We start from the raw sequence: 142861 nt of genomic DNA, 5'->3' as shown, positions 1-142861 counted from the left end.
CCAACCTGAGGAAGGGGCTGTTTACAGGGTCAGGTCGCAGCGTCTTAGACCCGATGCCTTTCACTCAAGAGGGGTTTAACACAATGAGGCAACACATTGGAGATGTCTTCAGTTCGGGGCTAGCCAGTTGTCAAGGTGAGGATAGTCATTCGTATCTCATCTATTTGTGGTCCACATTTGTGCTGATATTTAGTACGGAGACCTTCTTTAGATTGTTTTAAGTGAGGGAGGTACTGCAATGATTCCTGCATTAACCAACGGGATTACATACAATAAAAAGCGACCACATTCGCTTACAGTTAGTTTACAGACATAATCAGAAAAATAGGGATTACTATATCAGGATTACAAAGTTACTGAAACCTAAAAAGATCATAGTGTAAAGGATCAGATGTTCTCTCTTCTCTGTGAGCTGTTCTGTTCTGTAGGATAATACTTTCAGAGTGAATCTATACGTCTACTGCCTGAATCTGCTTTATGGTTTTCACTTTCTTTGCTTCATCTGTTCTGTTTTTAATTCAGCAGGTGAACCTGTATGTTCATAAAATAGTGTGTGTGAGCTTAACTGTGTGTGTTAAACTAAAACAGAGCATTTTCTTATACAAGTAACACCTCATATTCATATTTATTGTCTCTTTGAGGTATTCCAAGAGTAATGAAAAGTAATCAGGGTACATTACTCTTAGTTGTATTCATTGTGATACTCAATGATGTCACTGATCACTTTGTATTTACAGGTAACAGATTATTTGTAAGTAACTCTTCTAAACCTGTATATTACATATTTCCAGGTAACTGCTGAGACATTCCAAAGTTTAATGTCCTAAAATTATTTTCTTAAACATTATACCTCTAAATAAATGATCATTCATTCATCGTTTTAATGAGGAGCGGTGGTGTGTCAGCAGGTGTACAGAGGCAGTGCGCTGGAGAACAGCGCGGCCCAGTGGAGGATCAGAGGCCTGCAGCTGCAGATCAGCAGGCAGCACCCTCCTGTTTATATCAAACTGATCTCTCATCCATCCAGCTTCCCCTCTACTACTCACATGCATATCAACGACCTGCACAATCTGTCGGCTCTTTAAGTCACACTGAAAAAGCTGATGAAGTTGTTTTAAGTCAACAGATAGATCGATAGAATTTAACGTATCGGGGGGCAAGAGCTGCAACGAGCCGTTAAGGCAGGGGTGGGGAACCTTTTTCCTCTCAAGGGCCATTTCAATTTTTTCAACATCCTCCGAGGGCCGTACAAATGATTGGCCTCTGCTTAAAATTACAACAATCACAGCCATTCATTTGGCATTTCTTTCATGCTGTGCAAAGAAAAAGCAACATCTTAATCCATATATTTTGCCATGACTCGCGCATGCACGTGCACGGTGTGGCATGACCACCAAAACAGAAAGATATGGACACAAGATGTGCGCAAATGTATTTAGTTTCCTATCCATGTGGACATGATTTAAGTGGGGGGGGGGGGGGGCCTAACCTCCTCTAGGGGGTCCGGGGGGCATGCTCCCCCGGGAAGATTATTTTTTTTAAATGTTGAAGTTGAAAGCATCAATCTGGTGCACTTTGAGAGCAACATTAGGAGATCTATGGATACATCTCTCAACACCCATATGAAACAGAACTGTAAGCAGATTTACTTTTTCTTTATGGAGATTTTACAAATCACTCTCCTTTCAAACTGTATTCTTGTTTATTAATAACAACTTTTTTTTACTGTCATATAGTATTTTATACCCGTTTACTTTATTCTCTTATTTTTTTATAATAACTATAATGATCATATAAAGATGTGCCTTTACCTCACTGGTTGGAGAAAAAGCTTCTTATATTCGTTAGCATAGCTAGCTAACCAGATGCTAATAACAACAAAGTTATTGACTGCATGATCAGTATGACAGATGGACAGATCGCCACTGGGCTTTCAACTAAAGACACAGCCACGCAAAAACTGCGGCATGTGTACGGCTCCTTATGGGTACTGCTTGGAAGTTCTGGAGCGGCGTTCTGGTGCTCTCCGTCAGAACTGCCCCTGTCAGACGAGACATGTACCACGTGATGACACGTTAGGCTCGTCTTGTGTTCAAGGACCCTGACCTTGGCCAGGAAAAACAGGAACTCGCTTGTTTAATTTGTTTGCCGTCTAGATTTCTTTAATTTTTTTCTTTTTTGCGTGTGTTTATAAATTACCTCGAGGGCCATACCAAATGGTCTCGCGGGCCGTATACGGCCCGGGGGCCGGAGGTTCCCCACCCCTGCGTTAAGGACAGAGAGTGAATACACATACTTTACAGAGATGCTGTCTGCGAAACCAATGTCAATTTGGAAAATTGCACAGTATAAATCTATTCTAGTAGACCTCAACAATGGAATTATGATCAGTGGAAATGGCCATGACATGGGACCTGTAAACAGCAAGCCAAGCACACAGCTGATGCTCAGCCCCGCTCCTGCCGCTCGCTTGCGGCAGACCACACTTGAAAGTTTGCCGGGGAGACGCCTGGACAACAACAGCGATAGCTAAATGGGTGGCTACAGTTTAACATTGTGGAGGACGAGGGGCTGCGTTAGATAATTCGGATCGCATTCAACGTGGCGACTGCACATCACAGCGCATTATTCTTGACGCACAGTGGGAACTTCAGTCTCATGCTTTGACTGTTCTGAAGACAGAGGAGCGGCATTTCGCCGACAACTGTAAACAGGCTTGTCTGTTTGAGCAACTGGCTCAGTGCAGAGAAGTACACAGGGTTGAGAGAGAGTGCAAGAGAGAGAGAGGTTCCAGGTTGTTGTGTTGAGAATATTCAGGAGAATATTTGTCATTGTTCAAATGATAAACAAACATTTGCATAAAGCATATTTGTCCACTCATAAGTTGATAAGAGTATTCAAAAGGTGAAAAATATTCCTCTGTAAATTTAGAACAGATACAAAACGTGTGATTAATCGCGATTAACTATGGACATCATCCGATTAATCGCGATTAAATATTTTGATAGACTGACAGCCCTATTTATTATATAACACTGTGCATCATAAAAAGGTTGTATGACTAACCATACGTTTGTATTTGACCCACTCACGAACTGTTGTGCTCCATGGTGCAATAACTTAGTTAGCTTTAGACATGTTTACTGAAGAACATTATACATGCCATATCATGGTCTAAGATCAATGCTCTGACCCTGTTTCTCGCAGCTTCAGCCTCCTGAATGTAGGGGAGAGTGGGGTAAGATGAGCCAGTGGGTAAGTTGATCCTCCCCCTTTATCTAGGGAACTGTGCACATTTGATGTCATGTGACCATACATTCAGGAAGCATCCTGTGTATGTGGCTGTGATGCAGAGAAGCAAAGGGTAAAGTGCTAAATGTGGGGTTTTTCACAATAAACCACGTTTTGCTCGTCAAAGTTAATTTTCAACATGTCAGGTATAATTACTGTTATGTCAAAGCAAATGTATCGAGGTCTGGAAATATGTATCATACATGTTGGTTATTTAGCAAGGTGTAAAACCATGAGAATCATTTAGCTAAAGATTAGCATGAATGACTAGCTAGTTTGTTTCCCAAAAAGTGTCTGAGGGGCGAAGTGAGCCAGTGGTTCAGCGTAACCCCCCATGAGGCACTGAAGTTAAGTTCAGTCTCTGTAGTATAACATGCTATTTCAGCGTAGTTTTACACTATTGATTGGTTTTTGATGATCTAAACATTGTAGAAAAGCCATCGTGCCAAGACAGTCCAGCAGAAAGACTGAGGAGATGGAGAGAGCCACTGATGGAGAGGCTGGAGAATCCGTCAGAGCAGTGGCAAAAGACAGAAATATGGACAGGTCGACCCTGGGTAGAGACATAAAGAGGAAGGAGGAAAGGAAGTGAAAACAGTAGGTACAGAGGAACCGCAGAGGAAAGAGGGTCTTCACACCGGAGAGAGAAGGGGCTTCAGACCAGATCCAAAAACTGCTGACCAGTTCCATGGCCTCGATCCAAATACATTTGTGAACTGGCTTTGAATTACAGACAGAAACAACATTCCTACCACACAACTCAAGTTTAAACTTCAAAAGTCAATTGGTCAGATGGATCAATTTACCCCTAAGATTGGATGTTAAGCCACCAGACCACAATACCACTTTTTCAAATCATATTTTCATGGCCCTTTGTGAGAGATGCATTATTTTCATGTTGATTGACAGAAGACATCCTGAAGGAAAGGTTGTTGTTGTTGTAATTTCACTTCTATCTTATTTTTCCTTGCCTAGAGGACAACATAAGTAAATATTGGCTCATTTTACCCCACTCTCTGATGTATAATATGATCAATGACATACTGCGTGACCTTATCCCAGTTTATGTCCCGTCGCACACATATAAGACTAGAAAAAAGCATCTTATAAAGAATTTAAAAAGTAAGCTTAAATTAACCAGCTTTAGTGTGGTTTGCACAGGTATTGAATGAGATTAATAAACCAATACAAATGTCTTTAAAGGTCCCATGTCATGGCCATTTCTACTGATCATAATTCCATTGTTGAGGTCTACTAGAATAGATTTATATTGTGCAATTTTCCAAACTCACATTGGTTTCTCATACAGCATCTCTGTAACGTATGTGTATTCACTCTCTGTCCTTTCCTAACGGCTTTTGTTGGAGCCCCAAGACCAGCCAGGCCTCTCTACCTACCCTGGAACAACTGTTTCCCACTTCCGCCATAACCAACCTCCACCCAGCTCCCCTTTTCTAATAAACAAATGTTACTTTCACAGCTGATTCCGAGTCTGTCTCTGGGTCCCCTCCAGTACACGTGACACCGACAGTGACTTGTACTAGCTGCTGGTCGAATAAAAAAAGAAAAGAAAAGACTTCTGATCAATCGGAACGATAAAGCACGTTTTCCTACTCTAAAATAATAACATTCTGGCAACATAAACAAATCTAACTTGCAGCTGAAAACGTTTTAAGAATAGTAGGGCATAATGTTCTAACAATGTTATCAAAAACATTTAAAAAAGGTTATTACCAAGAATTTTAAGAAGGTTTTTAGAGAACGTTATCCTACCTTTCAGAAGAACATCCTGGGAACCAAAAGAAAACTTCCTGCTGAAAACATTCCTAGAACAGTGAATGGTAACATTCTCAGAATGTTTTTAGAACCAAACATTTCTAGCTGGGTTACCAACCAGGGGACTCCCTGTTAGTTGAACATTTACACTAAAGGTCCCCCACCCCTCCTGGAACCGCATGACGTCATGCGGTTCCAGGAAGAAACAAATGGAAAAAGAGAAATGTCCAACGAGGCGTTCTGGGGCAGCAGACAACAGAAAATAAATATCAATAAGATGTGTTTTACTTACTGTTAGGGAAATAATTGTCCTAGACTCCTCGATACAGTATGACGTACAGGACTAACGTCTGTTTATCTCCTTTAAGGACATAGGCTGTTTCAGCCATAATGTTATTGTTCCCATTCTGTGACCGGGCAACACTAGGTCACAGATGGTCTGTTATTGTGGCTGCACTGGGACACTTCCTTCTTTGTTGTTTGTGGACTCCAAGGTATGACATCTTCGAGGCCATAAGTGACGGACGCAAGTGACTCAGTGTGCCCAACTGTCTAAGCTATCTTATCAAAACATGTTGATTACTCTCTGTGAAACCAGTTAAATGGGCTAACGAGAGAGAGGCGCTCCAGAATTGACGTGGCAACTCTCCCGTGTAGTCAGACCGTGACTGCTGTGACTTGTGATGTGAATCCTCCGGCCAAAACTCCAAATAAACCATCAGTGTTTGACATCGAAGCTCCTGCTCTACCGTGTCTCCTTCCTGAGTCGGTGACTCCCACTGCATTGCTACACAGAAGTTTCCCTTACAAATTGGCGTTGTCGGCAGGATACCAACAAATCTTCAGAGCTGGTAGTGTGATTTTCAAATCTACATTTGGACATTGCCTTACCAGAATCTGTGATTGACGGTATCCTAAAAAATTACCTGTGAAACTGAGCGGCTGTGTTTCGTTTTTGGTTAATGAACATTTGGGGATAATAAACCCAGGGGATCAGTGTCTGGGGACTCAGTCCTGGCTGATTTCCTCTGTGTGTGCTGCTCGGGACGGAAGTGCCATACAAGCATGCACAGCTCATGTTTAGAGAGACCTTAAAGAAAGGCATCAGTGAAGTGGAGCTTCTGTGTGAAAGCAATGTAAAAGATTTGTATTGGACAAATCGCCGAATTCTGGGGGTTTCAGCGGCCAAACACAGCAGTTGAAAATAAGCAGCTGGAGATATTACTGCTATCGCCTCTGTGAGCATGGCTCCAGCAGCAGCCGCGGGTGTGTGTGTGTAAAACCTCCCCGTGTTTGTGGGGCTGGAGCTGTGCAGCTGAGAGGGAGAAAGTCACAGCCTTTTGTCTATAGCTTTAACTCACACCACCGCCGTCTCTATTAAAAACGAGATGGTCTAAAAAGCACTCGTTGTTTGCAACCGCTTTCTCATGGTAAGACGGGCCAGTGCGAGGTGCGTGCATCACCCGATGCGCCACAGTTCCCTACACATTGAGGAGCAGGTGGCGGTCAGGGGTGCATACATAAAATGATAGGCTAATTGATCACGGGTGGGCAGTGGCAAGCAAGCATAGAGAAAACTTTGTTTCATCGTTGTGATGAACTCGATAGCAAGTGTATAGGCTGGTCGTGTCGGACTACAGTCAACTGGGCTGTCGTTTGGAGAGAAAGGGAAGAGGGAGAAGTCTGTGGGCTCCGATCGGGGGGGCACAGCGCCACTAGAAAAGAGTAGTGGTGTCGCAAGAGGATAAGCTAGTTATCGCTCTTGGACGGCTTTCAGGCACCGATCTATGACTTGTATACAAGGGTGGGTGCGTGAGTCAAGGCGCCCCATCTACAATTCTCCACCCCCTCTGAAACCTCTTAATTCGGACTAAATTGAGCTGGATGAGCTTTGCTGTCACGCTGGTGTTTATTATGAGTTCATGTTTTGTTTGTCTGATTGTTTGTATGGGGAGTCTATATTGGTTTGTTCCGCCATCTTGTGTATGTTTTGTAACAACTAATAATGAATCAGTCCATAGCCAGGGTAAATAAAAAAAAAAGATACAAAGCAACATTCTGGTCGTATAAATGTGCTGCAAAATGAAAATAAATAGCAAAAGAGTGTTTTTTTATGTCCTGCATCTGAGTGTGCAGAGGAAAATGTAAACAAGAAGCACACTGTTCAGGGTGTGCGCTAGGTGTAAGAAGAAAAGAAGATTATTGCTTTAAGAATCCATTCTTAAATGGTATTTCTGGTATGTTAAGATATGTTTGTGACCTTGTATAAACCCTATGCCTCGTCCTGCGCCCCGAGACCCTCAGAGGCATCACTGCTGGTCATAAAGACCTGCCTGAGGAGATCAGGGTTGCAAAATCTGTTTTTGTAGGTCAATGTTGTATTATTTGTTTCATTTATTCTTAATCTATGTATTGTATGGTAATAATGAATAAAAACGTAATGTATTGAACACATTCCGAAACAAAGCAGATAAGACAGAACTAGACTCAGACATAATACTAATTGTTATTGAAACCTTTTGTGCTGTTGCTGCAAAATGGAAACTTTGTTGATTATCTGTTCAGACTGGCCACTGGAATCAGATAATTGATATAAGTTGAAGTTCAATTACAGTTTTAAAAATAGTTTAACATTCTTTATTAAACTGCTTCAAATTATTTCTCGTATCAACCAATTGGTCTCCATAGACATTACTAAAATTAAAATAGTTGTTAAACTACTGACAAGTTTTCTGAAACCGAGCTTATGAACAACAGAGTAAAGGTCGCTGGTTAAGCCAGGATCAATATATTTGTTGAAGTTTTTATTGTGTGCATAATAAATGTGTTAAATTAATTGAGCAATTCTTTAAAAAGTATAATGTTGCAATCTCTTTAAAATAAGTAATTACAGTTAAAAAATAGATGTTGTTTTCCATGGGCCTCTCTTTCACAGGCCCACACTTTGAATCATGACACTTCCAAGTCCAACAGAGATCAGTATCACTTTGTGTTGCAAGCCAAATCCAGGGGTTCTTGTTAGGATTTGTCTGTGTTGGTATTTTTCTTGTCCTTTTCTATCTTTGGGTTTCCTGTTTTATTTTGTAAAGTGTTCACCCCCGTTTCCTGCCTGTTTGCTTTCTGTCGGTTTCCCTCTCTGATTACCCAATTGTGTTCACCTGGTACCTATGTGTTTTCTCCTCCCTCCTCACCTGTCTCGTGTTTATGTGATTAGTCCTGGGTGTATTTAAGTTCTGGGTTTTCTGTCTCTCTTTGTCGGGTTGTCTTGTGTGATAACTAAGTTCGTCGGTGAGTGTTCTGTTTGTCTTTGTCGTTATCCGTATCATAGCCTTGCAATAAAGGAGTTTTCAGTTATATCTGCATTTGGGTCCTACTTCCAACACAAACTGTAACAGTTCTACTCGAGCCCAATTTTAAATACAATAAAGAAGTATTGAACCCAGCTCGAGCTAAATGTCGAATGTATTTAATTAATGTGCAAGTGTTTTGATTGATTTAAAATGTTCCAGTCTAGCTTCCTTCGAGTTTAGTCTGAGCAACTTATTGGTTCTCATAACATATTCACTGCTGTCCCAAATGTTTTAAACCTTGGGCAGACAAGCACACGCACACGTGACTATGCAAACAGATGTAGGTCCCCACAAGTATAGTAATGCTAGTCCACACACACACACACGCACGCGCACGCACGCACGCACACACACTCACTCACTCACTCACTCACTCACTCACTCACTCACTCACTCACTCACTCACTCACTCACTCACTCACTCACTCACTCACTCTTTGGATAAGTATTCACCTTATCCAAATTGTAAATTGCCTTCTTTAAAGTTATTAGTAATTCAAGATTAATTATTAAATTAAATGTGGTACATAACATAGACCTCTCTGAAGAACCAGCACCTTACCGTGGTAGAGAGGTTTGTGTGCCCTGATGAACCTGGGGGCTGTGTTGTCTGGAACCTTGTGTTCCTGGTAGGGTCTCCCATGGCAAATTGGTCTCAGGCAAGGGGCCAGACTAAGATTGGTTCAAAAGATCTCATGAAAGGAAAAACAAGAAGTGAGGATACCCGGCCCGGAGGAAGCCCGGGGTCCCCTTCTGGAGCCAGGCCCAGAAGGAGGACTCGTCGGCGAGCGTCTGGTGGCCGGGCTTGCCACGGAGCCCGGCCGGGCCCAGCCCGAAAAGGCAACGTGGGCAACACCTCCGCTTCTCTGTCCCGCGGGCCCACCACCTATGGGAAACATCGATGGGGTCGGGTGCGCTGCCAGACGGGTGGCAGTGAAAGCGGAGGGTCTCGACGGACCAGACCCGGGCGGCAGAAGCTGGCTTTGGGGACGTGGAACGTCACCTCTCTGGGGGGGAAGGAGCCGGAGCTTGTGCGGGAGGTGGAGCGGTACCAGTTGGATCTGGTTGGGCTCACCTCTACGCACAGCGTCGGCTCTGGAACCTTACTTCTGGATAGGGGTTGGACTCTATTCTTCTCCGGAGTTGCTCAAGGTGTGAGGCGCCGGGCGGGTGTGGGGATACTCACAAGTCCCCGGTTAGGTGCTTCGTTGTTGGAGTTTACCCCAGTGGACGAGAGGGTCGCCTCCCTACGCCTGCGGGTTATGGGGGGGAAAACTCTGACTGTTGTGTGTGCTTATGCACCCAACAGCAGTTCAGAGTATTCGGCCTTCTTGGAGACCCTGGAAAGAGTCCTGTATGGGGCTCCTGAAGGGGACTCCTTAGTCTTGCTGGGAGACTTCAACGCACATGTGGGCAATGATGGAGACACTTGGAGGGGCGTGATTGGGAGGAACGGCCCCCCTGATCTGAACCGGAGTGGTGGTTTGTTACTGGACTTCTGTGCTAGTCATGGATTGGCCATAACAAACACCATGTTCGAACATAAGGATGCTCATAAGTGTACGTGGTACCAGAGCACCCTAGGCAGAAGGTCCATGATCGATTTCGTTATCGTATCATCGGACCTGAGGCCGTATGTTTTGGACACTCGGGTAAAGAGAGGGGCGGAGTTGTCAACTGATCACCATCTGGTGGTGAGTTGGGTCGAGTGGCGGGGGAAGCCTCTGGATAGACCTGGTAAGCCCAAACGTGTAGTTCGGGTGAACTGGGAACGTCTGGAGGAGGCCCAAGTTCAGGAGGCCTTCAACTCACACCTCCGGCGGAGCTTTTCGGGCATTCCTGTGGAGGTTGGGGACATTGAACCAGAGTGGTCGGTGTTCAAAGCCTCTATTGCCGAAGCCGCGGTGGGGAGCTGTGGTCTCAAGGTCTTAGGTGCCTCAAGGGGCGGTAACCCTCGAACCTCCTGGTGGACACCGGTGGTCAGGGAAGCCGTCCGACTGAAGAAGGAGGCCTTCAGGGATTTGTTATCCCGGGGGACTCCCGAAGCAGTTGCAAGGTACCGACAGGCCCGAAGGGCAGCAGCCTCATCCGTGGCCGAGGCAAAGCAGCGGGTGTGGGAGAAGTTCGGAGAAGACATGGAGAAGGACTTTCGGGCGGCACCAAAGTTGTTCTGGAAAACTGTCCGACACCTCAGGAGGGAGAAGCAGGGAACCATCCAAGCTGTGTACAGTAAGGATGGGACGTTGTTGACCTCAACTGATGGAGTGTTGGGACGTTGGAAGGAACACTTTGAGGAACTCCTGAACCCGACAACTCCGCCCTCTATGTTAGAGGCAGAGCTGGAGTATGACGGGGGATCAACGCCAATCTCCCGGGGGGAGGTCACTGAGGTCGTCAAACAACTCCACAGTGGCAAAGCCCCGGGGGTGGATGAGATCCGCCCGGAAATGCTGAAGGCTCTGGGTGTTGAGGGACTGTCATGGTTGACACGTCTCATCAACGTTGCGTGGAAGTCGGAAACGGTACCGAAGGAGTGGCAGACCGGGGTGGTGGTCCCCCTTTTCAAAAAGGGGGATCAGAGGGTGTGTGCCAATTACAGAGGCATCACACTACTCAGCCTCCCCGGGAAAGTTTACTCCAAGGTACTCGAAAGGAGGGTCAGGCCGATTGTCGAACCTCAGATTGAGGAGGAACAATGCGGATTCCGTCCTGGTCGTGGAACGACGGATCAGCTTTTTACTCTCGCAAGGATCCTGGAGGGGGCCTGGGAGTACGCTTATCCGGTCTACATGTGTTTTGTAGACTTGGAGAAGGCGTATGACCGGGTTCCCAGGGAGTTACTGTGGGAGGTGCTGCGGGAGTATGGGGTGAGGGGGTCTCTACTCAGGGCCATCCAATCTCTGTACTCCCAAAGCGAGAGCTGTATCCGGGTCCTCGGCAGTAAGTCGGACCCATTTCCGGTGAGGGTTGGCCTCCGCCAGGGCTGCGCTTTGTCACCAATCCTGTTTGTAATATACATGGATCGGATTTCGAGGCGTAGTCGTGGGGGGGGGGGTCTGCAGTTCGGTGGACTAAGGATTGCACCACTGCTTTTTGCAGATGATGTGGTTCTGATGGCTTCATCGGTCTGCGACCTTCAGCACTCACTGGATCGGTTCGCAACCGAGTGTGAAGCGGCTGGGATGAGGATCAGCACCTCCAAATCTGAGGCCATGGTTCTCAGCAGGAAACCGATGGACTGTCCACTCCAAGTAGGGAATGAGTCCTTACCCCAAGTGAAGGAGTTCAAGTATCTCGGGGTCTTGTTCTCGAGTGAGGGATCAATGGAGCGTGAGATGGGCCGGAGAATCGGAGCAGCGGGAGCGGTATTGCAGTCGCTTTACCGCACCGTTGTGACGAAAAGGGAGCTGAGCCGGAAGGCAAAGCTCTCTGTCTACCGGGCCATTTTCGTTCCTACCCTCACCTATGGTCATGAAGGATGGGTCATGACCGAAAGAACGAGATCGCGGATACAAGCGGCCGAGATGGGTTTCCTCCGCCGGGTGGCTGGTGTCTCCCTTAGAGATAAGGTGAGAAGTTCGGTCATCAGGGAGGGACTCGGAGTTGAGCCGCTCCTCCTTCGCGTCGAAAGAAGCCAGTTGAGGTGGTTCGGGCACCTAGTTAGGATGCCACCTGGGCGCCTCCCTAGGGAGGTGTTCCAGGCACGTCCAGCTGGGAAGAGTCCAAGGGGTAGACCTAGGACCAGGTGGAGGGATTATATCTCTTCGCTGGCCTGGGAGCGCCTTGGGATCCCCCAGTCAGAGCTGGTTGATGTCGCCAGGGAAAAGAAAGTTTGGGGCTCTCTGCTGGAACTGCTACCCCCGCGACCCGACCACGGATAAGCGGGAGAAGATGGATGGATGGATGGACATAACATAGAATAAATAAAATAACTTTGACTTGATAATTTTGTTCACAACATTAGACCTTGTCCTCTAATCTCTACTAGAATAAGATATGTGTGCATGTTTGGGTGTTTTAACACTCCTGTAATGTACCTTGTTATCCTTTTCATTACAGAGCTGGGAAAATGGTGTATTGTAGGGCTGTGAGATTATGGCAAAAATCATAATCACGATTATTTGGGTCAATAATTGATATCACGATTATTTTGACGATTATTCATTGACCATTTATTGAATTTTAAAACAAATAATATTTTACCAATAAACAAGATCAACAAATATGTTGGAGCGCACATCCAAAACCATACTAAACATATATTATTAATATGATAAATAAAAATAGATTAGACCAAAATAAATTAAATCAAATATGATGCAGTGCACTGTCACAACCTACTGAAAACTCCTTAACATATTGCCAACATTTTGGTAAAACATATTCAACATATTCCACTCAGTTAAACGTTGAAGGCTGGCCAACCGTCATGGTCCAGAAGTAACAGGAAATAAATGTTGAACTAAGACCAAATAAAAATGTTTAGGCCACCATGGCAAATGCTGGTAAGGCTGCTCATGTCATCTCTTAAAGATTTTTTGCAAGAAACACCAGCCTGTTTACAGAGATGAGCGCAGGCAGGTGACAATATTGCCACCTGGACTGAAGACCCTCAGCCACGCCCCGACACATGGGGTGACGCCGGCCAATCACAAAGCTTTGATGCGTTCAAGTGCATTATTCTGGCACAGGAAGATTATGTTACAGGACATTAACGATAAAACAGAATATTGTTGTTCTATTTTTAGACACATCTCGCGATCGACTGGTTGCGCACCCCTGGGCTAGACCATAGGTCTGTTGTGGTAGCAAAGTAGTCAGCTGAAGCCACATCTCTCTCAACTTCCCCACGGCATTTGTCATATAGTGCAGGCAGCGCAGACCTGCTGAAATAATACCGAGACGGCATCGCGTAATGCTTGTCCAACGTGTTGACAAGTTCCTTGAAGCCCTGGTTGCTAACAGTGCTAACTGGGCACATATCTTTAGCGATGTGAAATGTAATGACAAAGTACTTGCAAATAGTGGAAATAGTTTTACCCTTCTTTTTAACGAGTTGCTGCTCTTGTTCTGACATCTTCGCTCGCGCTGAACACTCACAACACATGTCACTCCCACGTGGCCGAGTGGGCTTTTAGGGAGGGGCGAAAGCGCACCCAGCAAAATAATCGTATTTTGTCAATTATGCTGTTTTCATAATCGTCGCAAGCCATAATCGTAATCGCGATTAAATTACGATTAATTGCACAGCCCTAGTGTATTGCTTAGATTCTGATCCGTGCAAGTCCAATTTTGACTGACTTTAGTTCTAATGTTAATGTTAATTTGATTTCAACCCATAAGTAATTATTTAGATTAACTCAACATTTCACATCATGATGGATTAGTATTCCACATTTTTTTGTTCACTCATTTGTTGTGCAATTAGGCCAATGGTAAAGAGAGACATTGATGACCTTGTGTCCCTTTTGTTAGTACGTGGTTCCATTTTGTCTATGGCCTTGGACGACTTCACTAAGAGTCACCCAGTTCTGCCCTGCTGCCGTCCGGCTGAGTGCAGTCACAGACATGCTATGGCTGCTCTACATGAAATGACATTAATGGTCTGGTCCAAGAATGGACACCATTTCCTGCTCCCAGAGAGAATGACGATCCTCAAATTGAACATTACAGCTGTTGATACTGTCTCACGTGGGTCTGCTCCCCCCACCGAGCCATGAACTGAAAGCTTGACCTCTGCTTTGAACACTTGGAAGCCTCCCTGTCACACCAGCACCAACCCTTGGGTCAGTCAGATGGGACTAACGGCTTCACTTAGGGCTTTTGGTTCAGATACATGACTCTCGTTACCGCAGAGTGGGTAGTTTGTTTTTTAAGGCTATTCATACTGCTATGCAGAGGATGCCTGTATGTTGGCAAGCTGTTAAAAGCCCCTACTATTTTAAAATAGGCCTAATGTCAGGGGCCTCTTAGTTCTACATGTATTCACATTATATAGACAATGTGTCCACCTGGTAAAACTAGAGGCTGCACGAAACTCAGGCTACAATACAACCATTCTGTTCTGCTCTAACAATTCAATTGATAGATTCTACATCAAAACAATTATCTTTTATTGTTTCCAATGATAACGTCACTTTAAGTGGAGGAATGCAAACCTGTTTTCAATTGTAAGGTTTTGAATTTGTTTGACGTTTCTCAGTAGTGACACCCAATTCCATTCATGCTATGCCATCAGTAGTGACTCAGATGTTAAGGGGGATGAAGCTTTTCCTCCCAAATCAGATATGCTTTGTTTTTCAACAAAGGTATACATTTCCTGCATAATATATGTTTCTCACAATTGTTTTTTTGTAAGCTGCACACAGGTGATACTGAGTCTTCTCGAGTAATAGATTACAAACTACACCATGCTTAAATAGACTCCTAAGTCTAATTATTTAATATGTGACATATGTAAGAAAAGGGAGGGAAGAGTCAATTATATTGAGTAATTGATTTTATATTGGAACATTTATTTCTCAAACCTGTTTTATGGAAGAGAAAGAAAATATTTCTGATAAACTAATATTTTATCAAACGGTAAATGGTGAATTAATATAACATTTAGAATCATTGAGAAGGGGTTATATCCACAGGCACTAGCTCACCTTTAAATTACAATAACATGTCTCTGCTTTGGACTGATGAGTATATGATTCTTGCATGTTAAATGACTAACACAAACCTTACATTTATGCATGTGCATGTGTCAGGAAGGCTCCCAAATAATTCTGAGGGGTCTATCCTATTTTTGTAATTAATTGATAATGTGCTAATCCATTACTTTGAGTTGTCTGCACTCAGGAAAACATCTCTATCAAGTGTTAACCCAATAACTAGGACAGCTCTGAAGGCCAAGGGTCAGAGGTAGGGTCACACTCTCCGGCTGCAGAGAGCACCCCCAGCCACGGGCAAGGAGGCACGAGGTTGTTTGAGATGAGAGGATTCTAATCTTCAACTTTCTGAGGAGATGGGATGCTTCTTCATCTTTCTGCTCGGTGGGCTCAGGCAGACAACCCTGCGGGACGAGCGAGAACTTCAGAGGCTTCTATAATACAAGGTTCCTTGTTTCTTGGAGGAGCAGATGTCTTCCTAACCTCTCCCATCACGGGGGAGACCTGGATGCGCCACTTGGAATACGCAGTTGCACTGCTCTCAAGCAGATAGCAGAAGGAATGCAGGCAGATGAACCTCCATTTCACTGGGGGATCAACTAGTGCTCACTGAATGAGCCACACAAAAGCAGAGCAATTAGGGGGTTGAAATATGGCGCTCTGATGAACAAGAGTTTGAGCCAATCAGCACCTCAGTGCTAATCTACAGTATCAGGCTGCCTTTACAAACCAGACACTCGTTGTCATAAAGAGAGGAGGAGAACGAGTCAGAAAGACTGAAGGACATGTTCTTCCAGCTCTCGTACAAAGATGAACTTTGAATTGATTTTATATCTTGGATGTTTACAGATGTACAATTAATGACTGTTTTTATATTTCCAATGAACAGACATGTGTTGAATAGTGGTGATTAATATATTTTTGCCGGATCAGATTACACTTTCGCACTAAACAAAATTAATTCACTCATCACCTCAAGCTCAACCTTGACAAGACTGAACTGCTTTTCCTTCTGGGAAAAGATTGTCCCACTCATGACCTAACAATCAACATCGGCACCTCTGTTGTTTCCCCGACTCAGACTGCAAGGAATCTGGGTGTGACCCTAGATAACAACCTGTCCTTCACTGCAAACATCGCTGCTACAACCCGCTGCTGCAGATACACGCTTTACAACATCAGGAGGATGCATCCCCAGCTGACCCAGAAAGCCATGCAGGTTCTGGTCCAAACTCTCGTCATCTCACGCCTAGACTACTGCAACTCCCTCCTGGCTGGTCTCCCTGCATGTGCCATCCGACCTCTGCAGCTCATCCAGAATGCAGTGGCTCGTCTGGTCTTCAACCTTCCTACATGTTCCCACACCACGCCGCTCCTCCGCTCCCTTCACTGGCTTCCAGTAACTGCTAGAATCCACTTCAAGACAATGGTACTTGCGTACCATGCTGTGAATGGATCTGGCCTACATCCAGGACATGGTTAAACCGTACACCCCAGCACGTGCACTCCGCTCTGCATCAACCAAACGGCTCGCTGCACCCTCGCTGCGAAGGGGACCCAAGTTCCCATCAGCAAAAACACGTGGGTTTGCTATCCTGGCTCCAAAATGGTGGAATGAGCTCCCCATTGACATCAGGACAGCAGATAGCTTACACACCTTCCGGCGCAGACTGAAAACTCATCTCTTTCGACTCCACTTTGAGCGATAGAACTATTAACAAAGCACTTATATACTAATAAAGGACTGGCTTACCTAAAGCCAGTTGAGTAGCACTTGAAATGTTGTTGCTCTATGAAACCTGATGTACTTATATGATTCTGTTTTCTTCAAGTTTGTATTTTGTTGGTCGAACGCACTTATTGTAAGTCGCTTTGGATAAAAGCGTCAGCTAAATGCAATGTAATGTAATGTAATTAATTAATATTTTCAGATTATAAAGTATTGAATAATAAGATATTTCTACTATTATCACAGATAATGTTAATATCCTTAATCGTCCAGAAAGACCTACAATGATGTTTCAAGTACTGGATTAATTTCAGATTTGGCCCAAAACAAATATTTATAATATTTCATATAACAATTATGTAGCATATTTGATCCTCAAATTAGAGAAGTATAATTTAAAGAAATTGATATTCTATATTCAACATTAGATAAACACAGAAGAATACTTTCCAAGTACCATAAGTAGATGCTCAGGTAAGTATGGCTAATAGGAATAATTGATAGACTTAATTTGGTACAGATCAGTGGTAGCATTTACAAATGTAATAATTCAAGTTTTAAGAATGTTTAATCCTTCCTTTCCAGGTTTTTACAAAAGTCTTTGAATATTTGCCTAACTTTTCCTTTTCAGATTTTGAACAATGTACTTGACTAACATGAATGTATTGATTTGACTAAGTGCCTTACTCTTGACTAAAGCGTATTTAAGTAAATGTAAAAGTAATCCTAAAATTGAGGACACTGCACTTTTGCAGATTACAGATTGATCAAATCACCATTGTGAATGTTATACCCTAACTGTGAATTGTATACCTTAGCTGGATCTCTTAGGATCCTAAGTTTTAAAATGCTTTTGACTAGTGATTGCCTTGAAGTAAATCTTTAAAGCGGCAAGCTGGTTTTGATTTTATAGTTTGATAAGTGAAATTAACTAATGGTAAATGACAAAAGATATTAGTTTAAAACAAATATTTAGCTATTTATGCATTTGTGTTTTATGTGTGTTCATTATTGTGCTTTTGACGAAAGATGATCAAACACTGATGAGAGATGATTTTTCCTATTATGATTGGCTGTATCAATCATTGTGATTGAATGTTTCAATCTTATTCTACTTTGTGATGTAATTAATGTAAGGTGAGACCACACTCAAATCTAGAGACGCCTATTGAGTTAAGTAATGACCAAATTATTATTAGACTAATGTTTTAGGTTATCATAAATGATAAAAAGAGAAGACTGTTAGGGAGATAATTGTCCTAGACTCCTAGATATGACGTACAGGACCAACCCTGACGTCTGTTTATCTCCTTTAAGGACATAGGCTGCTTCAGCCATAATGTTATTGTTCCCATTCTGTGACCGGGCAACACCAGGGCCCTTTCTCATTTCTCGAACTCCCCTCCTCGACTCCTATCCTCGATACTTAGTCCCGCCCACAGGAGATGCGAGCGGAGGAGCAGAGGAGGAGAACCGAGGAGAGAGGAGGGGAAGCAGCAGGCGGTTAGAGAAATGAGAACTCCTCTCCTCTGAGCGGTCATTTTAAAGAGACGTCCATTAATGATGACAGAAGGCACAGCAGCCCTCTGTCTGATGGACAGATGTGTTCATGATGACTTATATATTTACTTTGATTCATTCACAGTGCGGTATAATGAGACAATAACAGGCTCCAGATGCGGACACGCACACACACATATATATGTATATATTTATATAAATATATACAATTTCAGAATCAAACAGAGCACTCATAATAACGTAACACTATCAGAGACTGGATATATCCCCCCCCCCCCCCCCCCCCTCTCCCCTCTGGTCGCTACAATGAGGGAAATAAATTACGGGCCAAAAGTTGTACTTACAAGTATTAAAAGTAAGCAGAGGACACCAAACCAACTGACACCTGTCTGTCTGCTGCATCGACGCACACACTGTACCACACACACACCTACACCACACACACGCACATACAGCTCCTAAAACAGGCTACAGCCGTTGTGTATTTTATTGTGAAGCACTAAATGGTTTTAGAAAAATATCGACTCTTTGTTTGTAGATATCTACTAAACTACAGCAAATACAGAGAGTAGCCCTGTTATACTGAGTGATATATATTATACACACTGCTCTGCTTTCTGCACGGACCTCACAGCTGTTCTCACTGTAAACATCGCGTCGCGATGAAAGCAGTTAATAAAATAATATCCAGGGGATGCATGCAGAGCTGTCATTGGCTGAGATAAGTCCGGCCGTGCGTCACGACTTTTTGAAACATCTCTGTTGCGGGAAATGCATCCATGAAGGAGCCGTGGAGGACCGTGGAGGACCCATCAGTGTATCCTCGGTTATAGCTCCTCCAGAGGGCCTCCTTGACGCTCGGTCCTCGGTCCTCGAAGTGCATTTAGAGAAATGAGATGTCCTTCAACATGGCGCGCTAAAATTCATTTCCGGGTCACTACCGGAGGACCGAGGAGTCGGATTTGATGAAATGAGAAAGGGCCCAGGTCACAGATGGTCTGTTGTTGTGGGTGCACTGGGACACTTCCTTCTTTGTTGTTTGTGGACTCCAAGGTATGAAATCTTCGAGGCCATAAGTGACGGACGCAAGTGACTCAGTGTGCCCAACTGTTTAAGCTATCTTATCAAAATATGTTGATTACTCTCTGTGAAACCAGTTAAATGGGCTAACAAGAGAGAGGCGCTCCAGAATTGACGTGGCAACCCACCCGTGCAGTCTCACCGTGACTGCTGTGACTTGTGATGTGAATCCTCCGGCCGAAACTCCAAATAAACCATCAGTGTTTGACATCGAAGCTCCTGCTCTACCGTGGCTCCTTCCTGAGTCGGTGACTCCCACTGCATTTCTACACAGAAGTTTCCCTTACACTTACTGTAAGTGTATTATGTAAGACAACAGAACAATGTGACGTTAGAAAAGAAGAAACCAAGATATCTAGCATAAAAAATGTGTCCTCTAATCAGAGATTGTGTTTATAGGAAGACCTGCCTTTTATGAAGCATATTCCTGCAGCAGCCTATACACCAACAATGAAACACATGAGCACATACTACAGTTTAAAAAAGCAGAAATAAAATATGAGCTGACAGAAAATGCTCCGTTTTAGTTTAATACACACAGTTAAGCTCACACACACTATTCTATGAACGTATAGGTTCACCTACTGAATTAAAAACAGAACAAATGAACCAAAGAAAGTGAAAACCATGAAGCAGATTCAGGCAGTAGACGTATAGATTCACTCTTAAAGTATTATCCTACAGAACAGTACAGCTTACAGAGAAGAGAGAACATCTGATCCTTTACAACTAACACTATATGCTCTTTTTAGGTTTTAGTAACATTGTAATCCTGCTAGTAATCCCCAATGGTTAGAAATGTAATAGTAGTCTGATAAAAACAATTTTTGTAATGTAACTGTAAGGGAATACCCAAGCCTGTGCATTATACATGAACTCTATTTCATTTTACATTAGTAATATATATATATATATATATATATATAAACATTGTAAATATTTCCTGTTTGTTCTGGTCCCCTATATTCCAAAGCTTCACATAGCTTATTGGGGTGTCCCATTTCCCATATCTCCATTACTGTATGTCGCGGTCGAATAGTCAAAAAATCAGCTCCTATCGTCTATCCCGATCGTCTATTCCTTGACCTCTGTGTGAAACGTCACAAGGTTAAGGAATAGTGGATAGGAGAATTCAAAAGGATTTAGGAGAAGAGACTGCGGTGCTTTGAGAATCCGAATGCACTTTCACTATCCGACGTAGCCTATTTATGATGCGCCAGCGGACGTCATGAATGTGCGTCTGCTGCTGTGGGGAAACTACAGTTTTCTATACAGCGGACTACAACATGGATGTATAATAAGAACGACGGACTACTGTAAACTCATCTAGAGACTCTGCACCGTGCTCTGATGCTGTTGCTTTATGCTTTATGAATGTGGACAACAGAGAAACATATTCTTCAGGACCAAAGTTGGAATTTAAATAAAAAAGGAAATTGAAACTTATGCTCGTCACCCTCTCCCTCCGGTCCACATTAATACAAATGATCCCAATACGCATTATTGTATGAAAATATCTTAAAATAAATACAAATGTATTTATTATAAACGTTAGTCCTTAACATCTATCACTGTGTATATCACCATTCAAACATATTTTAAAAGTTTAACAAACCCCACACAGCTCAGTGAAGACTGTGAGATGTTGACTTTATTACATTACATTGCATTTAGCTGACGCTTTTATCCAAAGCGACTTACAATAAGTGCGTTCGACCAACAAAATACAAACTTGGAGAAAACAGAATCATAAAGTACATCAGGCTTCATAGAGCAAAAACATTTCAAGTGCTACTCAACTGGCTTTAGATAAGCCAGCCCTTTATTAGTATATAAGTGCTTTGTCAATAGTTCTATCGCTCGAAGTGGAGTCGAAAGAGATGAGTTTTCAGTCTGCGCCGGAAGGTGTGTGAGCTATCTGCTGTCCTGATGACAATGGGAGCTCATTCCACCATTTTGGAGCCAGGATAGCAAACCCACGTGTTTCTGCTGATGGGAACTTGGGTCCCCCTCGCAGCGATGGTGCAGCGAGTCGTTTGGCTGATGCAGAGCGGAGTGCACGCGCTGGGGTGTACGGTTTAACCATGTCCTGGATGTAGGAAGGGCCAGATCCATTCGCAGCATGGTACGCAAGTACCAGTGTCTTGAAGTGGATTCTAGCAGTTACCGGAAGCCAGTGGAGGGAAAGGACAGAATTCCTTTATTTGATAATTTCAGTAAAAACTAACATTCATATTTCTCTTTTTGATTATTATACTGATGAACGTTCAACACAAACCACTTTTGGCAAGTTACCACATACATTTTAAAATGCTTAATAAGCACCGTAACTTTCATGATATAATTTCTCGGTCATAATCGGTTGTTTCCGTGAACGGCCGACTGTTGTGTGACGGCAAATGCTGCGGCCGCAAGGCATTGTGGGGCAGCATTGTGGGGCAGCATTGTGGGGTCTTCCTTTCCTTTCATAAAGGAAGTTCCAATGGTTCCTAAGCTAAAGGAGGTTATATTTCGTCCCTGACCGCCAGAGGCGGTGCTTTAGCACTGGATCTATCCATCGCACCCATGCACAGTTCGAGTACTTAATAACAACAAAGTCACCTGTGACCCACGTCAACCCAGTCTCATGGCATTTCGTGTTCACCAACACGATTTTTAATCTATTGATTCGTGTTCACCAACATGATTTCCCCCTTTTTTCGTGTTGCACAGCGCGATTTTAAAAGCAATGTATTTCTACTGGTAATGTGTTTCGTGCCTGCAGCACGTCTTTTTCTCCGGTCGGGTCGTGGAAGACCGGAAGCTGTGTAGTTCATAAAAACATGTTCTTACTCAATATCAAGCCACAGTTATTGCTTTTATTTTAAATCGTATAATTTCTGACTTTTGTTGCTGTCTGTGAGGAAAATAAATGGGGTGCAGAGCCTCAGGATACTGAAATCTGTATTTTTAAATATCTTTTCCTTCTAATTTGTTATTCTTTTCAAAATAACACACTGTTATTTACTCACCAATAACACACAATTATCCTTGCTTTTATTTATTCGTTTGATTCCATAATCTCGGGCTTTTTTGGCGTCCGTCAGGAACTGAATTTCAAAATAAAAATAACCGGAAACAGACGTAGGCCTATAAGGGACATTTCGAGCATCATTGCGATTGTCAACATTTCTGAGTTTAGGATGACCGAAGACACTACACTACCCATAATCCCCAGCTATCGTTTAGAACTACAGTCCCCGTGATTAATCTTCAAACTCTGGGATTGGATGTTGGAGTGCCAGTGCGCCAAGGTTACGCCGAGTGTCAAACAGCTGTTTGAAATGGAACGAAACCACGCCAGACTATCCAAAACTGGAATCAAACGCCCCCCCAGAACTACACATGCTGGCTATTGTGTTTCGCAAAATGTTCTATGGGACGTCTCTACTGAACGTTTTCCTTTTTCCCACAATTAGCAGTTGCCAGTATTAAACACATTGGTTTTATCAAATGTAAAACATATAGTTAATAAATGGGTGAACATCGCTTGTGTCCATAATGCGCAGCATTAATATATACCCACAGACAGCTCATTGTTACTTTGTAATTCTACTCCACTACAATTCAGAGGTTAACCTGGTATTTTTACTCCACTACACTTATTTGAGTTACTTTGCAGATTCTGATTAATGATGTGAAATATAAACAACCCTTAAATCAGACTTTAGTTACACGTGAGTAAAATTCAGGTAAGGTGATTGTCAAGTGCCAACAATCAGGAGAGATATTTGATAGTTGGTGCTTGAGAAGACTAAACATGTATCTGCAATTGACATGAATGGAAACGAGTAATAAAGTATATTCATTACTCGTTATTCTCTACTAATAGTTAATTAAAGACTGTATATTATGGCTATTTTGCACATCCCTTTCAAGATTTCAAGATTTTCAAAGGTTTATATCATATACACAACTACATTGTAGTTATGCAATGAATGAAAAACTTGGGTCACAGGTTCCTCAACAGTGCATTACAAGACATCTATCAATATGTGTGTACCTCCACCATTAAACTGTCATATTCTGCACATTTCTTATTCTATCTACATACATAAGAGTATAATTAATGTGTATAATATCAGTTAAAATAAGTGCTTCAACATAGTTAACATTGCAGGAAAGCAATATATTAGACGTTAAGTACTTTGTCAGGCTTAATATTTATCTGTAGATAGATACCCCCAAAGTTTTTTTCTATTTAAAAGAAGACCGAAATCTGTTATTTAATGTTTAAATAAAGGTTAATTCGTTTTTCTGTTTTGCACCTCCTCCTATTAATATCTTTGTACATCCTGCACTAAACTGTTTTATTGTAGAGATCACTTATAGTATCTTCTTGTTTTTTTATATTCTATATTTCTATCACAGACCTTCTACTTTCCCCCTATGAAAGTATGTACTCTTAATATTTTTGTAATCAAATATAACACATAAAAACAATAATTCAATAACGTGCACCACTAGGAGGTGCACACAAGGTACACACAGACATATTATTAGTGTAGGACACTTATGTATGTAGGCTACAACACCTGAAGATGTGTAGTTTTATTCATGCTTTCACATAATTTTACAGCATATTGCTATACTATTTCAGACTCAGTATTTACATTCAAAGAAAATTAGTAATATCTTTAAAAACTACAAGTCCTTTTATATCAGCTGTGCACCGTTATGGTGTAAATATAACCTATCTATGAATTAGATGAAATGTAAAAGTCAGCCGAATTAGTGTTGATACTGCAAGGAGACGTATTGTGTGAAGAGAAATTGAAGATGTTGTTTAATTGTTGATATATTTATGATCCACGTCAAGTATTCAGTTTCGGCAGCATTTCTTCAGTTTTTCCAAAGGTCTTCCCATCAGGGCTCTATAAATAAGGAACTACAGCACATCTGTAATATGTAATGCAGCCGAACCGTGTATTACAATGCCGTTATGTGATGACTTTCAAAGAGAAAAGCAAGAGCACTCGGAATTAAGTATTATTTTATTCTTTTAAAATGTTTTCCGGATTTCATATAATATAAACACCAAACCCAGCATGCATTGCGGCTAAAACATCCAATCAGCGAGCTTAAACCATAGCTGAGGATCTTGGGTAATCGCTCGAAATGCCTACGTCTGTTTCCGGTTATTTTTATTTTGAAATTCAGTTCCTGACGGACGCCAAAAAAGCCGGAGATTATGGAATTAAACCAATAAATAAAAGCAAGGATAATTGTGTGTTATTGGTGAGTAAATAACAGTGTGTTATTTTGAAAAGAATAACAAATTAGAAGGAAAAAACGATTTAAAAATACAGATTTCAGTATCCTGAGGCTCTGAGCCCCATTTATTTTCCTCACAGACAGAAATTATATGATTTAAAATAAAAGCAATAACTGTGGCTTGATATTGAGTAAGAACATGTTTTTATGAACCACACAGCTTCCGGTCTTCCACGACCCGACCGGAGAAAAAGACGTGCAGCAGGCACGAAACACATTACCAGTAGAAATACATTGCTTTTAAAATCGTGCTGTGCAACACGAAAAAAAGGGGCAAATCGTGTTGGTGAACACGAATCAATAGATTAAAAATCTCGTGTTGGTGAACACAAAATGCCATGAGACTGGGTTGCCCAAGTGGCACCGGCTACATAGGCCGGCGTCATTAGCGGATCGGTTCCTTTTCATCTTCTCGCTTCGCGAGAGTACCGTGGTTGCATTTTTATAACCTACAAGCGTTCGTTGGAACGTTAGATCTCAGGATTTCCCCGCATACAGCCGGCTGCGTGCAGTTTTGCGACTATTCCAGTCGGGGCTATGGGCTACCCGTCCCCCAGGAGCTGTGGCCAGCTACGCGGAAAACTTCGACGGACAGGTTGATTGATGGCAGTGTTTCCGCTCCCTCTCCCAGCTAAGCTGTCCTTATTTCTGTCTTGTTTACTATTTGGCTTTAACTTTTTTGGTGACGGCAGCATTTCCGCTCCCTCTCCCAGGAGTTGCCCTTGCTGTGCTATTTTGTACTGTTTCTGACCGCTGCGTTGTGCCGAGCTATTATTAGCATTTTTGAGTTTCCAGTTTAGCTGTGTTTCCTCGGTTAACTAGTTAGCAGTAGCGGGGCTCAGCCTAACTGTGTCCTGTCGCGCAGCCACTTGGCTGATGCTTGATTAAGCCAGGATTATCCGTGCTGTTTTTTCTTTAGAGGCCAGTTTCTGGTCTTAGCCTGTGTTTACGTTTAACTTCGTTATTATCCCAACCAGTGAAGGCAGTGTTTTCGCCCCCGCTCCTGGTGAGCATGTTGCCTGATTGTTAGCAGCAACCGCCCGGCTAAGCTGTCCTGTTGAGCTTCTTTATTTTATTTTAATTTCAGCTAGGTGTAAGCAGTGCTCTCGCTCCCGCTCCCTTTGCTGGTAACGTGGGTGTAGGACATTTACATCCCTCGTCGTGTTCGGCGAGTAGGAGCATTTATCTACTCTTCCCGTTCAGCAGGTAGCTGGTGAAGGCTCTGTCCTCGCACCCGCTCCCGGCTGCCCTGCATCTGGCCACCTACATAATGGCTCATTCATGTAGCGCCTGTATAGCTCCTCTTGAGCCCGAGGATGGTCCTCGCTGTCCCTCTTGCCTTGGCCTCGAGCATTTGAGGGAGGGTCTCACGCAGAACGCCTGCATGAACTGTAGCTGTATGCCTCGGGGGCTCAGAGTAGCTAGAGTTGCAGAGGTGGAGCGTTTGGCAGCAGCCAACGGACAACTCTCCTCCTCACATCTTCCTCCAGAGGAGTTTAGCCGTTCCCGGCGACGCGAGGGAACGATGGCTATGGGGTCACCCCCCAATAGGAGGTCTAGAAAGAGGCTGTCCTCTAAGGCTGTCCTCCTTCGGTTGCCGCACCTCCACATGACGATGTCATGTCACGAGCGGCTTCGGCTAACCTCTTCAACGAAGAGATGGAGGACGAGGCCCCGCTCACTCCCGAGGAGGCTTCCCACTCCTCTGCTCAGGGTTCTCTGCAGGGCGTGGAGGACGGCTCCATGGCGACCATTATTCGTGCGGCCCTGGCACACTTACAGCTTCCGGTTCCGCAGGCCGACCCGGCTCAGGCTAGCGCCTTCTTCAGGCGTAATCCTGCCACTGTCCCCCTCACTGTTCCTCCTTCAGAGGAGTACCTGAGGGAGCTCCATGCATGCTGGAGAGACACCAAGGCCCTCTCCCACTCTGGCTCTGATGCCCGGACCTTGGCTGCCATGCAGGATTCGGCGAGGGTGGGGCTCTAAGGCCTGATGACAGGTGCCCTCGGCCTCAGTGCAGGGTCACAGACTAACTGCTCTGTAAGGCCTACGATGCAGCGGCACGCATGGGTCGTATCGGGAACTCCCTCTCCCATTTAATGCTGGCCGTCTCCACCTCTCTGCGACAGGCTCTGGCTGAGACTCCTGTGCTGGGCCTCAATGATGCATCACTGCAGGCCTTTGCTTTAATGACTAGGGAACTGGGGCGAGTTATGTCCTTACTGGTGCAGACTCGCCACCAGGTTTGTCTGGCGCAGTCTCCTCTAACGGAGACATGTAGGAGAGTCCTCCGTAGCATGCCAGTCGAGCCAGGGGAGCTGTTTGGGGCAGCTGCTCTGGAGGCACTGGAGCATGCTGCCCAAGCTAGGCAGACCGAGCAGCTCTCGGGTCTTCATAGGCCTGTGCCCACTCCCAGCAGGCCCAGGGGCCCCTCTAGCAGACGCACTCAGCCACCAGCTTACAGTGGTGGTTTGCGGAGGTCCCAGCGGCCCACTCAACCGCCTCCCAGTGACTTTCGGGCCCCCGATCGCCGGCCTTCTAGGCAGCTTCGTACCTCAGCGCCTTACCGGCGAGGCCCTGAAGCCCCGGGGCCAGTTGTCGGCTGATTTTCCCAGCAGCAGCTCAGCTATACAAATTGCAGTTCCGACGCCGGCCCCTAGCCTTCGGCCGGGTCAGAATGACCGTTGTCAGCGATCCGGCGAAGGCCTTAGCTCTCCCCCAAGAGTTATCCGTCCTCTTGGCCAAGGGCGCAATCGAGCCAGTAGACCCTCTGCTTCAGCTCAGGGGGTTCTACTTGGCGTACTTTCTTGTGACCTAGAAAGTCGGCAGATTCCGTCCAGTCTTGGACCTCAGAGGACTCAACAGATTCCTGAAGGTGCTGCCCTTTCATATGCTAACCACAGCAGACACCCTTCGTGTTGTCACACAGGGGGAGTGGTTCGCAACCGTGGACTTGAGGGACGCCTACTTCCACGTGCCAATTGCATCCCATCACTGGAAGTTCCTAAGGTTCGCCTTTCGGGCCAACACTATCAGTTCCGGGTGCTTCCCGGGTGCTTCCCGGGTGCTTCAGTCTCTCACTCTCTCCAAGGGTGTTCACCAGGGTCGTGGCGGCAGCTCTCGCACCCCTGCAAGCGCAGGGCGTGAAGGTCCTGCCGTATCTAGGCGACTGGCTGATCTGCGCGCCATCCCGGCCTCAAGTGGCCCAGGATACGGCGCGCCTCTTGTCTCACGTAGCCCGGTTGGGCCTGAGAGTGAAAACAGAGAAGAGTTGTCTGGACCCTGCCCAACAGGTCACTTACCTGGGGATGGTCCTAGATTCGGTCGCCATGAGGGCCTACCTGACACCTCGTCGTGTGGACGACATTTCCCACCTTCTTCCCATCTTCAGGTTGGGCAAGATGGTGCCTGATATCCAGTTCCTCCGGCTCCTGGGCACACTGACGGCTGCCTCAGCCGTTGTGCCGGTGCATCCGGTGCCGGTGCATCCACTCTCTGTCACGCTGGGAGGACAGGGCCTATCTTCTGACGGGTGCGCCCATGGGCGCCATCCCATCCCACCGGGAGACTGTCACCGTGGATGCATGTCTCTCAGGGTGGGGTGCAGTGTGGCGGGGCAGAACTGCTCAGGGTCAGTGGTCCGCCCAGGAGGGTGTGCACCATATCAACATGCTAGAGCTTCGGGCCGTGCTGCTTGCACTCAAGCACTTTTTACCCCAACTGAAACAAAATTAAAACCTAGATTTGCACAATGCAACCATTATTTAAAAAAAAAGAACTATTTCACATAAACCTCTGGTTTTTACTGGGGCTGGGGCAGTTCAACTTGATTGGAGGGGGGGGTGCGCCATAGTTTATGGGCGCTGTACGCAATATAGGCGTAGTTCTGTTAGCATAAGATATAGGTTTTTCTAATCCTTGTGACATGGTGTGTGTGTGTGTGTGTGTGTGTGTGTGTGTGTGTACTGTATGTGTGTGTAATGTATGTGTGTGTGTGTGTGTGTGTGTGTGTGTGTGTGTGTGTGTGTGTGTGTGTGTGTGTAGGACACGTTTTTATATTCTTTTTTTCATTATTTCTTTTTTTGGTATGTCTTTCTACTATTAAATAGAGAAACCCGCTCGAGTGCGCTAGCATTTGAAATTAAGCAGCCGAAAAAAATCTGCCCCTTCCTTTCGACTTCCTCACAGAGCCCCTCCTGCAACACACGAACGCGCACATGACCAATGAGGGCACGACATAAGTTTGTGCACGAGATGGAAGGCTGACAGGCAGGTAGGCCATCCAATTATTTTAGCCGGCCGGGCTTTTTACAGTACTACGGCTTCCACAGATGACATTTTTGTATGTATTTATTGTCAAAACATTTCATATATTCATTGCTATCGGGATGTTAAGAGCATTCCATGGAATATAATAAAAAGTGTTTCTGAATGACCTACCCCACCTTTAATGAGCTGGACATCTGTTGTTAACATTCAGATTCATTATTTATTCTCTTGTCTATTCCATGGAGTCATATGCATCATGTACACGGGCTGCATGGGTGCTATTGTCTTATGCTTTGTGCACTATTAAAACGTTATTATTCTTATTCTTGTATTAAACAGGTTTATTTCACTCCATCATAGCATAGTCTATGAAATGATGTCCCTGCAGTGTTGTGCATTCTGTTGGTTTGAATGTCAGATGTTTCAGACAGCTTCACCATGCCTCCTCCTCATCCTCCATGTTTCTAGTCTTTTCATAAAGTTGGGAGCTATTGGTGATTTGAGGAGTGGCTCTTGAGACGATCCTCAGCGTGTTCCAGATGAAGGGTTATTGAGCGGCCCTCTGCCTAGAGCCACGGAGAGCTTGACCCCCCCATCCTGTCGATGATTAACCTCCGGGGATTGTCGACCAAATCGCCAGGTGCAATCGATGGCTTCACAACTGTCACACTGACCACTTCCTCTAATGAAGACCAGCTAATTAGTTGCTTCTCACTGCAAGGGCATCAACTCTTCAATAATTTATTTAGCCTTTTTTATTCTTAGAGGTATAATGTCCTGTTGTCTGTGCATGTCTATCTGCCACTCTGCTATTGTCTCAGTCTCTTTATTACAGCAAACCGGACCACTAGATTCAATCTGAATTCAGCCAAGGGTTACAACTTCAGATCAATGCTCAAGTGTCTTCTATAAATGATAATTTACCTGCTAATGTCATACTTCACTCCCCTGCTTGAATGTAACCTGCACTGACAAACAAGCACAATAAATCCATATAGTTTCCACTCATACGAAACGCAAAATGAAGTGTTTAATTTAGTTTCCTTATGACAAAAGAATCCTGTCTACTGTAACTCTAATCATTCCACAATGCCCTGTTGGACTGCCGTAGGCTTCATCATTATTAACTCATCGTTGTTTTATAAACCACAAAGAACCACGTTTTTCATTTACATTGGACCTGATGATGATCAGGTCACAGCATATACTGTCATTTGTATTTATTGTGTATTTATTGTTTCATATCCTCCTGGGACCCAGCCCATTGAAAATGTCCACTGTAGTGGACATTTTGTTAACATGTATCTCCTTTTACTCTTTTGAGCTACTCTATCAATCCCTGATGTGCTGTACAGAGGACATCCTGGTCTTTCCAGTGATATGTCATTGGTTAAAATTGCATGCTGGGAAGTTCCTCTTTCTTTTCATCCAAAATGGCTGGCAAACTAAATGTTATAGAAGCAGGAGAAGTCAAATATTGTTGAATAATTGTCATTTTTACCATGAAAATCATATATGTTCTTGTTTATTAACATGTGAGGAACTATATCATTAGTTCTGAAAGCAATTAAATACTTCAAGTTTTCAAATAACAGCTCTTTTATAAATGTCCATCCTAGTGGACGTCAGGACCGTCTTCATGGACTTAATGACTCAACATTGTTGCAGGAGACGGAACTGAAGCAGACATTGTCTGTACCAGATAGTTCAGGGAGATTCAGATGTTGAGCTCTCAGGTGATGAGAGAGGTGAGGCTTTCACACCTGGGATAGAAGAGGGTCAAGAAGAAGGGGGGGAGATGCAGGAGGCTCCATGAGCGCACAGATACAGACAGAGAGACAGATAGGGACGAGCTGGAAAGACATGGCCCCCTGTGGGCCAAGAGTAGCACGTATGTCTTATTGTTGTTTTATTTTAAGTGGAGCCATGACACGTGAGAGTTGCCTCAGGAATGCAAGCTTTGTTTCTATGAGCAGGTCAAATGGAGACCACATCCATGAAACTAGTCCAGATGACCCTACAGCCCGTGCTGACTGGAGTCAATGAGGTACTTTCCCACTACATCGACTACAAAGTCTTTGAAGATCTGGAAAGATTCACCAAAAACCAAACTAGTTTTTTATTGACCAAATAAACAGCAATGTTCAGATCAATTACTTATTCCTGTTTTAAATAAAGGTGAATGTATGTTTGTATTAATATCACTCTATAACCATGATACGTTACATAGTCTATCTGTTCATTTTGGCTGTCTTTTCAAACTAATATGCTCCTGACGTCCCAACCCAGTCTCATAGAAAAACGTGTAATAACTACGTTGGTCCACAACGTAGGACGTAGTATTTCTACGAAAACGCCTCTGAAATTGTAAAATGCCTACGTTTTTTTTCACCATTCATTCCAATGTCACGTGATCTTCACATTTCTCCCTGCAGAAAAAAAAACCATGGCCGACATTCGTTTTATTCTCGGTGTAAAATGCCTATTTTAAGGTTAGTTTGGCCATTAAAATGCGTTTTGATGTAATTTGATGCGAGAAATATGAGTTGTTATTTCAGATTATGTGTGCAGTGGATGTACATGATCTTTAGTTTGCTAGTTATTACGAAGATTACTTCAAGAAATTGTGTCTATACAACGTTTTCATTGTTACCAAGGTGGTTGCTAGGGACGCTGCTATCGATATTATTTCTGTTATGTTGGGTAAAATGGTGTTATCTTTATTGCTACCCCCTTCCCCGTCAATGTATAGTGTTGGTCCACAGTGCAAACGTATTAGTTTAACAAAATCCGCATCTAAAATTGTGGCATAGTGTGGTGCCGAGAGATGGGAGTCGGAGGCGGGGTATCAAAGGTACAAGCTAGACTTTTATTTAGCATCTCAAAACACATGTAAACAGCTTCATGCCCGGGAAGCTGCCGGGAAGCGAAGACCGGCGGAGACAGGAATGTCACTAAAATGTCCGTGCAGAACAATACCCTAACCCATAGATCCGTGGGTGAATAATGTCAATCACCACAATAGATACGTTATTTTCCCCTGTGCAATTCTCCATTTACTCAACAATAACACATAATTATCCTTGTGTTTATTTATTTGTTTGATTAATAAACACAAGTTGGAGTCCGTCAGGACCGAGGGTCGGAGTAGCTCATTTGCTTTACAGAATATTACACCCGGAAGTAAGTATTCTCTCGGCTTCGCTTGACAAACCCCGTGATAGTCCTCAAGCTCTGTGATTGGAGAGTGTGCAGAGCCTCGAACAGCACTTGAAATGGGATGGAACCACGGCAGAATGTCCAAAACTGGATTTGAACGGGTCCACCGCCTCCCCCCCCCCCCGTCCGTCCGTCCGTCCCCAGAACTACACATGCTGGCTATTGTGTGTTTCGCAACATGTTCTCTATCTATGGCACATCTCTACTGGGAGTTGTAGTTTTAAAGACGTTTTCGTATTTCCCATAATAAGAAGTTGCCAGTATTAAACTGTGTACATCCCTGGAGGTTTAGGGGATAGGAAACACTCACATTTAAAACATATAATTAATAAATGGGTGAGAATTGCTTGTGCCCATAATGGGTAGCATTACCCACATGCCAGCTAAGGTCAGAAGAGCTTTATTTAACAGCTGGTCTTACAGTATGTCTGTGACCCCTGTTGTTCATTGATGAGCCTGAAACATGCACTTGTCAAGGTTCAGAGGCACATTGTGCAAATATGGCAGTAGCCATCGATCATCTTAAGATAAGATATACTTTATTGATCCCAAGTTGGAAACATTTGCGTTACATCAGCATGTGTATAGTTGTAAATATGCAGTGGTGTTTATTTGTAAATCATTTTGTATAATCACACAAATTCTGTGTTTTATATTTAATAATTCTGTGTTCTTTATTTATTGATTGTTCAATACCTGACAAGGTCGGAGATGAAAAACTTTGGTCACAGGTTCCTCAACAGTGCATCACAAGACATCTATCAATATGTGTGTATACCTCCACCATTAAATTGTCCTATTCTGCACATTTCTTATACTATCTACATACATCTTATAAGAGTATAATACATATGTATAATATCAGTTAAAATAAGTGCTTCAACATAGTTAACATTGCTGGAGGTATGCACAAATATTGATAGATGTCTTGTAATGCACTGTTGAGGAACCTGCGACCCAAGTTTTTCATTCATTGCATAACTACACCATAGTTGTGTAGGCCTATATGATATGTCAATAAACCTTAGAAAATCTTGAAATCTTGAAAGGGATGTGCAAAATAGTCATTATATACAGTCTTTACTTAACTATTAGTAGAGAATAACGAGTAATGAACATACTTTATAGGGATTCTATTAATATCTAATAATAAAAATAATGAAATTCAATAACATGCTTTAACCACTAGGTGTCCCTTTATATCAGCTGTGCACCTTTATGGTGTAAATACAGCCTATCTACCAATTGGATCAAATATAAAAGTCCGCCGAATTAGTGTTGATACTGCAAGGAGACGCATTGTGTGAAAAGAAATGTAAGATGTTGTTTAATTGTTGATATATTTATGATCCACGTCACGTTTCCAGTGTTGGCGGCAGTTCCTCATGTTTGTCTCGAAGTCTTCTCATCAGGGCTCTATAAATACCGAACTACGGCAGATATGTAATATTTAATGCAGCCGAACCGTGTATTACAATGCCGTTATGTGATGACTTTCAAAGAGAAAAGCAAGTACACTCGGAATAAAGTGTTTTCGGTCTGTTTCCGGTATTTGTTAATGACGATGTGCTGTGAGATGTGAGACTGGAATTGCACAGGGGAAAATAACGTTTCTGCACCATTTTAGATGCGGATTTTGTTACTAATACGTTTGCGCTGTGGAACAACACTATACTTTGACGGGGAAGGGGGTAGCAATAAAGATAACACCATTAAACAGTTACACAACATAACAGAAATAATATCGATAGCAGCGTCCTTAGCAACCACCTTTGTAACAATGAAAACGTTGTATAGACACCATTTCCTGAAGTAATCTTCGTAATAACTAGCAAACTAAAGATCATGTACATCCACTGCACACATAATCTGAAATAACAACTCATATTTCTCGCATCAAATGACATCAAAACGTATTTTAATGGCCAAAGTAACTTTAAATAGGCATTTACCGAGAATAAAACGAAGTTCGGCCATTTTTTTTTTTTTTCTGCAGGGAGAAATGTGAAGATCACGTGACATAGACGCCAGCCATTGGAATGAATGGTGAAAAAAAACGTAGGGATCTTACAATTTCAGAGGCGTTTTCGTAGAAATACTACGTCCTACGTTGTGGACCAACGTAGTTATTACACGTTTTTTTGTGAGACTGGGTTGGACGTCCTCTACAGTGGACATACTGTAACATTTTAAAGTAAAATAAAATAAAAAAAGTCTGAATTGCAAGATGTTTTTTTAACCCTAAATAGGTAGGAAATCACAAAAAAAGGAAATTGGAAGACACTCTTTTTCCTCGGGTCCCAGGAGGATATGTATGAATTATGCGTCAGGATTGATTTTGTAATGTTATTGTACTTGTACTTATTGTAATGTTATTTGAACGTGCATTACAATAAAAGGCGTTCAGTTCTTTTCTTAATAAACAAAATGTGATATTAGACTTTTTTTTAAATAAATCTATATGGACATATATATATATATAAATGAATATATACATATATAATTTGGATGGGCTCACGCTCCTAAATGCTGCAGTAATACTCTTACACTGTGTGACAGTGATTGTTATCTGTCACTGCCCTCCAGTGGCGCTACACCTATCCTCAGGGTCTTATATAAAACCATAAACCTATTATGACATGTTACATGATCATCTGTTGACCCGAGTCTTTATCAGTATGTACAGCAAAAAAAAAAATGAAATAAAAGACTTGTTCCCTTTACTTCACCAACCAGTGCGTCAACATTTCCAAATAGCTGTCAACCAGTTTCAACCAACATATATTATAAATTAATTTGAAACTTTTAAATGTTTCACTTTGTGTATAGAATAATGTTTTTTTTATCTAATAAAACGTTTTGATTTGTGTTTATCTAGCTCTCTGTGGCTTGATCTACATCACAGGACCATCTTTGTTGTAATTGAATAAACGTGGCTGCCTCATCACTCCATTTATATATAAGTGTGAACATGCCATGTGATTGTTCTTCGTGCTACATAAAGTAGCCTCGAAATGCATTGTGAGTAATGCATATAACTACTGACATGGCATGAGTCCCTGTTAAGACTTTAGAAATTGTACAGGTATCTTTTTCTCACAAATATGTATTTTTGAAGTAAACTATGAGTCATGGATGACACATGTATTCATTCTTTATTGAAGATCAAACTGCAGCAGCCTGTGGAATACCATTTTGATGATGTTGAGTGTCTTTTTTATACATGCAGTAAATATACTGCAATAAACTACAGGCTTTTAAAAGAAATGTATACGATAACAGAAAATAGAATAGGGCTTCATGTCTGACAGCAGAAACAGAGGCAAGTTCATCATGTGCTCCATAAGATTAAAAGACTCTGCTTCAGTCGAAGGTTTACATCCCGTTTATATTTTTTGAGACACCCTCATTATTGTGAGCTAATTTGCATTTTTTAAATATAATTTTGCCTTATGGAAGTGGGGTGTGGGGAGGGCGCCGTCTGCTGGTGGAGAGATGGCAGTGACTCAGCTGGAGATCAGACAGCTGATCAGTCACACAATACAAGCATGGGTTCGGAGGGTGACTTTAAAATGTACTCTGTTATAATTATTAGTTAACTGTAAAAATATATATAACCATATCAAAATATAAAAGTAATGTTACCTGATACATTTCTGGTAACTTTGGATTACTTAAATATCAAATGCAATACAAATAAATACAGGAGAAAATAAATCAAGATGTTTTTTACTTAAGTGTATTATGTAAGACAACAGAAAAATGTAACCTTACAAAAGAAGAAACCAAGATATTTAGGGTCAAAATTGCTTTTTGGGTTTTCCCTTTCCTGTAGTGTGTTCTATGGGGTTTTGTAAATGGTCTGCAAAGACTAAAATCCCTGTGTTCCCTCCAGAGGGAGTTCCTCTCCCACACACTGCCTGAAACGCCTCCATTGGACCCCCTTGCTTACTTCCGAAACATAGTGACATCAGGGGGCGGGACATCTCTAATACCAGACACATCAGAGGGTTATGTTGGAAGCTGGGGTGAAATGATTTAAAAAACCTTTGTAGTTAATTAAATGTTACTCAGATTGTACAGTCCTACTCGCCCTAATATTAAGTCCCCTAGTAAATCCTCCGTAATTGATCTCATTTTAACTATAAATATTTATACTCATATTTTGCAAATGATGTGAGTGACCACTGTGTTGTAGCCACATAGGGCCAAAAGGGCGGGTGGAGGGGGTCTGGAGGACGGGTTGCCCAGGGGCACAGCGGAGGACCCGGAAGGGGTCTCGGGCGGTCGGCCCGGGGCAAGGCAGAGTTCGAGAAGGTGTTCTCGGGGGACGGCCCGGGGGCAAGGCAGAGTTCATGGTGGGGGTCTCGGGCGGACGGCCCGGGGGAAAGGCAGAGTTCATGGTGGGGGTCTCGGGCGGACGGTCCGGGGGCAAGGCAGAGTTAAAAAAGGGGCGAAGGCCACAGCGGGCGAACTCAGGGGGGCGGGCATGAGGGCGAAGGCAGCGGCTGGAAGAGTCGGGGGCCGGGCTCGAGGGCGAAGGCCGGGGCTGGGGAACGCAGGAGGCCAGGCTCGAGGGCGAAAACCGCTGGGGAACTCAGGAGGCCGGGCACAAGGTCGGGTAAGGCGGCGACGGGACATCTCCGGAGGGCGGGTAGGAAGGCGGCGACGGTATAGCTCCGGAGGACGGGCACGAAGGCAGTGACGGGATAGCTCCGGAGGACGACGTACGCCGCAATGGGACCCCTCCAGTGTCAGCTGGATTGCCGGAGCACTGGGATCGAGAGCAGGAGCTGGTGGGACCCCTGGCGGGACAGGCGTAGACGGGACCCTGGACGGAACATGGGCTGGTGTCAGTGGGACCCCTGACGGAGCAAGGGCTGGTGTCGACGGGACCCCAAACAGGACAGGACAAGGTGTTGGCGGGAGCCCCGCTGGAACAGGTATCGGCGGGACCACCAACAGGAGAGGACAGAGAGTTGGCAGGACCCCCAGCGGAACAGGTGTCTGCGGGATAATCACCCATGTTGCCGGGACAGGTGTTCCCGACGAAACAAGGGCTGGTGTTGGCAGGAAATCCGGCGGAGCAGGTGTCGGCGGAACCCCCAACAGGACAGGATATGGTGTTAGCAGAAAACCCGGTGGAACCCCCAATGAAACAGGACATGGAGTTGGCAGGACCCTCAGCAGAACCCCCAACGACACTGAACATGGAGTTGGCAGGACCCTCAGCGGAACTCCCAACGACACAGGACATGGAGTTGGCAGGACCCTCAGCGGAACCCCCAACGACACAGGACAAGGAGTTGGCAGGACCCCCGGCAGAAGAGTAGTCGGCGGGACCCCCAACAGGACAGGACATAGAGTTGGCAGGACCCCCGGCAGAACAGTAGTCGGCGGGACCCCCAACGGGACAGGACATGGGGTTGGCAGGACCCCCGGCAGAACAGTAGACGGCGGGACCCTCAACGGCACAGGACATAGAGTAGGGACTTGAGTAGGGACTGGAGAGGGAACTCGAGATGGGACTCGAGAGGGGGCTCGAGAGGGGACTTGAGATGAGATGTCTAATTTCGTCAGTTTAGCTGTTACTTCTCCTTGTTACATATCCTTGTTCTATCTTGTCCTTTCTCTTTTGAGCGCCGCTTTGGTTTGCTGGACATTATAAATGCAAGCTATTACATTTTTTATAATCCTGCCGAACTTGCTGCTGCAAGCTACAGTACAGTACAGGTTGATTAAACCGTTCGCTCGTCACGCAAGGTATCACATGACATGAAAGGAAGCAAGGTCATTGGACAGACAAATTACAAATTAAATTAGGTTGATTGGTTACTTTGAAGACTGCGTGAACCAGTCAATGCCATTGGGGCCCCAAAAAAAAAGTAAAACAATATATAGGAAATATTTGTTTTTGCATGGCCCCTGGCTGGCTCTGGGCCACTGCCGTGATGTACTGTGCAGGTCCCTCCATTAAATTACAGGCTGTTTTTAATATTATTCAGACTCAGCTCTCTGAACTAAAGCTTCTTTTAAATGTGGATAAAACCAAGGTAATGCTCTTTTCTAAAGCGAAAAAGACACCAGAGCCTGTTTTAGATATTGTAACTGTGCAAGGAACAAAACTTGAAGTGGTTGCCTGTTACAAATACCTTGGTATCTGGCTTGATGATTGTCTCACTTTTAAACTTCATCTCAATAACCTGCTTAAAAAGCTGAGGGTTAGGCTAGGGTTCTTCTACAGGAACACGTCCTGCTTCTCGCTTGAGGCCAGGAAAAGGCTCTGTGACCTTTGACCTGTGCTGGACTCTGGTGATCTGTTGTATATGAATGCACCTGCCAATTATCTGAACAAGTTAGATGCCACCTATCACAGTGCACTGAGATTTGTAACTAATTGTAAAGCACTTAGCTACTCATCACTGTACCTGTATGTGTTGTGCACCGTCAAAAGTGCTAAGTCAGTCATGTTTCATGTTGTTACTCTTGTATTGTCTTTCACTTCCTGTTTTGTTTTGTCACGTCTCATTCTAGGTTCCTTGACTCCCTTCCCTCGGGTGTTCTCTCGTGGCCATCAGCACCAGCCCCGCCCCTGATTGTTTTTACCTGTGCCCAGTTATCTCCTGTTTATATTCCCGTTTCCCTTTGTGTGTTGTCAATTCGTCTTGTCCTGTCCTCATGATTCAAAGCCTATTTTTTGCTCCTGAAACTTAAGTTTCTCACGTTGTGAGTGATTTTCTTTTGTTACCTTTGTGCAAATAAAGTATATCAATTATACTTTACCTCTGGCTCCCGGGTGGTGAGTCCTTATCCTTGTGTATCCGAGTTCGTAACAGTATGCCAGGGCAGGTTTGCCTTCACTTACTGTTCGGAGAATCACTCATTGGTACATGTTCATATATAAAGCCATGCTGGGTGAACTCCCATCATACATCTGTTCTCTGATCACAGAGTTGCAGGTAGCTATTGCCTGAGATCACATGCTGTGGTCTTGCTACATGTGCCAAGTGCAAGGACTGACTTAGGTACGAAAGCTTTTATGTGCGCAGCTCCTCTTGCTTGGAACAGTCTTCAAAAATAATTGAAAATGAGCAATTTGTTTCCACTGCCTGTTTTTAAAGCTCGGACAGGTGAAATGCTCTTTGATACTGTTGGTACTTGTACATGTCGATGGTATGTGAATGTAGCCCTGTAAATATGATGTATGATCTCCGTTATTGTTTTATGTTGTTTCATGTGTAACCTACTTGCTGCAGGTCTCCCTTGGAAAAGAGATCAATGATCTCAATGGGACCTACCTGGTTAAATAAAGGTTTGAAATGAAAATGAACCTGAGCAATACCAGTTAATGGCAACTACCTGCATCACTGCACCACTATATACCATATACAAGTCATTAAGAAGCCAACAAGAAAAGGCCCGAGTCCAGACATCAAAATCAGCAACTTTTACTCGGGTTAAGAGGCTAAACAGGAAGCATGGTACAACAAGATGTCACAGACAGAAGACTCAGCGCTGCAGAGAGGTGTAGCATGTATCTGTGAAGGTCTGCGAGGCGAGGGAACGTCTCCAGCACCTTACTGAATACACGACAGGATTTCAAAAACCTTTACCATTATTCGGAAGCGCTTAGATTTTGACTGAAGACTAAAGCTGGACTCAAGTCCTTTGTCACAGTGGAACTAACATTAACAAATGTGACAAAGAAATAACCTAACAAGCAACATCAACACAGTTGTATGGCCGAAGCCCATTTGTAAATTCAATCAGTTGATACTGTAAACAAATATATACAGGACAGAGTTAATGAACAAACAATAAAGCATTGGTGGATACACAAATAAAGCATTGTAAAAAGAGTATTTTTCTTAATGTTTTCATAGTGTTGTTGTGCGGAAGTGTGCTTTGTTTCATGGCAGTGATCAAGGCTCATTGCCACATGGGTCCACATTTTGTAATCCATACAGATTTCAATGTTTCGCCCAATTAGACTAAGCCACCTCACCCTGAGCTACGGTGGCCAAAAGGTTCAAACGCATTCCAACGGCCCAAAACATTTCCATCAGGAGAAATGCGCTTTACAAAAGTTTCAAATATAAAAACACAAATGTGCCAAAACACATGCAAATATAGAAACATCTTTAACTATTTGACAACACATGCAAATCTTTTCGATAACATTCACAAAACATATGCAACGTTACTGTAAGTGAAAGCACTGCACAAACAAAATGTTGCAAATAAAAAACTAAAATGTAAGTTTTATCAGCTTATCTTTAACAATGTGATCGCATGACTCCTTCTGATATTATTGCACATCTGCTGTAAGCTAGCTAGCTAAGGTAGCTAATCGAGTCATTACAAATATACTGACAATCACTTACAGGTATGGCAAAGACTAACTGCTACAGTGACAGTTGGCCAACTTTAGAATCCTGAACGTCACCTAGCGCTCCGGCCCCACTGCGGTCCAACTGCGCCCCCTGGTGGCCGTTGGGTTTTGGCCTTCTTGCAGCTTTTTTATATTTGCAGCGTTTCGTTCATGCAGCACTTTTAGTAAACCCAGCTCATGTTTCCTCAAGGTGGTGAATGTTTTTCTAAATGCTGCACATGTGTTGTCAAGTTGTTGATGATGGTTCTTTATTTGCATGTAAAATTAAATACATTTGTGTTTTGTTATTTCATAATTTTTTTATTTTCAAACTGCAGCGTGTTTCCCCTCCTGTTTGGGCCATAGTAACACGTTTGGCTCTGTCGGCCCCGTACTGAGCAGAAGGTCAAATCAAGTGTTTTGACATCATGTTAAACATCGTGAATAGAACCCCTGTGTACCTGACAGGACATTTGGTTATGAAGTAGCACATCATTAGTGCTTTGTCACTGAAATACATTTTTTCATTCATCTACAGCATAGTTAACAAATATGTGTATGACCGGCTTTAACACAGTGGCTGTGTATCTGATTGTCACAGGGACGATGATGTAATCCAATTCAAAATATAAACTTTGAAAATGAATATAAAATATAAAATTTGAAAATGAATGCACCAACATTAAAATGGCAGACTCAGAGGTGAAGAAAGACAGACACACTGCTCTAGAGGTACTGGCTGCAACACACTGTAAAGCATCGCTCTACAACTTTGTAAATTGTCGGTGGATTAGTCACACTTCTGAAACCTGCAAACTTTTACATAGAAAGACTTCTCGCTTTCTCATTTCTCGATCTCATTAAAATACTCAGAGAAGCCTGAGTACGGAGCGAAGTCCCCAGGATCTGAAGAGGAGGACAGATATTACAGTTACACTCGGGAAACAATGCAGACAGTATTACTTTAGCCCTAACACATTTAAAATACCCATCCCCTGTGGAATAATACTTCTGTTACTCACCTTCACATGGTCCTCTTTTAAAGGAGATGTCATCAATAGCAATATCACTTCGTAGTGATGGGCCTCGGATGGCTTCAAATATGATCTGAAAGAGACACAAACGATGTGACTATATATGATGTACATATGTCTAATATGGATCAATTATATCCATTTTCCAAATTGTATTGTTTTATATATATATATATATATATATATAATGTAAATAATTGTATTTAGATTACAGAAATATATATTAATCTCAAATTCTAATATTGACTTTTTGAGTTCAGTTAAAGGTCCCATGTCATAATTCCATTGTTGAGGTCTACTAAAATAAATGTATATTGTGCAATTTTCCAAACTCACATTGGTTTCTCAAACAGCATCTCTGTAAAGTATGTGTACTCAGTCACCAGTATTCACTCTATGTCACTCTTATCTTTCTTTCTTACAGTGCAGACGCTTTTCTGCTTGCTCTTGCCTCTGCTTACTTTTTATGCTGATTTTCCTATTCTTATTCTCTGAAAACTTCGAGCAGCGGCTCCTGGACATTAATTTATCACTGGGACAGTTCATCTTCGTAAATAGACGGAGGATCTCAGCCATATTTCAACATTTTTACGACGACCTCAGTCTTACAGTAGCGTGGCCTAGCAACAGCTAAAGCCTGGTAGCAAAGTTGGTAGCAAAATGCCTCCGTTCTCTACAGATGACTTCCACAAACTTCTACAGAAGATGGATGTGTTGGAAATGAAAATGCAACGGTTGGAAGTTAACGTGGAAGTGAATGGACTATGTCGTGGGAATGACACCACTTTACCAGTGTTGCAAAATAATGAAAAAGGGTATGCTAACTCACAGCTAGTTAGCAGCTACAAGGATTCCAAGGAACAGGAGGGCGGTGTACCGGGTAATAAATCTACAAGTGGTAGTCCTCCCTAGAACTCTCTGGGTGCAAAGCCTAAGAGTAAATCATTTTCATGGGATTTGGGAGGACGGATAACAGGCAGAGCCCAGCGCTCAGAAATCTGTGATGCGACCGGCTGGCCTGCATTGTTATCACCCAGGAAGAGCGCCTCTTCAACCCCTATTCATACTAGGAAACAGCTGTGGACAGCTGCTAAAGGGAGAACTACAAACAATCCTCCTAAACCACCGAGTGTGCCAATCCAGAACAGATACTCCGCTGACCGAGAGCCGGAGATCTCTTTCTGATGACCTGGATAACCCGTCCTCTTCACACAGCAGGGTAAGGACCAATAGCTACTCCAAAAGTAAAAGGCTAGAGGGAAAGCTAACGACTGGGCCTGAAACTCTGATTGTGGGTGACTCTGCTGTAAGAGATGTAAAAGGTCTGTGTAATAAGAACAACACCAAAGTACTCTGTTTTCCCAAGGATGTGGTCTCTGACTTGGCTGAGAAGATCCTGCATATTGGAGCTGAACATCCGACTGTGAAGAATGTGGTTCTGCACATTGGAACAAATGATGTTGTGAAACAAGAGTCAGAAGTGCTGAAAGAAGACTTTAAATGTCTGTTGGAAACTGCCAGTTCTCTAAATGCAGAGGTGTTCATCAGTGGCCCTCTACCGCCAGTCAGAAGAGGAGTGGAGAGATTCAGCAGATTGTTTGCACTGAACACCTGGCTTTCAACTGCCTGTACTGACCATTCTGTCCATTTTATTGACAATTTTAACTTTTTCTGGGACCGCAGACATCTTTTCAAGGCAAATGGAGTTTGTCTGAACAAGTCAGGAGTGAAATTGTTTATCTCTAACATATTCAACTGCCTGCGTCATCAATCTGTTCCCTCTGCCAAGGACAAGCGGCAAGAGGAATCAAAACAGGAGAAAGACACAACACATCGCTCAGAAAACCCTGAAGAATTATCACTGCACCCGCCTGAGGAATGTTCTGATTATGGGAGACTACTCCGTTCCTGGAGTTCAAAGACCAAACTAAGGCGATACGCAGGGCTGGCACCATGTCCTTTACACCCCGCTCCTCAACGACGCACACCAAAATCACCGCGGAGACGCGCACCATCTCCTCCGTCTTCATCACCGCGCCTACGTCAACCACCTCCCCACCCTGGCAGCATGTCCTTTACCCCCGCACCATCTCCCCCGTCTCCATCACCGTGCCTACGTCAACCACCTCCCCTCCCTTCAAGAAAGCATCTGCAGTCTCCGAAGCCTGATAAGGATGTGTGTGTACAAGACGCAACAAACTCTCACTGATATGTGGTGGGTCCAGGCTCAAGGGCGTATGGCACTCTCAACTCTTTCCAGGACATGCCGGGGCCCTGCCTGCCTGTAGCTTTGCCGATATCTGTGTTGATAGGTAACAGATTAAGAGCGGTGAATCATCTTAGAAACAGGAAGCGCCCAAACGTTTGTGTGAGTTTATCTAATTTAGCAGTGATTCCATGTCAGCCACAGCTTGTTACAAAAAACATGACTGATAGTGTGTTTAACAAACTTAAACTAGCTTTATTAAATGTCAGGTCTTTGGCAGGAAAAACATTTTTAATCAATGATTTTATCACTGAGCACAATCTCGATTTTATGTTTTTAACAGAAACTTGGATTGAACAAAATAACAGTGCAGCTGTTCTTATCGAATCAACCCCTCCCAACTTTAGTTTTATGAGTCAGGAAAGAATGCATAAGAAAGGGGGTGGAGTTGCTATTCTGTTCAATGATTCCCTTCAATGCAGGAAGACATCGTATGGGAACTTTGATTCTTTTGAATATGTGGCCCTTCAGCTGAAATGCTCCTCTCGAGCTCTGTTCCTAAATATCTATAGACCACCCAAATACTGTGCAAGCTTTTTTTGATGACTTTACTGAACTGCTGTCTATAGTGTGTATTGACTTTGACCGTCTAGTCCAGGGGTGGCCAACCCGCGGCTCTCGAGCCGCATGCGGCTCTTTGCCTAGTTTCATGCGGCTCTTCAGTTCATATCGAATTGTATATGTGTGAGTTTGGGGGAGAGACACTGACTCCTGACTAGTGTTGACGGTGTACCGATACTTGAAATGTACCGCGATACCCTGCCGTTAAAAACGTTAATATTCCTCCGTTTCATTAGTATCGGTACTTTAAGAATGACGGGGGAAAGTACTCCGGTGAGAAAGCGCCGTTTAATAAGAGCCGTGTGTGTTCAGCGCTCTGCTTCCACTCCCTGCACTGCAGCCGTGCCTGCAGTCCCGCCCCTCTCAAGCACGCTCAAGTGCCTCCCCTCTCTCGTGCACGCGCTAGCTGCCAGAGCATGTGAGAAAACGAGAAGCATGGCTGCAAGTGGGAGTGCAACTGCCGCTGCGCCTCGGCTTGTTGACAAAAAAAGACGCCAGAAGTATTTGAGCTATATCTCTGACAGTGAGGGCAAGCCTACGGACACCACGAGGCCTGTCTGTAAGACATGTATTAATTTTATTTAATACGAATTCTTGTCATTTATTTTATTTATTGTTCTCATTGTTTAAAAGTTTGTGTTATGGTTATGGTTCTGGTGTGAAATAAAGCACAATAATTACATTTAAGACTGTTTACCTTTTTTTAAGAAAAGTATCGAAAAAGAATCGGACTCGCAATTCTTGACTTGGTATCGAAACCAAAATGTTGGTACCGTGACAACACTACTCCTGACAGTTAAACCTGATATTTAGTAGGTCTGTTAAGTACTGAATGCTGATCATTCTGACGTAATTTGGCCGGTCAAAGTTGTTTGGGTTCGGATCAAATCGCTCCGTTACTTTCGTCCCGTGTTAAAGCATCAATCTGGTGCACTTTGAGAGCAACATTAGGAGATCTATGGATACATCTCTCAACACCCATATGAAACAGAACTGTAAGCAGATTTTCTTTTTCTTTATGGATATTTTACAAATCACTCCCCTTTCAAACTGTATTCTTGTTTATTAATAACAACTTTTTTGTACTGTCAGTATTTTATACCTGTTTTTCACCTGTTCTCTTATTTTTTTATAACTATAATGATCATATAAAAGGTGTGCCTTTACCTCACTGAGCTGAGGTTATCAGAGCCTCTCAGTCTTTCAGGAGAGAGCTCTCTAAAGCTCTCCCCCTCGCGGCTGCTTACACAGTAAATTCCAATGTTAATAAAAGCACACAGAAGCTGTGTACGTTTTTTGGGAGTTTGATTTATTTTAAATGAATACAAATACAAAATTAAAACCTATAATTGCACACTAAAACCATTATTTCAAAAAAAGAACAATTTCACATAAACCTTTGGTTTTTACTGGGACTGGGGCGGTTCAACTTGATTTGGGGGGGGGGTGCCATAGTTTATGGGTGCTGTACGCAATATAGGCGTAGTTCTGTTAGTATAAGATAATAAGATGTACTTTGTTGATCCAAAATCGGGAAATTGTGTTGTTATGAAATAAAAAAATAAATATATTTTTTTTATTTCTAACTTTTTTTTTTTTTTTTTTTCGGCGCCCCCTATGGGTTGATGCGCCCTTAGCATTCGCCTATACTGCCTATGCCGAGGGCCGGCCCTGCCTGCGATGCAGTGTACCAATCACCTTTGAGGGGGGGGAAACCTATCGTTGATTAAACACTATCCAGTGTTTCCCCTACCATTGTCTTGGAGGTCCGCTGCGCCCCACCAACGGAGCCCCGCTCCCCCCCTGAAATTCAAGGTGTTTAAAATATATATATAATTTTATTTATTTTTTTATATATATATAGCACCAAATTGCAAATAATCTATGACTACTGTCACTTTTCACATTGAACATGTGCTTTTTTATTAAATAAACTAAACGCTTTCATCTTAAAGGTGGGGTAGCTAAGTTTGAGAAACCGGCTCGAGATCGCTAGAATTTGAAAATACACAACCGGAGAAAATGTGCCACTTCCTTACAGAGCCCCTCCTCCAACACACACGAACGCGCACATGACCAATGAGGGCACGAGATAAGTTTGTGCCCCGATGGAAGGCTGACAGGCAGGTAGGCCATCCACTGTGATTGGTTGTACTTTTTACAGTATTACGGCTTCTTTTTACAGCGCCACGGCTTCTACAGATGACATTTTTGTATGGATTTTTTGTCAAAGCACTTAAGATATTAATTGCTATCGGGATGTTAAGAGCATTCCATGGAATATAACAAAAAGTGTATCTCGAGCCGGTTTCTCAAACTTACCTACCCCACCTTTAAGTTGTGAGTTTAGTGTTTTTGACCCTAAGAAACACTGATGCATTAATCAATAACAATAATCCACAGCTACTCTCTCTGCTCCAGAGGATTTAAAAAATATATATCCCAATGCCACACAAACGCATCAGTGACGTGGTTGAAATCTTGTCTCCAGAAAACAAAAAACTGAAACAAGCGGTATCAGTGACTGTGTGCTTGATGTGGCTCTTTGCAGTAACAGAGAAAAAATGTGGCTCTTAACCTCTGACTGGTTGGCCACCCCTGGTCTAGTCATTGTTGGTGATTTTAACATCCATGTTGACAACCCCCAGGACAGAGGGGCGAAATAACTGTTTTGTGTTCTTGATAGCTATGGACTGACTCAGCATGTGACGGAGCCCACGCACAATAAGGGGCACACTCTGGACTTAATTATCTCAAAGGGTCTGAATATCTCTAAGGTTGTGGTGACTGATGTTGCACTGTCTGACCATTCCTGCGTTTTCTTTGAGAGCTCTATTTCTGTTCACACAAATGTTCAAAAAGAGGTAACCACAAAGTGATATTTAACTGAAAATACTAGGGAAATGTTTACTCAGAATTTTTCTTCCACACTTGCCCCTGCTTACACCTCAGTAAATGAGCTAGTAGATCATTTTAATTCAAACATTTCAAATGTTATAGATGCCATTGCTCCAATTAAGGTAAAGGAAGTGACTGGGAAGAAAATATCTCCATGGAGAAAGGCCATGACCGTTAAAACAGAAAAAAGAGAATGTCGAAAAGCTGAACGCAGGTGGCGAAAAACAAATCTCCAGGTTCACTTTGACATTTATAAAGAGAGACTTGGCCTTTATAATTTGGAATTGAAAAACGCACGACAATCGTTCTTCTCTGACATCATTACCAAAAACAAAAACAACGCACGTGCCTTGTTTGCTACCGTCGACAGACTAACTAACCCCCCAGTGTCAGTAGCCTCTGAATTTCTATCCACCAGGGCGTGCAATGATTTTGCCTTCTTCACTGACAAAATTCAGAAAATCAGACAAGCAGTCAGTGCCTCTGCATCAGGAACAGCAAATGTGTTGTCTCTGTGTCCACTTAACATCAATTCAGACATCATGACACAATTCCATCAGATTAATGATAAAAACCTAGAGGACATTATACAACTTCTGAAATCCTCCTCCTGCTGCCTTGATATTATTCCAACAGGATTTTTCAAAGATGTTTTGTCTTGCATGGCCTCAGATCTACTTCATATAGTAAACAAATCTCTTCACTCAGGTATTTTTCCACAGGCCCTGAAAACTGCAGTCATTAAACCGCTCTTAAAAAATAATAATCTAGATGCTTCAGTAATGAACAATTACAGGCCCATATCAAACCTCCCATTTCTAGGTAAAATCATTGAAAAAGTTGTTTTCAACAGTTGAGTAATTTCTTGCATTTAAATAACTGTTTGGATGTGTTCCAGTCAGGCTTTCGTCCAAACCACAGCACTGAGACTGCTCTTGTAAAGGTCTTCAATGACATCCACTTAAACACAGACAGTGGCAGAACTTCAGTGTTAGTATTATTAGATCTCAGTGCTGCGTTTGACACTGTTGACCACAGCATATTACTAGACCGACTGGAAAACTGGGTGGGACTTTCGGAAACAGTTCTAAATTGGTTTGAATCCTACTTAAAGGACAGAAACAACTTTGTTTCTATAGGTACATACACATCTGAGTTGATAAATATGACATGTGGGGTTCCTCAAGGCTCCATCTCGGGGCCTCATCTCTTTAACATCTACATGCTACCACTGGCTCGGATAATGAAGAACAACAAAATAAGTTACTATAGCTATGCAGATGACACACAAATGTACGTAAGAATTTCACCAGGAGACTATGCTCCAATTCAAAAACTGAGTAAGTGCATTGAACAAATCAATGACTGGATGTGTCAGAACTTTCTCCAATTAAACAAAGATAAAAACTGAGGTAATGGTTTTTGGAGCCAAGGCAGAACGTTTAAAAGTTAGCGCTGAGCTTCAGTCTGCAATGTTCAAACCAACAGATAAAGCCAGAAATCTAGGTGTAGTCATGGACTCTGACCTGAGTTTCAACAGTGCCATTAAAACAGTTACTAAATCAGCCTACTATCACCTAAAGAATATATCTAGGATTAAAAGACTAATGTCACAGCAGGATTTGGAAAAACTTGTCCATGCCTTTATCTTCAGTAGACTCGACTACTGCAATGGTGTCTTCACAGGTCTCACTAAAAAATCTATTAGAAAGCTGCAGCTGATTCAGAACGCCGCTGCTCGAGTCCTCACTAACACTAAGAAAGTGGATCACATCACTCCTGTTCTGAAGTCTTTACACTGGCTTCCTGTGTGTCAAAGAATAGATTTCAAAATATTGCTGCTGGTTTATAAAGCACTGAATGGTTTAGGCCCAAAATACATTACTGACCTCCTGCTAAATTATGAACCATCCAGATCTCTCAGGTCCTCAGGGACTGGTCAGCTTTCTGTCCCCAGAGTCAGAACTAAACATGGTAAAGCAGCGTTCAGTTATTATGCTCCAAATATCTGGAACAAACTCCCAGAAACCTGCAGGTCCGCTGCAACTCTGACTACTTTTAAATCCAGGCTGAAGACTTTTCTTTTTGTCGCTGCTTTTAATTGAACTATTCATATCTTAAACTGCACTGTAACTTTTATCCATGTATTTTTCTTTTAATGTTTAATTGAACTATTCATATTTTAGACTGCACTGTAACTTTTATCCATGTATTTTTCCTTTTAATGTTTATTTTATTAGCTTTTCTTTTTTAATGCTTAATGTCTTTCATTTTTTGTAAAGCACTTTGAATTGCCTTGCGTTGAAAAGTGCTATATAAATAAACTTGCCTTGCCTTGCCTTATGTCCTAAACGGCTTGTTGGAGCTCCTGCCCCCCCTCCCTGTGAGCCCAGTGTGCTCTGATTGGTCGAGAAGCTGACAGGCTTGTTGCTGCTCGCACACACACACACACACACACACACACACACACACACACACACACACACACACACACACACACACACACACACACACACACACACACACACACACACACACACACACACACACACACACACACACACACACACACACACACACACACACACACACACACACACACACACACACACACACACACACACACACACACTGCTGCAGGAGCAGACAGGCTTGGCTATACAGCTAGAACAAGCTAAACTCATCCTGAGCACACACACACTCACAGCCGAAGTAAAAACAATAAGTGTGGCTTGATATTGAGTAAGAAAAAGGTTTATAACGCTGTGAGAATGGGTCTGCAGAGAGCATTTCTCCGCGATCCCAACGTAGTAGTCCGAAAAACGTTTACCCATTTAAACAGTCGTGGTAGATACCTTGTTTGTTTTAAACATCATAAATACACAAACAACAATGAATACTTACAGGTTGTGTACCTGAATCTCCCGCTGGTACAAACAAAGTAGGAACAGCATCGTTCTTCAGTGCCCTACGCTGTACATATCCGGCATGAATCGCTGAAAGGTTTGGGAAGCTTTGTTTCGTGAAAGGCTGGCAGAGGGTGCGGACATAGCTCTGGGCGTGGCTACTGGAAGTAAATGAGAAATCTCCAATGAGGCGTTTTGGGGATGTATTTTCTGTGTTAGAGTTGTACTCGCTACAGGGTGTACTTTGAGGGTTTTTGACTCTGCAGACCGTTTACCTGCATTAAAACCTTCATAACACACAAGGGGACGGGTAATAACCGGAAAAGCATGACATGGGACCTTTAACCAAAATATACAATATATTGTATATTGGATATTCTTTAAACCTGTTGATGGTTACATTTAATTGTTTTGTGATCTGTATGCACTTGATGACATTTGTTTTCTTTCTCTTCTCATTTTCTGGAACAGTTATATTATTTGCAGTATATGCAGTCCTAATACCAGACACACCCTTTCTGTCATTTCTAATTTGACTATACAAAATAAAAAATGTTTAATGCACCAGTACTTAAAACGGGTTGGAACAGACCTGCATGTTTCTTGCTGTTCAGAGTTAGTTTTCTCATGGTGTTATTGCTTTATTGTATGTTGCTTTGGATAAAAGTATCAACTTAAAGTAATGTAATGTACTTGTTGTGCCATGCAGCCTGCATTAGTTAGATTCATTTAGTGAGCTGAGAGACGAGGGAGCTCTACTCTGTTGTGTATTATTTATTTTTGGCGTTTTCTCCCTCTCCTTGGCATTAGCCAGTGGGACATACCTGGTGTCGGACGTCACACTGGTAGTCCACCATCACCCTCATCCAGCTGACGCTCTGCTCCCCCCGGCGTCTCCACAGCAACGCGTCCTGCTCTCTGTCGCTGCGGCGCAGGAGCATGCTCAGTAAGCCGGAGCCAGACCCGTGCATGTGGTAGAAGAGGATCAAACACTGAGGGGACGAGGACCCCCGCAGGTCAGAGGTCAGCAGTCGAGCTTTGTGACCCGGACGCATCAGTGACGCCTCGATGTACATGAAGTAACCTGGGTGAGGCATAATGAAACATTTATGGGATGTTTTCTCAGTGGAGACGTGTTATTTCAGCCGTAAAAATACAATACACAAAGAATACTGTGTAAATTAGAAAACACTGGTATTATCATCCAATACATGAATCCTTTCACATCACACATGACCCCTGAATGAATGAACAAAGCAATGGAAGAGGAAATGACTCACCCACCCCAGTGGTGTGGTCTCCTCTGGGTCCTGTATAAGAGGTGGGGGTGTGTCCTCGCACTCGCAGCCAGTCGGCTTTGTCTCCTTTCTTATCCTGTATGTAGCCACAGACTCCACTCTCAAAGTCACACTGGCCCGGGAGGAAGCCTGCGGAGCCAACACACACCGTCAATGCAGAAGGTGTGCATCAGTGCAGTGTGTGCTACAGTTTACTAAAACTCCAGGATCATTCTGGGATGGGAGCTAAGCTAACTAGTTAAGATTCAAGGCTGTTCCACTACCCAGCCTGCTCCTGGCTGCACAGAAAAAACTGAACCGTTGACTTTAATTACATTTATTATGTCAACAAATTTCACATAACTGTATTAGGTTAGGTAAAAGCAATAATATTAAGTTTAAATCAAAAATATTAGCTTCAACTTAATATTAAAGTCAACTTTTCAGTTATTTCAGTGTGATCTACAGTACCTGGTTGACTCAGGCCAACCCAGCAATGTCTGTTTCTGTTTTGGCCAAGTAAATATATATACATTTGTAAATTGAACTGGGTCTCAAATAATGTGTCGCGTGACAACCGGCCATGAATAAAGATAAATAATAAAATATTGAAATAAATACAATATAACACAATAAGCTTTGAAGAATATGGTGCCCCTGTATAGTAGGGTTTGTACCTGCTGTCATCTGACAGTCCCCCAAGCTGACAGTGATGTCATCAATGGCTGCCAAGCCACACTCCCAGAAGTTCTTACATATGCTGACAAACACCACCTGGGAAACAGAAAGGTTTGAATACTGACTGCTATCATCCATCCATCCAACATCCATCCATCCATCCATCCATCCATCCATCTATCCATCCATCCATCCATCCATCTATCCATCCATCCATCCATCCATCCAACATCCATCCATCCATCCATCCATCCATTCATCCATCCATCCAATATCCATCCATCCAACATCCATCCATCCATCCATTCATCCATCCATTCATTCATCCAATATCCATCCATCCATCCAACATCCATCCATCCATCCATCCATCCATTCATCCATCCATCCATCCAATATCCATCCATCCATCCAACATCCATCCATCCATTCATTCATCCATCCAACATCCATCCATCCATCCATTCATCTGTATGTCTGTACGACTATTCATAATTCGTCTGACTTTCAATAATCCATCCATCATCCAACCACATTTCCATCATCTATCCATAGGTCTGTCCATCATCCATCCATCCATCTAACCTTTCGTATGTCTCTAGACCTGGTCATCATCCATCCATCCCTTCATCAATAAGACGTTTGTAAATCATCCATCCATCAACCTGTGTTTCCATTCTTCCATTCCATCCTTCCCAATCAAAAGCATTAACGTCCACATAAATCACCCATCATAGTGACCCATGTTTTATACCTTGGAAAGCATTGGCTTCATGTAAGTGATCTCCACCTCAGTCCATACATCCCTGGATGTCTGAGTCAGGCTCCAGACCTTCTCCTGGGCCACATTGTTCTCATCATAAATATAAAGGGCCAGAGCATTGTCTACTTTCCTAAATCCATGAAGCAGGTAGTAGAACCTCAGGCAGTACTTGTGGTTCCCTGGTAAAAGGGGACCATGAAGTCGACCCACATAACCCGGCGTCGAAGAGAAATGAGTGTTAACCAGGAGGAAACAGCCTAGAGAAAATGAGAAATGAGACAAAGAACACAATATAAAACAAAGATGATGGTTTTAGTTCAATTTCAAAAACTCACACCGTCATTCAAAACTGTGACCTTTTTTTACTACTTCGATGATTGTCTTTCCAACAAATACTAACCCCACTCACTAAAATATACATTTAATATACTGCTTAGCTAAATACTTGATTCTGATTGGTCAATTTGGACATTCCAGTGGTAGTTAATTCTAGCCAGATTGCTGATGAAGAGAACAGACTGTTGCTGAAGAGGATATAGGGACTATGTGCATTCATATCATTCCCTCACTAAAATATCATGAAATACTTGTTGAACAAGTATTTATATATTTGTGGTGAGCACGAAACTTTGGATTCATGATCACTAAACTGTCCCCAATAAAGTAAAGAAAAAGAGAACAGGAGAAAGGAAAGTGAAGCGGATATAAGACGCTGGACGTCAGAGAAATCAACAGAAGAAAACAGACAGGAAGTAAACACGAAAGGGAACAAGGTATGGGCTCTGGCAGTATTTTAAGACTGGTTAATGGAAACAAATATATAAACAGACTTAGACAGTAACAGAAAACCTCGATCGGTGCTGCAGTCATTTTAAGTTGTGTTGCTGTCGCTGCAGTTCCAGCAGTTGGTACAAACGACCTTTAACAGAGTGATTACACGCTGTTGCAACTTAGTGTGTGGTCGGAGAAATATATTTCTTTAAATTGTTGGTTATCATAACAGGGTAAAAACACCACTTCCATGTTAAAACAAACACAAAGGGCAGCAGGGAAGTAAATATAACCATGAGTGTAATTTATGGTAGGGGGACTTAGAAATGTCCTATTGTTTTCTGATAAGTTAAAATGTCCTCACCGCTGTATGCAATATCTATACCTTATCTAGATGCTATACTTATTGCTTTTGGTATGAATTTTTATTATTTATTTCAATGTTTTAAAATGTTGTTTTTCAGAACCATATAGTGCTGAGTAAAAATGGCGATAAAAAACAAAAAAATCCACCACATTATTTTCAGAAAGTTTACTGTAGGCCTTATATTTTTGGAAACAGATATGATAATGACAAAGTAAATGTTCATGTGCAGATTAAATCTAAAAACGTTCATCTTGTCAAACAGCAGACATCCGTGAATTGTGTGTGTGTTTGTGTAGGCATGTGCATTATGTTGTGTGTGTGTGTTTGTGGGGGGGGGTGTGAGACTCACCTACTCCTGTGGTGTGGTCTCCTATTCTGTAGGCGTTAGGCTTCACTGACACTCGGCTCCACTCCTTACTGTCTGTTTTCTCCTGATGGTACAGACACAGCCCGTCCTCAAAGTCACAGTTGGCTATAGAGGGGTCAAAGTTCGGCTCTGGAATCAAAAACACAGCATCACAGTGAGCCCCTCCTCAGATGTGAACAGTGTGCATCGTTCAACTAAAGGGGGAACTGGGGGAGGTGGTTAGGATGCTGGAATAAAAGACTAGCAGCTTAAAGTCTCTGCGTGAGAACCATTGCTGGTTGTAAAATTATTATTTGCAGGAAACATCACTGCTGGATTTGAATGATAAGTGACTAATTACCCATGAGTGACTCTCCCTCTTATAATCAACCACCCTCAAATAAAAGTAATCATTAACTATCATTTATTAGACTGCATATTGAAGGCCTACCATGTAAAAAAGTACTTTTCTTGTTTCATGAATAAATTATCACTTTTTAAAAACAAGCACATTGTTTTAACTTTATTTGAATAAAACTGTTGTTTAATTTACAACGGCAGGTAATACGTTTATCAATTCAATTCAATTCAAAACCTTTATTTATCCAGGTAAAATCCCATTGAGATCAATTATCTCTTTTTCAAGGGAGACCTGCAGCAGTAGGTTCCACAAGAACAGACAACAGAACAACAAAAGGACATCATACAGCAAAATGTACAGGGATTACAATTTACATATCTAACCGCATTTACAGGAACCAACAGCATCTGATTTCGTAGCATCCAACCGAGCTTTAAAAACATGTAGTGGTACTAGCTTGGTACTAGCATTATAATATATGGTAAACATTTAATGTGGGAAATCCTGAGTGAAAAGAACAATATACATTTCAAATAATTTGTAAAATTGTTACAGAAGATAAGTTTAAGGCAAAATGCCTTGCCGGACTTTGCCAGCCATAATTCTCTGGGAGTGGAAGATTAGTTAAAGGGGCCCTAATATGCTCATTTTCAGGTTCATATTTGTATGTTGTGCCTCTACTGTGACATGTTGCAATGTTTCTATGTTCAAAAAGCTGTTTAGAGGGTGAAAAGTGTTGCAGTATTAGAAAAATAAAGAGCTTTTTGAAAATTAAAGCATGGAAACATGTTACAGTAGAGACACTACATACTGAACATGAGCAGAAAAAGGCCCCTTTAACATTGCAGCCTCGAGTGACCACAAGTGAGATTTCACTTTCAGTGCGAAACAGAACAGTCTGATTGTTGTTAACCACCCCGCCCTATAATCACCCGTGTCAGTGTGGCAGAATTCAGGAGAAAAGGAGATGTCATCTATTGCCACGTATCCGCCTCTGGCACTGTTAAAAGCCACCTCAAATACCACCTGGTAACACACACAGACATAACCAGCAACTGTTAACAGATGTGTGATGAGTAATGTGTGACTTCAACTCGAAGTCATCATTTTTCCTGTCTGAGAGAACATGCTCGGAGAAACGTTATGAACATGAAGTGATAGATAAGACAGCTGTAGAGGCCACACAGTGACCTCAGTGTAGCATTAATTCAGGAACATGAGTGAGTGGAGTGCTCAGGAACATGAGTGAGTGGAGTGCTACTTGATGGAAAAGGTCTGTACGACTCATGGCTGGATCGGAAAGAGGAGCTGACCCAGTTAGTAAAGTTATGGAAGCTTCTTTCCACAGCGACAGCAGCCTGTGGGAGGGTTTCTGGCTGAAAGCACAAGCAAAGGAAACCATAAAAGTGCAGTGGAAAGGAGGAGTGAGTGTGTGTGTGTGTGTGTGTGTGTGTGTGTGTGTGTGTGTGTGTGTGTGTGTGTGTGTGTGTGTGTGTGTGTGTGTGTGTGTGCGTGCGTGCGTGCGTGTGTGTCAGAGGTTGCGCTAGACTTTTCCCCTGCCCGTCATTTTGACGGACAGGATCGTAAAACTTCCGTCAAAATCCAGAATTACCTGTCAGCCTTTACACAAGGGGGGGGGAGCATGCTCGTGAACTGTCAACGGGGGGGGGGGGGGGGGAGTTCACATGCGCCGTGTTATGCATGGCTGCTGCACCTCGCGGGAGCGTGCACAGCGTAAAGCCAAAACTCACAGGCATTTCAATGATTTGTACGGCACCGTTAGGTTTGGAAACGGTATGATTTCCTTTTTGGAGGGCATGCATAACACCGGAGCCTCGCTGCAGGGAAACGTTGGCGCTGTTCCGAGTTTGTTCTAATCTGTCAAAATGGCAGACTGCTTTCAGATTTGTCCGTCATTGTTAAAAAAAATCCGTCATAGACGGAAAATATTCGGTTAACGCGACCTCTGGTGTGTGTGTCCACTCAGATGCACACAACACAGGTATGAGACAGAGAAGTACCAAATTAGTTTTCTTTTCGATGATATATAAGGAGAAATATGATCTTTCTAAGATAAAAAAGAAATGTAATAATGGGGAATAAGAGACTGACAGTAATATTTGACAGTACAGCAGCATGTCTGACACGAACACTGGACATGGAAAGAGTTTAAATAGGATAATTACAAAGGAAACAAGTCAGCAGAAACACCTTTCCCATATAATTACCTCTAAAACAAATTAACAGGAGAAGAAGCCTCAGTGTCGACCTTTAAACTGAACCCTGCTACATTTTCTGCTACATTTTCGGGAATATCTCTGCAATGGAGCTCAGGTTAAAGTGGACCTATCATGCTATATTTGACAAATATATTGTAGGGCCATACCTATATTAAAGTATATACATATATTATATATCATGCATTTTAGCCATGCCTCATTTCGCTCTATTTGCTCTTTCCAGCCCTGTTTTTGCAGGGGCTGATTCTGTGACGTAGCTTTAATGCAAATGGGCTGCAGCTGACCAAGGAGAGGGGAGCGTGCTCTGAGATCAGATGCTGGGCTGTCAGAAGAGGGGGAGAAAAAGAGAGGCTCCGTCCTCCGTGTTTTATTCTTATATGATTATATAGTCATTATTCATTTGTTTTAAAGCTCAATAAATAACAAAGAAGACCTTTGACCGGCACTGTCCGGAAGATTTCAACTTTAACGGACATGTTAACTGAAACTCTGCCGCACTGTCCCCTTGTTCCTTGGAAGAGGCGGAGAGGTGGGTGTTTGTCATCTGCCGGAGAGAATTACAGCGAGGGAGGGATTGCATTGAATTACAGCAGCAGGAGCAAACGCTTGCCTCGGGGAGGGAGAAAAAGAGCCACGGCGGAGAATAAACAGAAGGGCAACCATGGCAACCATGCGCGGGAAGTCTTCTTCGCTGCTTTTGTGGCAGACTACAGCGCCACTTACAGGCCTGGCATATGTCAGGGTTCATACACTTTTTCACCAATGATTTTCAATGACTTTTCCATGACTTCTCAATGACCTTTATCTAATTTTCCATGACCAAAACAAAATTACCACTGAAAATGTTTTATTTTAACATGGAACAGGAAAATAAGGTCTGCATATGAAACATGTTGTGCCTATCTAAAACAAATCAAATAGTAGGCTTACTAGCTTCTACACGCTGAAGCAACTCTAGTTAGGGATGCAAACTCATCAGGTATGAACAAGGTGACAAGGATCCGAGCCCCACCCGACCCCACGGAATATCGGCTTTAAAATGAGGAATAACAGGATTTTAGCAGTCAGAACAACTAAAGCAGCAGGTAATAATAACAGAAACGCTAAAGAGTCACATCTAATAGAAATATATAAAAGCATTTATTTTCTTCTTCTTCTTCTTCTTTCGTATAACGTTATATGTCCAACTCGGTGTCGTGTAGCCATGCCCGCATCTCTGGTCCTAGGTCGAAGAGGCTGGCTTCCGAGGGTGGTCTATATAAGGGGCAGATGGTGATTATATGGACAGTGGTCTGCTCAGGGTCACCGCACTCGCATGCCGCACTGTCCGCCAAGCCCCACGTCTTCATCGTGGTTTTAAAGCGACCGACCCCAGTTCGTAGACGGTTTAGAGTGGTCCACTGCCGGCGCGGTAGGTCGTCTCCTCCAATGGTGCCATCTCCTGGGTCCCAGATGTAACGGTGGATTCGGGAGGGCCCGGCTGACACCCACTCCTGCTTCCAAGCTGCTGCCAACCATGCATCTCTGGAGATGTCCTCAGAGGTGGAGTTGAGCATCTCTTGAGCTGCTATGTTGTAGGGGTGGCGGGACTTGAGTCTGTTTGGAGGTGCTGGAGTTATTGTGGTGTGGTGCAGGATGTGCCAGTCATACTTTTGTGCCTTCCTGGCCAGGGCGAGGGTGGCAGCCTCCCGTCGGAGGCCGGCCGGTGCTATTCCCGCAAGGACTGGCAAGAGGGACACAGGGGTAGGCTTTAAGCATCCAGTTATTATTCTGAGGGAGGTATTGATAGCCACGTCGACCTTTTTCGCATGAGGGCTTCTGCTCCAGACTGGGGCGCAGTATTCGGCTGCAGAGAAGACCAGGGCTTGAGTGGATATTCGCAGCGTCTTAGCGGAGGCTCCCCAGGTTGTTCCAGCGAGGCGGCGGATCAGCGCGACCCTGGATGTCAGCATTTATTTTAATTGTGTAGCAGTCAGTTTATAATTCTGGCAGAACTGTTGAGCATTTTGAAAATGTATTTTCATGCCTTTGTTCAAGGCTTAGTCTTTTTACCTTTATAGCCACTGGTGTAAAGTAACTAAGTTCATAAACTCAACAAGTACTATACGTGGGTACAATTTTTAGATACTTGTACTTTATTTAAGTATTTCAATGTGTTGCTACTTTGTACTTCTACTCCTCTACAATCCAGAGGTAAAAGGTGTACTTCTACTCCACTACATGTATTTAATACCTTTAGTTACTTTACAGATGTGGATGAATGATGTGAAATCTAACCAAGTGTTAAATCAGACTTTAGTTCCACCTGGAGTAAATCCACAAGCTGCCCTGCAGAATGCAAAGTCATTCAAACTAGCTGCACCTTTACCAGCTTTGAGAACACTTTCATGATCAATCATTATAAAACATATCAGATATATTATTCTGAAATGGACCAATCTGCACAACGACTACTTTTACTGTCGCTACTTTTACTATATTTTGATGATAATACTTTTCTACTTTTACTTGAGGAACATTTTAAATGCAGGACTTTTACTGTAACAGAGTATTCCTACACTCTGGTACTTCTACTTTTACTCAAGCACAAGATCTGAGTACTTCTACTTTTACTCAAGTACAAGATCTGAGTACTTCTACTTTTACTCTAGTACAATATCTATACTTATACCACCTCTGTTTATAGCCTATGAAAAAAACGATTAGAAAACTAAGGCTAAAGCTAACGTTAGCAGATAGTGACAATGCTAGCTAGCTTAACGATTCCTTAAATGATATTGCGACAGATAAACGTTTCAGTTCACATCACGCTCTGCCGCTCTGCTCTGAACACCTGAACGGCCCGTTCTAACAGCTGTTCACCAGCGGTGCAGTCTGTGCCACAGTGACTCCACACAGTTAACGAACGCACCGTAGATAATTTAGCTGACCCTCATCCCGGAGCAGCAGAGTTCAGCCGGCCCGACAGGCAGGAAGACTCGAGCACACATCTCGCGCTTCATATATTAAAAAATAACACCATGCGCGTCATGATGGCACATAACAGCTCGCGACCGCAGATTATTTCGGCGATTAGATAAAATGTAAATTATATTTGCAACTTTAGTTAAATTTCCATGACTTTTCCAAAACTTTGGGAAAAATATTGTTTTCCATAACTTTTGCAGGGACTGGAATTTGCATTTTTAATTTCCATGACTTTTCCAGGTTTTCAATGACCGTACGAACCCTGATATGTACTACAGCGTCTCCAGCGCTTTCGAGCGGCAATGGCCGTGTCCCAACTCTCCATTCCCCTGATAGGTGGAGAGTTGCCCATATAGGCGGAGCACCCCTTTTCTGACGTCAGAAAAATTAACGTCTGTATCAGATCCGTTCCAGCCCCGTCTTTAGAGATTTGGGTATAGAGGAAAAGAGAGACGGTTGTGTTTTCTGACACTTGGTGAGTTCCCTGACACACCGGGGACACATATTCATGAATAAAAGACGTACAAAAGTGCATTTTGCATGATAGGTCCCCTTTAAGTTTCACTTTTGATTGCATGTTATAGCCCAGCGCAACAACTACCTCGGGCGATTTGTAATCTGTTCTTGAAAAACAATGTGTTTTTTAGGATTTCAAGAAGCATATAGAACAAACAATGGATGTATTTTATGAACATTTATCCATGCTGGAAGTAGATTTAGATGTTTTAGGAGTGAGATAGAGATTATTATGTAATATATGCATCCAATGGCATTGCATGAAGTCTGTTGATGATCAGAGGCTGTTGTTGGGGCTGCATAAATGTTTTTTAATTTTTTGTTTTGTAGGCAGACCATGCAGACCTCAGAGAGTTAAACTTGAGCCTGCGACCATAGTTTTACTGTATTTTGTTTTGAAAATCCACACCGGAGGTTTGTGTCTGTACATGCGGTGTATTTTGCATATCTCTCAGTAGCCAACGATCTGTGAGTCTGTTGGCTCGGACATAAACTCCGTAATAAATGTAGTCTACATTTCATAAGAGGTGTAAAACCTGAGAGCATTTTAAATCGCATTTGAACTAAATGCTTATAATCTGTAGTTGTATTTGTATTGTTGATTTATTGTGTGAACGAGGCGATATAGAGAAGGTTAAGCTGTCATTATTAAGCTCTTATGTACTGTTGGAGTGGTAAGCAGGCCTATTGGTTTTGGATATTTGTGGAGTCAGGTGGTCCGTGAGTGTTTTTTTATTGGTTAAGTGTCCTTGGTATGAAAACGTTTGAGAAACACTGCGCTAGTGGATTGTCAATGGGGGAGCCTTGCTGCGGGGAAATTATACAGATGGCTAGTCCGCCACTGAAAAATGTCTATGCCCACGTTATAATAAAAAAAAAAAATGAAATTGATATAAAAAAAATTGATAAAAAAAGGAAATTAATTTGTTTTAATTTTCCATTTTTATTTTGTAATCATCTTGCGACCCCCACTCGATCCAAGGAAGATCCGAGTATTTCTGTACCCAAGAGGCAGGTCATTTTGGCTTCATGCGCCACTGAGCAACCTTCATAGGAATGAACGGGGTCCCGCCTCGAACGTTGTATCCACTTCTCTTTATACATCCATTTATGAGCAGATATTTATGGGAGGAGGATGAGATCCCGTCTTTAAGTGCCTAGTTTCTATTGACAACAACACTTCTCCTTCCAAAAACCATTGGTTTATTTGTGACAGTTTGTTGTGTATATGTTGATAAGAATGTTCTGATCTATAAGACACGGTTTTAAGTATAATGTATGATTTGAAGTCTGTGAATGTGATACCTTCGGGATTTATGAATGAAACTGGTAGACTAGTAAATAAAATGGACTCAGACGATGTAATACAAGTTGGATGGATTTAGAGTAGAGACAGTTAAGGAAATAAAAACATAGGGGATGCTTATCTTATCTTTAAAAGCATCAGGCAAATACATAATATCATCTTGCTTGCACATTGTAGTGAGGTCTTCTTAGCATTCAAAGAAGACCCACATATCCTCATATGGAGCTGAACTTCTCTTGATCATTGTACATGCTAGCTCCAGCACTGACCTCCAGGGGGTGGGGGGCCTTGATATCCACACTGACCAGAGTCCAGCCAGCTGTAGCAAACACCTCGGGCCTCCACATGTCCTCGTAGTGTCCCAGCTGGTCTCTGGTGAACAGTGAGAAGATGTTCCCCCTCTCCTGGTCTCTGTTGTAGTAGAAGGACAGGCAGCCGGCCAGGGGCACCGTGGTCATGGGGGAGCTCAACTTGGCTACTTCCTGGAAGTGCTTGGCATACACAGAGTCCACATACATGTAGTGTCCTGGAGCAGGGGAGAGAGAGATGAGCTGAGGGACACAGTTATGGGAGGTTCATTTACAGGACGTGTTTGTTGTTACGCTTTGTGTGTTGTAACGCTGACTCATGTATACAGGTATTCATACTCATAGAATGCAATGAGCATGAGGTGGTGCAGGAATGAGTCTGAACCCCAGAAATGAATGAACATTAACATTAATTAACATTAGGGCTGTACCCGAATATCCGAATATTCGTTCGTTGGAGTACTATTGGGGTTTCAATTTTGTTATTCGGATATTCGGTTTTTTCCGAATGTATTGAAAACTCCAATATCAACGTAAGAGCTTGTGCCTCTTCGGGGGGTGCTAACACTTAACCATACACTTTATCGTTTACTTTCTCCATCTTCATATGTAGATATTACTTTTTCTCCGTTAATCTCCGTCACGTTGTTTCCATAGCAACAACAACTTCCTGTCAACAGCACTAACTCTCCTTAAAAATAAAAGCATGTCCATACAAAATAGGAAGCCAAGCCAAATTACACTTAAGACATATACAACTGCAACGAAAGTAACAAACACAATGCAATATCCTTTTCAATTTCAAAGAACACAAATTGGGTTGTATACATTAACAAATAACTATAAAACAACAATACTGTAGAAGAACAAAATGAATGCCGTGAATAAACCGAAATACACGTGTTGAAGCGGTTCGAATATTCGCTGCTGATTACTACCGAATATCCGGAGCCCGAAAAATGGTATTCGGGACAGCCCTAACTTGAAGTGGATAGATTATGGATGAGTTTTTGGTTTGATACCCTAAATAAGGTCTGAAATAAACACACATTTCCAAGATGTTCATGTTATGTTCTACGGCAGGGGTAGGCAAGTAAGTTTGGCCTTGGGCCAATTTTTTGCTGAGCCACAAGATGGCGGGCCAGAACATAATCAAAGCCTAATTCAAGGAATTGATTTTGGTAAGAGGGCGCAGCGCCCCTGTTCCCCGGTTCAGAAAAAACTCGGATATCGCTGATGACCCTCCCCATCAACACTCTGATGCGCAGTCAGATCCGCTGATTGGTTCACTGATGATATAGGCGCCCAATCCAGAGCCTCTGGCTAGACCCGCCCAAAGGGAGGCTCGTCCTCTCTAGCCCCATTTCAGTCCCAAAGCCAGGGCTATTATCTGTATTTTAACAGACTTATCTTTTAAATTGAGGTGTATTTATTGTTCTCTTCAAAGTTAATTTTTCTCTGAAATTTTAGGGAGGATGGTCCTCCCTTTCCTCAATGGACGAGCCTCCACTGAGTTAAGTAGAGTTATTAACTAGGTAGCAGTGTTATTTAACATACTTTTATCCTGATTAGTATTGTCAAGTTCTCTGGGTTTTTGGCATTTATTTGAGTGTTTGCCCACATTTGAGAGGCTTGAGGGGCAACAGAGGACGCATGGACAACTGGAATCCTTTTTCCTTTTCTTTATTTCAACTTTTCAAGGACACATTAGGATTCTTTCAGGTTGAAAACCTTTAAAAAATATCAAAGGACAAAATAAATCAATTACAGCATGTTTTGCTTTGCAATTTAATATATTATAACCTAAATTAATCAGTAACCAAGTATTTTACTCAAACTCAATGTATTTAATAGTTATAATATTTAATTTGCCATATGTGACCCGCTCTATCGAAATCAGTCGAAAGTCGCAGCGGCTCATTTCAAAATAAACGTGGATTTGCGTAAAAAAGTAGTTGGGTGTTTTGTTTGATTTTAAATAAACAAAGTCTTGGCTTTCAGAATATTAAACTTTTATTTCCAAAATCACACGATAAATACATGTTTTGAAGCTTGTAAAGGGAAGATGACAGCTCTCCCTCGCCACTCTGCTCTGCCGCTTCGCCTCCCTTCGCTTACATTCATATGTCGGGACAGAATTTATTTTACCGGACAAATTTGAAACTTACCGGTCATGTTTCAATAATAATAATAAGAATGGTGTAGCAAAGTTTCCGTTAGCAGGTAATCACCGGACTATGACAGGATATGCTGATGTTTAAAACTCAGTTAATGGGAGTCATTTTTATACTGCTTCAGTTTATAATCATTTTTCAATAAATGACCACCAGTGGTCCGCGAGGGTACTGCAGGTGATCCGTGGAAAAAAGCTAAATAAAATCCACTTTTTATTATCAAGGATATTCGGGGACCACCTCATATGTGACTAGCTCTATCAAAATCAGTCGCATTGACCCGAAGAAACATTTTGAGCTGTATACACTGTTGGAAAGAGGAGATTCCTAGCTTTCTAATGATATCAGGCATTGGTAGTGGTCGTTGGGCTCATCGGACATTTATGAGAGAAAATCTCTAATGTCCGAGTGCAAGTGAATGCACCACAAGACACGAGCCTTGTAACCCCTCCCCCGGCCCTGGCGCGAGCGTGGAAATATGATTGGCGATTTGATTTGAATGGAACGGCGCAAAACGAGAAGCATCCGGACCCAATACTGTGTAGACGGAATGAACGAGGTATTTGCGGTCTACAATGACAGAGAAGAGACTGTCAAGTTTGGCTGTACTCATCATTGAATCAAAAACGCACTAAAGCTTTGGATCTTAATCAGTTTGTGAGGCGTTTAGCTGAACAGAATGGTAATCGCCGCATCATAACAGTGATTGACAGCTGATAGGAATAATATGATTGTTAATATTATCATATTAATTCAGACAAACATCGATGAGACAGTTAATTAATGTACTTATTGCAGCAGACTGCATACATTTGGTACCCCTGATCTAAGAGTGAAACAAACTAATTCAGTTATTGTTCAGTTAAAATGCATTCAATTATGTCATCTTATTAGGGGTGTAACGGTTCACAAACATTTCGGTTCGGTACGTACCTCGGTTTTTAGGTCACGGTTTGGTTCGGTACGTTTTCAGTACAGCAGAAAAAATTATCACAAAACATAAAATATTTTTGGGGTTTTTTTAAATATTATTAAACTGTGAATAATGTATTCACTCAAATAAATACAAAATATAATAAAATAAATATTAAGGTGCAGCATTTCGATGAACTGAAATAATCTGTATTTGAACTTTACTGTACTAGTACTCACAAAACATAAACTATTAGTTTTGGGTTTTTAATTATTATTAAACTGTGAATATTCACTCAAATAAATACAACATATAATAAAAATAAACATTAAGGTGCAGCATTTCGATGAACTGAAATAGTCTGTATTTACTGTACTAGTACCTAAGCAGCCAGCTTGACATTAGGACTTGCTTGTCATTGTATTTTCATGTTTTTTTAAAGAAAGATGAACTTGTCCACATTGCTTGCCGAAAGGGCAGATCTGCTGGCACTAACAATGTCTCCTGCTGTGGAGAAAACCCTCTCGCTAGGGACAGAGGTAGCAGATACAGCCAGGTAGCGCTTTGCTAACATGGCAACATAAGGATATTTGCCGTTTGTAATAGCTTTGGCTCGGTCTGAACTCTTTGTGAGTGGTGGAGGCTAAATGCTAGCGGGAGTTGGGTTTGCACTTCAGTCTTTTTTCTTTTGGTACCGGTGATATTCACGTTCGGTGATGCCTTTTCAAATGAGTGTGCAAGTTTGATGTATTACTGACTACATTTGAACGCATCCCTGTGACCAGCTCTCATAGTATGCCTCTCGTCCAATGAAATGACTTGCTGGCTCTATGACGCGTTGAACCCAATGTGAGCAAATTACTCTGAATGCTGCGATGCAGCACCTGAGATTACTTCCAAAAAGTTGTTCACGTTCTCAATTTTTTACGTTCAACGTTATATTAGTTCGGTACACTTCGGTACCGAACCGAAGGGCCCGTACTGAATAATTTCGGTACGGGTACGTGTACCGTTACACCCCTACATCTTATGTTTCTATTTAAGGCTTTACTGATGTGCCACAATAATGTCACCTAATGTTATTGAGTTAAAATATTAATATTGTGGATTTCCAAGTTAACATTCATTTAACTGCGATTAAATCAGCATATACTTCCGCCAGGGAATGCCACCCCTCAAAATCTCCTGCCACCCTCTTGCCACCCCATGAATATTTTTCTAGATCCACCCCTTAGTAGGCTATATTTTTCGTTTTGTTTATTTAATAAGTTACTTTCAGGGGAATTGTGTTTGTTTGTTTTGAGATTTAAATAGATTTTGAAAGTGGAGAGAGAGAGAGAGAGAGAGAGAGAGAGAGAGAGAGAGAGAGACAGAGAGAGAGACAGAGAGAGAAGCAGCGCGTGCGCACTTGTGGCATTGTTTGGGATGACCTAATTAAAATACAGTCCGCCGTCCTCTTTGAGAAACATACACAACGCAGACAGACACCGGTCACACGTGCGACAAAATCAGATAGGCTTCAATTTACTTTTGATTGTCTATAATTAACTATAAGAAAATATCTGCGTTTTAACACTACGTTTATATATGTACTTTTTTTTTTACGGTTTGCATATGAGGTGGTCCGTGAAAATCCTTGATAACAAATAGTGGTCCGCATAAACAAAAAGTTTGGGAACCCCTGCTCTATTCTAATCACTCTATAACTATGACCATGTTGTCGCCTTTAAACATATAATGCAGAGTCGGTTAACCTGGAATTTTTCATCCATACCAAATCAAAAAGCATTTCATTCATTGGCTAGCACAGCTCCCTGATTACAGATGCTGCCTTCACAACTAAATCCATGTGAACTGACTGTCAAACTACAGAGCATTTATATGCATCTGGATCCAGATTGTTTTAAATAGGTACACCGTGAACTGTTAAAGGTGGGAATATAAGAGAGGATGTTGATCAGGACAGTGATCTGTATAAAGTCTAGACTACAGGACTCAAGGATTCAAAGGCTTTATTTGGAATATGCACAATAGCTACAGCCTAGTTTTGGCAATGAATCTGACGGAAATTAAATCTAAAGCCTCATGCTCCCACAACAATGCAACATATTATATACCTAACATAGAAGTAAAATAAACAAATTGTGGAATAAAGTAGTATAAAGACAAAATGATTTAAGTAGGTTGACTTAAGTCTAAGACAGTGAGTTGCCAGTGAATCTCCTTTGGAATTGAAGGCCTGCAGGTGCAGAAAGCAGTGAGTGGGCCAGCAGTCATACCTCAGTACAGTCCAGAATACTGCAGTAATAAGCAGTTGGGAGCTGCAGACGCAAACAGCTGACCACAGTAGTGACACAAGGAGGCTGTATGTTAAGCTATACTTTGGCAGAATGTTTGGAGAGTTTGGAATGTACAGATCATAGAAATGGACAGAAGTGGAATGTGTGGAAGTAATGGTTTGAAAAGTTTCTATGGATATTATTTATATTTTTAAACTGCAGTATGTGCTCATGTGTTGCATTGCTGGTGAATAAGCTACTGCCTGAATATAATGAAAGGCAGGTTTTCCAATCAATAAAACCTTTGAGCAGAGGACACATTTGTCAAACGAAATATCTTGGTTTGTTTTTTCTTAAGGTGATATTGTTCCGTTGTTTTACATAGTACACTTAAGTAAAACAAATCTTATAGATATGTATTTTCTCCTTTAATTAATTGCATTGTATTTGATATTGAGGTGTGTGTGTGTGTGTGTGTGTGTGTGTGTGTGTGTGTGTGTGTGTGTGTGTGTGTGTGTGTGTGTGTGTGTGTGTGTGTGTGTGTGTGTGTGTGTGTGTGTGTGTGTGTGTGTGTGTGTGTGTGTGTGTGTGTACCTCTCTGGTGATGGGTGCTGTAATTGACAGGCAGGTGGGACTCTGGCACTCTGGCCACGCTCCCCCCGACGTACCAGTTGACATTTGGGTTCCAGCTGTTGCTATATCCACACAGGTGGTGCTCCTCAAAATTACACTCTGAACAGTACAGACAACCATTACTCCTTCAAGATACATAAATACAGTGTCATATCAGACTTAACAACAAAGGTAAAAACATCAATGCTTAGAACATACTGACCTATACAGTAACCAGTGACAATGTGAATTTCAAAGATGGCCACGCTGTTCCCTGAGCCACGTTCAGGTCGACCTTCCAGCAGAACCTGTGGCAGAAAAAAAAAATCCAAACATAATATTCTTTCACCATAGGTTACATTATATCATTATAAATAAGATCAGCATTGAATGACAACAAATCAAGTCCCATCACATAAGAACCATAGCAAATCATGTCACTGAAGTACTCAAAGAATTGCCGAATTAATGAATTGTGAAGAAGGTTGGATTTACCTTTGTACTTCACAATATGTGTATTTAAGTACAGTGAGCAAATGTACTCAAGTGACATTTTAGATTACATTACCTTTTTAAGATTAGACAACATAAAGGTCATGTTTTTTAATCTATATTAATCTGTTGAAAAACTGAAATCCTTAGCGTTAGCTTAGCCGATCTCCCTTCAGAAAACACGCATTTTAAAAGGATTTTTCACCTGCCGTCTGTCTGCAGACTTGTCAAAGCATTAATTCATGGTTTTTACTAACCGGTATCAGTATGTTGTTACTTCAGCATCATTTTGAAACGTGTATTACAATTAAATCACGGTCAAATATGTTCATCTTGTTGTAGTTGTAGCTCCCTTGCCAGCGATTCTCTCTCTAGTTTAGCATACTCAGCCCGACTCAGCCCGGGTGTTGGCCCGGAAAGAACCTCGATTTTATGGGGCCAGAAAAACTGTGAAATAGTACCCGCTAGCCGGTACTACGCCTAGTGGAAACGCAAACAAAACCGGGCCGTGCTGTAGTGGAAATGCGCTCGACATAGAGAACCGCAGTGACGCGTCCTATAACCCGGATGTAAACTCCTTCCGGTTCCTTCGTCAAAAACGCAATGCAATTTCTCCATAGGATTTTGGAAAATAGCTCTAAATAAGGTCTGTGGTTGACACACATTTAAGAGACGGATCACGTTTTGTTCAGCCGGATAATCTCCACATGTCTATCCTACTTTTATAATTTTTTAATCATAAATCTAGTCGCCAGAAGCAAAATGCTAACGTTATGTTATAAACGAACTACAAAAAAGTACAGCAGCAGGGTCGCACGACTTCAACGTTACGCCAACTTTAGATCGTTTCAACTGACTTTCGCGAGCTTGCATATTTTAACAAAGCTTTTCATTTGAGCCACACTGAATTTCACTAGAAGTCATGGCTGTGTCTATTACCAGTCTGATATCCTTTTACAAAGATGACAAGAAGAGTGTAGATAGAGGAGAGAACCACTACAAGTCAGGACACGTACAGTGCAGCCTAGATGAAGGTGTGCTTACCGGTGTTGTCAGGGCTAGCATGAGAGACAAGGTTTATAGAGTGTCGGTGAGTAGTTATAGCAAGAGTACCGTTAACCTAGTTAATTTATTCACATTAGTGACATTAATTCCCATCAACAAATTCATTTTATGTGTCACATGAAATCTTTATTACAAATATTACACACCAGAAAACACAGAAATATCCATGAAATAAACATACAGTAGGCTATAAACAATTAAAGGGATAATTGGGAAGGCATTACAAATGTAAATATATTTTAAATAATAAAACAATCCCACCACCACAGGTATCTACAGGAGAAGAGGGAATTCTCTCCACAAAATGTGAATGCCCATGTGGAGAATGGAAATGCATTAGCGATTTTTGCCATCCACACTTTCAGCTGCACTGACATGACACCCCGTCAGTGGAAGAAGCCAAAGGCAGCTAAACGTACGCATTCAGTGGAGGAGCTATTTCCTCCAACCAATAACTCATTCAACCCGCTGACAAGAGAGCCCACCTCCGAAGATCGTGACTGGCTGAGGGACAGACTCTGTGGCAGGTTCTCAGGAATTTCTTGGCTTCTCTCCCCCGAGCCAGAAGAGGAACACTACAGCTTGGAAACACTTACTGTTCCTGAAATTCTCAAATCTGTTGGGCATCAGGGACCTGAGGCAATTGTGGCAAGCATGGCATTGTCTGAGGAACAACAGAGGGCAATTCAGGTGGCTACACTGGTCAGCGAACCAACCCAAACTGGCATTTGTTCAGGAAAGGAAGGTTGACTGCCAGCAACTTTGGAGCTGTCCTGAGGTCAAAGTGTGTGACTGCTTCCCTTATGGCCAGGGTGCTAGGGCAACAACAGGCCCTTCATGGTGTTTAGTCTGTACAGTGGGGGACTATGAATGAATGTGAGGGCGTCAGGGCATTCACCACTGCAACCCAGATGCAGGTCCATGAGTCAGGTTTGTGGCTCTCCCAATCAGGAGTGTTGGGGGCATCTCCAGATGGTCTGTTAGGGTCTTCCGCTGTGCTGGAGGTAAAGTGTCCCTATGGAGCCAGGGAAATGACAATTAGTGAAGCATTGCAAATCAAGGGCTTCTGTGTCAGTAAGGAGGGAGAAACATTCAGCCTGCGTGAGGAGCATCCTTACTGGCACCAAGTGCAAGGTCAGCTTCACCTCACTGCAAGAGAGACTTGCTACTTTGTGGTCTGGACTACGAAAGACAGTGTCATCATTCCGATAGCCCGAGATGACAATTGGCAGCCTAACCTGTTGGCTCTTGAGGACTTTTTCAAGGCCCACATGCTTCCAAAGCTGGCACTGCCGGAATAATCACCTTTGTCACTGTTGTGGTTATTTTCTGAAAAAGACAGAAAAACAGAAAGGCATATTAATTGACTTGTTCTGAGTTCAGAGAGCACTGCTGTTAAAATTAAATATTTTTTTAGAGAAAACTCATCTTCAGGATGTTATGGTTCCCCTTTGAAGATCTTTCTTGTAGCTGCTGCGATCCTTGTTTGAGTCGTTCATATGTTCGATGAAAAAGATCATAAATCTATCATTTTCAAATATAGTCATTTTAAGAAATTGTGAATCGTTTTTAATTTACATTTACTCACCTTTGCAATGTTGTGGTTGTTAGAGTGTTAGGTTTCTGACTACAGAGAATAACATATTTACAAAATAATATTTCTTAATAAAAAAAGGCAGTCCATGCAGAAAACTATTGTGGTTTCTTGATTCAAGTCTGCCTCTGAATCCCAAATCACAAATCATTCTTTGGAGTAACATTTTTGATAGAGAAAGACAGAAAACAAACATGAGCCTACCCGAGAGGCCAGACTTTTCAAGGTAAAAAGACAGTTTAAAGATTTATATTTGCAGATATTATCAGCACATCTGAGTCAAATTAACATGTGTATTAAACAGAACCTAAATAAAAGAAATAAAATGCACCCAGTTTAAAGACATTGTTTGAGTTTAATGATGAACTCAACATGTAAAACAAAGTATGAAACATGTTTCTGGATTGATTAAACAGCAGAATCTAAATAAAAGAAATAAAATGCACCCAATGAAAAGACAGTTTGAGTGTAATGATGAACTCAAAATGTAAAACAAAGTATAATAATAATAATAATACATTTTATTTATATAGCGCTTTTCTACAACTCAAAGACGCTTTACAGTATGAGGGAGGGTAGAGAAACAAGGACAGGCAAACAAATAAATATAGTAAAATAAAATAAACAGAAAAGTCAGTCAAGAGGAAGTTGATTGAGAGGGGGGGAGGGGGGCTTACAGAGTTTAAAATATGTGTATGTGTTTACATGTGAAAAGACACTATTTTGCTGCCACCTCTTTTATGAGAGGATGTTGGAAGTTCACTAGTGCGCAACATACCTGCACCAGTTTATCTGCGAAGTGCCTCAGGTGAGATGGAATGAACTTTAGGATCCTAAATTCTTTCAAACGAGCATTTGCTCTCTCGACGTGAATCCTATGTTGTGCGATAAGCTTTGTAGCCTGTGCTTCGCTGTGTGTCGGCTGGCCATGACAGAGGAATGGGGGAATGTTGACAGTGACTCCTTCAGGAAGAATGTTCTGGATTAAGAATCCCTTGTCAGCCAATATCAGATCTCCAGGTTTGAAATGCTGAAGAACACCAGAATCCCGTACTATTTCTTTGTCACTTGTTGATCCTGGGTATAGTTTGCTGCAGTATGTGATCACAGCATTTGGTGCTACCCCCAGCAGTAGTTTGAAGGAGTGCATGCCACGGTAAGCAGAGTAGGTCTCTTTCTGGATATCCATTTGCTTGTAGATAGCAATTTTGAAGTCCGTACAATCCACTATCATTCTGCAGTTTTGGATGTGCCGAAATGAAGAAGGCAAGCTGGTTTTATGTTTCTCCCGGCTGGGAACAGTACTCATTATGTCCTTAAAAAGTAATTTATGGAGAACCTCTATAAATGTTACAATCACATTTCTGACAGTGCTTTCATCGCAGTGAAAGAGTGCAGCCAGATGAAGGTGTGTGTAATTATGACGCAGTTTCATGAGGGTCATGAAAACTTGGTCTTCAAGACTCAGTGATTTGGGGAACCAACCTTCTGGGTATGTAATGGAACCCTCAAAACGAGCAACATACTCACACACAGCACTAGGGGTGTAACGGTTCACAGAAGTCACGGTTCGGTTTGTACCTCGGTTTGGGGGTAACGGTTCGGTACGGTTCGGTACAACAACAAAAAGCAAAAAAAAGTCCCAAATGCATAATTCCAGGTTTGTTGTTATTTATTTTTGAACAGTAGTGCAAGTTTCAGTTTTAAAAATAAGGAACTCTGACATTTTGAATAATTAACTGTATTAAACAGTTACAAACAAATCACAAACAGTACCACACACACTCAGATGGCCATATTATCTTAATAACATAATGGCTGATGTCAAACAAAAAGGTTTCATCAAGCTGTAAAACTAAAAAGAATGTCTTGAAAATATTACATCATAAATAATAAGCCAAAAGCTTCCGTTATTTATTTTGGTCTCACTGCTTTCATGCCTATTGGCTTCTTAAAAACAGCGGGGATAAGCTGTTGAACTGCCGTTGTCTTTTGCTGGGCTCCGGTGATTGGCAAATCTGGGTGATGCCTTCTGATATGATTTAGCATGTTTGGCGTGTGTTTTCATTAGCATACCGCACTGCTGTCTAACAACGCCGACACACCGTCCTCGTCCGATCCACCACTCGCACACTTCATCGTTATTGTAGTCCACAGGGAACCCGAAATGTTCCCACACAGCTGATTTAAAAGAAGCAGGTGGGTTATAGCTCCTGTGTGTTATCTGAAATCGCCATACTAACTTTTCTTCTTCTTGTATTTTGTTCGTTTTGTTGTGTTTTGTTCTTGTTCTTCATTTGTTGTTTAAGGGTGGCTGGCAAACAGCTTTTAGGCGCAATACCGCCCCCTGGATTATATATAGTGTAGCGGATACTGCCCTGAATGACAGACTTTTTTCCCACTCTTAAAAAAAAGGCGTATTCACCGTGTGACTGCATGTGCCGAACCGTGACGTCCGAACCGTGACGTCCGAACCGTGACGGTACGGGACGAATACGGATACCGTTACACCCCTACACAGCACTGAATGGGTCTCTATCTGGCAATCCTGTCTCCATCCGAAGAACCTTTTCACTCAGCTGAGAGGCAGAATACTTGTCACGGCAGTAACTCTGCTTTGCCTTGGACTCCTCTAGCTGGATCTCTAGCTGCATTATGTGTCTTTGCTGAGATTGAAGTTTCTTCTACCGTGGTCGCTTGCTCCTCTGCATTGTCAGATAGTCAGAGGCGCGGGAAGGTATTTTGAGTGGAGGTGCTGAGGTGCTGGACTCAGTGAACACTATTACGGGCACTATAGAGCACGCACAAAAGCACTCCCCACACGCAAACACACAGTACACCCGCGACTGTTACAATGAAGGCTCGATAATCAGCTCACGGCATATAGGCAGGGGGTAAAGAGCTATTTTTTTTACGAGTGGGGAGCGGACCTCACCTCCTCTAGGGGGGTCCGGGGGGATGCTCCTCCGGGAAGATTTTTTTTAAATATTGAAGTTAAAAGCATCAATCTGGTGCACTTTGAGAGCAACATTAAGAGATCTATGGATACCTCTCTCAACACCCAGATGAAACACAACTGTAAGCAGATGTTCTTTTTATTTATGGATATTTTACAAATCACTCCCCTTTCAAACTGTATTCTTGTTTTACTGCCATATAGTATTTCATAACTGTTTTTCCTTTATTCTCTTATTTTTTTTATAACGATAATGATCATATGAAGGTGTGCCGCGGAAATAATCTTTTGAATAATTTGTGACCAAACCGTTTGAGACCCACTGAGATAACTTAGACTAAAGTTAACTATCTAAACACTCAGAGAGTCCTTTAGCTCACCTGAGCTCTCTTGTTGTGGAACAAACAGCTCCGTATGTCCGTTAGTGCAGCTAGCTAACCAGATGCTAACAATACGGTCCCTGCTGCTCTCTCTCTCTCTCTCTCTCTCTCTCTCTCTCTCTCTCTGTCTCTCTCTCTCTCTCACTAAATGCGCTATTTCCACACACACACACACACACACACACACACACACACACACACACACACACACACACACACACACACACACACACACACACACACACACACACACACACACACACACACACACACACACACACAGCCGAGCTTGAATGACATGAGCACACTTTTATTTCCATGCAACTCTCTGATTGGTCTGGTGTCTTACCTCTGTTGCATTCACTGAACACGGGAAATTACAGTTCTGTCATCCTCTCTAGTGTCTTGATGAGGTTCACGTAAAGCACGGTTAATGTATTATATTATGGAGGTCGAATTGTCCGGTGCTACAGAAACAACATTTGGGGCAGACCAAAATATTATTTTACCAACAATGTGGAATTTATTGGCTATATATTACACAGATTATGCACAGCGGGAGCAGCAATAACCGTCAAATAACAATTCAGACAGGGGAGCTCCACACCCCCTGCCTGCCGCTAGGGGGTGCTGCAGCGCCCTCAGCACCCCCCTTCCCGCGCCCATGCAGATAGTGGTTGAGGATCTTCATTAGCAGCCGAAAAAATTAGGGGAAGCCAATAATACCTCCTTTCTTTTGGGTCGGGGGTGTGGTGGTCAATGTAATAACGTAACCAGATGAGTTACCCGGTATCATTTTACACACATTTGTATCATACAGATGCAGGACTTGCACACGCCTGTTATCTAACCGACAAGTCCGCACGCACTCTCCAGCCCAAACTCTAATAAGCATTCATTCACAAACTAAATCAGGAGACCTTTAACGTTTTACGTCCGACTCGCTCCTTTTTTCCTCGCTGTACACAGCTCCAGTTTGGGCATTGGCCTGTCATCAGATTGTATTTGTTGTTGCTGCTGTAGCGGAAGTTTAGTACAATTATTTTTGATTAAATATTCCAAATCTCCACCCTCCATAATTGCACTTGCTTCAGTTGCTTGCTACTTTCTAATGGCGGTGAGAGTGGTGCAGTGACACTATCTATCTTCTATCGATTAGATTTATGATTCGAAAATTATAAAAGTAGGGTAGACATGTGGATATTATCCGACTGAATAAAACGTGCATTTATCCGACAGGTTCGTTTTCCACTGACCTTATTTCGAGCTATTTTCCAAAATCCTATGGAGAAATTCCATTGCTTTCTGTCGAGGGAACCCGAGTGCAGCTTACTTCCGGGTTTTAGGACAAGTCACTGCACCACTAAGTTGATGCGATTTGATTGGATTGTGAGGCCGCCGCCTCTGGCTTCCCTTGGCAAGGCCCTGACCAATCACAGGTTGGCAGAGGCATGACGTAATGTCATGTCTGATTGGTCAATCCCTCCATTTTTTTTCACCAGGGGAAGCCAATTTCGGCTGGCCTCCTCTCGCAACAGAGAGTGCAATCTACTGTTTCACCATAACATCTAGAGGGGCGCTGTTTCACTCTTTGTAAAATATTCAATGACAATGGGGGAGAGACGGGCCGGCAGCAACACACAACAAAGAATTTCCGAAACTAAACAAAGTGTTTTTATTTATTTATTGAAATTATAACGACAATCCGAAAAAAACAGGGGAAGCCTGGCTTCCCTTGGCCTCCAGGAGAAAACGCCTTCCTGTCAGCTCGTCTGTTGGGAAAATATAAAATATTAGTTTCATGGAAGTCACACCGTCACATATAAGAGCATTAAGACATACAGTACATAGGCTAAAACAAAACATCTAAAGATATAACCTTGCACTTTGATAAGTCTCGTGAACATTTTCACTATTTTGACATTTGTATAGGTCAAAATTGAACTAAAAGAAATAAATGGTAGATTAATCCATATTGAAAATAGGTGTCAGCTGCTACACTAATTATAATAGTTAGATTTCTTAATTAAGATAATATATTACTTTATTGATCCCAATTTGGGAAATGTTTGTGTTGCAGCAGCATAAAAAGAAAATATAAGTTATTATATATACAAAAGTATGTGAGGGATGGAATATTAAATTGAATATAAATGTAAAATGTACATGTGATTTTACGTCCAAGAGAAGCTATGGAGCAGAGAGTTCTCTGCCAGCCAGAGGTGATTTGTTATTAGTTCAATATGTCAAACTGATTTCCCTGACTACAATCTTTAGTAACATGGTGAAACGTTATGCTTCTTGTACTAATTAGACTTCTCATATAAGCGACACAGGGTTTTAATAGGATGTATTCATTATCTTTATTTATGTTGCGGTCTTTTCAGCAGCGCCATCTCTAAAACGGCGATACAGTCAATACCCATCATTTAAATTTCACCGTGACATGGACAAAAATGTAACATCAGCTTACCTCATAGCACGAATCCAGACTCTCCTTTGGAAAACATTGGCCGGGAAACGATAGAACGAGCACGTTTCATGCGAAGACCTGTGGCTGTAACCCGGAGCAAAGCAACAAACCATTGCGTAGCTAACTAGTAGCGCTAGCTTTAGCTAGCATTAGCTAGCATTAGCTAACGAAACAAACTGCCGAGTAAACTTGGAAAACACTGGTAATTAATTATTCTATAATTTGTAAAACTACGGTGTTAAAAAAAAAATACAGATTCTAATCAGTAGAGCCTGGCTCATTTCGTGGCATCTGCAGGCAGTGGCAAGTCCTTCCGGCATATGCCACAGAGGCCGCTACTCTGTGGTAGCTGTGGTAAGTACTTCCGGCATATGCCACAGATGCCACAACTTGCCGAGGCATCTGCCACTGCTCAACGGGAGTTGCCACAAGATGCCAGAGTAAGAGAACGTTTACGGTAGCTGCCACTCGCCTTCTGTGGCAAATGTTGACTCGTCAGCAGCAGCTGATCTCTCTCTCCCGTCAGATTAGACTTCACTTGCGTTTAGGTCCATATCGATCAGATCCAGCTAGTTCTAGCTAATGATATGACTACCTGCTTATTAAAAGACACCTAAACAATAAGTGTCACTATGCAACCGGGTGAGGCCACAAAGTATAGCGCAGCATTATGAATTTGTTTACATGCCCACCGGAACCCCGAGGCATTACCAACAGATCAACGCACAATCAACCCATACAGGACATCTCTTTCTCCACATTAAGTATTAGACATCAGAATTGACTATTCTTGTCTCTGACCAAGAGATTTAGATTTGCCGGTGTCGGTACCATATCTGCTCGGGGTACCATATCTGCTCGGGTGTATTTCCGTCGCATCCGTCATATCCGTCATATTGTACGTTATTATGTGTAGAAGATTATACTTTTTCTCCATCATGTTGTTTCCATAGCAACAACTTCAAACAGGCATAGCCTACACTTCATTCTTTACTTTGTCCGTTATTATATGTAGAAGATATTACTTTTTTCTCCGTCATGTTGTTTCCATAGCAACAACTTCAAACAATAACAACTAACCGCTAGCCGCAAAGGTAGCATCACAACCACTGCTCCGTTTTCTTTGCACACGATTTTCACAAACATTTTCACACGCTAGGAGAACTTCCATTCGCTTCGTCTTGATCTGTAGATGTGATTTGATGTGTCGTGTGTCTCCCAACTCCTCTCCAAAGTTCAGATATTTAATAAAATACTCAGGGGAGTTTCCTGAATGTTCATGCCCAAAGCCAAGCACTAGGCCCTGGGTAAATTAAGAGGCTGATCTCGGGCACTTTTGTCCACTTTCCCTGGTGGTAGAAACTCAAGCCAGACATCCCTGGAATCGTCTCAGAGAGTAGATGATCAGTGGGGCCTTGTTTTTACTGAATGATGTGTTTTTTTATGGGGAATTCAAATGAGCTTATTTTTAGGATTTTCTGAGACTTTGCACACGTTTTCACAAACATTTTCACGCTAGGAGTATGGGAGTACTTCCATTCGCTTCGTCTTGATCTGTAGATGTGATTTGATGTGTCGTGTGTCTCCCAACTCCTCTCCAAAGTTCAGATACTATATAAAAATACTAAAAGGTAAATAAAACATTAAACATAATGACAAAATAACAACCTGAAAGATATGTATTCTATCTACACATTTCGTAATTATCTAATCTAGTGGCCTTATAAAAGTAGTAACGCAGAATATATTTATTTTTTTAATTGTAAATAATTAGAAACATTATTTATGTGCACAAGTACATAAATATAAAAAAGGTCCAAATGCGGGAATAAGTATAAACAGTGAATGTGTAAATAAATACAAAAATATGAAAAAATAAATGAATAGGGAAAGTAAATGAGATATACTGACAAACAAATAGCTACAGATCAAGAAATAAAAATTAGTACATAAATGTGTCATACTTAAATTAGTATTACTTTCTATTGTATTTCACTGTTCCTATTAGGGGTGTAACGGTTCACAGAAGTTACGGTTCGGTTCGTACCTCGGTTTGGGGGTCACGGTTCGGTACGGTTCGGTACAACAAGAAAAAGCAAAAAAAAGTCCCAAATGCGTAATTCCAGGTTTGTTGTTATCTATTTTTGAACAGTAGTGCAAGTTTCAGTTTCAAAATAAGGAACTCTGACATTTTGAATAATTAACTGTATTAAACAGTTAAAAACAAACCACAAACAGCACCACACACTCAGATGGCCATATTATCTATAATGGCTGATGTCAAACAAAAAGGTTTCATCAAGCTGTAAAACTAAAAAGAATGTCTTGAAAATATTACATCATAAATAATAAGAAAGTGTTTCCAGAGCGCAAAGTCGTTGAAAAACATTATGCCAAAAGCTTCCGTTATTTATTTTGGTCTCTCGGCTTTCATGTCTATTGGCTTCTTAAAAACAGCAGGATCAGCTGTTGAACTGCTGTTGTCTTTTGCCGGGCTCCGGTGATTGGCAAATCTGGGTGATGCCTTCTGATATGATTTAGCATGTTTGGCGTGTGTTACCATTAGCATACCGCACCGCTATCGAACAACGCCGACACACCGTCCTCTTCTGATCCACCACTCGCACACTTCATCGTTATTGTAGTCCACAGGGAACACGAAATGTTCCCACACAGCTGATTTAAAAGAAGCAGGTGGGTTCTAGCTCCTGTGTGTTATCTGAAATCGCCATACTAACTTTTCTTCTTCTTGTATTTAGTTTGTTTTGTTGTTGTTTCTTCTTGTTCTTCATTTGTTGTTTAAGGGCGGCTGGCAAACAGCTTTTAGGCGCAATACCGCCCCCTGGATTATATATAGTGTAGTGGATACTGCCCTGAATGACAGACTTTTTTCCCACTAGTAAAAAAAAAAGGCGTATTCGCCGTGTGACTGCATGTGCCGAACCGTGACGGTACGGGACGAATACGGATACCGTTACACCCCTAGTTCCTATTATTAATATTATTATTATTATTATTTCTTTCTTTTAAATCTATTTCCCGTGTCAGTTTTGGGACCCCACCATAGGACCCCACACAAAACAAGCTGTCCCGAGTTCCTCCGGCTGCAGTTCCGCAGACGGCCGGTGTGTGGCAGCAGATCGCTGGGAGCAGAGGGCGGTGAGTTGCGGTAAGTTGCCGTACAATATGACGGATATGACGGATGACGTACGCGACGGAAATACACCCGAGCAGATATGGTACCCACACCAAGGTTGCGTTCAGATAATCCAAAAATCAGCTCCTAAATTCTAACCCTATCTCCTATTCCTTGACCTCTGAGTGAAACGTCACAGGGTTAAGGGATAGTGGATAGGAGAATTCAAAAGGACTTAGGAGAAGAAACTGCGGTACTTTAGAGAATCCGAATGGACTTTCACTATCCGACGTGTTTATGATGCGCCAGCGGACGTCATGAATGTGCGTCTGCTGCTGTGGGGAAACTATGGAAACTACAGTTTTCTATACAGCGGACTACAACATGGATGTTCAATAAGAACGAGGGACTACTGTAAACTCATCTAGAGACTCTGCACCGTGCTCTGATGCTGTTGCTTTGCTTTATGAACGTGGACAACAGAGAAACATATTCTTCATGACCAAAGTTGGAATTGAAATAAAAAAGTAAAGTGAAACGTATGCTCGTCACCCTCTCCCTCCGGTCCACATTAATACAAATGATCCCAATACGTATGATTGTATGAACTATGAAAAGATCTTAAAATCAATACAAATGTATTTATTATAAACGTTAGTCCTTAACATCTATCACTGTGTATATCACCATTCAAACATCTTTTAAAAGTTGAACAAACTCCACACAGCTCAGTAAAGACTGTGAAATGTTGACTTTATTTGATCATTTCAGTCAAAACTAACGTTCATATTTTTATAATACTGACGAACGTTCAGAACAAAGCACTTTGGCAAGTTACCACATACGTTTTAAAATGCTTAATAAGCACCGTAACTTTCATGATATAATTTCTCGGTCATAATCGGTTGTTTCCGTGAACGGCCGACTGTTGAGTGACGGCAAATGCTGCGGCTGAAATGCATTGTGGGGCAGCATTTTCTCCTTTCCTTTCGTCAAGGGAGTGGTTCCTAAGCTAAAGGAGGTTATAAAGGAAGTTTGAAACCTCCTTTCCTTTCATATGGAGAATTGGAACGGCACTTAACATGGCTGCCACTGAGGGACTTCCGGGTCATTTCACTTGGTTAGGAAGGTTCCTAAGCTAAATGGACTATTGGAACGCGACCCAAGCCCCCAGGAAGTGCGCCGGACTCAGATGAAAATATTCGTGCTGGCCAAACGGCGGTACTACACTTCTGTTTGGTTGCCAGGCCCGGAAACACTTTTTCCCATTGACTTACATGGGGAAAGAGTGGTCTGTAAATCGTTGGATAATTTTTTTTAAACTAAATAAACTACCCAGTATGAACACTTGTATAGCCCTTATTAAAAACATTCGTTCCTCAAGTTGTAATATTGTGCTAATAACGTTATTCTGAGAGTTATTTCCCTCTGCATTATGAACGTGCATCTAACCCACGGGACCGCGCCGCCCGGCACGTTCATGTTACGTGTCCCGACCAATCAGAGCACACTGGGCTCACAGGGAGGGTGGGGGCTGGAGCTATTGGAGCTACAACGAGCCGTTAAAGGCAGAGAGTGAAATTCAGTGAATACACGTAGTTAACAGAGATGCTGTTTTAGAAACCAATGTGAGTTGCGTTTATCTTTACCCATGGATGCACAATAAGAACGGACCCATATCGTCTTACTGCCATCCCACGGAGCTGTAATAATGGATATATTGCACATGTTTGCTGTAATTCATTATCATACTACATGGGCTGTATGATTAAATCTTGTACCGTAAATTATTTGTATAATTGGATTTCTATACTAATTATTTATTAAATAAAGTTAATATTACTTATTATTATAAGTATATATATATATATATATATTAGGGCTGTCAAACGATTACAATTTTTAATCAGATTAATCACAGCTTAAAAATGAATTAATCATGATTAATCACCATTCGAACTATGTCCAAAATATGCCATTTATTTATGTATATTGTTGTGGGAATGGAAAGATAAATGAAAGAAGGCGGATATATCAATTTAACATACAGTATCTATGTTTATTATAACATTTTTCTGCATGTCAAAATGAAAGACAACCCACACACCTATCAATCATCAAACCGTGGGGTCTTAATTCATTACGTGTTGATTTCTATCAACGGGGGAGTACTTCAGGAAAGTCGACAGAGGGGACTAGTGGAGTACTTCGTGACCACAGAGTGTGAACGTTGTGATCAGCTGTTTTAGCGCAGTTCTCCAGTGATGGGGGGAGTCTCCCTCCGCAGCCGGTTGGCGTAGTTTTGGCACAGTTCCGTTGTACAGACCGACGTTAACAGCAGCCCTGTATGTGCACACGGAGACCGACTCTGTCGTCCGGTGATCTAACCGCCTTCTGGAAAAGCTTCACAAGTACGTCGGTACGCAAATGCGCTTTGTGATACAAGTGACGGTACGCATTTCAGATTACGCACATAACCTGCGTACCAGTTATGTGCACCCCTGTACCAGAGCCATATTATTACTATTATATGGCTCTGCCCTGAACTACAGCAAGAGTATTCTGCGTCGGGACTTCCTGCAACAACACCACGCCGTTATCAAAGATGTTCTATTGAGAAGACGATCACTACGTGACAAAAGTTTTCAAAACCGTGGCGACTGAAATCAATCTTACTAACTGCTGTCTGTGCAATTTACTCCGCGAGTTGGCAGACTTTATTTTGCTTACTTTGACATCATTTTTCATGGTGGGGCTAAGCCATTTCTTGGTATGGGTGTAGCCTACCCCAGCGCTGCCACTGGTGGCACGTATGGGGCGGGCCATTCTGCACATGCGTTAAATGCGTTAAATATTTTAACTAGGGCCGGGACTTTAACGCGTTAATTAAGATTAATTAATTACACAAAAATTAACGCGTTAAAAAATTTTACGCATTTTAATCGCACTTATTTTTGCACAGCGGAACGTTTCTCACTGGATGAGTTTCAGGCGTACCGATTATACTGGAGCACCAACTAACGTTCATGACTTCAGCATGGGACTTCAAACTACAACAAACCACGGTGAACAATAGTCAAACATGAACGAACAAGCTGATGAGACCGCTTTGGTCGGCCCCGTGGATGGGACATTTTGTTTTAAAAAACGGACGGATGGAAGCGTGGATAAGAGCGCGGTTGCGTGCAAATTATGCAAAAAAGAATTTGCATATCACCGCAGCTCATCAAGCCTAAAGTATCACCTAAATGCAAAGCATGTAGCAGCTAGCATGTAGCAGTTAGCCCGACTCCGAGTGCAAGGAACCACACCCTGACCCAACCCACACTCAACCAGACGACTGGTTTCAGGGCCAGGATAAGTCAGTCCACGTCTGAGAGAATAACCAGCTCCCTGGCTCACTGGACTGCACTCGACTGTAGACCACTTGGAGTCAAGTCCATGTGGAAACTGCTTCTCGCTGTTCTCAGGTCAAATATGTATATTTGATTAAAAATGCGATTAATTTCGATTAATTAATTACAAAGCCTCTAATTAGATTAATTCTTTTAATCGAGTCCCGGCTCTAATTTTAACGCAATTAATTCAAAAAATTAATTACCGCCGTTAACGCGATAATTTTGACATATATATTAGTGCTGTCAAAATTATCGCGTTAACGGCGGTAATTAATTTTTTGAATTAATTGCGTTAAAATATTTAACGCATTTAACGCATGTGCAGAATGGCCCGCCCCATACGTGCCACCAGTGGCAGCGCCATGGTATGGCTGGGGTAGGCTACACCCATACCAAGAAATGGCTTAGCCCCACCATGAAAAATGATGTTAAAGTAAGCAAAATAAAGTCTGCCAACTCGCGCGGAGTAAATTGCACAGACAGCAGTTAGTAAGATTGATTTCAGTAGCAACGGTTTTGAAAACTTTTGTCACGGAGTGATCGTCTTCTCAATAGAACATCTTTGATAACGGCGTGGTGTTGTTGCAGGAAGTCCCGACGGAGGATACTTTTGCTGGTACGCAGGTTATGTGCGTAATCTGAAATGCGTACCGTCACTTGTGTCACAAAGCGCATTTGCGTACCGACGTACTTGTGAAGCTTTTCCAGAAGGCTGTTGGATCACCGGACGACAGAGTCGGTCTCCGTGTGCACAGACAGGGCTGCTGTTAACGTCGGTCTGTACAACGGACTTGTGCCAAAACTACGCCAACCGGCTGCGGAAGGAGACTCCCCCCCTTCACTGGAGAACTGCGCTAAAACAGCTGATCACAACGTTCACACTCTGTGGTCACGAAGTACTCCACTAGCCCCCCCCCCCCCCCCCCCCATCGACTTTCCTGAAGTACTCCCCCGTTGATAGAAATCAACACGTAATGAATTAAGACCCCACGGTTTGATGATTGATAGGTGTGTGGGTTGTCTTTCATTTTGACACGCAGAAAAATGTTATAATAAACATACTGTATGTTAAATGGATATATCCGCCTTCTTTCATTTATCTTTCCATTCCCACAACAATATACATAAATAAATGGCATATTTTGGACATAGTTCGAATGGTGATTAATCATGATTAATTAATTTTTAAACTGTGATTAATCTGATTAAAATTTGTAATCGTTTGACAGAATATATATATACAGTGCAATAATTCTTTCATGCTAAAAGCTCTGTTGGATATCACTAGATCCTGTTACTAGGCCATAAGGTGAACCCTGTTATCGTTTCATCCCGCTCCACAGAAGTGGAACTACACAATCTTTAGTTCATAAAAAAGAACGAGTCATGCTTATCCACCAAAAAAATATTCGTCGCTAAAATTCCTGTCAATTCTTCTAGGCACGTAATTATTGGCTGAACTAGTCCCTTCAAAGCGTAATAATATCTTGGTCAAAAGTAGTGCCACGGTCCGTCAAGTGATCGTGCTACACCAATTGGGTAGCTGCATATACCGGTATCAACAAACAGATTTGGAAAAAATGGCGACCGCCATGATTTCATCGAGTAGCGGGGACGAAGAAAACGCACCAGAAAGTCTCAAAATGTCAAAATTATCAACACACAAACATTGTTACATGCATATTACGTCTGTGAAGCACGAAAAGGTTGATTATTTTACCAATATCACACAGCAGGTCTTCAACAACATCAACAGACTGTACACCCTCCATGACAGTGGCATTGATTTTGAAGTTACAAATACAATATTATCATATTACAATAATAATATATATATATATTATATATATCTATAATAATATTCTATATATATATATATATATATTATATATATCTATAATAATAATCTATATATATCTATAATAATAATAATAATATATATATATATATTATATATATCTATAATAATAATCTCTATATATATATATTATATATATCTATAATAATAATAATCTATATATATATATTATATATATCTATAATAATAATCTATAATAATAATAATAATAATGTAATTCATCAAATTATTATATGATGAATGAGTAAATAAATGAATCAATGGTCATTGGTATAAGTACTGCATTTTATTGGTCTAAATTACTTAACGTAACAAATTAACCTTCTTCTTGGACGCAGCTATGTATGAAATCAAGTCATGTTTATTTTAAGAGTGCATTTAACGTGTACAGGGTAACAATAACAACAGACAGACAGACAAAAAGTCCTCAGTCTAATGGAATAATCCACGAGCTCAGCCAATGAACCTAGCGATGCGAACATGGTAGTCCAGGAATGTTGTTGTAGCTGGAGTTGGCTGATAAACGCTGCTAGCCAATGTTGATTCGATGGTCAACTCTGTTCCCAGATAGTAAAACCTCTCAAAAATACCACGTATATAACGCAAATACCTCGGACTTAGTGATGTATTAAGACATATGACAAAACATGACATAAAACAAGCATACAGCACTGTTTAGAATCCATTTGGTCTGGTTTAGCGTAACCATGTAGGCGGCCATCTTTCACTTCTGTTGACAAAATGCAGCTACCTAATTGGTGTAGCACGATCACGTGACGAACCGTGGCACTACTTTTGACCAAGATATTATTGCGCTTTGAAGGGACTAGTTCAGCCAATAATTACGTGCCTAGAAGAATTGACAGGAATTTTAGCGAGGAACTTTTTTTTGGTGGATAAGCATGACTCGTTCTTTTTTATGAACTAAAGATTATGAAGTTCCACTTCTGTGGAGCGGGATTTCTTTTCTAAAGGACTTTTCGAGGTTCACCTTGCGGCCTATACAGCGTAATATAAGTACATAGCGATTGATGTTACATTAGCATAATTACTAGCTAGCCGCTAACTGCTAACTGCCGCCTCGTTAATATCAAATCCATCATAATAACAAATCATTACCATGCTGTCATGAACGCACGGTGCTGTTACGTGTACGCAAATTGACGTGCTTGATGTGAACGAGCATTTTGGTTAAAGTTGCGCATGCGCTATGAGCGCACATACGGGTACTTCTCAGGCATGCCGGGTAATCTGTGACGTTTCGCTCTCTCAAAAGTTGGGCCATTTTATCATCATGCGCTAATGAGCAACTCTCATAGGAATGAATGAGGCCCCGTCTCCCACGCTGTATCCAGTTCTTATTATACATCCATGACCTACACCGGCTAACGGGAACTCTGACGTTGCGATTTTGTGTGCTTCGCGGATGCGCTCGGCTCCTCTCGACTGCTGCTCGGTCAGCTTCCGGATGAGGGGGCATTCGTTCGACCAACTTACAGTAGATAACATTACAAACATTTTTTAACAGGGGCCATAATAGTGTAAATAATGTTTGTTTTGGCAGTTATAACTGAATGTAATGTTTTCTACTTGTTTCCATCTGGGAAGGCATTTGCCTTCATCAGATGGAAAGTGTCTTGAGCAACAACTTAAGTGTTTCTTATAGCTATGCAGGGCATGCAAGCGAGCAAACACAAACAAGAACAAACAAACAAGTGAAATGAAGAATAAAATTGAAATTGTACAATATAATATTGTGGTGGTTCATCTTATAATTCAGTCTAGAGAATGCACCAGACAGCATCTAAGACCTGCAACAATCTAAATGTTCTAGGGGGAGGCCCCCCAAACCCTTCGTGCGTCATTTCGTCCGTGCGCATATTTCAGGGCAATCTCTATTGGGCTCAGGGCCATCTGTAAATTAGCTTAGCTCCGAAAATCCTTAATGTCATGCACTGCATAAGTACCAACATGATGTAGTTTTGTTTTCCTCTCATAACTCATGAGACTCACAGCATGGTTTTAAGTTATTACACTTGAGCCATTTATTTTGATTTCACAGTCTGTATATATTTACATTAGGAATTGTTCTGGATGGAAGAGGTTAGCACTCTTATTGACAATAAAGAAGCTAGTTCAATTTAGAAAGACCCTGAGATGACATCACCATGCTTTTATAACACTTGGCCTCAAACTCACTCTGTGTTTTGGAGCATTAACTTTCTTTAAATTACAAAAAAGCAGGTGACTTTAGATGCAACTTGAATAATTCATACAGTAAAGTCATGTCAATACATGCATATTAACAACCATTTACAGTAAATAATTAAATTACAAATATTAAAAAACCACTGTGAAAACACAGCTCATTAATGTGCGTGAAGTACTAAACATGTTTTATTGGTTATTTAATTTAAATATAAATATAAATCAAACCAAAAACACCTTCACTAGCTGTCGATGAACCCCTGAAACAATCACCATATCCAAAATCCTCCACAAGCCATTAAGAGGAAGCCAGGTCAAGCACTACTTTGCAAGATTGTCAGTATAAGTGGAACAAATATTGAATCTAATACAGGTGCACTCAACAGATGGGGTGAAGACAAACTACAACTTACCTGGTAGGGGGTGGTGCTGTTGGCTAGGTCCACACTAGCGATGAGCCAGCTGTCAGAGGCTTGGTTGGCAGTCCACATCCGGTAGTCAAAGTTATCCCCATCTGGTCTGAGGAAGAGCTGCAGCGACCCCCCCCCGGTGATCTGGTACACCAGCCTCACACAGCTCCAGTACTGATGGTCCAGAACCGGACTGACCAGGACCGCCTGCTGCTGCTCCTTCAGGAGGGCGGAGTCCACGGTGATCACATGACCTGTGACCACAACACCAACATACATTACAGATGTAGCGCTTCGTTTCAGACGCCTACCCGTGCGGGTCCGTGATCGGCACGGGGTGGGCCCCTGCTGATAAGGAAAACCCCCCCGCAGGACTTGAAACGCCCCCTTGATAAATACATTTAATTATAATGAAACCAGCTGCAATGGATCATGGATCCACCAGGGGGAGCCGTGAAAAGCTGCCACACTGAAACTCATGTGAAATAAACAGCTGATCTACAGGTATCTGATAAAGCGGATATTTGTTAAGATCCATATATGTCACGGATAGGATCATATTCTGTGCTTAAGTAAGAGACATGTAATCATTTACTAAACATCACCATGTTTTTATTTAACAAAATAATGTTTAATTCACGTTGGCGTAAGTACAAAACCATCGCTATGTTTTTAGATCAGGAAATGCATCCAGGGTCAAACAAACGATGTTCGATCGTCATCCTCGCATTCATTTAATGTATCATATGTTCGCGAGTTGAAATTAATGCACTACATTTAATCCACGTGAGTTTACAACAACAACAATAATCGCTTTGTTTTTATATCACATCCGACCGGAGGAAAGTGCAGCGGCTCTCTACCGATCATCCTAATCCCACGGGCAAACAATAATATGTACAGTGTTAATAGTTTACTGTATTATTAGTGTCTAATATTACTGCTATAATAATCACACATTGAGTTGTTGAAATCAGACCGTCGTTTTTTTTAAACGCTCTGAATGAAACGGCAGCTCTCAGGTGATCAGCTGTGTGTTTACACAATAAAATATGCATAGTAATTTAATACCTTCCAACACACATTGTAAGAACAGTTCTGTTTCATATGAGTGTTGAGAGCTGTATCCACAAATCTACTAATGTTGCCCTCAGTGCACCAGATTGATGCATTTAACTTCAATTTAAATAAAAACATCTTCTGTTGTAACAACAATAACATTCTAAATAGTAACATAGCATGGTATTGCACATTTACTGTAGCTTTGAGTGTTACTGGCCTGAGATTTTTTTATTACATGAATGAAGGTGACTGAGGCTTTTTAATATAGACTTTTCAGTGTCCCACATTTTGCACAGAACTGTCCCACATTAGGAAAACAGATTGTCTGAGACAACTTGGCACTAAGAGTACTAATATGTCTACCATTTCTTTTATGAGTTTAATATCTGCATGTTCTCTTTTGGTTTGATTAGGACACATCCTGGGGATTTCAGAATGTTACTGGATTTTTTATTTATTGTATCGGCTTCATGTCGCAATATATTCCCGAAGTCTGTAATGTTCCACATTAGGGCAATTCACCCTACATTTAATCATTTTGTTTATTTTTAACGAAATAAATGTGGTTTAATCCATCATGAAATTAATATAGGCTATTTACTTAGTACATATCTGACATTAACGATTAACACACTGTTCATACTGCTCACAGGCTGATATCGAGTGTATTCATACCCCTCACTGTTTATTCATCATTCAATTCATTATATATTTTATTCTGTAGATTGTGAACATTACTTTTCACTTTACTGCTTGTTGCACCTGGTTAGAAGCTAAACTGCATTTCGTTGTCTCAGTAGGCCTACCCCCCATGTGTCCTATATGTTGGGGACCCTTTGTTTAAAACTAATTGGCCATCGGAATGTGTGTCACATTCCACAGCTCTCCCCCCCCCCCTCCTGTGATCCCCCGCACACAGAGAGACACAGGGAGATCGCTCTTCTGAAGAGAGCGGAAATAATGATATTGCAAGTTAGAAACGTAAAATGCATTTTGACAGACACTTGGGGGAAATATGCTGCATTTTGAATGTCCGATAGTCCACCATTTCCACCGGAAATATCAAACATTTAATAAAAGTGAAAAACAATGAACAAGACTTAACGTATTCATCATAATTAATTATATTTATTTCGTTTGGATGTAGGATTTTTGACTTTGTTTAGAGCAGTGATCTTCTACTATATGAACATTTTGGACCCAAAATCACAAAAAAAAAAAAAGTAAAAACAGATTTTGAAAATGATTTTATTTTTCATAACACAAACATACACAACGAAACCATTTAAAAGCTGGAAATATATACATGGGATGTGACTATGATAATGTGAAAGTTTGATTGAGGTAGCATGGGATTTCATTCTGATAAGGCAAAAGTGTTATTATAAATATAATACAAATATATACACATTATGTACACAAATCTGTTTTTTCTGTCTTTATCTGTGCCACGCTTCAAAGCGGTTTCTGTCAACTACGACACAGAGGGCAACATCACAGATTCCTCCTCCTCCATGTCAAAAAACAAGCTTAAAGCTTGACTCACGTTCAGAGTTCTCTTCATCATAGTTGAGTCTTCAAAACTCTAAATCTATCTAACTATATCTAAATTCTCAATGTTTGTCTGTCACTTTACTTCAATCGCAGTCTCCCGCAGCCTCTCTTCGTCTCCCGCCGCCTGTCTTCGTCTCTCTCCATTTCCCGCCGTCTCTCTTCGGTTCCCGCCGTCCCTCTTCGTCTCTTTTCGTCTCGTTTCGTATCACTCCGTTTAACTGATTACCTCACCCCCTCCCTGGTAAACATCCTGTTGAGCAGGATCTACAGTTTCCAGTATTTTCCGTTTCGTAAAATGATAAAATACGGCGAAGATATTAAAATATGTGCTTCCATTATTCATACTTCTGAAATATATCTGTATTAACTTTATATCATCGTATGTCCGTGTTTATTGGGTATTTTTGCATGAAACAAAGACTGGGATATAGTTTCAAGCCAGTACTTTCGACAGAAATACACATATACATCCTGTTGAGCAGGATCTACAGTTTCCAGTATTTTCCGTTTCGTAAAATGATAAAATACGGCGAAGATATTAAAATATGTGCTTCCATTATTCATACTTCTGAAATATATCTGTATTAACTTTATATCATCGTATGTCCGTGTTTATTGGGTATTTTTGCATGAAACAAAGACTGGGATATAGTTTAAAGCCAGTACTTTCGACAGAAACACACGGCAATGTTGTCCGGACTGTTGTTTTTATGCGGCACCGGCTTGAACAGGTCATGTGATCTGATCACGCCGGCGTGACGGTCGACTCCAAAGGGTTAATATTAAATACATATAAGTATTTTTACAACTTGTATTTAGAAATACTCTGTTGTAATTATTGATGCATACATGTGTTCATCCATTTAATGTGGCATCTGCTATAATGGGGTTAATGTATGATATTACTTAATAATACAATACATTATAATATATGATATGATAATTACATTTTAGTTTTATTCATTTCTTATTTCATAGTTTCTCATTATTATTATTTGTATCGCTCATCTTATTTTTGATTTTATTAATCTGTGTGAATCTGTGCTGTCCTGTTTTTCACTCTCACCCTGTTGCTGTTTGAACTACTGAATTTCCCCACGGGATTAATAAAGGTCCATCTTATCTTATCTTAATGTATAAATTGATTTACTTCAATCTACTGTACAATATTACAAGAAATATACTGCATAAAGCAAACTATATACTTTATTTGATCTAAAATATTGATGTTTCTACAACGCCCATTGTGTATTTTGTGAATGAAGCGCCATCTCATGGTTAAATCCTGTAATTGAACAAATGGGGAAATTGGGCAACGCCCTCTAGCAATTTGGCAACACCCCCAGCCACTGGCATCCGCTGGGCTTTTGACTGGGACACACCCATTTGAGTCTGATCTGGAGTGCTACATCTGTACATTACATTTAGCTGAGGCTTTTATTCAAAGCGAATTCCAGGATTCAACCATGAAGACATTAGCTCCTGAAAAAACTGAAACGTTGACTTTAATTAAATGCATTAGATTTCACATAAGTGTATTAGGTTAATTGAAATATTAAGTTGAACTCAATATAATTGCTTTCAACTAACCTGATACAGTTACCCGAAATGTGTTGACAATACATTTAATTAAAGTCAACATTTCAGGGTTTTTTAGTGTATGAATAAGCCAAAAAAGAGTGCTACTGAATCTCCTTCATAGTAAGTCCAAACCGTCTTATTGGTACGTACAGAAGTGAGATATTTCTTTTATTGGCCAAGTTGCAGTTGCAATTTGCTGTTCTGATGTAAATGGGGAGCTTGTTCCTTAAAAAAAGGACCCAGCTGTATGTGGTGGGGCATCAACATGCAACAACTATTATAGTATGGAGTAGGGGTGGGCGATATGACGATATATATCGTCATGACGATATTAGGTCTCCACGATATGCTTTTTCAGAGATATCGTATCTATCGTGATAAAAAAAAAAAAATGTGGAAAAGAAAACTATAAAACAAATAAACTTTTCCCTTCAGTTATGCTAAAGTCTTTTATTGCACTTCAAGTCTAAAGTTTACATTTGAATTGTTTGGTACTGACTTTTCCTCATTGATGTTTTACTTAGTTATGTTTTACCCTCCTTTTCATGTTTATTGATGTTCACTGCTAGTGCTACCTCAGAAAGTTCATTTTTATACTGAGAAACTGTGCCTTGAAGCCATATCAAAATGTTGAATTGTTCATTCAGGGATTCATTTCAGAAATAAAACCAGCTTGAAATGCTATTTTGGTCTGTTACTCCTTTTTGTTTTAGTTTCTGTTACCTTGTAGGTGCTTGTACTGTTAAGTACCTTGAAAAATAATCATAACCGACATGAAAAAATATCGTGATATATATCGTCTACCGTGATACTGCTTGAAAAATATCGTGATAATATATTTTTCAATATCGCCCACCCCTAGTATGGAGCCTATATATTATATTTATATATATCGTTCTTCACTGTATCGTGTAATCTCTAGTTTAAGGCCACCCTAGCACCCTACATCAAATGTTCTCAACTAAAACGTTTACTTACTGGGAACTTTTTTGTCTGGAGCATCCAACAGGGCACTTTAACTGCCGCTCTGTTTTTTTCCCAAACAATGTGGCACCAACAAATCAGCTTGGCAGACTTGTTGTTGGATTCAAAACCCTGATTGCAAAGTCGTTTCTATGGGAATTATAATATGTATAAAATGAAATATGAACTGAAACTGAATGGACAAGTATCCTCAAGGCATACTGTATACATAGATGTAGATATTCACACAGGAAGCATTGGAAGACATGGAGGGAGTTTAAGGCAGTGCTGTAATAGTCAGGATGAAACCTGGAGCTTCAGAGTGCAACATTGCAGACCATTCAGCTTTGGATATGTGTTTTTGTTGTTGGCTATATTTAAAATGAAAAGAGACAATAATGTATTTCCTGAAGCAAATAGTTGTGAACGGAACGAGAAAAAGCATTTCTATCTCCCCTTTATCTAACAGCTGAGAGTATTTGGACCCATTTGCACATGTTTGAGAGAGCATTGAGGCAATTTAGTGAACATAAACAGAGTTTATGGAGAGCTGGCTAAAGTGCCATCACTTCTAAATGTGGTGGGCAGGGGGGAGGGGGATTAACAGTTGTATCTGTGATCCCTTATTTGGTCAAATGAAGAGAATTCTCCTGGCAGAAGAAGTCTTTGAGCAGAGAGATACCCAGGAGTAGCCGACAAATGTAGCAATGCATGCAGGAAATACATGGCTGAAGGCTAAAGGAACATACTACTTAGAATGATAAACATCATGAGACACAATGCAGGTTGACAGTTTAGGAATAATGCTGTACTGAGGTTTTTTTTATATTTTTCTTTTACATTTTTTTTTGTTCTTCTTGTGTGTCAGTCACCCACACCAATCAGAAGTGCTGTGCTCCACATGTACCAACCATTGTTAACCAATCAGAAGTGGCCCTTGATAGTAGGTGATAGACAGATTGATCCAATCACCTGCCAAGTATTTTTGAAAGTGCCTGCCCTTTCCAAATGGCTTCCAATGGAGCTTTAGATGGTTTGGTGAAACAAACCATCTGAGTCAGTTAGTAATGCTCCATCACGTGTTTCTATTACAGGGTGAATCTTAAACTGAAGCTTGACTTTAAAGCAACCCAACGGAAGTTTCATGTAAGTTTAGTTCTTTCACTCGTAGCTCAGGCTGCGGGGGTGCTAGAGACAGCAGTACGTTGATATGACCTTATTTTTTACAATAAACTTCCGTTGGGTCGCTTAAAAACAGAATCGCAAACCGAATCGCAATATTTGTCAGAAAAATCGCAATTAGATTGTTTCCCCAAATCGTGCAGCCCTAGTCCAAAGACTAACCATGTTTCACATTGTTCATCTGCACCAGCACAGGACTACAGGGTTAATATGGATATAGACTGATGCGTTAAAGGGGCCCTTTTATGCTTATTGGAGTCTTCCCTTCAGTGGGGCAGATAACCATAACCAGGGGTAGACATTAAGGGTAAAATGGCCCTCCGGGCCGGTGGAATTGTATTATCACTGGCCCCACATTGTAACCACTGGCCCGGAGCATTCGTCCAAAAAAAAAAAAATCGACTAATAATGAAGAAAATTAACACATTTGTTGCAAAAGTAGCCTAATTTATGCACTAACTACATTACTACTTGTACTACAACATTTGAATCATCAGTTCTTCCTCATTTTCCTCAATTGTTCATATTTGGTTTATTAAAATAATGATATTGTGGTCATTGTTAAAAAATGTCTGCTATTATTATGAGTATTATTATTTGTATAATGCACTTTCTGCCTTCCTGTCCAGGAGTTAGAAATGTAATGGCTATAGATTAGATTAGATCCTTCATTATCCTAAACTGCTGGGACATTTCCCTATAGCCAATACCTTTATATTTTCTACTCTTCACTTACTTGTCAGCATAGGTCGGCATTGATGTACAGAGCCGACAGAAGACCTTGTTTATATTGGCATCATATTGAGAGGTGCAGTGACGTGTCCTGAAACCAGGAAGTAAGCTGCTGGTTCCCTCCACAAAAAGCAATGGGATTTCTCCACAGGGTTTTGGAAAATAGCTGGAAATAAGGTCTGTGGAAAACAAACCTGTTTGATAAATGCACGTTTTGTTCAGCCGGATAATCTCCACATGTCTACCCTACTTTTATAAATTTCGAATCATAAATCTAATCGATAGATTATAAAAGGGTTTTAGGACGCGTCACTGCACCACTCTATAGTGGCTCAAGGGCGTATGGCACTCTCAACTCTTTCCAGGACATGCCGGGGCCCTGCCTGCCAGTAGCTTTGCCGATATCTGTGTTGATAGGTAACAGATTAAGAGCGGTGAATCATCTTAGATACAGTTTATCTAATTTAGCAGTGATTCCATGTCAGCCACAGCTTGTTACAAAAAACCTGACTGATAGTGTGTTTAACAAACTTAAACTAGCTTTATTAAATGTCAGGTCTTTGGCAGGAAAAACATTTTTAATCAATGATTTTATCACTGAGCACAATCTCGATTTTATGTTTTTAACAGAAACTTGGATTGAACAAAATAACAGTGCAGCTGTTCTTATCGAATCAACCCCTCCCAACTTTAGTTTTATGAGTCAGGAAAGAATGCATAAGAAAGGGGGTGGAGTTGCTATTCTGTTCAATGATTCCCTTCAATGCAGGAAGACATCGTATGGGAACTTTGCTTCTTTTGAATATGTGGCCCTTCAGCTGAAATGCTCCTCTCGAACTCTGTTCCTAAATATCTATAGGCCACCCAAATACTGTGCAAGCTTTTTTGATGATTTTACCGAACTGCTGTCTATAGTGTGTATTGACTTTGACCGTCTAGTCATTGTTGGTGATTTTAACATCCATGTTGACAACCCCCAGGACAGAGGGGCTAAAGAACTGTTTTGTGTTCTTGATAGCTATGGACTGACTCAGCATGTGACGGAGCCCACGCACAATAAGGGGCACACTCTGGACTTAATTATCTCAAAGGGTCTGAATATCTCTAAGGTTGTGGTGACTGATGTTGCACTCTCTGACGATTCCTGTGTTTTCTTTGAGAGCTTTATTTCTGTTCACAAAAATGTTCAAAAAGAGGTAACCACAAAGCGATATTTAACTGAAAATACTAGGGAAATGTTTACTCAGAATTTTTCTTCCACACTTGCCCCTGCTAACACCTCAGTAAATGAGCTAGTAGATCATTTTAATTCAAAAATAAAAAATATTATAGATGCCATTGCTCCAACTAAGGTAAAGGAAGTGACTGGGAAGAAAATATCTCCATGGAGAAAGGCCATGACCGTGAGAACAGAAAAAGTGTCGAAAAGCGGAACGCAGGTGGCGAAAAACAAATCTCCAGGTTCACTTTGAAATCTATAAAGAGAGACTTGGCCTTTATAATTTGGAATTGAAAAACGCACGACAATCGTTCTTCTCTGACATCATTACCAAAAACAACGCACGTGCCTTGTTTGCTACCGTCGACAGACTAACTAACCCCCCAGTGTCAGTAGCCTCTGAATTTCTATCCACCAGGGCGTGCAATGATTTTGCCTTTTTCACTGACAAAATTCAGAAAATCAGACAAGCAGTCAGTGCCTCTGCATCAGGAACAGCAAATGTGTTGTCTCTGTGTCCACTTAACATCAAGTCAAACACCATGACACAATTCCATCAGATTAATGATAAATACTTAGAGGACATTATACAACTTCTGAAGTCCTCCTCCTGCTGCCTTGATATTATTCCAACAGGATTTTTCAAAGATGTTTTGCCTTGCATGGCCTCAGATCTACTTCATATAGTAAACAAATCTCTTCACTCAGGTATTTTTTCACAGGCCCTGAAAACTGCAGTCATTAAACCGCTCTTAAAAAAGAATAATCTAGATGCTTCAGTAATGAACAATTCTCTGAATTAAAGCTTCTTTTAAATGTGGATAAAACCAAGGTAATGCTCTTTTCTAAAGCCAAAAATACACCAGAGCCTGTTTTAGATATTGTAACTACGCAAGGAACAAAACTTGAAGTTGTTGCCTGTTACAAATACCTTGGTATCTGGCTTGATGATTGTCTCTCTTTTAAACTTCATGTCAATAACCTGCTAAAAAAACTGAGGGTTAGGCTAGGGTTCTTTTTCAGAAACAAGTCCTGTTTCTCGCTTGAGGCCAGGAAAAGGCTAGTCACTGTGACCTTTTTACCTGTGCTGGACTATGGGGATTTGGTCTATATGAATGCACCTGCCAATTGCCTGGTCAAGTTAGATGCTGCGTATCACAGTGCACTGAGATTTGTGACAAACTGTAAAGCATTAACCCTTCACTGTACCCTGTATGCAAGGGCTGGTTTGCTTTCACTAACTGTACGGAGGCTCAGTCACTGGTACATTTTTATATACAAAGCCATGCTAGGGAAACTTCCATCTTATATCTGCTCCCTGATCTCACGGAGAATTGTAAGTGGCTACTGCCTGAGATCGAATGCTGTGGTTTTATTGAATGTGCCAACTGCTAGGACTGTCTTAGGGAAGACAGCTTTTAGATGCGCAGCTCCTCTGTCTTGGAATAGTCTGCAAATTAAATGGAAACTGAACAATCTGGTGCCACTAAATGTTTTTAAAGCTCGGTTGGATGTTAGTCAATCAGAAGCTATTGGTACCTGCTTATGTGGATAATTATGTAAATGATGCTGTATGATGTCCTTTTGTTGTTCTGTTTATGCTTTTATGTTTCATGTGGAACTACTTGAACAGGTCTCCCTTGGAAAAGAGATCAATGATCTCTGTTACGTGCCAGGCAGGCTGTACATGTGTGGTTTTCCTTCCCTCCTGTGTTTCTCTCTTCTCCCTGTCTTCTGCACAGCTAATCAGCAGCTGATCGGTATCTGCCTGTGCACCTGAGTCTGATGGCTGATTGGATCCTCTCACCTTCAGCTGGCCTATCAGCAACCAGGGCCGACCATAAAGGAGGCACCCAGGAAGTCTTCTCTCTCTCACTCTGGGCCTGTTGCTGAGGAAGGAACACGGCTGTGCTTAGCAACTAAAGCTCTTTGGATAAATCTGAACTTTGTTAATGTGTGTGTTGAGAGGTGGAGGAGTTAGGTAAGTCTGGGGTACCCTGTACATTTCTCACCACCGAGCTAACTATTGTTTAGACACACTAGGTAAGCGGATTGTTGCCACCCCTGTATATTGTTTTGTCAAATTCTTTGTAGTTAGTTAGTGAGGGTTTTTGTTTGAGTTTGGTTTCAAAGGATAGTTGTAGAGGTAGGCCTGGTTTTGTTATGCTTGTTTCTTTTGTTTGGCACAATCCTTTGACTCCTCCTCCTCCTCACAAACAGAGTTTCTGTTTAATTGTATTATCTGATAGGTTACAAGGAATAAACCTTTTGTCAACCTTTACTCTGACTCTCTCATACTTATTGGTTGTACGTTATTGTCTCCAGGTCCCCTAGACCTTAGTGGGGACGTAACAAATGGGGGCTCGTCCGGGATATCTATTTTCCTGAAATAAAAACAACCAATAATTGAGAAGGCATTGTAGGTGTTGTACATTGGCTGAAAAATGGGTTTTGACTTACAGGACTTTATTGAAAGTCCAAGTGTTGATACGTTGTATTCCTGTCGCAAAGATGACATGTTATGTATCGCAGCTCACTTTAACATTTCAGTAGACAAGTATAAAGTAAAAAAAGAGATAAGAGAGAAAATCCTGCAAAAACTAGAGGAGTTAAAGATTCTTGTAATCCCAAGCATGTCAACTCAGCCTAGGGCTGAGGTGTCTATTGAAGATGATAGGGAAAGAGTATTAGCTACACCTAGAGTTGACAAGTTTAGTCCTCAAGCTCCTCCTGCAACGCTTCCTAGGTTTGAGGCTTTCTCTCCGGGTAGCTTAGGTGCAAGTAGTGATGCCAAACTAAAAGTTCGTCTTGTCCGTCTTCAGATGGAGGGCCAGGAAAAGGAGCGTAGAGCGGACTATGAACACAGGCTGCAGATTCGCAAGATTGAGAAAGAAGCTTTAGCTCTATTGTTTGCCTTGCAGCACTTTGAGGTGTATCTTGGCTCCAGTGTAAAACCTATTAAGGTATACACTGATCACAATCCGCTGGTTTTTCTTTCAAGGATGTACAACCACAATCAACGCCTTATGCGTTGGTCGTTGATTGTCCAGAACTACAACCTTGACATAAGCCATAAAAAGGGGTCCGATAATGTTCTTGCCGATGCACTATCTCGTGCTATGTAAATAAATGTTCATTGTAATGGGATTTTATCTGTATAAATAAAGGTTTGAAATGAAATGAAATTACAGGCCCATATCAAACCTTCCATTTCTAGGTAAATTCATTGAAAAAGTTGTTTTTCAACAGTTGAGTAATTTCTTGCATTTAAATGACTGTTTTGATGTGTTCCAGTCAGGCTTTCGTCCAAACCACAGCACTGAGACTGCTCTTGTAAAGGTCTTTAATGACATCCACTTAAACACAGACAGTGGCAGAACTTCAGTGTTAGTATTATTAGATCTCAGTGCTGCGTTTGACACTGTTGACCACAGCATATTACTCGACCGACTGGAAAACTGGGTGGGACTTTTGGAAACAGCTCTAAATTGGTTTGAATCCTACTTAAAGGACAGAAACAACTTTGTTTCTATAGGTAAATACTAGGGCTGTCAAGTTAACGCGTTAATAACACGTTAACGCAAAAAAAAATTAACGCCACTAATTATTTTAACGCGATTAACGCATGTGTATTTTTTTCCTCGGCCGCCCCGTAGTTTCAGAGCGCATCGAGTTTAAAATACCATCTACAAGCTGATGCTGCTGACAGCCCCGCTCCTGCCGCCCGCTTGTGGCAGACCACACTTCCACGCTCACCGGCAGGCACCGACTGGCCATCGGGAGGACTGGGAGGGTGTGTGTGGCCCGAGCGAGCGAGAGAGAGACCTTACATGCATTACCGTACCGCAGTGTGAACGCGGCTATTGTTGTTGTTAGCATCTGGTGCTAGCTAGCTGCGCTAACGGATATAAGGAGCTGTTTAAATTAAAACAGAGGAGCGCCCTATCCACACAACTGCGCCGAGCACTTGACTTTAAGCAGGCAGCCAGACAGCGGGACATTGTACGAGAAGTCAGCACACTCATGATTGCAGCAACATGATTGCAGCGTCCAGGCAGCTCCCGTTCGAGCATATGCCTTGAGTTGCACATAGCTCCAACAATCACACACACACACAAACGCACACACACACACACAAACGCACACACACACACACACACACACACACACACACACACACACACACACACACACACACACACACACACACACACACACACACACACACACACACAATTTGTATTGTATGAGAGAGGTTCCAGGTTGAATTGAGGCGAATATTTGTAATGTTCAGAGATTGTTGTGTTTAATATTCATGAGAATATTTGTCATTGTTCAAATGATAATAAACATTAGCATAAAGCATATTTGTCCACTCATATGTTGATAAGAGTATTAAAAACTTGAAAAATATTCCTCTAAGGTACATTTAGAACAGATAAAAAATGTGCGATTAATTTGCGATTAATCGCGATTAACTATGGACAATCATGCGATTAATCGCGATTAAATATTTTAATCGACTGACAGCCCTAGTAAATACACATCTGAGTTGACAAATATGACATGTGGGGTACCTCAAGGCTCCATCTTGGGGCCTCTTCTCTTTAACGTCTACATGCTACCACTGGCTCAGATAATGAAAAACAACTAAATAAGTTACCATAGCTATGCGGATGACACACAAATTTACGTAACAATTTCAACAGGAGACTATGCTCCAATTCAAACACTGAGTAAGTGCATTGAACAAATCAATGACTGGATGTGTCAGAACTTTCTCCAATTAAACAAAGATAAAACTGAGGTAATGGTTTTTGGAGCCAAGGCAGAACGTATAAAAGTTAGCACTGAGCTTCAGCCTGCAATGTTCAAAACAACAGATAAAGCCAGAAATCTAGGTGTAGTCATGGTAGTCAAACTCTGACCTGATTTTCAACAGTCACATTAAAACAGTTACTAAATCAGCCTACTATCACCTAAAGAACATATCTAGGATTAAAAGACTAATGTCACAGCAGGATCTGGAGAAACTTGTCCATGCTTTTATCTTCAGTAGACTGGACTACTGCAATGGTGTCTTCATAGGTCTCACTAAAAAATCTATTAGAAAGCTGCAGCTGATTCAGAACGCTGCTGCTCGAGTCCTCACTAACACTAAGAAAGTGGATCACATCACTCCTGTTCTGAAGTCTTTACACTGGCTTCCTGTGTGTCAAAGAATAGATTTCTAAATACTGCTGCTGGTTTATAAAGCCCTGAATGGTTTAGGCCCAAAATACATTTCTGACCACCTGCTAAATTATGAACCATCCAGATCTCTCAGGTCTTCAGGGACTGGTCAGCTTTCTGTCCCCAGAGTCAGAACTAAACATGGTAAAGCAGCGTTCAGTTATTATGCTCCAAATATCTGGAACAAACTCCCAGAACCCTGCAGGTCCGCTGCAACTCTGACTACTTTTAAATCCAGGCTGAAGACTTTTCTTTTTGTCGCTGCTTTTAATTGAACTATTCATATCTTAGACTGCACTGTAACTTTTATCCATGTACTTTTTCTTTTAATGTTTAATTGAACTATTTCTTTTTTAATGCTTAATGTCTTTCATTATTTGTAAAGCACTTTGAATTGCCTTGTGTTGAAAAGTGCTATATAAATTGCCTTGCCTTGCCTTGCCTTGCCTTGCCTTGCCTTGCCTTACAAGGCTCAGTTTGCACCTAAAGAGCTGATGCAACTGGCTCCTAGATCTTCAGGTTGTTAGACACTTGAATGCATTCACTGGTAAGCCTCTGACTTTGTCTCCCTATCATTTAATGCTTGACAGGTAGCGTACAGCGGATTAGGTGTGACTCTAATTGAACTAATTTGAACAAAAAACATAGTCTTTCAATCAAATGTAATGTAAATGTAAAAACATTTTGGCGAATGGTAGGTGGCGCAATAGTCTGTAGTGAAGGAGCGCGCACCCGCAGCAAACTGCTGTTTGCTTTTCCCCCAACAACGACAACCGACTCACGGAACGCTATGTTGTAGCGTTGATAAACGAAACAATTTAACTAAATTGCTAGTCAAAATACCAATACCACAGGGCCATTTTTTTAAAGCAATATTTTTAGTGGCCCGAGCGGGCAAGTGGAAAGTACGTTATGCTGGCCCAGAGTGTCTAAATAGTGCTTCCGGGCCAGCGGGCCATTTATAATGTCGAGCCCTGATAACAGTTGTGCATTTTGTGATACAAGCATCACATTCGGTACACTTGTAGCCAAAGACATAAAGAAAAAAATTTGATATGGAGGCATCATGGATTTTCAATATGGCGGCCATTTTTCAAGATGGCCGCCAGCGACAACTGTTGTTAGATGGAATTTCATATTCACGATGAATATTATATGATAGAATCATCAAACTGTGGTACAGGTATAGCCAAAGACATGCAGAACATGAAGCCATCATGTATTTTCAATATGGCAGCCATTTTTCACAATGGCCGCCAGAGACAACAGTTTTTAGATATTGAAAATTCATGTTAACTAATTTTTTTCTAAGTGTACCGAATTTGATGCTTGTATCACAAAATCCACAATTGTTATGGAATGTCTAGCTAAGCTCCCCCACTACTTCCCTGTAGTGTGTTCTATAGAGTTCTGTGCATGTAAATGGTGTGCAAAGGCTAAAACCCTTGTGTTCCCTCTGGAGGGAGTTTCTCTCCCACACACATGTGTAGGAAGCAGTACGAGAGCAAACCAACAAAATATCCCTCACCGTTATTGAACCTAAGTTTCAAATTCACTATTATTCACTGCAGGAGAGGAGCTGGGGGGAGGAGAGGTTTGTTTTTCAAAGTCCTTTTTATTTATTTATTGCAAGGATACAGTAGACCACTCTCACTTAAGAGGAGGAGCTAGGAGAGGAGAGGTTGATTTGGTGTTCAAATACCCTTTAGTAAAATATTTCATTACACAGAAGAACAAACAACAAAACAACCAGTCACCCCAACACAGGACTTCTATCCACACCCACAGAGCCTAAACAGCCCAAATCTCACTGGAAGCCAGCACATGGTCTATCATGTGATCGAAGGTGTATTCCACCCTCCAGGACCCGGTTCCTGCATGTCAGCCACATAGCTAATGTAGCAGCACCGGATCTTTTTGGCAGAGTACTGCAGAGGAGAGGAGAGAGTGGAGCTAGGGCAGAACAGAGAGGAGAGAGGTGGAGGTCTGTGGGGAGGAGAGGAGCTTGGGAGAGGAGCTGGGGGAGGACAGAGGGGAACATATAATGTAACGAATAGAGGAGCAGGGGGAGACAGGAATTAAGGGGGAGGAAAAAGAAAATGGAGCTGGGTGGAGGTTCCAGACAAAAAATAAGGAGCTGTGCACTGGTACAACTGAAACGCTGTTGACATTTAAATCAACGTTTCAGATTATCTTGATGCACAGAACATGTAAGTATCATCAACGTGTGTTTGCCACAGAGCTTATTCTCTGCAATATCGCCAAAAAACAATGGAAAAATGTCATTTAGTGGAGGGGGAGGTCTGTGAGGCAGGGGGGAGTGTGTATCCTGTCCCAGCAGCATCTGATGTCTTTGTCTCTGATGTCTCTGTTTACTGAGTATAATCACCTAGGATATCCATCCTGCCCTGAACCACAAACTCTGACTTAAGTTCTTTTTTTGCTGTAGCCTCCTCAGCTCAAGCCCACATTACCATGGTAACCAAACAGAAAACACCACTGTGGTCCCCTCTTTTTGAGCCTATTTATTGCCACAGCGGGTGTAGTCTATCAGCATGTGCCCGCTCAGTCTGTGGTTCACCACGCTGGAGCTGCTGTTGGGTACGGCTCTGTCTCCAGCTGCAGGGATAAACACGCTGAGAGGACTTGGCTGGAAGAAAGATGGCACACACAATTTACAGTGCAGCCACTTATCTCAACTGTGGGAACATTAACTTTGCTGACAGATTATCCTAAACAGAGGGAGTTGCTTCGCTGGAAAACAAGACAAAAGGGGCAGTCAATGAGAATGGGTGACTTTACACGTGGCATGTGGGGACACATTTCTATAATCCAGGAGATCAAAATACAGCACCCCCCACACCGTGACATTTCTGAGTTGTATTTAATGAACTCATCTTTTAAAAGGTTCATATCAGTTAGAGTGTCTCTACTGGGACATGTCTCCATGCTTTAAGGTTCAAAAAGCTCTTTCTTTTCCTCATACGCATAAGCATGTGCTGCAGCACCTCTTTTCACCCTCTGTCTGAAACCAGAGCCCAGTCTGCTCTGATTGGTTAGCTCAGCTGGCTGGCTCTGTTGTGATTGGTGAACCGCCCATCACGTACAATGTGTTGGAGCGCTAGCCAATAGATACGTGAGTGAAACATAGTGATGTCACTATGTTACAGAAGTAATCAATGGAGTCCAACGGAGGCGTTTCGAGGGGGGAGGCGGGAAGTCTGCAGGCCATTTACTGGCAGGCCACATTATAGGAAAGGAAAAAAGCATAATAGGGCCTCTTTAACAATTGGTCACTTGCTTATTATATGAAGTGATTAATTATATTACTTTTAAGTCAGGTCAACTTGTATTGCCTGGCGTCTCCTTTTAAATACCGAGAAACTGTAAAAGGGAGTTTTACCTGTAACATCAAAAACAAAAACGTGTACACTTGGTTTCATGTTGTTCATGATAAAGATACAGTGAGCTGACCCTCCCCCACACAGATCCCATGATAATGATTCAGAATGATCTTTGTTTGACTGTAGCTGCTAACGGTACCATTAGTGGCACACACACACACACCTCCTCTGATGTGCTGTCTGTTTCCCATGTGATATTGAGTCAAGCCATTTCTAATACTTCTATTACATCACTTTTGGAATGGAATAAGATTCTAAGTAGTTTCCAAAGACATGTCCTCATCTACAGCACATTTCCCTTTCTAATGAACCCAGAAAAGTTGGAATAAACATCAATTGAGTTTGATTTGATCAATAGTTGAGCAACTGTTACGCATGTATCTGTTTACAGTGCCCATATTTGTTATAACAATAGGCAGTATTTAATTCCCATGTACGGTATTTTGACATTATAGTTTTATGACAGGGTTAGGCTCCGTGTACTTTATGCATTTATTTACAGATTGTGTCACTTGCACCACCTTCTTTAACTATTTTATTTGTATTACTTCTTGCACTATTTCTATTTGTTTTTACCTCTTAGGTATAATGTACAGTATGTTGCACAGCCTGGGACCTTAGATACTCACAAGCAAAACTACATTTAGCTATTGTGAATATAACGGTAAAGCCTTTAAATATTTAAAAGTATTGCTCAAATGAAAATGTACTGGGGAGAGGCTTATAAAAAAGCATCTCAATCCCTCGTAAACACACAATATTCTAAAGGCAAGGAATGCATATCACTAATATCGCTTTTGACCAAAAAATAGCATCAAAGTGACACAAGGCCAAGGACCTCTGTGACGTCAGTAACAGCTCACCCTATTTAATTGGTGCGTTAGATTCTTTGTAAATGATGCAGTATGTAATGCTGGCAAATGGGATCTAGTGAGGGAGCATTTCATTACAAAAACATCTTCCTTTTGCGAAACAACACATCATGTCTGAATGGCCTCTTTAGGCCATGACGTAAATAAATGTCCCAGCCATCATTTGACATTGTAAGGTAATTATTACTTCTGTAGGGAGCGATGGAAGAGCATGGGGGGGGTCGAGGAAGATGAAAATGAGGAAAGAGGCTGAGGTGACCCAGCAGTATCAAGTCTTTACTACAAAAGAGAGTCGGGGGAGACGACACGTGACGGCCCTGTGTCTGCAGACAGGATGTCCTGAAGGAGCGGCTTTATGACAGGGAAAACCCTGGTCATGTTTTATTAGCCATTTCAGTGAGTCTCAACACACGCACACACACACACACACACACACACACACACACACACACACACACACACTCTCAAGCATTAGCAATGGAAGAAATGGTGCAGGAATGAGTCCTTAAACCAGACATGAGTCAGCATATGTACCACTTCCGGTTCCTTAATCTTGAGAACGACTTTAAGAGATTTTCAAGTTTTGTTCTACAAGATAAAGTAAGTGAGAGAATACCCCATTATTGAATGCCCGGAGCTTCTATGTGTCACAGAGGTTGCTAATTAGTAACTAAATGAGACTACTAAACATCATCACGAACATTAGCCGACTTTAGCTTAGCGGTGGACACACTGCCATGCCACCGTAATGTAGCTTGTTTATAGCCTAACATTAGCTTGTCACTACTGGTGATTACATTAACGCAGCGTTTCTCAAAGTCCTTGAATAAAAAAGTACGTTAGTCTTGGTGGTACCATTCAATATGTTGTGATACCTTAAGCAAGTCAATATATTGGGACATTTCAAATCAAATGTGATGAAAACTAAGTATAAATAACACACTGTATTCATAGAGTACCCGAGTATGAAATTGTTTGACTTTTATGCAATCCCAACAGTGGCATTATAACAGTCCCTGGAACATGCCCTTTCTGGGTAATATGCGGCGCTATCTGCCACAAATCAATAGTGTTTTGGAGAATGCAAAACATCTCAAGTTCAAGTGTTTCTACTTTTTGCAGCACTCGGGGAAACTATTGTAATACCGAAACAAACTCCACCTACTATTGTGAGCCAAACTGCACATTGCCAGAGAACACACAACCAATAAGATATGACAATATAAAAGGATGAACTTTGAGGCGAGTGCCATAATCCTCAAATTCCCAGACAACAATACTGAGCACAGAGGCCTCACAGAGAAGTCACAAACTACTGACTAGTTTAAACTCTGGTTTCTGGTTACTTCTCACCCTTTGTTGCCATTACTGCTTAAATAAACATTCAAATGACTTTATTACACAACAATACCTCACAGCACATAAGGACTTGCAGTGGCCCGTCAGCTCAGATTTTATTTCTGCATTTTTAAACTGTAGTGTGTGCTCACATGTTTCAGTGTTGGTGTATGGCTGCTGCCGGAATGTGCTGAGTGACAGGCAGCTTTTCCTGACTACAGACTAATCGATGATTTTCTCCATGCAGTATATAAATGGCAGTATCGGAGACAGTGAAGTATTGCAAGTTTGTTTATGTCAACAAGTAAAACTTGTGATGGTGCTGTACCTTCTTCATTCATGCTCCAGGTGCCATACTCCGGGTCTGATGTATAGCCACAGGTGCCCAGCTCAAAGTTGCAGGAGCCGGGCAGAAGCTGCTGCTGGGCCCCGGGGAGCCGGACCACCAGCAGCACCGTGAGGAGGGGGCAGAGCGTCCAGGCTGCTGACATCATCTCTCAGGAGGTCCTTACACTTTATGGTTGCTTATCCTAAAACATCAGAGATTAAAGTTAGAAGATTTCTGGTTCAACTTACTGACTGTTTCCCCAAGATAATCATTGGTGTTCAGTACCTTTTAAATACATTTATTCACTGTAATTAAGTACAATTTTGAAGTACTTCCATTGTTATGTTACTTTGTACTTCTACTTCACTCAAATTCAGAGGTAAATCGTGTACTTTTACTCCACTACATGTATTTAATAGCTTGAGTTGCTTTACAGATTTGGATTAATGATGTGAAATATAATCAAGTCTTAAATCAGACTTTAGTTACACCTGGAGTAAATTCACAAGCTACCCTGCCGTAGGCTATACAAAGTCATTCAAACTAGCTGAACCTTTACCAGCTTTGATACCAATCTGCACAATAGATGCAATCTGCACAATGATTACGTACCAAAAGTAGTCATTGTGCAGATTGGTCCATTTCAGAATAATATGATATCAGTGTTATAATTATTGATAATTAAAGTGTTATCAAAGCTGGTAAAGGTTTAAATTAACTCTGGTACTTCTACATTTACTAAAGTACCACCTCTGACTACAATACATCGGATTTACCGTGCAGAGTGAGGCTCGCGCTGCTCATCCTTTCCGCGGTGTAGCGGGAAATGTATTTCCGGTGGTCTCCCGTTAAGTCCACAAGAAAACTTCACCGCGAAAAACTCGTCCAAACTCTCAGGGTTGTTTTTCACATGTTGTAACAAAGTCAGCAGAGATGGATGAATGGTGGAGGAGGGGGGAGGAGGACGAGCAGTGCTGCTCTCCGCCTACTGATGATGAGCCGGCAGAAGGGCCGGCCCGGAGCCCACTGCTGCAGGGCCGCATCCAGCCCGCTAATGGGGGGACCGGGTACCCGCTTTGTGGAGGACTGTTAAACCAACATTTAATTGTTTCTTTCATGAAAAATGTGTATTCCTCCTGAAGAGTAGTCTTTTCCTGTTATATTATTTTAAACATGCAACCAACAAAAGTCAAAACCCTCTGTAGGAGCCACATACTTGCCAACCCTCCCGATTTTCGCGGGAGACTCCCGATTTGCATAGCCCTCTCCCGGTTTCCTCCCGGGGTCATATTTCTCCCGCATTTCTCCCGATTTCTGACAAAATCAGATTTACTCACGACTGTTTCCACTCGGACTTTAATACAGCTCCACCATTGTTTGGTTTCCATGGTAGCGCGTCTCTTTAGCAGCGCGCGCAACTGAAAGTCTAAAGAGGGAGAGGCAGATAGTCACAGAAAACAGAACAAGAATCGACACTGCTCACTCCTTTCCTGTGAAATACAGGTCCAGCCCACACATATGCTCCATCAAGGATGGTGCGCAGAGGCGGATTTAGGATTGTAGGAGATCCGGGGCTTAGCCCAGGAGTTGTTGGGGGGGGGGGGTGCAGGGGTAAAGTGCTATTTTTTTTACAAGTGGGGGGTGGACCAAACATCCTTTAGGGGGTCGTCGCCTCCTATAGGGGGGTCCGGGGGCATGCTCCCCCGGGAAGAATTTTTTTTAAATATTGAAGTTCAAAGCATCAATCTGGTGCAGTTTGAGAGCAACATTAACCCTACCTTAATAATACCTTAAAGGGGACATATCATGCTATATTTGAACAATATATTGTAGGGCCATACCTATATAAAGTATATAAATAGTTTTTCTTTCAAAATACCAAAAAGATCCTGCATTTTAGTCATGCCTCATTTCGCTCTATTTGCTCTTTCCAGCGCTGTTTTTGCAGGGGGCTGATTCTGTGAGCTGCACCACGCCCCCCTGCAGGAGAGGGGAGCGTACTTTGAGATCAGCTGCTGGGCTGCAGCGGGGAGAAGAGGGGGAGAAAAAGAGATCTCCGTCCTCCGTGTTTTATTCTTATATTATTATATAGAGTCGTTATTCATTTGTTTTAAAGCTCAATAAATAACAAAGAAGACCTTTGACTATTCTAATTTTGTCCGGAAGATTTAAACTTTAACGGACATGTTGACCGGCGAAAAAAAATCTAACTAAAACTCTGCTGCACGGTCCCCTCGTTCCTTGGAAGAGCCGGAGAGGAGGGTGTTTCTCATCTGCTGGTGGACTACCGGAGAGAATTACAGCGAGGGAGGGATTGCATTGAATTACAGCAGCGGGAGCAAACGCTTGCCTCGGGGAGGGAGAAAAAGAGCCAGAGCGGAGAATAAACAGAAGGGCAACCATGCGCGGGAAGTCTTCTTCGCTGCTTTTGTGGCAGACTACAGCGCCACTTACAGGCCTGGCATATGTACTACAGCATCTCCAGCGCAATGGCCGGCCGTGGCCCAACCCCACATTCCCCTGATAGGTGGAGAATTGATCAATAAGCGGAGCACCACTTCTGTGATGTAGAAAATAATTCAAGATCAGTCTGTATCAGATCCGTTGCAGCCCCGTTTTTAGAGATTTGGGTATGGAGGAAAAGAGAGAGGGTTGTGTTTTCTGACATTTGGTGAGTTCCCTGGAACACCGGGGACTAGGGGTGTAACGGTTCACAGAAGTCACGGTTCGGTTCGTACCTCGGTTTGGGGGTCACGGTTCGGTACGGTTCGGTACAACAAGAAAAAGCAAAAAAAAGTCCCAAATGCATAATTCCAGGTTTGTTGTTATTTATTTTTGAACAGTAGTGCAAGTTTCAGTTTAAAAATAAGGAACTCTGACATTTTGAATAATTAACTGTATTAAACAGTTAAAAACAAACCACAAACAGTACCACATACACTCAGATGGCCGTATCTATAATGGCTGTTGTCAAACAAAAAGGTTTCATCAAGCTGTAAAACTAAAAAGAATATCTTGAAAATATTACATCATAAATAATAAGAAAGTGTTTCAAGAGCGCAAAGTCGTTGAGAAAATATGCCAAAAGCTTCCGTTATTTATTTTGGTCTCTCGGCTCTCATGTCTATTGGTTTATTAAAAACAGCCGGGATCAGCTGTTGAACTGCTGTTGTCTTTTGCCGGGCTCCGGTGATTAGCAAATCTGGGTGATGCCTTCTGATGTGATTTAGCATGTTTGGCGTGTGTCCCATTAGCATACCGCACCGCTATCGAACAACGCCGACACACCGTCCTCTTCCGATCCACTGCGCATTGCTTATCGTTTTATAGATCTATTCTCATCCACCATCTTTGTTTGTGACGTAAAGAGTGTAAGAGTCACGTTTCTGAATCGGGCACTCTGAGTGGATGCAGTCACAGCCAATCGGATTGGATGTGACTGTCAGTTCCGTTGCCTGTCAGTTCCGTTGCTATGGTTCCGTTGTTATGTGTACTGAAACGAGAGCCGGTACAATTTGACGCGCGAAAAAAAAATAAAAATTGGAATACGTTATTTTAGTGTCTTAAAAGTAGACTGAGGTATGAAGGGTTAACGTTACATCTTAGAATAATTTTTAGTCATGTTCTGTATACATACTAACATATAAGGGTATTGACTTAGTGTGGTTTATCTTTTTGTCGCTGCTTTTAATTTAAACTGAGCTGTTGTGTTCATCAGTAAAGTGGAACTTCTGTGTGAACTATTCATATCTTAAACCAACACATCCTCACTCCCAGGTCGGCCTATGTTGACGTTATGTCAAGTCCCCTGCTGGCTTTTTCCAACGCAAGGGGGGGGGCCTTAGAGTCCATTTTCAACGCAAGGGGAGGGCCCTTAGCGTCCATTTTCAGGACGCTCATGGAAGCACGGCATTCGTTTGTGTCGACTGCCCTTAAAGGCAATGAGAGCGTCCATTCTCATTGGATAACGGAGAATTGTACACCCGGAAGTAAGTATTCCCCTTACTGACGATTGATTTTACAGTGATATCTGCACTACTCATCGACTAAAAAACACCAGATTATCCTTGTTAATTACACAACATTGATTGGTTTAAATTGTGTGCAATGCTTTTGTATTTTTCCCCTTCGATTCGGAGAAACAAATCTTTTTTCGGAGTAAAGGATGGCAGAAGACCCTACACTACCCAGAATCCCCAGCTATCGTTTGGACTACACCATAAGCTCTGTTTGACGTCACGTGATCTTCAAATTTCTCCCTGCAGAAAAAAAACATGGCCGAACTATTCTCGTGGAAAATGCCTATTTTAAAGTTAGTTTGGCCATTAAAATGCGTTTTGATGTCATTTGATACGAGAAATATGAGTTGTTATTTCAGATTATGTGTGCAGTGGATGTACATGATCTTTAGTTTGCTAGTTATTACGAAGATTACTTCAGGAAATCGCAACGTTTTCATTGTTACCAAGGTGGTTGCTAGGGACGCTGCTGTCGATATTATTTCTGTTATGTTGTGTAACTGTTTAATGGTGTTATCTTTATTGCTACCCCCTTCCCCGTCAATGTATAGTGTTGGTCCACAGCGCAAACATATTAGTTTAACAAAATCCGCATCTAAAGATACGTTATTTTCCCCTGTGCAATTCCAGTCTCACATCTCAGAGCACATCGTCATTAACAAATACCGGAAACAGACCGAAAACATTTAAAAAAATAAAATAATACCTTATTCCGAGTGTGCTTGCTTTTCTCTTTGAAAGTCATCACATAACGGCATTGTAATACATGGTTCGGCTGCATTACATATTACATATCTGCCGTAGTTCTGTATTTATAGAGCCCTGATGAGAAGACAAACATGAGGAACTGAAAACGTGACGTGGATCATAAATATATCAGCCATTAAACAACATCTTACATTTCTTTTCACACAATACGTCTCCTTGCAGTATCAACACTAATTCGGCTCACTTTTATATTTGATCCAATTGGTAGATAGGCTGTATTTACACCATAAAGGTGCACAGCTGATATAAAGGGACACCCTAGTGGTTAAAGCATGTTATTGAATTTAATTATTTGTATTATTAGATGTTAATAGGATCCCTATAAAGTATATTCATTACTCGTTATTCTCTACTAATAGTTCATTAAAGACTGTATATAATGACTATTTTGCACATCCCGTTCAAGATTTCAAGATTCTCTAAGGTTTATTGACATATCATATAGGCCTACACAACTATGGTGTAGTTCTGCACTGAATGAAAAACTTGGGTCGCAGGTTCCTCAACAGTGCATTACAAGACATCTATCAATATGTGTGCATACCTCCAGCAATGTTAACTATGTTGAAGCACTTATTTTAACTGATATTATACATAATGTATTATACTCTTATAAGATGTATGCATATTTCATCTCCGGCCTTGTCAGGTATTGAACAATCAATAAATAAAGAACACAGAATTGTTGAATATAAAACACAGAATTTGTGTGATTATACTAAATGATTTACAAATAAACACAACGGCATATTTAACTGTTACACATGCTGATGTAACGCAAATGTTCCAACTTGGGATCAATAAAGTATATCTTATCTTAAGCTGATAGATGGCTACTGCCATATTTGCAAAATCTGCCTCTGAACCTTGACATGTGCATGTTTCAGGCTTATCAATTAATGTAATGTAATGTAATGTTATCACAGGGGTCACAAACATAAGACCAGCTGTTAAATAAAGCTCTTCTGACCTTAGCTGGCATGTGTGCATATATATTAATGCTGCCCATTATGGGCACGAGCAATTTTCACCCATTTATTAATTATATGTTTTAAATGTGAGTGTTTCCTGTCCCCTAAACCTCCAGGGATGTACACAGTTTAATACTGGCAACTTCTTATTATGGGAAATACGAAAACGTCTTTTAAAACTACAACTCCCAGTAGAGACGTGCCATAGAGAACATGTTGCGAAACAGAATAGCCAGCATGTGTAGTTCTGGGGACGGGGTGGGGGGGACGGGGACGCGGTGGACCCGTTCAAATCCAGTTTTGGACAGTCTGCCGTGGTTCCATCCCATTTCAAGTGCTGTTCGAGGCTCGGTAACCCTCGGAGCACACTCTCCAATCACAGAGCTTGAGGACTATCACGGGGTTTGTCAAACAGAGCACATGGTGTAGTCCAAACGATAGCTGGGGATTCTGGGTAGTGTAGTGTCTTTTGCCATCCTTTACTCCGAAAAAAGATTTGTTTCTCCGAATCGAAGGGGAAAAATACAAAAGCATTGCACACAATTTAAACCAATCAATGTTGTGTAATTAACAAGGATAATCTGGTGTTTTTTAGTCGATGAGTAGTGCAGATATCACTTGAAAATCAATCGTCAGTAAGGGGAATACTTACTTCCGGGTGTACAATTCTCCGTTATCCAATGAGAATGGACGCTCACATTGCCTTTAAGGGCAGTCGACACAAACGAATGCCGTGCTTCCATGAGCGTCCATAGAAGCATATGGACATCCCGGAAAGCTGAAAATGGACACTAAGGGCCCCCCCCTTGCGTTGAAAATGGACTCTAAGACCCCCCCCCCCTTGCGTTGGAAAAAGCCGGCAGGGGACTTGACATAACGTCAACATAGGCCGACCTGGGAGTGAGGATGTGTTGCTTAAACTGCACTGTAATTTTTTCTTTTAATGTTTCTTTTATTATCTTTTACTGTTTTTAAATGCCTTTGTCTGAATGTCTTTCATTTTTGTAAAGCACCTTGAATTGCCTTGTGTTGAAAGGTGCTATATAAATAAACTTGCCTTGCCTTGGTTACTCCATGTTTACTAGCATATAAGATTAACGTTACAGTACATCACTCTTTTTCACTTCTTACGTCAGCCAGAGTGCAGATATCACCATTAGATTCACAAACCTGAAACATCATCCATTTCTTCACTGCTGGTGATGACATTGTTGTCAGCTGCTGATACTGCTGATACTGATACTGCTGCTGCTGCTGCTGCTGCTGCTGCTGCTGCTGCTGCTGCTGTTACTGCTGCTGATGCTGCTGATGCTTGTGGCGCCTGCTTTGATGAAAATAACTTTCTAATATCCATAACTTTATAGGCTATTAGCTTAAAACTCGTCAGGCACTAGGAAGGATCACTTCTTCTTCAGGGCAGGGAAGGCTACGCAGTACGCAGGCTAATGTCCCGCAGCGGCTGCCTCTCTGGTGGTCTCCGGTACTGCACAATACTCCCGAGACATTTTCACACAGAAAACATTTTTTAATTTTTTTTTTTTAAGTGAAACATCCGGGGCTTTTCAGAAAACATCCGGGGCTTGAGCCCAAGTAGCCACCCCCTAGCGCCGCCACTGTGCACTTACAACTACATGTTAATGTTAATCTAACAGCCCCCCCCCCCCCCAGCGGTGGTTTTGAAATGCTCCCGATTTCTGAGGTCTCAAGGTTGGCAAGTATGAGGAGCCATGAAACATGTATAGTAGGCTATTGCGTTTTTGTTTTAATATAAGATATTTATTTGAGCACTATTGATTGGTTGGCTTGGGTCACATGGATATAGAGAACCGCAGTGACGCGTCCTAAAACCTGGATGTAAACTCCTTCCGGTTCCTTCGTCAAAAACGCAATGCAATTTCTCCATAGGATTTTGGAAAATAGCTCGAAATAAGGTCTGTGGTTGACACACATTTAAGAGACGGATCACGTTTTGTTCAGCCGGATAATATCCACATGTCTATCCTACTTTTATAATTTTTGAATCATAAATCTAGTCGCCAGAAGCAAAATGCTAACGTTATGCTAAACGAACTACAAAAAAGTACAGCAGCAGGGTCGCACGACTTCAACGTCACGCCAACTTTAGATCGTTTCAACTGACTTTCGCGAGCTTGCATATTTTAACAAAGCTTTTCATTTGAGCCACACTGAATTTCACTAGAAGTCATGGCTGTGTCAATTACCAGTCTGATATCATTTTACAAAGATGACAAGAAGAGTGTAGATAGAGGAGATAACCACTACGAGTCAGGACACGTACAGCAGTGCAGCCGAGATGAAGGTGTGCTTACCGGTGTTGTCAGGGCTAGCATGAGAGACAAGGTTTATAGAGTGTCGGTGAGTAGTGATAGCAAGAGTACCGTTAACCTAGTTAATTTATTCACATTAGTGACATTAATTCCCATCAACAAATCCATTTTATGTGTCACATTAAATTACAAATATTACACACCAGAAAACACAGAAATATCCATGAAATAAACATACAGTAGGCTATAAACCATTAAAGGGATAATTGGGAAGGCATTACAAATGTAAATATATTTTAAATAATAAAACAATCCCACCACCACAGGTATCTACAGGAGAAGAGGGAATTCTCTCCACAAAATGTGAATGCCCACGTGGAGAATGGAAATGCAGTCATGCAGCTGCATTAGCCATCCACAATGTCAGCTGCACTGACACCCCCTGTCAGTGGAAGAAGCCAAAGGCAGCTAAACGTACGCATTCAGTGGAGGAGCTATTTCCTCCAACCAATAACTCATTCAACCTCCGAAGATCTTGACTGGCTGAGGGACAGACTCGGGGGCAGGTTCTCAGGAATTTCTTGGCTTCTCTCCCCGAGCCAGAAGAGGAACACTACAGCTTGGAAACACTTACTGTTCCTGAAATTATCAAATCTGTTGGGCATCAGGGACCTGAGGCAATTGTGGCAAGCATGGCATTGTCTGAGGAGCAACAGAGGGCAATTCAGGTGGCTACCACTGGTCAGCGAACCAAGACACCAGAGCCTGTTTTAGATATTGTAACTACGCAAGGAACACAACTTGAAGTTGTTGCCTGTTACAAATACCTTGGTATCTGGCTTGATGATTGTCTCTCTTTTAAACTTAATGTCAATAACCTGCTTAAAAAACTGAGGGTTAGGCTAGGTTTCTTTTTCAGAAACAAGTCCTGTTTCTCGCTTGAGGCCAGGAAAAGGCTAGTCACTGTGACCTTTTTACCTGTGCTGGACTATGGTGATTTGTTGTATATGAATGCACCTGCCAATTGCCTGAGCAAATTGGATGCTGCGTATCACAGTGCTCTGAGATTTGTCACAAAGCGCTTACACATCACTGTACACTGTATACCAAGGCAGGTTTACCATCACTCTCTGTACGGAGGCTCAGTCATTGGTACACGTTTATCTATAAAGCTTTGTTGGGTAAACTCCCGTATTATATCTGCTCTCTGATAACACAGAGAGTTGCAAGCAGCTATTGTCTGAGGTCACATGATGTAGTCTTGTTAGATGTACCAAGAGCAAGGACTGTCTTAGGTAAGACAGCTTTTATGTGCGCAGCTCCACTTGCTTGGAACAATCTTCAGCAAGAATTGAAACTGAGCAATCTCATTCCTCTGCATGTTTTTAAAGCTAGGCTAAATGAAATGCTTGCTGATACAATGGGCACTTGTAAATGTCTATAACTATGTATCCTGTAAATATAATGTATAATGTCCTTTATTGTTTTATGTTTCATGTGGAACCTATATGCTGCAGGTCTCCCTTGAAAAAGAGATCTATGATCTCAATGGGACCAATCTGGTTAAATAAAGGTTTGAAATGAAATGAAATGAACCCAAACTGGCATTTGTTCAGGAAAGGAAGGTTGACTGCCAGCAACTTTGGAGCTGTCCTGAGGTCAAAGTGTGTGACTGCTTCCCTTATGGCCAGGGTGCTAGGGCAACAACAGGCCCTTCATGGTGTTTTGTCTGTACAGTGGGGGACTATGAATGAATGTGAGGGTGTCAGGGCATTCACCACTGCAACCCAGATGCAGGTCCATGAGTCAGGTTTGTGGCTCTCCCAATCAGGAGTGTTAAAATATCCTTTATTTAACCAGGTAAAAAACTCATTGAGATTAAAATCTCTTTTCCAAGAGTGACCTGGCCAAGAAGGGCAGCATGTACAAAGTTACAACATATAAAACACAGACATGAAAGGCAGACAAATACAGCTGTAAAACACAAATAAAATGTTACATTAGCCAGTCAATATGCGAAGTAAAACAAACTATTAAAATCATTCAAAAACTGGCAACATTTAAAACGATTTCAGAATATACGAGCACTCACATCGACCAATGGTGTCGTGTCCTCTGTCCTTTAAGATGGACCTGAATTCCCCCATAGTGACTAAATCTGAGAGTTTCAGCTCCTTCTGTACATTGTTCCAAGCTGTGGGGGCAGCATATCTAAAAGCTGTTTTTCCCAGTTTTGTTCTCACTGTAGGAACCAGCACCTGAATAAAATCTTGGGAGCGCAGGCCATATGGACTTTCTCTTTGACACATATATGTGCAAATGTAGGAGGGAACCAACCCAAGCAGAGATTTATAAATAAAACCCAACCAATGGGAAAGTCTGCGAGCAGACAAAGATGGCCAATTAGCAGCAGCATATAAAGTGCAATGGTGTACTCGATATCCACATCCAGTGATAAATCGTAAGGCACAATGGTACACAGTATCCAAGCTCTGGTCAGAGGCATTCATGTATAGCAGGTCACCATAATCTAATACAGGTAAAAACGTTGCAGATATCAGATGTTTCCTTGTCTGAAAAGAGAAACAGGATTTATTCCTGTAAAAGAAACCTAATTTTATTGTTAGCTTTGAAACAACATTTTCCGTGTGTAACTTGAAAGACAAGTTCTGTTCAATAAGAAATCCCAGATATTTGTAAGTAGTGACCCTCTCAATGTCAGTCCCTTGTGCAGTACAAATATTGGGTAGAATAGATGGTAACTTTTTGCCATTCAAAAATATCATTACTTTGGATTTTTCAGCATTTAATACCAACTTTAGTTGATATAAATGGGTTTGTATGACATCAAAGGCAGACTGGAGGAAATCTAGACTTTGCTCTATAGAAGCGGAGGAACAATAAATAACAGTGTCATCTGCATAAAAATGGTAAGAAGCATTTGCTAAATTATTACATAGATTATTTACATATATGGTAAAAAGAATAGGTCCTAATATGGAACCTTGTGGCACACCCTTTGCTATCGGGAGGAAGGAAGAAAAGGACCCAGAAAATTGGACGCATTGGGTTCTCGCTGATAAATAATTTAAAAACCAACCTACAGTATGCCTAGATAAGCCGATACTGTGAAGTCTTTCCGTCAGGATGATATGATCAACTGTGTCAAATGCCTTTGACAAATCAATAAATAGAGCTGCACAATACTTTTTACAGTCCAATGCCTCAATTATGTTGTTCACCACTTTAATAGCAGCAGTTGTTGTGCTGTGTTGTTTTCTAAAACCGGATTGGTGTTCTGACAAAATATCATTTGTGTCCAAGTATAATTTAAGTTGTTCACTGAGAAGCTTTTCGAGGACCTTCGCTACAACATATAATTTTGAAATTGGCCTATAATTATTAACAGATGAGGGATCCCCTCCTTTCAGTAAAGAAAGAATATATGTGTTGGGGGCATCTCCAGATGGTCTGGTAGGGTCTTCCGCTGTGCTGGAGGTAAAGTGTCCCTACAGAGCCAGGGAAATGACAATTAGTGAAGCATTGCAAATCAAGGGCTTCTGTGTCAGTAAGGAGGGAGAAACATTCAGCCTGCGTGAGGAACATCCTTACTGGCACCAAGTGCAAGGTCAGCTTCACCTCACTGCAAGAGAGACTTGCTACTTTGTGGTCTGGACTACGAAAGACAGTGTCATCATTCCGATAGCCCGAGATGACAATTGGCAGCCTAACCTGTTGGCTCTTGAGGACTTTTTCAAGGCCCACATGCTTCCAAAGCTGGCACTGCCGGAATAATCACCTTTGTCACTGTTGTGGTTATTTTCTGAAAAAGACAGAAAAACAAAAAGGCATATTAATTGACTTGTTCTGAGTTCAGAGAGCACTGCTGTTAAAATTAAATATTTTTTTTAGAGAAAACTCATCTTCAGGATGTTATGGTTCCCCTTTGAAGATCTTTCTTGTAGCTGCTGCGATCCTTGTTTGAGTCGTTCATATGTTCGATGAAAAAGATCATAAATCTATCATTTTCAAATATAGTAATTTTAAGAAATTGTGAATCGTTTTTAATTTACATTTACTCACCATTGCAATGTTGTGGTTGTTAGAGTGTTAGGTTTCTGACTACAGAGAATAACATATTTATAAAATAATATTTCTTTATAAAAAAAGGCAGTCCATGCAGAAAACTATTGTGGTTCTCATTCATAACACTCCATTCGATGTCTCACTATGGGATGCGCCTCATCGCGGAGCAAACAGAAGCATCAATCTCATTACGCCAATCCTGATTGGCTGGTGATCTTGACGTCAACGTCAGGGAATTCACCCCCTATAAGTAGCTTGCGCCACGACGCATGCGTCATTCAAACACCTCTTCTCGCTTCAGAGCACATCTCTACAGTAGCCGGACAAGCTTAACAGTCCACAGACTGAACCCAAATCCAAAACATTTCGGTCAACGGGCGCTCACCGGCTACTCCTTCTGCTTCGCAAAAAGACGGTAATACTAACGCCAGTTAGTATTAAAATCGACCTCGCCGTTTCTTTCCCCGGAAAGTAAGGTAAGGTTTTGATTTTTCTCAAGCTAGCCACGCACCTGTTGCTAGCTAGCTTCTCCTTACTACCGACACCACGGTAGCGAGGACGCTTTTCTTTTTCTCTCTCACGGAGGAGAAAAGGATTAGAAGTATATTGACACACCAGTCAATATTCTTTGAGAACAAAGGACCCACACCGTCCCTTTTTCTCCGGATTAAGGACGGGTTGGTAACACTTTTCTCTCAACGACGTACCTGTTACGAGCGGGTCCTCTCCACGCCACGAGGCGAACACGATGGACGCCTCTCCCCCTCACACCAGAGGAGTCAGGGACTCGGAGGCTCGGTCATGCGGCTGCGGGTTGAAGATAGCAGGCACAGACTCACACCAGGTCTGCTCATCCTGCCTCAGGCTGGAACACGCCCAGGAGGCTATCGACAACCCCGGCTCGTGCGGGCATTGTGCCCGTTTCACCCGAAAGAGCCTCCACCGACGGCTAGCACACCAAGCTAGCTTGTTGGAACAGGACTCCCTCATGTCCACTGATTTGCCGTTTGGCAATCAAGACACGGGGGCGTCCGCCACAGAGACTGAGCCCCTCACTGTGTCGGTCTGGGGCTCACTAACAGCGGCAGCTGCGGAACCGGGATCCCACGCCGTGTCAGGCCGGGACCCGGTGGCGGCAAGAGACGCGGGAACGGAGCCCCACGCCTCACCAGGCGGGAGCTCCCGGCAAGACCTCACCATGGTCTCGCCCACGGAGGATGTTCTGGAATTAGACTACATGGAGGACGAAGAGGACACCTCTGAGTCCCTCCTGTCTGATTCGGATGAGCAAGAAGAAGATATCTTCATGTCATCGGCTCAAACGGCAAAGCCGGGAGCGATGGCTGCTCTACCGGGCGATAGCACACCAGCTTCGCCCTGTCTGAGCATGGACCTGCAAGCCGCGTGTCAGCGCACTGCGTCCGGGCTAGACATCCCGTGGCCCGAAATGGCCAAGGAGACCGCCAGGTCCCGTTACGAGGGGAAACATTCTCCCCAAGCAACGAGGACAAGGAGGCAACTCCTCCCGGTCTTCCCGGAGATGTTGGATGAGATGTCGGTCTCGTGGAGGGACCGACCCTTTAGCAACAAGGCCCGAATCCAGGGTGCCTCCTCCTGGTAGAAGCCCACCTTCTACCGAGGATGGGCCCGTCACCAAGCAGGAACCCCACGCTGCCAGCGAAGGTGGACCGTTTCCAGTCGACCATGACTGAACGGTCCTACAGAGCCGCAGCGTTGTCCGCCAGGGCTCTGAACGTTTCCTCACTGCTAACCGCATACCAAGCGGAGCTATGTGAGGATATGTCGAGTAATCCTGGACCGGCCGTTCTGGACGAGTTGGCCGCGGTCACAGACATTTGTCTCCTTGTCCAACGCTGCGCCGTCCAGGCCACGGGCAAAACAATGGGGATCATGGTGGTGCAGGAAAGAGCTAGATGGCTCAACCTCACCAACCTCCCAGACCGGGAAAGGGAGGATGTGCTTGACATGCCCATCGTTCCCGAGGGGATTTTCGGCTCCGCTCTTGCCTCCATGCAGAGGAGATGCGAGTCGAAAAAGAAGGAGGACGAGGCCCTCCACCTCTGCCTCCCTCGAAGGGCCCAGCCGCTGCCTTCGCAGCGGCAGCCCTTCGTCCAAGTTGCCCCGAACCCTGCTCGGTTCAAAATACCGAAAATGCAGAGGTCGCAGTCCGCCCCGAGTCCCCAGCCCAGGCAGGGGACGAGGGCGAGCTGGCCTAGAAAATCTCCGGTTCCGGCTGCAGCCCAGGCGCAGCCAACCCAGAATGTCGGCCAGCAGTCGAGGAAGAAGAAGCGTGCGGCCTGACAGCCCCCCCCTTCTCCCCTCTGTGACAGAGCTGGAAGTCTACGGTTCCCCAGCTCTAAATGTGTTCCCGCCGCCTCGAGAGATGCCTCAACACCATCCTCAAGTCCGCATAAACACATGTCACACACTTATTGATTTTTATGTCATAAAACATTTTCCGCTGATGCATCCAGGCTTCGAGCCAAGGGCGCAACTCAAAAAAATGAAAAGAAAAACAATAAACAGTCCGTCAACTGTTCCCCTTCTGAGAGCAGCTACGGCCTCTCTCAAAGGGCGGACAATTGACGGGTCTGTGAAGGCACCACCGTCACGGGCATGCGCAGTTCCGGCTGGGGCCGTAAGGGCACCACCACCACACGCATGCGCTGTGTCGGTGGGGATTGTCGAAATGGGGCACCACAGTGCTCAGAAACAACAAATAGAAACTCAGAGGGGAAGAGACGTGACATCTCAGCTGGCTCTAAGGAGCATACAGCGGGAGATGCTCACGACATCTGCTTAGGTTTCTCAAGACAGTTACACGGAGCTACAGACTCCAAGTCACCGTCACCCCCCCTCGCTTCTCGGGCTATCTGTATTCACAAGTCTGGGGAGAATCAACCCATATTCTCTCTCTCCTAGAAAGGAGGGTTTTATCTATAATGCCCGCCGAGCAGAGTCAGATTACGCAGACAAATGTCCTCTTAAAGCACCTGCTCAACATGGGTCTCATAATAAAAATAAACCACGCACGCCACGGCGTGCGGAGAGTATTGGTTATTATGAAATGCGTAATGGCACTACGCCACTGGCCGCACCCGACTTTTCTAGTACAGGGCGCGCCTACGGGTGCTGTCCTTTCACGGAAGGTGGTCACCACGGACGCATGTCTGACAGGCTGATAGGGTATTTACGAAGGTCACCCGGTGAGGGGTCTCTGGAGAAGAGACCTCCAGCGGGCGCACGTAAATCACCCGGAGCTTTTAGCGGTGTTCCCCACCCTAAAACGCTTTCTGCCTTCTCTCAGAGGACACCATGTCCTCGTGAGGACAGACAACACGACCACAGTATCGTGTATGAACCGCCAAGGGAGGTTGCGTTGTCTCCAGTCACACACACTGGCACACAAACTGATCCCTTGGAGCGGCAGACGTCTCCTCTCTCTGAGAGCGATGCATGTACCAGGAATGATGTACCTCGGGACAGAACTACTGTCCAGAGGTGCACCACTCTATGCAGACTGGACTCCTCATCCAAGGATCGTGAGTCCACTGTGGGTGCGTTACGGCAGAGCCGCGTTAAATCTGTTCGCATAAAGATAAAATGCTCAATGACAGCTGTTCTCTTTAATGCACGATTTAAACGCACCGTTAGGCGTGGACGCACTCGTACACGATTGACCTCTGGGTCTTCTGTACGCGTTCCCACCCCTGGCTCTGATACCCCCAACTCTGGCCAGAGTGAAGGAGCAACGCCACACACTTATCCTGATGTTTCCACCCTAGCCCGCAACGTACGGGCTGGCAGAGATATATCAGCTGTTGTGCTGGCAGCCGTGGCAGCCCCCACTACGCAGGGACAGATTGTCTCAGGCGGGGGGGGGCGATCCTTCACCCACGCCCAGAGCGCGGGGCACTATGGGCCTGACCCGTGAGTGGTACAATCTGAATACAGTGGGACTCCCTCAGAAGGTGATAAACACTATTCAGAGTGCGAGAGCTTCCTCCACCAGGTCTCTTTATGACTGTAAGTGGAGGGTGTTTGAGGAGTGGTGCCTTCAAGAAGGGCACATCTCTTTTCAATGTCCTGTCGGGGTGATTTTATCATTTCTACAGGACTTGATCGATAAACACAGAGCTTTCTCCACGATCAAAGTGTACCTGGCTGCTATTGCTGCATGTCATGTGGGCTTTGAGGGTAAGACGGCTAGCCAACATCCTTTGGTTTGCCGTTTTATGAAGGGAGCTCGCAGGCTCCTCCCTGTCTCCAGGTTGCTGATGCCCTTATGGGACTTGGCAGTGGTTTTAATTGGCTCAGAATGACCCCATTTGAACCCCTGGAAGGAGCTGACATGAAACATCTGTCACTCAAGACAGTGCTGTTACTGGCCCTGTAAGGGTGTAACGGTACGTGTGTACCGAAGTGTACCGAACGAATATAACGTTAAACGTAAAAAATTGAGAACGTGAACAACTTCTAGGAAGTAATCTCAGGTGCTGCATCGCAGCATTCAGAGTAATTTGCTCACATTGTGTTCAACGCGTCATAGAGCGAGCAAGTCATTTAATTGGACGAGAGCTGGTCAGCTGGTCAGAGGGATGCGTTCAAATGTAGTCAGTAATTTGAGGAACTGTCGAAATGGCGAACGCAGATAAAGTTGAACTCGAAAATCCTCCAGCATCATTGAAGTCTCCGGTTTGGAAACATTTTGGTTTCGCAGTTAAAGGAATGGTATGCTCATGACACTCATTTGTAAATAATTATCATCCGATAAAACAGACCAGTCTCTGCCAGTCTCTCTCTTTTTTTTTTTAATCCGATGACATTATCAGTGATTTTAAACTGATTATATACCGAAATAACATCAACACTGTGGGCGCCGCCATTTTCCGGACGTGACGTAAACCATGCGTTTGGTTTTCGAAGACACGTTGATCTCCATGTTATTTACTGTAGTTTCTCTCTTTAAATATGCCTCACTGTATCGCGAAATATTGCCACAATTCTGATAGGAACAATCCACGGAATGCTCGGTTCCATCTGTTGCCAAAAGGTAAGCGTAAGAAGTACATTCGGAGGCAGTGGCTAGCGAAATGTGGCCGGCCCGAGCCGAGAGATTCACAGGCTCATGTATGCAGCGAACATTTCAAATTTCCGGACGACTACTCTGAGAGTATGATAAAACATAACATGGGATTTATGGAACAACCATTACTTAATGGAGATGCAGTACCATCGGTCTTTCTGGTGTCATCACCGACCAGGACACCAGTTCGGCCAGTTGAGAAATCGCCCTCTGCAAGTGTGAAGCGACGGAGGAGCAGAAATAGTGCTCGGAGTAAGAATAAGGTATGTTATAGCGCATTTCCATTGCAGCGGCTAGTCCCGTTTTAACGTCCTTTAGCGTCCAGGCCAGGACAGTTTTTGGTGGCCTTTCCATATAGCGTAGTACCGGCTAGTGTGTATTTTACCCCAGTTTTTTCCGGCCCCATAAAATCGTGATTCTATGGCCAGGGACAACGAAGCTGAGTATGCTAAACTAGAGAGGGAATCGCTAGCAAGGGTGGTACTACATGCATACATATAGTATCTTATATCATCTTCCCATTATACACACATGCATTTCCAAACATTTGGACTACCTATGTTGCAAATGTATTATCTTTTCAATTTACACACGGCATCTATTGCACGTCTGTCCGTCCTGGGAGAGGGATCCCTCCTCTGTTGCTCTCCCTGAGGTTTCTCCCATGTTCCCTTTAAACTGGGGGTTTTCTTCGGAAGTTTTTCCTTGTACGATGTGAGGGTCTTAGGACAGAGGGTGTCGTATTGTCATACTGATATGTATGGCTGAATTCCCCCATCCAATCTCTTCACATTGGTCAAAAGGCACCGACTGGCTATCGGGAGGACCGGGAGGGTGTGTGTGTGTGTGTGTGTGTGTGTGTGTGTGTGTGTGTGTGTGTGTGTGTGTGTGTGTGTGTGTGTGTGTGTGTGTGTGTGTATGGCCCGAGCGCGAGAGAGAGACCTTACGTGCATTGTTGTTGTTAGCATCTGGTGCTAGCTAGCGGCGCTAACGGATATAAGGAGCTGTTTAAATGAAAACAGAGGAGTGACATTTCGCCACAACTGCGCCGAGCACTTGACTTTATGCAGGAAGCCAGACAGTGGGACATTGTACGAAAAGTCAGCACACTCTGCTCGGATAGTGCAACATGATTGCAGCGTCCAGGCAGCTCCGGTTTGAGCATATGCTTTGAGTTGCACATAGCTCCAACGATATCTCTCTCACTCACTCACACACACACACACACACACACACACACACACACACACACACACACACACACACACACACACACACACACACACACACACACACACACACACACACACACACACACACACACACACACACACACACACACACACACACACACACACACACACACACACACACACACACACACCATTTGTATTGTATGAGAGGTTCCAGGTTGAATTGAGGCGAATATTTGTAATGTTCAGAGGTTGTTGTGTTTAATATTCATGAGAATGATGCTCAATGATAATAAACATTTGCATAAAGCATATTTGTTCACTCATATGTTGATAAGAGTATTAAAAACTTAAAAAATATTCCTCTAAGGTACATTTAGAACAGATAAAAAATGTGCGATTAATTTGCGATTAATCGCGATTAACTATGGACAATCATGCGATTAATCGCGATTAAATATTTTAATCGACTGACAGCCCTAATAATAATAATACATTTTATTTATATAGCGCTTTTCTACAACTCAAAGACGCTTTACAGTATGAGGGAGGGTAGCGAAACAAGGACAGGCAAACAAATAAATATAGTAAAATAAAATAAACAGAAAAGTCAGTCAAGAGGAAGTTGATTGAGAGGGGGGAGGGGGGCTTACAGAGTTTAAAACATGTGTATGTGTTTACATGTGAAAAGACACTATTTTCTGCCACCTCTTTTATGAGAGGATGTTGGGAGTTCACTAGTGCGCAACATACCTGCACCAGTTTATCTGCGAAGTGCCTCAGGTGAGATGGAATGAACTTTAGGATCCTAAATTCTTTCAAACGAGCATTTGCTCTCTCGACGTGAATCCTATTTTGTGCGATAAGCTTTGTAGCCTGTGCTTCGCTGTGTGTCGGCTGGCCATGACAGAGGAATGGGGGAATGTTGACAGTGACTCCTTCAGGAAGAATGTTCTGGATTAAGAATCCCTTGTCAGCCAATATCAGATCTCCAGGTTTGAAATGCTGAAGAACACCAGAATCCCGTACTATTTCTTTGTCACTTGTTGATCCTGGGTATCGTTTGCTGCAGTATGTGATCACAGCATGTGGTGCTACCCCCAGCAGTAGTTTGAAGGAGTGCATGCCACGGTAAGCAGAGTAGGTCTCTTTCTGGATATCCATTTGCTTGGGGATAGCAATTTTGAAGTCCGTACAATCCACTATCATTCTGCAGTTTTGGATGTGCCGAAATGAAGAAGGCAAGCTGGTTTTATGTTTCTCCCGGCTGGGAACAGTACTCATTATGTCCTTAAAAAGTAATTTATGGAGAACCTCTATAAATGTTACAATCACATTTCTGACAGTGCTTTCATCGCAGTGAAAGAGTGCAGCCAGATGAAGGTGTGTGTAATTATGATGCAGTTTCATGAGGGTCATGAAAACTTGGTCTTCAAGACTCAGTGATTTGGGGAACCAACCTTCTGGGTATGTAATGGAACCCTCAAAACGAGCAACATACTCACACACAGCACTGAATGTGTCTCTATCTGGCAATCCTGTCTCCATCCGAAGAACCTTTTCACTCAGCTGAGAGGCAGAATACTTGTCACGGCAGTAACTCTGCTTTGCCTTGGACTCCTCTAGCTGGATCTCTAGCTGCATTATGTGTCTTTGCTGAGATTGAAGTTTTTCTTCTACCGTGGTCGCTTGCTCCTCGGCATTCTCAGATAGTGGTTGAGGATCTTCATTAGCAGCCGCATGTGTTGATGGACCTGCTTCCTCCTCAGTCATTAGACACGCAGCTCCTTCCTCCATTCCATCAATTATCCCTCTCAGACAGTAGGAATGCTCTTCTACATTCTGTGCTTCAAATGAAACAGGCCTTTTTCTCTTTTGTAAAAGAAAATGACAACTGCAGATGCGGGAACAAGCATTGGGCTTCCTGTCAGCTCGTCTGTTGGGAAGATATCAAATATTAGTTTCATGGAAGTCACACCGTCACATATAAGAGCATTAAGACATACAGTACATAGGCTAAAACAAAACATCTAAAGATATAACCTTGCACTTTGATAAGTCTCGTGAACATTTTCACTATTTTGACATTTGTAAAGATCAAAATTGAACTAAAAGAAATAAATGGTAGATTAATCCATATTGAAAATAGATGTCAGCTGCTACACTAATTATAATAGTTAGATTTCTTAATTAAGATAATATATTACTTTATTGATCCCAATTTGGGAAATGTTTGTGTTGTAGCAGCATAAAAAGAAAATATAAGTTATTATACATACAAAAGTATGTGAGGGATGGAATCTTAAATTGAATATAAATGTAAAATGTTCATGTGATTTTACATCCAAGAGAAGCTATGGAGCAGAGAGTTCTCTGCCAGCCAGAGGTGATTTGTTATTAGTTCAATATGTCAAACTGATTTCCCTGACTACAATCTTTAGTTACATGGTGAAACGTTATGCTGCTTGTACTAATTAGACTTCTCATATAAGCGACACAGGGTTTTAATAGGATTTATTCATTATCTTTACTTATGTTGCGGTCTTTTCAGCAGCGCCATCTCTAAAACGGCGATACAGTCACGACCCATCATTTAAATTTCACCGTGACATGGACAAAAATGTAACGTCAGCTTACCTCATGGCACGAATCCAGACTCTCCTTTGGAAAACATTGGCCGGGAAACGATAGAACGAGCACGTTTCATGCGAAGACCTGTGGCTGCAACCCGGAGCAAAGCAGCTTTAGCTAATGTTAGCTAACGAAACAAACTGCCGAGTAAACTTGGAAAACACTGGCAATTAATTATTCTATCATTTGTAAAACTACGGTGTTAACAAAAAAATACAGATTCTAATGGTCAGATATATAGATATACAGATACTTGAGATACTACAGATACTAGAGATAGGCAGGTACTTGCTTTCAAGTAGAACACGAGGGGAAACAAACTTAGCTGGAGTGTTTATGTGTTCGGCGTAATGACGTACAACGGCCTCGACCATTTCTGTAGTCCTATTCAGCCACTCGGTAACAACCATTGTTTTTCAGACACGTAAACTCTTCAAAAATCACCAGTGGGGTCACTGCTGATGTATTTAATGTCGTAGAACAAAACGTGATTTATCTCTTAAATTTGTGTCAACCACAGACCTTATTTCGAGCTATTTTCCAAAACCCTATGGAGAAAATGCATTGCTTTTTTTGACGAAGTAACCGGAAGTGCTAAAAATGCTAACTTACTTCCCGGTTTTAGGACGCGTCACTGCGGTTCTCTATGGGCGGCACTCATTATAATCCTGTTCCAACACATCCTCACTCCGAGGTCGGCCTATGTTGACGTTATGTCAAGTCCCCTGCCGGCTTTTTCCAACGCAAGGGGGGGGGCCTTAGAGTCCATTTTCAACGCCATGGGGGGGCCCTTAGCGTCCATTTTCAGCTTTCCGGGAGGTCCATATGCTTCTATGGACGCTCATGGAAGCACGGCATTCGTTTGTGTCGACTGCCCTTAAAGGCAATGAGAGCGTCCATTCTCATTGGATAACGGAGAATTGTACACCCGGAAGTAAGTATTCCCCTTACTGACGATTGATTTTACAGTGATATCTGCACTACTCATCGACTAAAAAACACCAGATTATCCTTGTTAATTACACAACATTGATTGGTTTAAATTGCGTGCAATGCTTTTGTATTTTTCCCCTTCGATTCGGAGAAACAAATCTTTTTTCGGAGTAAAGGATGGCAGAAGACACTACACTACCCAGAATCCCCAGCTATCGTTTGGACTACACCATGTCCTCTGTTTGACGTCACGTGATCTTCAAATTTCTCCCTGCAGAAAAAAAACATGGCCGAACTTCGTTTTATTCTCGGTGTAAAATGCCTGTTTTAAAGTTAGTTTGGCCATTAAAATGCCTTTCTATGTAATTTGATGCGAGAAATATGAGTTGTTATTTCAGATGATGTGTGCAGTGGATGTACATGATCTTTAGTTTGCTAGTTATTACAAAGATTACTTCAGGAAATCGCGTCATTGTTACCAAGGTGGTTGCTAGGGACGCTGCTATCGATATTATGTCTGTTATGTTGTGTAACTGTTTAATGGTGTTATCTTTATTGCTACCCCCTTCCCCGTCAATGTATAGTGTTGGTCCACAGCCTAAACATATTAGTTTAACAACATCCGCATCTAAAGATAGCCTACGTTATTTTCCCCTGTGCAATTCCAGTCTCACATCTCAGAGCACATTGTCATTAACAAATACCGGAAACAGACCGAAAACATAAAAATATAAAAATAAAAATAATACCTTATTCCGAGTGTGCTTGCTTTTCTCTTTGAAAGTCATCACATACCGGCATTGTAATACACGGTTCGGCTGCATTACATATTACATATCTGCCGTAGTTCTGTATTTATAGAGCCCTGATGAGAAGACCTGTAGACAAACATGAGGAACTGAAGATGTGACGTGGATCATAAATATATCAGCCATTAAACAACATCTTACATTTCTTTTCATACAATACGTCTCCTTGCAGTATCAACACTAATTCGACTGACTTTTATATTTGATCCAATTAGTAGATAGTCTGTATTTACACCATAAAGGTGCACAGCTGATATAAAGGGACACCTGGTGGTTAAAACATGTTATTGAATTTCATTATTTTTATTATTAGATATTAATAGGATCCTTATAAAGTATATTCATTACTCGTTATTCTCTACTAATAGTTCATTAAAGACTGTATATAATGACTATTTTGCACATCCCTTTCAAGATTTCAAGATGTTCTAAGGTTTATTGACATATTATATAGGCCTACACAACTATGGTGTAGTTCTGCACTGAATGAAAAACTTGGCTCGCAGGTTCCTCAACAGTGCATTACAAGACATCTATCAATATTTGTGCATACCTCCAGCAATGTTAACTATGTTGAAGCACTTATTTTAACTGATATTATACATAATGTATTATACTCTTATAAGATGTATGTAGATATTTCATCTCCGGCCTTGTCAGGTATTGAACAATCAATAAATAAAGAACACAGAATTGTTAAATATAAAACACAGAATTTGTGTGATTATACTAAATGATTTACAAATAAACACAACTGCATATTTAACTGTTACACATGCTGATGTAAATCAAATGTTCCAACTTGGGATCAATAAAGTATATCTTATCTTAAGCTGATCGATGGCTACTGCCATATTTGCAAAATGTGCCTCTGAACCTTGACAAGTGCATGTTTCAGGCTTATCAATTAATGTAATGTAATGTTATCAATTAACAACAGGGGTCACATACATAAGACCAGCTGTTAAATAAAGCTCTTCTGACCTTAGCTGGCATGTGTGTATATATATTAATACTGCCCATTATGGGCACAAGCAATTTTCACCCATTTATTAATTATATGTTTTAAATGTGAGTGTTTCCTATCCCCTAAACCTCCAGGGATGTACACAGTTTAATACTGGCAACTTCTTATTATGGGAAATACGAAAACGTCTTTTAAAACTACAACTCCCAGTAGAGACGTGCCATAGAGAACATGTTGCGAAACTGAATAGCCAGCATGTGTGGTTCTGGGGACGGGGTGGGGGAGGGGGGACGCGTTGGACCCGTTCAAATCCAGTTTTGGACAGTCTGGTGGTTCCATCCCATTTCAAGTGCTGTTCGAGGTTCGGCTTAACCCTCGGAGCACACTCTCCAATCACAGAGCTTGAGGACTATCATGGGTTTGTCAAACAGAGCACATGGTGTAGTCCAAACGATAGCTGGGGATTCTGGGTAGTGTAGTGTCTTCTGCCATCCTTTACTCCGAAAAAAGATTTGTTTCTCCGAATCGAAGGGGAAAAATACAAAAGCATTGCACACAATTTAAACCAATCAATGTTGTCTAATTAACAAGGATAATCTGGTGTTTTTTAGTCGATGAGTAGTGCAGATATCACTGTAAAATCAATCGACAGTAGGCCTAAGGGGAATACTCACTTCCGGGTGTACAATTCTCCGTTATCCAATGAGAATGGGCGCTCTCATTGCCTTTAAGGGCAGCTGACACAAACGAATGCCGTGCTTCCATGAGCGTCCATAGAAGCATATGGACATCCCGGAAAGCTGAAAATGGACGCTAAGGGCCCTCCCCTTGCGTTGAAAATGGACGCTAAGGCCCCCCCCCTTGCGTTAGAAAAAGCCGGCAGGGGACTTGACATAACGTCAACATAGGCCGACCTGGGAGTGAGGATGTGTTGTCCTGTTCACCTGCGTGAGGTGTGTGTGGAAGAGAGGGTGACACAGGGTCGTTGTACTTTTTGTTGACCGCAAGTTGAAATGATTGCTTTGATTACTATAACAATGTACATGTCCAAGGAGAATAAGTTGATTATCCCAGTTTTCATTAAACCACATTATTTTGCAACAGAGTTTTTTTGATCTCAGCAAGTACTTTTTTGTAGCGTGTCACACAATATCAAACAGGCCCGGCCTCAGCCTCTCAGCGACTTTGTTTGTTTCCTGCTGTCGCTATAGCTACCCTCTAAGATAATAATCATGTTGGGTGTGCTCACAGAGAATAGGTGTAAATGACGGCCAAAAGATGTAATGTTTCTTTCGTACAAAAGCAATGAGGCGCAGGTTTTCTGTTTTTTGCATAAAGCAGACTTACTGTACATGTTGCAAAAGTAACTAAGTACATTTACTCAAATACCTTACTGTACTGCACAATTGTGTGCTTAACTGTACTTGAGCATTTACATTTAGTGCTACCTTATAATTACAGTAAACTCCACTCTTTGAAAGCAAATATTGTACAATTCATTCCACAATTTATTAGACAACATTAGTGACTGCACAGAAGAGGGCTATCACCATGAGCTGTGTCAGATAAGATAAGCTTTACTTTATTGATCCCAATTTGCGAAATGTTTTCGTCACAGCAGCATGTTAAAACAAGTCAATGCACATCATTAGACAAATAAAAAGAGTGAAAAATAAACAAATGTAAAATAGAAACATCTCAAAATAGAAGATAAAACAGAACTAAAAAGTCAAATACAAGTTGACCAAGAAAGACAATTATCTGCAGACTATCTGTCAAATAAACACGATGAAGCTAACACAATTTAAAAGTAGGATATGATGCCAGGAAGGATATGTCAATCAATCAACAAAGGAAGGAATTTACTAGGTGTAGCCGGAGGAGGGCGATTCTCAGAGAGTTTTTGTGAGATTTGCCAGAATTTATTTTCAATCGCGCATGGAGGTGATGACGATTTGAAGCGTCATTAGTTACATGAGAAACGTATAAGAAATTCCAGGCTCATAAAGAAAATATTGATCTATGGATACAATCCTTGTGAAAGCAAAAGGGGATAACCGAAGAAACAATAACTGCGGCTGAAATAAAGAGAGTTAACCCCACTGACCTGCAGTCATACAGGTCAGCAGACTGGTCGTAAGCGGTGGCCATTTTTCCAGATTCAGAGATTGCAAAAAAATACGGAAATGTTTACGGATGATTGTTTGTTTGAAGAAATTCAATTCAAACTAAATATATTTAATTCCCTCACTTGCATCGTTTGTGCAGACAAATGACCCACAGCAAAGCATCGTTATTATTGATAGGATAACCGTTTCAATAGACATTTTTATTTTTAAAGGTTAGATGGACATTATATTTAAATTTAAACTAGCATTTATCATTGCAGTCCGACTTGTGGCTTGTTGCATGGTTACCTTACCCTGCTACCATCAAAACATGTTGAAGCTCAAATAAGACTCACATAAGTCTAACCAAAGTCTGAATAGTCTGCAGATCCATTCATTTATTTGTAGCTTTATTTTTCGGTAGTGACTCCTAATGACAGTCTTGCACGCAGAGTTGGGACGGTTTTTGGAGAAATGTATTATCGATAAATGTAACTGTTTAAAGAGTGTAACCTAATCGAGGTATAACAGCAGTGCAGAAGCCAAACCTGATTACTTTCTGTCACGAAAGTAACAGCGGTGGTGATGTGCAGCCATGCGATATTCATGTAGTTTGTTTATAGCCCAACATTAGCTTTTTACTTCTGACATTTGCATGAAGGCTTCAACTATTATAAAAATAATGTTAATATTTGAAATAACCTGCTGACTAAAACATGTAAGAATTATAAACATGTGTTTGACAAAGATCTTTTGCCACTCAAACTGAAAAATACCATTGCTTTGAGTCAAGGGAGTCCTGGCAATGCAACGTTTTGGGCCGGCCTCTAAGATAAATCATCTCTGTTCCACTTGAGAAGAAAAACGCCATTATTTTAATAACGCTAAAACAGAAAGGGGGAACAACATAACAGTACTGCCGAGAGGTCAGGCGAGGGTCTGTAGGACTTTAGTTCTGTGGCTCTCAAAGTCTGCTGAGAGCTGTATCATCTTCCTCTCCACGTGTCTTCTCTTCCTGCTAACTATGCCCACATTTTACCATCCCTGTGTATCTTTGTGCTGCCACTGAGTGCCCAAAATAATATGACATGACAACAATATAAATAAATGGTTCATGTCTGGACATGTCTCCACCACCTATGGAAATTGCCAATTTGCATTAGGATCATTTGTTAAAATGTTCTGAAAATAGCATGCACAAAGAATTGTACACTTTGAGAAAGGGAGAACAAGAGAACATGTAGAATCTGGAGGACTTTTCTCACTTTCCAGGGGATTTCTGGTAACCCAAGTGGTGCACTTTTGACCAGAGACACGTTTAATATTCGTCATAATTGAATATAGTATAGTAAAACAAATATAGTTACTACACAAGTTGTCAAAAAAAGTATTGAAAGCATATGTATGTATGTACTGTACTCAGATCTTGTACTTAAGTAAAAGCAGAAATACTATAGTGTCAAAATAGTCTGTTAGTGAAAGTCCTGCATTCAAAATCCTACTTGAGTAAAAGTACAAAAGTATTAGCATCAAAATATACTCAAAGTACCAAAAGTAAAAGTATTTATTGTGCGTTAAGTCCAGTTTTACAAATCATATATATTATTTATCTGGATTATAATTAATCAAGCATTAATGTGTTCATCACTGCTGGTAAAGGTTGAGCTCATTTGAATTACTTTGTATACTACTGCTGGATATCTTTAACTTATATCATAGTTTATGTTTTAGTTTATTTATATTTTGTATTGGGCTTTTTTAAAGAAAGGTTTTTAGGCCTTTCTTGAAGGCGTCAGTGGTCGGTGGAGTCCTCAGGTGGTCTGGGAGGGAATTCCACAGGTGAGGAGCAGCTGCACAGAAAGCCCGATCCCCCATTGTGCGGAGTTTGGTCCTGGGGGGAAGAAGCCGATGGTTGGTTGTGGAGCGGAGGTTTTGTAAGTAAAGTAAGTAAACCAAAATCGTACTTGAGTAATTGTCCTTTAATATATGACAGCACTGGTTATATCACAATCGCCGATACCACAATACATCAGCAGTCTCAAAGCACTGTGTCCATGTGGAGTCATCTGCCCTACATCCCGCATACTCCCATATTTCCTGTTTCAAAATGAGAGTAATTTTCCCAGGGGATAAAACATCTAATATGAAATATAAGTGGGCCCTGCAGGATGTACCCAGAGCTCAAAATTCAACCATTGCTACTGTGGAAAGATATTACACATCTGGATATGGTTCTATTCCAAAACATCACATCTCAATACATTATCCCACCGGTCTGCTTCTGATTACTGTCCAACATCTGAGTTGCTTTTTTATCAGCAATGATCATGATGTAACAGAAAAAGTCAAAGATACTGTTGCACTGCTCTTATATTCTTAAACTCATGGATCATACCAACATTTATGTGTTTCTTTCATATGAAACATTTGTATTCCTCCCGTAAAATCAACCTCAAGAGTGGTCTTTTCCGGTTATATTATTTTAAGCATGCAACCCACAAAAAGTCAAAACCCCTTAAGATAATAAACGTTAAAAGTTTTACTTACAGAGAAATGTGTACGATGAGATCAGACAGACAGATATTGATCCAAATTTGGCAAATTCTTCTGCCACAGCAGTATGTACAGTAGGTAAGACAATGCACATTAATTAAAATAAAAATAAAAAACAATAAAGATGTACATATGAGCAGTAGAAGAAAAAACAATGTGCAAAACAGTAAAATATATAGAGTATATATATTGAATACACAATATAAATATACAGAATAGAACGCAGTGTACATCCTGCTTGTCCAGCCAACTCACAAAATGTAAACATTGAATATAATACACACTTTACAGTTTGCATTTGATTTAGCAGAATAATTAGTTTTAATACATATAGTTTTATATAATGACGCCAACAACATGTAATGATTTTTGTACGGACGCAATAAGGCTTTTAAATCAAATTCAACAGTGATGCTTTCTGGTGATGCATTATGTTCATTTGTAGTGAGCTCTGAGGATTATGTGTGGTGTCTAAAGGGACAGTGTTTAAGGAAAGACATGCTGCTTTGAATGTTTCAATGCTGGGAGAAAAACGAGCACCATCTTATCGGAGTGGAGGCTGAAATCTCCCAGACAGATTCCTTTATTAAAACCTGGACAAAAAAACGATCTGCATGATCATAAGACAACCCATGTCGAAGACCTTTCTGTGGCAGGTTGATGCTTAACACCTGATCCCTGATGGCCAGCAGCTGTTCCTAATGAGCACTCTGCAGCCAGGTGCTGGGAATCCTCTTTAAGGAGAGCTTGAGGGACACAGAGGTGAAGCAGGGAATCTACATCAACAACATGGCCGCACTTCGTGGCTTGTCTTTGAGGTAAGTTATGTGTTAAATGTGTTTCCTGTTTTGCATTTGGCTGAACTACAATATACGATAATAATGGATTGTCAGATCAAATCTGAAATTGTACTTGCATCACAGCAGCTCCATTTGAAGCCTCAAAAAAGGACAAATATTAAGACACTATATAAGGAAAACAAACATTTAACATCACGGTGACTAAAGAGAAACACTGTCATAGACCCTTTTTCCTACATTAGACCTGGGATTTAGCTCTGTATTTAATGTTAGGATTGACTGGTCACAAAGGAGTGCCTCAGTCTAACTTTATTAAATCATTGGACCCGTATCTCCGATTTTGATAGACAAATTCTTTGTTCAGGACATGTTGGGGTCAGAGCTGATGTTGTAGGACAGCCTCAATATGTTGTTACAGTAATCTGATTCATAGTCTCTCACAGGGTTGACCTACAATCTAGGAGCAGGTTTTCACCTGGTACTGTAGAGCAGTTTTGATTTGAAAGCGGTAAACAAACACCATGTAGTATCAAACCCACAGATGTAAAGAATAATGTGTCTTCTCGCCCTGAGAGACCTAAGGTGGCAAATTTTAGTTTCGTCCCTTTTTGAAGACATTCAATGTGTTCTCTCCATAGCAGATGAGCTATCCTTCCACCCAAGTCTTTATATATGAACTGACCACTGATGGTGTTTGCAGGGTGTCCTGGATATCATGCCTGTTGCTCAGCAGTATAACTTGTCTTCCTGCATCAAAAGGTAATGGGAACAGTCCAAACCATGTCCAGTTGAGTTTCATTTTTGATGAAAACATTATTGACACATCTCCCTCTTCAGGATACGCCTCAAACAGTCCTGATGGCAACAGTTGGATGTTGGCTTCCGGCTCTAGCTACCCAAGTGCTGGCAGGCGAGAGGGGAGTGGTTCTTACCCAAGCTTTAGGGGTATGTCAGAAACCCAGTGGCGTATTAGTATTTGTGTTGGGTAATAGGGCTAACTCATACAGTGGTGGGGCTCAAGTCAGTATTTGCAATGTAATTACATACACGCTATATCGCCCCCCTTGACAGTGAAACGCCACACTTGAGGTTTAGATTATTTCCCCGTCTCAATCAAAATGGAACTGTATGAAATAAAACGGCACATTGTCTTGAAGTAAATAAAAAGGGATCACTGTGAACGTGACGTATGATAGTACACGTTGACGATCCAATGGGGATACTGAATGGCGGTTCCGATTGATCTCAATCAGTAAGGCATGACGCAGACCCAACGTTTCGTTGCTCTGATTGGCTGCAGGTCTATTCAAATTTCATTCGGAGGCATTTTGTTCTGACCGCGGCCGCGCTGATATTATAACGCCAGAGAATTTCCACACCTTTAGTGTATAAAACTCCCCCACTTAGACTATTCCTTGCACCCCTCTTTTAGCATAAGCCTGAATGGTCTCAACCATATTGCATCAGTAACCTGCACTTGTTTTTACAGCAGGAGCAGTTTGTGTGTTGTGGACACGACCCGTATATTTTCGCAAGCCGTGTTCTCCACATTTAGCATTTTGCTTATTTTTTTATTTATTTTGCTTACTTGAACATCATTTTTCAAGGTGGGGCTAAGCCATTTCTTGGTATGGCTGTAGCCATACCCTTGCGCCCCCACTGCAGAAACCCACGCTGCTCAGAATTCCCACAGGAAGCTGGTGTCTCCGGCTAACGTTAGGGGTGGTGGAAATGGCGCTGAGATTCTCTCAGCAGGGGGTCCAATGCTGCTGTTCCCCAAGAGTACAACGCCTCTACTTAGCATTAGTTTCTACCTCTCCATAACCATGAACAATTTGCACAAAAGCTATACCTTGCACATCTATAAGTTATACTGTAAACTATCATATGTACCGTATGTTTCTGCTACTGTAATATGTTGTTCTTTTATACAACTTATCTTGAACATTCGATGTTGAGTATTCTTTGTGGCTCATGTCCTTTCTAAAAATATGTTTGATGCTGTTTATTGTTTTTATTTAGTTTTATACTTTTATCTACCTTTTTTAAAACGTGTTTAATGCCTGAACACGCTGCTGTGTGAAACTAAATAATTTCCCAATTTGTTATCAATACAGTATCTATCTACCTCCAGGTGCCTATGAGCTCCCAACAGCCCCTGGGAATGATGCCTCTGGCTATGCCAACAGTGGATATAGTAAAGGGGGTTCAGGCTCAGTAGGCAGTGCACGCTATTACTCCGAGTCCACAGATGTTGACGGTTCATCAACAGAGCCTTCTAGTGGAGGATATGTGGAGGAGGCCCCTGAGCCGGTCTTCAGTGACGTGTCCCACCTGGTACCGGTCCACTCCTACAGATCCAGCTCCAGCTACCAGAGGGGAAGAAACGTGATGGTCCAATCCCGCTACACTCCTGGAGATGACCTGTTCCACCCCCTGCACCATCGTTCAAGAGCAGCCCTGAACAACCCCCCAACGCTCCACCCAAAAGCGGTGTTTGAACATCTCTTTAAAAGGAATGATGCTGTTCCAAAATCAAGTAAAAAAAAATCATAGAAACAAGCCGTTTTCACTCGCAAGTTAAATAATCTGCCAATAGAACAAGTGAAAATGTGCTTTGTAATATTTCTTTAACTAAGATGGGTACATTTAGATCATGTAATTCGCTGGGAAGGCTTACCTTGAGGTGTATTTGCAGGATTAGGAAATGTTATATCACAAAATAAGCCAGAAATGCTCAAAAGCGTTCTGTTTTCTTATGTTAGTTGGTGATTTTCAAATACAAATGTTTTCTAAAATCAACTAAGATTCTTGAAACTGGATGATCCCAGCTTAAAAAAACGTGTTTCCTCTGAGATTCTGAAGACATATTTTGACTAGAAATTAGACAAATATACCTGGCAAGTGTTTACAGTGTGAGAATATATATGTTCCTGTTAACCCAATTTTGATCTTAATGCTTCCATTTTTCCAGATCTTCAGATTTGACCTGGTTGATGACTCTTAAGAACTAAATAAAGTTGTTCTTCTGATCCGACACCGCTTGCTTTTTTTGTCTTGTGTTGCCGTTAGCTTAAAGAGCCTGTGACAGCATCCCAACAACTGTTGTGCAATGAAATATTGGGCTACTAGTAATCTCGAACCGTCAGTTTAAAAAAGAAAAAGCGATACCGTTCCGTTAAATATCAATAATTTCGAACATCGCGGGGAAATTCCTTCGACTCGTTTTGGGGGAAGCCGGAAGTGACGTCAATGCGGGAACGCTTCACTGTGCGGCGAGAGAGCCAAACACGGACAAAGTGTGTTGTCATGCGTAGAAATGGTGAATTACTGAGTTTAGGCACGTTAATAACGTTTTAATTAAGTTGACTACAGTATATTCATATTTGTCAGTACTTTCATGTCAATTCGGCGAACATAAACATAAATGATTGTGGTGAAGATGATGATTACATTAGAATTAAAAATCGGTAGTGAGAGCTACTGAATTTCCTCCCGTAGGATGTGACATAAAAACAAATCGATTATTTTTGTAGTTGTAAACTCAAGTGGCTGAAACTACATTTATTAGTGCTTTCATGTCAATTCGGCGAACATATGATAGATTAAATGATCGTGAGAATGATGATTAAAAATCGTTTGTTTGAGCCGGTCTGCATTTCCTGATGAGAAAACAAACCGATGCTTTTTGTAGTTGTAGTACACCAACATGGATTAAACGTGTTTTTTTTTTTTTACCACAATGTTGGGGAAATGAATAGATAAAATGCACGGATTATTATTATTCCCACTCCGATCGGGACACTAGGTCCACCGTTTCCCCGCAGCGAGGCTCCCCCCGTTGACAGTTTACGTGGGCTGGGTGCAGTGGCGGACTGGCCATCAGGACGAATCCCGATGGGCCGGTCGGATAAGTCACTAGCACATCCCCCATAGGCGGCGCGTGAGGCTCAGGTTTGGGAAGGCTAAATAACTTTTTTTTACCTGACGCTGCCCGCCTCCGGCGTCTACAGAAAAGAGATCAACTCAGTGTGCGGAGTTTAAATCTATCAAGTCATATTACAGGATAAAGGAAATACAGTTTAAACTGCCGTATGTAGAGAAGACGCCGACGTGTCGCACTTATCATTCATATTACATCATCAATCAGATCATCGATCATATAATATCATAATGTATCATATATCTCCTGATCTGAGTCAGCTGAGCCGTATCTGGCCGTGCAACACTCAGTGTCACATCACATACTGAGTGTCTGCAGAAGTATTATTTTAAGCAACACATTATGTTGACGAAACATTCGAGACAAATGTAATTAAAGTCAGATCCACTCGTGTTTTAGACGTGAATGCGCTCTCAGCTGGAGAGAGAAACCCTGGCTTGATTTACCGAGTTGATAACCAGCGTCGTAGGACCGCTTGGCGAGATCTCGTTTGTTAGTTTGTTGTTGTTAGTTTGTTTGTTACTCAAACATATCCAGGGTCTGTTGAACTGGCTTCGTAGTACAGGGCACAGGTGGCTAGCAGCGCTAATGTCAAAGACACAGACATTATACATTATATTTGTATTTTACCAGGATGCAGTGACACAAATATTTACATATTTACATTTACTATCTACAGCACCCTGACATCCCCCACTCCCCCCATTGACAATTTACTAGCGGTACCGAAGTGGGCCGGTCGAGAGTCCCGGGATGATTTGTAGTCCCATTCCACCACTGGCTACATGACCATATGATCGCCCATATTGACGCACCTCATTCCTAAACTTCTAACAGATACAACATAAACCGATCCTTCAGCCTCATATGAGCTCTCAGACACGTTCAACATTAAACTGTCATCGCTGTCTGAGCTTGCTGCTGTGTGCGCCGTCGTGCGTTTGCATGCAGATGCTGCGATCCTGAACGGTGCAGCTGGAGCGCTGTGCCCGCAATGACGTTACACATCATTTGGCGGGACTTGAAGAATCCCCGAGAAGATCCAGAAAATGGTCAACATTGAAGGGCAGATTAATGGTTATCAAAGTACAAATATCCAAAATCAGTTCAGTAACGGTTTTCAAGGGGACAATATGTACTCAAATTGATGGGTTTGGATGATGGGGGAAACTCGTGTCACAGGCTCTTTAAGGCTGCGGCCACACGAGGACGAAAACGGCTAAACGCATAGGATTAACGCAATCGCAAACAAGCTTCCGTCCACACGCGATAGTTATCCGGATAGTGTCTGTCTCGGTCTGTCCACACGAGACCGCTCCGTTTAGCTCCAACCGCTGGAGAAGCTGCAGTACATATGCAGGAGCCTGTACGGGGCGCTGTAACTTCCTCCACAAAAGCAGAGAAGAAGCATGGTTGTCATGGTTGCCCTTCTGTTTATTCTCCGCGGTGGGGGCCGAGGGAACCGGGCAGAGTTTTTCGCCAGTCAACGTGTATTCAAGTTTAAATCTTCCGGACAAAATTATAAAAGTGCCGGTCAAAGGTCTTCTTTGTTATTTATTGAGCTTTAAAACAAATGAATAACGACTCTATATAATATAATAATAAAATACACGGAGCCTCTCTTCGTCCTCCCTCTCTTCGGACAGCGTCAGTGTCTGTCTCATGCAGCATCTGATCCAGTAATGAGTGACCCGGCCGACAGTAAAAAATAAACATATGTATAACTAGTTTAGGTAGTTTGAGAGGTAATTAAAATAGCTAAGGGTGATGATCTGACTTGAAGTGTGTGTTTTGCTGCAGCGGGAGGAGCTGCAGGTGAGCAGAGCTGCGTGTCTCCGTCCTGTCAGATTAGACTTCACTCGCGTTTAGGTCCATATCGAGAGAAAGATGTTGCAAATGTATTATCTTTTCAATTTACACACGCCCGTTCTGCCTCACCGTTGCTCTGTGGATATTTAGAGCTGATGGTGACGTGTTTAAATCCATACGACTCTGCAAACTCTTCAAACACCTTTCCCGAGAACTGCGGCCATTTGTCTGTGACCAGCGTCACTGGGATACCATGTTGTGCAAAAATGGATTTGAGATGGTGGATTACATCTGTTGATTTTGTGGGTGTCAGCAAAGCCA

The 142861-nt window shown here is 42.0% G+C and overlaps 2 protein-coding genes across 3 annotated transcripts; one reads left to right on the top strand and one right to left on the bottom strand.

Moving 5' to 3' along the window:
* Positions 1-39636: 39636 nt before the first annotated feature.
* mamdc2a (MAM domain containing 2a) lies at positions 39637-108465 on the bottom strand. 2 transcript variants are annotated; one of them, XM_034090256.1, is made up of 14 exons: positions 108332-108465; positions 107556-107757; positions 88092-88342; positions 68342-68426; positions 68101-68238; positions 62102-62358; positions 55736-55829; positions 54446-54592; positions 52950-53215; positions 52195-52291; positions 51521-51667; positions 51065-51324; positions 41598-41682; positions 39637-41481 (listed from the first exon to the last, which is right to left on the bottom strand). In XM_034090256.1, exons 2-14 carry the CDS (start codon positions 107719-107721, stop codon positions 41420-41422), a joined length of 2055 nt encoding a protein of 684 aa, XP_033946147.1. In that variant the 5' UTR covers positions 107722-107757; positions 108332-108465; the 3' UTR covers positions 39637-41419. The 2 variants fall into 2 exon arrangements, with proteins under 2 accessions (XP_033946147.1, XP_033946148.1); XM_034090257.2 differs by lacking the exons at positions 39637-41481; positions 41598-41682 and having other exon boundaries at positions 51211-51324; positions 51525-51667.
* A 12561-nt stretch (positions 108466-121026) lies between these two features.
* On the top strand, positions 121027-139825 carry LOC117452159 (uncharacterized). Its single transcript, XM_071204248.1, has 5 exons — positions 121027-121154; positions 136705-136806; positions 137489-137547; positions 137626-137733; positions 138923-139825. Exons 1-5 carry the CDS (start codon positions 121027-121029, stop codon positions 139342-139344), a joined length of 819 nt encoding a protein of 272 aa, XP_071060349.1. The 3' UTR covers positions 139345-139825.
* Positions 139826-142861: the final 3036 nt, after the last annotated feature.

This window comes from Pseudochaenichthys georgianus, chromosome 9 (assembly GCF_902827115.2).
Source record: "Pseudochaenichthys georgianus chromosome 9, fPseGeo1.2, whole genome shotgun sequence".
NCBI lineage: Eukaryota > Metazoa > Chordata > Actinopteri > Perciformes > Channichthyidae > Pseudochaenichthys > Pseudochaenichthys georgianus.
This window is presented reverse-complemented; position numbering and strand designations above follow the sequence as displayed.

Excerpts from the sequence above, each read along its gene's own strand:
- LOC117452159 (XM_071204248.1), top strand. The coding sequence starts at position 121,027 with ATGGCTGCTCTACCGGGCGATAGCACACCAGCTTCGCCCTGTCTGAGC. Across the intron at positions 121,155-136,704 it reads ATGGCCAAGGAGACCGCCAG|CCAGGTGCTGGGAATCCTCT; the intron begins GTCCCGTTACGA and ends AGCACTCTGCAG. Across the intron at positions 136,807-137,488 it reads CTTCGTGGCTTGTCTTTGAG|GGTGTCCTGGATATCATGCC; the intron begins GTAAGTTATGTG and ends TGGTGTTTGCAG.
- mamdc2a (XM_034090256.1), bottom strand. The coding sequence starts at position 107,721 with ATGATGTCAGCAGCCTGGACGCTCTGCCCCCTCCTCACGGTGCTGCTG. Across the intron at positions 55,830-62,101 it reads AGGCCCCCCACCCCCTGGAG|GTGGTATTTGAGGTGGCTTT; the intron begins GTCAGTGCTGGA and ends GTGTGTTACCAG. Across the intron at positions 54,593-55,735 it reads ATTCTGCCACACTGACACGG|AGCCGAACTTTGACCCCTCT; the intron begins GTGATTATAGGG and ends TTTTGATTCCAG.